Source organism: Protopterus annectens, chromosome 2.part0 (assembly GCF_019279795.1).
Source record: "Protopterus annectens isolate FY-2018-M chromosome 2.part0, PAN1.0, whole genome shotgun sequence".
NCBI lineage: Eukaryota > Metazoa > Chordata > Ceratodontiformes > Protopteridae > Protopterus > Protopterus annectens.
In genome coordinates this window covers 1,035,546,824-1,035,691,002 of record NC_056728.1, presented here as the reverse complement: position 1 = coordinate 1,035,691,002, position 144,179 = coordinate 1,035,546,824, and positions in this window count along the sequence as shown.

The following is a 144,179-nucleotide window of genomic DNA, read 5'->3' as shown; positions in this document are numbered from 1 at the left end:
TGCTGTTCTTCACTTTCCTGGGAGCTGTCTGGATCTCTGACAGTGGACAGGAACTATTCATTTGCTATTAGTGGTGGCTCTGTAGAAGGCCCCCAGGGTACCCATCTGACTACAGGCCACTGAAGCTGCTCTCCTCCTTGCAGATAAGATCATGTCAGTGTCTCTATGATGCACTTGATCATATGTCCTGCTCTGGCCACCTCCTACATTCACATCTGCAACTATCTGCAGCCAAATTTGCATTCTGCCTGACAGATCTCCATGTTCCCTCTCAAACAGAAAGGCGCCATGTCTCCTAAAAGCTTCCACAATGACCTGATTTTCATGCTCACTTAAGGGTAGTTTTTGGGGATTGAGACACCTGGGTGCTATAGTCCTAGGTGTCCTAAAACCCAACAGAAGGATAATACACATAAAACCCAACAGAAGGATAATACACATAAGTGTCACATAACTAAAATATTCCTGTTCCCAGATAAAACAGAAAATGTAGCATGTCAGTATTACCCAATGGAGAAACATAAAACTGTCTAGATACCTGAAATATGAACATCAAGAATTGTGTGGTTGCAACATATCACATTCACACACAAACCAAGGCTGGATGCAAAACAAGGGAAAGCAGCAACAGCAACATATCCTTGTTTGTACCAGAACAGAAATGCAGCTTTGCTCCACCCAAAAAGAACAGGCAAATGGACACATTTTGCTGATATACCATGAGTGAAAAGCTAAAAGTGTTATCAAATGAACTGTCCCTGAAACATGTCTACAAATTTAACACAGAATATTCCATTTTAAGCTAGTGCCAATCATATATACCTGTGAAATGCCCTGACAAATATGCCCATGCCATCAGTACACTTCTAAGTAATGCATACAGATAACAGTAGCATTTGCTAATTAATATCTATCTATCAATTTATTTGATTTATTTTATTTATTGACATTTGTTAACCGGGAATGTCCACTTGGTCAGAAACACATTTTCACTGGAGGCCCGGGTAGAAAAGCTCAACAAATATGACATACAAAATGAACATATAGAGCAAATCAGTGAATTAGTACATCAACATAAAGTTTGCAGGTTGCTATATATGCTACATTCTTCATAATGAGAAAGTGGGCAAAGTATGCCACCATTACCAGCTGACTTGGAAGGAGAATTCAAGAGAGCAATTAGATTAGATAATGAATGGGAAGTGTAGTAGGGATGCGGGGAAGTAAAGATGGAAGTATAGTATGGAAAGATGTAATATTTCACTGGAGATTGAGAAGTAATGATATGAATAGAAGAAATAGGTAGTTTGTTGGTAGAGCTTAGTATGATGACAGAGATGTGGAAATAGGAGGATGTAGTTACAAAAAGATAAGGAAGCTATACGTTTATGTACAGTGGCTTATGGTTTTGGGCACAGTGACAGATGTGATTGTTGAGAAAGTATTTCTTTATAGACATTCTGAATGCATTTTATGGGTCTAGGATGGTGATATCTAGGGGAAGAACATTCCAAATCCTAGCTATGGCATAGGAGTAGAGGCTATGTCCAGCTCTTTAATTAGGTTTGACAATGGTTACAAGTTGTTTGTTGGTAGATCATAGATTTCAAGGTGGGGAGTAAGACTGTAGGCTGTGCTGAAGAGTAGGGCAGCTATCTGGTGTGTAAATTAGTTTATGAGCTGGAGTTAGTTGGGTGGAATCGAGGTATTGTTGGAACGTTCGCCAGTTAAGTTCCTTAAGAGCTTGACAGTGATGTGATCGATATGGTATATCAGTTGGAAATTAAGCAATTTTGTGGTAGCATGCTTGTAGATTGTTTCTGAGAGATTGATGGAGGTTGATGAAGATGGAGTCTCCGTATAGGAGGGATGGGAGCAAGAGGCTATTGGCAAGAATCTTTTTAGTAGGTTTATCCATGTAAAGTTTGTGTCTATGTAATCTGCCAAGGTTAAAGTATGTTTTTTTATTGCACTATGTGTTGTTCGAAGGAGAGTTTGCTGCCTGTGGTAATCCCTATTAATTTAGCATGAGTTACTATTTCTAGTTTTGTCTTGTTATGTGAGTATATGGTGAAATCCTGTGAGACTGGCTTGGTTGAGAATAGTATAAACTTAGTTTTCTTTGGATTAAGTAGACGTTGTGCTTCAGTTAACCAGGTTTATATCGATGTAAAGGCATTTTGTGATAAGCTTAGTAGATTTTGAATATTGTTACAGGATGAGATGCTAGTGGAGTCATCTGTGTATTGGATAAGTGTGCTTTGAAGAGGGGCAATATATAGTTTGGTTATGAAAATATTGAAGAGCATAGGCCCTAAAATGAACCCTTTGGGGACTCCAGTTTTATTGACTAGGTATTCAGACATACTACCTGGCCATTTAACACTTTGCTGTCTGTCTGCTAAGTAGTTTGAGAACCATTTAAGGTTGGATTGAGAGCATCCAATGGGTGATAGTTGTAGAAGTAATTTGGGATGAGGCACTGTGCCAAAAGCCTTTGATAGGTTTAACAGAATTACTGAAGTTATTTGGCCAGAGTCAAGGGCTTTGTTCACAGTGTCAGTGAATTGCAAAAGGGCAGTGGTGGTACTATATGTTGTATGGAGGCCATGCTGAGTTGGTGTAAGGAGATTATCACTAAGATATTTCATAAGTTGAATGTGAATACATTTCTCTAAAAGTTTAGACAGAGGAGAGATAATAGATATGGGTCGGGAGTTAGAGTTCGTTGATATTGCCATCTTTGTGCAATAGAGTTATGATGGATTTTTTCCAAAGTTTGGGAAAATTGGATTTTGTGATAGATCTATCAAAGAGGATACTAACGGGGTATGATATCATGTTGGTAGCAGGTTGTCGGCAGATAGGGAGCAAGGTTTTAATTTTTCAAAAAGTTTTACAACCAAAGTGGCAACTGTATTTATAGAGAAAGAACTGGTTGCAGAGGTATTAGTTTGAGCTACATGTAATGGGTCTAGATTATCTGAGATGCTGGAGAGAGTGTTAGGTGGCAACTGATTTATAAGGGTGAATATACTATTAATGAAGTTGGAGTTAAAAAGATGGGCTATTTCATGCGGATTTTTGACTGGGGCTGAAGAGGAGTTTTGTGGGGTTCCAGATTTAAGGAATGAGTAGACAGATTTCCAGAATTTCTTTGGGCTGTTTGCTTGCTTGAGTAATTTTTGAGAAAAGTAGTTTTTTTGTTGCAATTACTTGTTTTTTAGCTAAATTTGGTAGTTGTCTGTATTTGAATTGGGTAGTTTCATTTTTATTTTTGTGATATTCTTTCCAGGTACTGTCTCTAGAGATTCGGATGGGAGCTAGACTTTTAAGGGTATCTAAGTAGACTCTGTTAAAGTGGTTCACAACTTCTTCCAGAGGTAATATTTTTAGAGGGGACCAGTCGATAGATTTTAGCATATTATTGAAAATATGTTGATTTAAGTTATCTTGATTTCTATATGTTTTATTGGCATGGGTTTTTTGTCATGAGTATGGGCTTTATAGGTGTATATTGGCAAGTGATCACTTAGGATATTGGGCAGGGTACCAATGTCTGAGTATTTTTGAGTGTCTGTATCTAAGATCAAATCTAAGGTTGAGCACCTTTGGTTACTGTGCATTCGTGTGAGGCTTGTATTAAGTTGGGTGTACCTGTGTAGATTGATACTATGTATGGGGGAAATCAGAGATTATGTCATTCCATCTGATGTTAGTATCACCTGGAATGATGGTTTCTTTGGTTAGATTTTGGGTTGTTCAATCAATAAGGTCTTCTAATATATGGATGTTTTGTCCTGGTGGGATGTACAGCACTGCAATTGTTAATTGTTTGCAATTGTTTATTTGTAGAGATGCTATGAGAAGTTCTGTACTCTTGAAAGGTGATACATTTAGAGAAAGCGGTTACCGTTAAATGTTTATGGCAGATTAAAGCTATGCCACCATCTATTTTGTGTGTTCTGTTGACTCTTAGAATATTATATCCTGGGGGAATGATTTTAGTATATAGAATATGTGGCTTAAGCCGGGTTTTAGTTATGGCTGTTATAACAGGAGAATATTGTGAGAGCCATGCATGAAATTTTGTAATTCTATTGCAGATATTACATATATTTAGTGTGATAAATAGGAGATTTTCTGTTGAGGAAGACTGGAGAAGGGTTAATGGGTGAATAAGTCTTGGATTGGGATGAATGTCTCCACATTTGGATAGTTTTAGCAGAAGATTTAAAAGAAGTGGGAGGTAGTTGCATTTGGTGGTATGTCTAGCTAGTGAGTGGATTACTAGTTTTTGTTTGGTGAGGTACGGTAGGATTTGGATTTTTGAAAAGTATATATAAGTCTGGTTGAAAAGGGAGGAAGATATGTTAAAAAAGATGTCTATGTAGGTTTGTGGAGGAAGGGAATGAGTAGGTGTTTTGTGTAAAATGGAGGTACATGGGTTGTTGGTGATGTGGCTTGGGTTAGAATGGATAGTAATGTAAAGAGACATGTAGTAAACAAGGTGAAGTTTAAGGAGACTGGCATGGTTCAGAGATTATGGATGGGTCTTGGGAGAGAGAAAAGTAGTAGGGATGCAGTATAGTGAAGAAGAGTGGGGTGGGGGAGGAGTTAGTCGGTTAGGTTGGTGAGATGAAGATGTGGTGGTATGTGATGTTGATTGGCTAATTGGTCTGGGCAGGAGTTTAGTGTAGTATAAGAGTATTGAAAGGGGGTTTGTAATGGAGGTAGGGCAGGGGAATGGCGTGAGCCTGAGCATAGCATGGGTGAATGGAGAGGGGCAAAACCTGATGCCAAAGTATCCTAACCCTAAAGAAACTATCAGTTACAATGGTCTACAGAAGGTCAATGTACAAAGTAGTGTTTAGAGCAATTCTGTTCAGTGATTTAAAATATAAATGTCAGTTTTGTTGAACTTTCTGTCTACTATTTTTCTAAGCATATTGTATGGACTAAAATTGAGATCATGTAGTAAGGGGGCCGAATTATACCACTTGTATATTAGTAGAAAGACTGTTTTATTTTAAGCCAAAGACTTTGTAACCTCTAGGGTAGCAGCATACTTGGTTTGCACCCAAAACTAGTGATTCCAAGGATCGGGTACTGCAGGATCATCCTTGGGTAGCAGGTGAAAGCAACCGCAAGGAAAGTTTAGCTTAACTGTAAAAAAAAAAAAAAAAAAAAAAAAAAAAAAAAAGCTTATAAAAAGGAATCAGGTGGGAGGAAAGACCAACAATAGATAAATACAATAAGGTGAAGATGCAGAACATTTGTATAATGGCAGTATATTTGGTATGTTTGAAAGAGTAGCATAGTGTACAAATATAGAAAGCAATGTAAGAAGCAGAACTCTGCTAGCCCTTATCCATAAGTCTGACTAGAGACTTAATACTTTTGAAGGTTCAAAATAACAGCAAACATTCAACTTTCTTGATTGTAACACTACAATGAAATGCAGTAAAACTAGTAAGGCAGTGGTATATTGCTAGCGACAAAAAGCTCTATCAAATCAATAAACAAACAACTCTCTTGATCTAACACAGTAGTTGCATGCAGTAAAAACTAGGAATGCAGTTTTATATTGGTAGGGGCTAACAGTTGGATCTAACAAAGCAGTAACATAACAGTCAATGCAAATACAGCCTGTTAGCGACTAAACACCAGGAAACAGTAAAATGACTAGCAGAACACATTTTGTCTTGTTAGCGACTGCAGTTAAAGAAGCTTGGCAAAAGAGAAAAATAACTAGTAATGCAGATATCTCCTGTTAGTGTCTAACAGTTACAAGAAAGATTTTACAAAAACAGGTTATTGTAGCACCACAGAGACACATATTTTTCTTAATGACATTTCAGCATCTGCAGTATATAGCTGAAAAATGTCAGCATCTGCAGTATATAGCTGAAACATGCAAGCACACCTTCTCAAGTTCAGTAGTGTTCTGTGCAGATATATTCCAAAGTAATAGCTTCTCCACATAAACAAATCTCTTCACCTTCAGGTTCCCTAGCTACATGGTTGCCTTTTTATAGTGAAGTCCCAAGGCTATCAGTATGACAAAGATGTAAATGAGGTGTGAACTCATTAGAATTGCTGAATCCCCAGTGCTTGGCTCTCTGTAGCAGCTGTAAACATAATGCAGGCACTCCCTCAGTGCTTAATGCTAATGGATTTCAGCTGTGAATGATTACTGGTAGAGAGAAGGAAAACACAATGGCAATGCAGACTGCCCTACCTCCAGTGGGTGTATCAGATTAGAAGAAATGTTATCAAAGTTGGAAATGTAAGTAGGCAGCACTCAATTCACATGTTCTATTCATCAACATCCAACCTCCCCTTCATTTGTTGATGACTGCATATCATTGCCATTTAATATCTTCACACATTTTAAAGACAACGCTATATAATGCCTTACAGACTGCATGGCTCAGATTACTGGCCTGATAAAACAAGCATAAGCAACAAACATAGAGAGGCAAGACAGAGCTACATTTTTGTAAGCAACAGTCATAAATGGTCGTGTGATCACTCAGTGTACTACATCCGAAATTAATACATGTGCAAATAATTGTTAGGTGGATTCTTAGTACTGTCGACAATGTTGCATTTTGTATGCAGATTGAGTAAAGTTCTCTGCTGCAAAGCTCATTGTGTGGCAAAGAGGGATACGGCACTCTTACTATGTTCTGAACGTTCACTGGAGTGAGTTCAAATCCAGACTTATGCAGAAATATTTCATGTGTACTAACAAACATTTATTTCATAGATTGCTTTTATTCATTTCAACAACTTTTCCCTTTTATTTATTTTTTATTTTTGTCAGTGTTTGCATGGTGTGCAGCTTAGCACAAAGATGGTAAACAGAGGAAATGAATGTCAGGTTTGGTTGTGCTTATCCTGTTTGCGCTATGCTTAACAGTGTGCAAATCCAAACTAGTGGCCCAAACAGGAAGCAGACAGAACACCTGCAGACAGGGCATCAGTAAAAATGTAAAGAGCAAAAAGGATACATTGTTGCAATTTTGAATTTCCATTGTGCAATGCCACTATGGCATTGCACAGTGGATAGCAAGGTTGCCCAACACCTGCAGTCATTGAACAACTGCAAACAGTACATGGACAGTCAATCATTAAAAATTGATACATTCAATTAATTCTGCTGGGCACCTTGCAGACTTCCTAACCGGTATTGCATGGTGGTTGACATTGAGAATTTAAGTATGAGTAGGAAATTATGAAACTGTCACCTAACTAGTGTTGTGGCAATAAGTGTAGGGCAAAAATACAGATGGTCCTGGGTTATAGTACAGAGTGTACAACTTATTTTTTACTGTTGTGATATTGCTGTGTATAGCAATGAACTGAAAAATATACAAGTATTATTTCAACATTCTTGTGGCAACAGGTGGAAGTGTAGGGCTGCCATACACATGGTCCTGGGTTCTAATGCAGGATATTTCACATAGTTTTAATGTTGTTCCAGTTCTCATTATAGTCACTTTCACTTATAGCACTTTAGATAGTGGAACTGATATGAATTATATGTATGAGGGATAAGACACCTTTATTGTGTTTTCAGGTGTATGAGTGAGGGTATACTGTTTCTATATTTCTGTATGTATGGTTCTACTATCTGGACTTGGATGGCCTTCACAATTATATAAGACACATGCACAACTGGATCTATATACAAGAACCTTGTCAGGTCACACATACTTGTGTAAGACCTCAAACTGTCAACTGTATTTATGAATGATTCCTGACTATGTGTGAGTAGCACTTTTTCTGTGGCAAAGATAGAAAATTACCACTATGAAAGAAAATGTTTTGCCCTTCATGTCTAGGATTGAATCCCACACTTTAAAAATTAATTTTATCAGTGTATAAAGGCAAAAGCAAAATGTGTCAGGTCATGACATGTATGCCTCCAGTTCATAAATGCAAACTTAACTCAACTAAGAGGTATCTTCCAATTTTCAATATATATTTCCAAGTTACAACAGCAAATATCCCTCAAACTAAGATCAAGTGTCAGATTAACCTTCCAATTTAAAATGTTTTTTTTTTCTTCCCTGCTTGGAACTATTGCTTTTCAATTAACATCACACAAATGCTGTTGGCATCATTGCTAAGGTTTGCACACTACCAGTAAACATGATAACAGGAATTGGTGGGAAAGCATTAGTTGCCATTGCTCTACTTCAGTTGTTAGACATGTTTGGAGTTAGAGGGGAAGCTGCTCAGTTTAGGGCACAGAGGTGGGGTGTCCAGGAGTCCAGGATATTTGTTGGACTCTTGGTAAAGTGTCACAGCCAAAGGTCTCTGCAGAGGGACTATTCTGGCTCTCAGTACAAGTTTTAGGCTTAGAGTAGTTTGGCTCAGGCTATATCCCATGCCATGGAGAACAGTGACAGCATCATTTTAATGACCTACAGAGGCATAAAAGAAATACCCTCAACCCGTGGTTGAATTAATTTAAAACTGCTGACATCCCAATGTTGTATAAATATGATAAAACAGGGTAGTTGTAATATATAGAAAGCTAAATATAGGCAAGACTGGTATGAGTAATGCTCTGCTGTTCTTTGCTGTTCTTTCCCCAGCTAATGCCAAAAGGCAGCTCAATAGACAGGCTCATGCTGATTGAATGGAAAGACTGGGGTTAGCAAGTGGTATGTATGCAATACAAGAAAAGTATTATTGTTGCTTTAAAAGTTAAAGCTTTTTTTAGTACAGTTGTAGCAAACTGAGCATGACTATCCTAACTGTAAAAGCAAGTATGCATGGATTAGTCTGTAGCACACACCAACTTTAGGGGTCAAGGTTAAGACTGTAGTCACAGGTTGTGGGTTCAAATACCACAAGTAGCAATTATACAATACTGCATTTCTTTAATAATATTACATTAACTTAAAAGCTATACAAGTGCTATAAATGCCCTGCTGTTAATTGTAATCTGTACAAGTGGAACAAACATATGTACAATATATACACATTTTAAGGATTACTTTCGGCAACTGGTAGTTATAGTGTGCAGTTGTTAGGTTGTATATTTACATGTAATACTTCAGATAAAATAGTTGTATAATTGTGTTAATGCATTGCATGTTACATATGATGGTATCAATTGTATCTTTTTTCTCTCTCACCCCAACCCTTATCTCTATTTTTTATTTTCTATTATGTGTCTTCAAAATATCTCCATGTCATCCATCTGTTCTAAATCATTATATCCTTCACAACTCCAGGTCAGCTCCAGTGGATCAGCCTGCCCTCACTCCACCTTTTCCAGCAATGATGCCCATCACATCTGGGACCCGACTTGGCAGCAATGTCTCTGCTGCCGCTGCACTACCTGCACCCTCAGGTATTACTATCCTTGCAGCTGGTGCTGTAGTACCCTCCAGCAGCAGTGGCAATGGTGGGGATTTCCTTATCTGTCAGGAGATGTTAGGGTTGGTGCATAGGGTTGTGCACTGCACCACTGGTGTGTGTCTACACCAGATAGAGAGGCTACTGTTCCTCATGGCACATAGGAGGAGGAGGAGACATCAAGCATGCCAGCCACCAGTGGGGTAAGGGGGCAGTGATGACAGTCCAGTGGGTAAGGACTAGAGTGAACTCTGGTTAAAATGGACTGAGGGCCCATCTTTGCAATATGAATAATAATCAACACAAGACAAACTAAAAGTTCTATCAAGTCAAGTCTTTACATGTTTGGGTCTTGATGAACTACACCTTCAATTTTCACTCAGAGGTGAATTAGAAGGTGGACGTTTTATGGAACAGTTACTGGAAATAAAAACAGTATCTTGGTTCTTATTTGAAGAGTCACTACCAGTCCCCACAAAATACAGAGCAAATGAATGCATATTAAAATTCAAGAGGTGCTTATTATTGCTAGAAATTGCTTCAAAGGTAACTGTTCGATTATGGTTTGTAAATGCCGACAAAACCAAAAATCTCAAGGCAGCATCCATAGCACACTGCATAGAAGCTGTGAAAGAATCAGTACAAGGTTATGAAAATAATTCAATTAACTGGGTTAAATCTCCTTTAACAGCACTCACATCCACTTCTAACCTTTCTATACCCTCTGGTTCTTAAGAGGAACTCGAATCACTGTTAAAGTTTGCTGCATCCATAATAGTAGTTTAATCTCCCACACTTGCCAAACAGCAAATAGCAATCACAAATGAATGGCAAGAGCATTACAAAAAAAAAAGTCAAATAACCAACCAAACAGAGAACTAACAGTCTGGTAACAGTCTGGAAGACAAGAAAAATCACACACAACAAATGGTGCAATTAAAGCAACAATCAGTTTTCAATAAATTCAACTGAGTGCTTTCAACACAAAACAACCAAAGGACTTCATCAGAATCTAAGACAAAAAAATACAACACTTCATTTTATATTAGTATCTCATGTCATCAATTAAACATATAAAGCTGTTTTATCCATTGATATAAATAAACCACACTAACAATAAACTTAAATAAAAAATTATGTAATATGAATATACTGCTTAATGAACATATGTCAAGTAGTTATTAAAAATGTAAATGTAATACATTTCAATTTTGTTGAGCAAAGTTTTAGCATCAGTTGAATGGACAAAAATTAATTTAATCCCAGTCAAGAGTTGGAATTATGCTTGAGTGGCCAAAATAATTCTTTATATTCAAGTTTTATTTTCCAGTCTCCCCCACTTGGGTTTCCATTAACTTTCTCTAAAATGGCAAATTTCAATTCATTATGGCCAACACTCAAGTGCATGTATTTAAATACAGCATTTTTACTGTGCATATTCTTTATAATATTGTAGTAAATATATAAAACGATCAGGTAGCCCAAATCTCATGATTGAACTTTTATTATACAATGTTAAAATCATGGTTTAGTGCTTTTTTCAATAATGACATCCTCAGAACCATTGAATAGCATGTACAATACTAACAGCAAATACCAGCATGTTTACAACATTCAGAGAAAATACAGCAAAAGTGCACTAGCAAGGCATGTGCCAATGTGCAACAACTTTGCTAGATTTAATTTTTGTGTATTAGAACAGGTGGGATGTGATATACTGACTGGTGACTCAAAAAACGACTTGCAACATTGTAAAATGATTTATCAATTGAGACTAATTGCCATTACACAACCTGTACTCAATGACTATTTCAATCATCAGTGAACTGAAATATATAGCTACAAGATTATAGACTTTTGGTCACTGTATGTTTACATCCACTTGCTTAATGCTTCATCTTTTTACAAATTTCATTAGCTGATGTTTGACTTTTTCACATAGGAGTAGTATATGTACTTTAAGTATTTCATTTTATTAACAGTGATGTGTGTTTATAATGGTGTTTTATGACTGTTTTTTTTTTATTCTACATAGTTCTTAAATCTTATTGGATATATTACACAATTTATGATGTGTGGTTTTCCACTATTTCTTGACCTATGATTGGGCAGAATGTATGGGGATGTGTTTTTACAACAGTTTTTTATTTGCTGTTAGTATTATACATGTTATTCAATGCTTCTGAGGATGTCATTATTGATGAAAATGCTAAACCATGATTTTAACTTTGTAAAATAAAGGTTCAGATGTGAGTTTTGGGCTAACTGGCCATTTTATATATTTATTATTGGCTTTTTAATACACCAGCTCCAGAGTTCTGCTTGGTTTTCATAATATTGCAGAGTTCATAAATTCAATTCTTAAGTGGCCTTTCAGTCTTGCCCACATAATACTAGGGCAGGCTGAACACTTGACCACATACATTATGTCCATAATTGAGTAATTACCTTTTTGAAGTGACAAGATGGAATACCTTAAATGTATTGTCAAGTGTTTAAAATTCATCTTTCAAAATAAACGGGGACTGCTTACAGGAACCACATTTAGTGCTCCCCATTTTTTTTCTTTTTAATTTTAATAACTTCACTACTTTTCATTTAGAATGAAAGCACTTAACTTCACTACGTTTATCACTGCCAAACATAGTCTTCAAATTACATGTTGTTTTAAGCACAAAATTGGGATATAGGTTCACCACTTCATTTACAGTTGCTTTTGCCATCTTAATACTCCATTTCGTACTTACAAATATTTTTAACATATTTTGAGTTGCCATTATACTGTTTCATCATTTTCTTCAGCTTGCGCAGTGCTGGGTTCTTGATTTTCAAACATCTTTATACCTAAAATGTTTTTTTTTTGTTTTTTATCCCATTCACCCAGCATTTCTTTACTATTTCTCACAAGATCACGAGGTAACCTCAATTTAAAACATATCACAAAGGTTGCCAATCTTTTACATGCTTATCCAAATGTAGAGGTCATTCTGACAACTAATATATATATTACCCTTTTATTAGTAGTATTTTATTTTAAGGAAAAGGGGGCAGTTGTAAAATGTAAATAGGAGTTGCTAAAAGTTAGTTTCCAATAATTTAGATGTAAATGCTTCATAGGAATGCCTGATCATGATGTTTAAGTAGTTCATAACATTTTTATCAAAATTAAAAAGTGAATTTAAAGTAATCAGTTGTTTTGTTGAGGTAATCAAAAAATGGGAATAGTATTTTCAGGACCATCCCGTAAAATAAAAATGTCATCCAGGTATTTCAGGTAAACCCTGCTATACTTAAATTGTTCGGAAGTAAACACATAAAGCTTCTACAAAGCTAACAAAACCAAATTTGTGTAAACCATGGAGCAGGCAGCCTCCATGGCTATACCTTGATCTATTTTAGAATTTCCCTTCAAAATGTTAAATTGTTAGCAAGAACCAAGGAAATAATTTTGATTGCTAAATTAATCGTAGATGCTGATAAAAAGTCACAGTCGACCAACTGTCTTGAAATACATTTAAGACTTTTTCAGGCAGTATTATGGTGAAAAGATCCATTACATCAATGGTAAGAAATCCTGTATCATTATTCCACAAGTCATGCATAGGCCTACCAATAAAGTCCCACCAGTTCTTTAACATGTTGGACTTGTTATGAAGTAAAGGCTTAAGAAGCCTGTCAATAAACATGGACAAGACATATATTTTAGATCTTTCTGCCACTACAATCTAAACAGAGCATTTATTATATCCTAGTGGATTTTTCGAATGCCAACAATTGCAAGTTTATGAATCCTCAAGAATAAGTGGTTTCAGAAATCTTATTATCTGAAAAAAAAGTCTTGAGACTTGAATATATGTACCGGTGTCATTAAGAATGTTAAACATAGCACATGAATAGTCAATAGCATCAAAAAGGACAGTCCCTCCATCCTTATCAGGCTTTATAATTTGAATGTTCCTATCCTTAGTTAGAGAATCTAGGAATGTCTTTTCTTTTTTTATTTAAATTAAATTTTCTAGGATGCTCACCTTCTGTAGCCTGTTCATAGATGTCTTCAACACTAGCCTTTTCAAAGGCTTAAATAAATGATGCATTATAGGGGTGTAGAGACTATCTTCTGAAGGTTCCACAGTCATTACAGAAAAATGCTCTGAAGTGACAAAGACATGACTGTAATTAAATATGTTGTATCCCTTATGGGAAAAAGTCATTCTGAAGGGGAAGCCTCAGAAGAAAGAGCATCTACATCCCTATCACCCTATAATGTACCCACTTATTCAAGCCTTTGTGAAGGCTTGTGTTGAAGATATCTATGAACTTTCTAGACAAAGTAAACATCCCAGAACATTTAAATTAAATAAAAAAGAAAAGGCAGTCCTAGATTCTCTACCTGAGGATAGGACAATTAGAATTATGAAGTTTAATCCTTTGAAAATTATTTTAATAACCAGACAAAAATATTAGGTAGTATTTGATTATGACAGGTTGTGATGTATTTATTATTTACTAATAATATTTCTTGATGTATATGCTTCCACTTTGAAGCATGAAGTAAATTTATCCACAATGCTATAACTTTTACAATTGTTGAAGTAGCATACAATTGAATATCAGGGAATTCTATTCCACCATTATCCCAGCCTTTTCTTTGACAATCAAAGGAAACTCTTAGTTTATTAGAATGCCAAAAAATTTAAGTAGAATGTAATTTATCTTCGTTTTTTTTTTTTGTTTTTTGGTGGAGATAGTACTAAATATCGTAAGATAAACAATATTTTAAGAATAATTACCACTTTAATAAAGATTAATCATTCTTCCATGGTAAAGAAGAATTTGTTTTAATTTGTGACTAAACTTAAACTTTTATCAACAACCTGTTGAAAGTCTGCTTGCAACATTTCTTTACTATTAGACATAATGGTTATACCAACTTATTTAATTTAATTGCTATTCCAATTGAGGTTAAAATACTTTTGTATGATTTTTTTTTTGTTTATCAATTAGTAATGTACTTATTTTGCTATAATTAAATCTTAAGTTTTAGATTTCTTCAAATTGACTCATAGAACTAATTATATGTTCAAATTAATTTTCTATATTTCCTATTGTTAGTAAAATATCATCAGCAAAGAGTTGAATCTTTATTTTGAAAAATTCTTTTATTTTGATACCATTATTGGATCTAATACTATTAGCAAAGGGTTTTATAGATAATGTAAAAGGTAAATGTGATAATGGACAGCCTTATTGTGTACCTTTTTGTAATTTAAAGAAATTATAAAGAAAATAAGCTATTTTAACATAGGCACAATAGTTATTGCATAATTTAGAAATTAATACAATTAGTTCAGGTGAGAAATTATATATTTTAAGTATTTTAAACATGTACAAAAGCCTTATATAAATTGAGACTGTACTGAGAGCCAGAACAGTCCCAATGAAGAAGACTTTGACTGAGGTGCTTTACCAGGAGTCCAGTAAATCTCCTGGACTTCTGGACACCCCACCTTTGTGCCATAAACCTGGCACCTTCTCCTCTAATGCCAGCTATGTCTACCAGCCGATCTAGAACAATATAGACTGATGATTTTCACCAGTTTCAGTTATCCCATTTACTGGTAGTGCACACACCTAAGCAATGCTTTTGTACGAAGTTAAGTGGAGAGCAGCAGTGCCAAGCAGGGTGAAATTAAATAATTGAAATTGGAAGATTAATCTGACACTTGGTATTAGTTTGAGGAGTGTGTACTGATATAGCCTGGAAATAGAAATTGGAAACTGGTAACTATCAGGTGAGTTAGTTTTGCAAGCCTGCACTGGGGGGAATAAATCTAATGACCTGACACATTTTTTTTACCTTTATACACTGAGAACATTGATTTTCACAATGTGGAATTCAAACCTAAGCATGTGGCGCAAAACATTTTCTTCCACAGTGTTGATTTTCCTTCTTTGTCACAGAATAAGTTCTGCTAAGACATAGTCAGGAATCATTCATAAATACAGCTGACGGTTTGAGGTGTTACACCTGTATGTATGTGAGCTGACAAGGTTATTGGATATAAATCCAGTTGTGCAGGTGTCTTATGTTGTTGTGAAGGCCATACAAGTCCAGATAGAATTATACTTACAAAACTGTAGTACACAGAATACCCTCAGTCATACATATGAAAACACAATAATGGTGTCTCATACCTCAGACATATAATTCATATCAGCTCCACTATCTAAAGTGTTATGACTGATATGTTACAGTTATGCTGTAATTAGCATGCCATGGGGTTTACCTTGTTTGCACGATGCTACACATCATGTAGAGCCGCTTACTGAATCTAAAGCAATGCACTACCATGTGCATGTCGAACAGCCACCTGCACATGGTGTAAACTTACCATGTAGGCTTTGTTGAATTTGGCTGCTTATCTAATATTTTAACTGCATCATCCAGTAGTATTTTATATAGTTCTGATATAAGACCATCTAAGCGCAGCTTCTTATTATTTTTTAACTTTCTTATTTCATCTTTTATTTCTGTTTATCATTATCTATCATTTTTTTTTATTTTTTCATTTGTTCATTTATTATTTATATTTTCCCTTAGAAAAGTTTAAACTATATCATCATTATCTTGTATTATTATGTAAGTTTTCATAAAATATTTTAAAGCTCTGTTCTACTTTCTTTTTTTATTATTTATATGTGTTATATTTCTTTGCTATGATTTAGTTTATTCGTTTTCTTTGCAAGTTTATGCAAGCTTAAAGGGTTTATTGAATATGCCCTAAGTTTAAGTTTTTCCAGGTTTATTGAAACTTTAGGATTTAGAATTTCAACATGTTTTGTATTTAAGTTTTAAGTTCAGACTGACTGATAAAGACATTTGGTTTAAGATTTAACTTTAGTGTATCTATTTTGACTTATACTGTATTCAATTTTTATCCCATTCTTTTGTTTTACTAGTACAGTAGCTTGTAACTCTTCCATTTAAATAAGCCTTTAGTGAATCCCACAGGACAATGTCAGTTTCTTCACCATTCATGTTTATTTCTATGAAATTTTTGGTCTCTTTAACATGACAATCCTTGAATCCTTTTATTTTAATAATGTGGTCAGTTTTTAAAATAATATTAAAGATTATAGCATTATGGTCTGATAATGGATATGAAAGTATTGAAATTTGTCTGATATGTGATAACAGATTGCTTGAGACAAAATTGTTATCACTGTTTGTGTTTCATATCTATATGAATAATGGGGTTCCTATTATGAGATTGAAAACCCATTTACGCGTATACGAATACATTGACCCATATTGCGCAAAGTACAGGAACCTCGAACATCCAAAACTGCGAATTCCGGAATGTCGATTTGTTTTGGTTGGCCTGTCTACGGTAGAGCTCCGTAAGGTAAGTGTGCGATAGATAGGACTTTAGGGTTAGGATTTGGGTTAAGGTAATGCATAGACAGGTAATGTATGTAAGATTTAGTGTAGTATTAGATGTAGGTTTTTTTTAAGTGTATGTATGTGTTTTATTTATTTTTTCTGGGTGTATGTCTGTAGGGGAAGTGTGTGGTAGTTACAGACCTTAGGGTTAGGGAGGGGTTAAGGATAGTGCATAGATAGTTTTGTATGTGGGGTTTAGTGTAGTGTTGGAAGTAGAGTTTTGTTAAATGTATGTATGTGGATTATTTATTTTGTTTGGGCGTATGTCTGTAGGGGAAGAATGTGCTAGTTACGGACTTTAGAGTTAGGGAAGGGTTAAGGATAGTGCATTGTTAGTTGTGTATATGGGGTTTAGTGTAGGGTTAAAGTAGGGTTTTGGTGCTTTACTTTAGGTTAGGAGTAGGGTTTGGTTAGTGTATATATTTGGTTTATTTATTTTGTTTGGGTAGGTACTATGTAGCGAGTGGTGGGGTTGGCTGATTATGATAGTTCGATATTTTATTTTTCATGGTTTAGTGCATTCGGGATTTTCACGGTATAGGGGTTAATGTTTACATATTCACGTAAAGGGTTTTTTTGATCTCGTAATATAGACCCGAAAAATAAATTGAAGTGAGTTTGTTTTCTTAAGTTCATATATATCCTTTAAATTCATTAGATTTACAAAATGCATTAAGTGTTTGGCTGAAGATGTGACTCTGCTTTCTATCTGCAGTGGAATCTTTGTCTGATAAAATATTATTAAAATCATCCCCAATTATGACTTCACCTGTCATGTAATAAGCTATTGTATCTAAGTAATTTTTTGCATCTTTTGCTTTAAACCACAGAATTCAATAAGAGTTCATCAATGTATATAGTGTTTTGTTCCACTCTGCTATAGCAATGCTTAACATACCATTTTTATCGACATAGCTGTCTTTCACTTTAGGCATTACTGGTGAGTTATTTCATAAAATGAGGTTGCTTCTTCTTTTAGCTCAAAAGCCAGAACCTGCTAAAACCAAATAATTCTTTAATAAAAGTTTATTTACATCTTTATTAAGTAAATTTGTTTCCTGTAGAAATACAATTTGACCTTTATGTAATTGCAAGTATTTGAACCCCCCCCCCCCCATTTACTGGATTATTCAAGTCACTAATATTAATAGATATGCATTTACAATTTATATAAGAGAGAGAAAAAAACACAGGTATAATGAAATCACATTTATTTACAAAAGTTATTATATACTTTATATATAACAATATAAAATCTTCAACCATGGTAAAAACTTTTGAAACAAATAAAAAAATACCTAATGATGTAATCCTAAAACATTCTACTATGGAATAATGTATTGCTAGTTTGTTGAAAAAGATGAACAAACTACCTCTCAAACTCTCCATTACACTAACAAAGCTTAGCTTATGCTTCTGATTCATATTAATGTGTCTCATTTTTTTAGTATGCGTCATCTTAAAAAGCCCATCAGTTAGTTATTATGAATAAGAAATGTCAAACAGGTGTTCAGAATCTTTATTATAAGTTGACCAAACTGAAAATCTCTACAATAATATTTTCCTGTACCTTACACTAACTCCTTGGACTACAATAGGGAGGAAGTCAGTTGTTATTTTCATATTTATTAATTTATAGGTCAGATGATTTCATATACTATTTTGTTTTATTTACTATGTGTAAACTTGTTAATTGGATCATGAGTCCTAAATTAGTACCAGGCTAACTGTCATTATGAGCCACTCAGCAAATTACTCTATGTGAGAACCAAACTCTGTACCTTGTACCTATAAGGTGAACACCTTAAGCACTATGTCAACCTCCCACCCTTGTAGACATGTTTACATCTTAACTTAACCTATTTTCATTACCTCACCCAGCCCAGTAATTCCTACCACTCACAATCCTTCCATGTAACTAACCACCTTACCTCCTCTCTCTCAAACTCTAACACCCCAATTTCTCCCCATCTATTTCCTATAAAAAAACTTCTACTTTATCCATATAAACTAATCACCACTCATAAACAATCTACCCCCATAGCAACTGGCAAATCCTTCAAAATCACAACAGAACCTAATCTTTTCTCTAAACTGTCCAATTGCCTCTCTAACCCAATCCTACACCTGATTACCAGTCTAATATCAGGTGATATCCATCCTAACCCAGGCCCCCCCCCCACCTCAACCATTATAGACAAGAGCATATTACTAACTTCTATAAACTCCCAAAGTATAGTTAACAAAATCCCAAACCTCCATGCCTGGCTCATACATAATAAACCTGACATCTTATCCATCTCAGAAACATGGTTAAAACCCCATATAAAAGACTCTGAAATAACTCCACCAAACTATTCTATCATTAGAAAAGACAGGTCCCACCAAAAAGGGGGAGGAGTAGCTCTCCTCTACTCATCCTCCTTGTCAGTTACCCCCTATAACAAACCTACTCCTCAATTTAATAATGCTGAACTTCTCTTAACACTACTTCAAGTTAACAAACACAAACACATATGTATAGCTTCCCTATACATCCCCCCATGGGATAATATTTCCTCATTCCAAGACATCCTTTCCTGGCTCTCCAATAACATTAGAAATGAAACCATAATCTTAGCAGACATGAATATTAACTGGGCCTCCATTCAGTCTCCTACAAACCCACTTAACATCAACCTCTATAATTTCTCACAGCTAATCAACTCTATTACACGCCCCTCAAAAAACCCCTCTAGCAGCAGTATTCTGGATTGGATTTTAGTCTCTCATCCCCATTATTTCTCTGACAGTGGTACTCTACCCGACCCTCTTAGTGACCACATACCCACCTTCACTCATCGTCTCCCCTTACTCCTTCTTCGCACTCATAATTACATTACTGTCCGTAACCAAAAAAACTTTAACCCAACAACCTTTTCTAACTCTCTAAAAACAATAAACTGAAATTGTCTAAAAACATTACCTCTAGATAACGCAGTTGCCCACTTTAACTCAACATTCTTAAAAATGCTAGACTTTCATGCTCCCTTAAGAACAAAGAGAATAAAAATCAATATTGCCCCTTGGCTTATCAAAAACACACTAGCAACCATGCATCTCAGAGATAAAGTCTGGTCACACTACCTGGAAAATAAGACCCCCCTCTTACATAATGAATACAAAACACTTACAAATAAGGTAAAAAAGCACATCATCTCTGATCGACAAAACTACTTCTCCATCCTCCAAAACAGTAACAAAACAAATCCTCAAAAATTCTGGAAAGGTATCTCTACTCTACTTAACCCCAGCAAACCAGGCACCCCCACCCCAGACCCTAATGCCCCTGATACAGACTTAGCTACCTAATTTAACTCATTTTTCATTGAATCTATTTCCAAATTAACCTCTTTTCTCTAACAACACCACATTCTCCAATCTACCCCCATCCTCCCATACCAACACTCCACCCTGCGCTGCTACCACTCCCTCACTCTCATCCACTAACTTTCCACCCGCCACCTCTCCTCCTACTCTCACTTCCTCCCCATCTTCTTCCCCCCCAACACCCCCTCTCCACACTCCCCACTATTCTCATTAAATCCCATACCGACTTCTACTATAAAAACCTCCTACAGAAACTAAAGCCATGCACTAATGCTCTTGATAACATCCCTTCTTACTTTCTTAGCATAGCTGCTGATGCAATTGCCTACCCCATTAGCATTCTAATCAACCACTCTATCCAGGAAAGTACAGTTCCCCAAATCTGGAAAAAGGCCTTTATCATACCTTTACATAAAGGTGGCAACAATAACAGTGTGACTAATTTCCGCCCCATCGCTATCCTGTCTCCAATCTCTAAACTCCTAGAAAAGTGTATCCAAATTCAACTCCTACCACATCTCCTAGATAATCACCTACTAACTCCCACACAACATGGTTTCAGACCTGGTCACAGCACTATGACAGCCCTCCTCTCCTTCCTTGAAACTGTAAACAAAGCCCGGGACTCTGGACTTATTGTCTCTACCCTACTACTTGACCTCTCTAAGGCCTTTGACACTATATCACACAGCCTGCTTTTAACGGAACTCTCAAAACTTAACCTATCTCCTTCATCTTTGATCTGGTTCTCCAGCTACCTATCAAATAGATATCAAGCAGTAAAATGGAAAAAGGCAACGTCCTCATTTCTAAATACCCCAACCGGAGTTCCCCAAGGCTCCATATTAGGTCCCCTCCTCTTTAACATACTCATAAATGATTTCCGCAACTCTATCCCATTCTCAAACATTATCCAATATGCAGATGACTCAACTATTATCTGCTCTGCCTCATCTGTCCCTACACTCCTCAAGCTTACTCAAGATGCTTTTTTAACCACAGAGCAATGGATGAAAAGAAACCAGCTAGCACTCAACGCCTCTAAAACCAAATTAATGGTGTTCACCCCCTCTAAAGTCACCTATTTTGATAGTAACACATTCTCTATTACTAGTCAGAACAACACACCTCTGGAACTGGTCTCAGAGACCAAATTACTTGGTGTCCAAATTGATAACCAGCTCAAATTCAACTCCCATTTACAACTAAATATAAAAAAACCCATCAAAAACTAGGTATGCTCTATCGGCAAAAGCACTACCTTACACCTGCTACTAAAATCACTCTTTCTACTTCCTTTCTTATCCCCTCACTTCTCTATGGAGCACCACTTCTAACTAATATACAGTCCTCTCTGAAAACACAACTCTCCTCCTGCTACAACAAAATCACCAAGTTCGCTACCAGCCACAAGTCCTCCACCCACCACTGTTTCTCTCTCCAACAACTACATTGGCTAGAACTACCCAAGCATCTCACCTACACTCAACTAACTCTTGCACACAAGCTCATTTTCAACCCCTCCCTCTGTCCCTCCCTGTCTTCTACCTGTAAAATGCAGCTACCCAATAGAGTATTAAGGTCTAACAACCAAAATCTATTAGAAGTCTACAAACCAACTCGTCTCCCGGGCAAAAATCTTCTATCACATGGTTTAGCACGCCTCTGGAACTCCCTACCTCCATCAATTCGTATCACCTCCAACCATTTTATTTTCAAAAAATCTCTTCATTCATATCTAGTATCCCAGTGGGAATGCTCTTGCTTCCACCCCACATAACTAACACTGGTATTTCCATCTTCTTTTCCCTCCCCTGTTTACACCTGCAATATTCCCTTAGAATTTCTCCTATCTCATACACTCTTAGTGTTATTATTGTATCCACAAGAATACACTACGCTGTACCCCTTAAGTGTAGGATTCCTGATATGTGACTGGACTTATCATTAATTACTTTGCAACATTCCTTCTTTGTTTGTACCACCTGTAAGCTTCATCACTAGTTTGTATTAGTGGTAAAAGTTTCATCTCTAGTTTGTATTAGCTGTAATGTTTCCTCTACTACTTTGTAATTGTTTGTTTGAATCTTTTACTCTTGTATAATTATCATGTATAACCTATTGTAACTTTGATTGTTTGGAGCTTTTCTCCCCAGGACTCCATTGAAAACGGGTTCATTTTGGCCCAATGGACTTTCCTGGTAAACCAACTGCAAATAAAATAAATAAATGTTTATATTCTTTAAGTATATACATATTTATTTATTTTGATCTCTTTCTATTTCTGTCTGTGTACTAAGTCTTGTACTTTTACTATACTCTTAGGTTTTATATTTTAGCTATAATTCTAGTGTGAACACTTATATTTACCATTATACATTTAATATTCCTTAATCTAGTTCTACATTTAGAATCAGTATTATTTTTCCTTAAATATTATGTCTAATAGTACCTGAACAAATGTCTGAAAACTCTTTCCTTTTAAGATTCAAACTTTCCACAATAAATTGTTCTGGATATTAAGTTTTGTTACCATTAAAAAGAGACGATAACAGAGAAAAACAATCCTAAATTTTTATCAGGTGAGATTCTATAGTCTAGTATATAAACTATCCTTTTTATATACTGCAAGCATTCAGAACTATGTAATAACTGACAGTGGTTTAGAGTGCAATTCTCAGTCTTTTGCTTATTATCTAACCTGTATACATTAACATCTTAGTATATGATTCAAAATATTAAGATTATTTACTTCTAGATAGGAAGACGTAACCTGGACAGTTGTTAGACTTTTAGTGCTTATAAAACTTTGATTTATAATGTTAGATTGATGCTCTGAATGATAAAATACAAAATGATTTATTATTTGATTATTACACATCTTATTACAATACTAAATATTTTCATGAATAGATAAAAAGTGTGAAGAGGTTTTGAAACATAAAATAAAAAACTGAGCCATGATATTAAGCAATATAATGATAAGACAGCATATTCCCTGAACAGAATAAGGGGAGATTTTGATTCACCAAATTTTTCTGGTGAAGATTTTTCAGAACCCTTCGGGTATGAGCCCCCAAGTGGAATTAAATAATATGCCTGAGGTAATAAAAAACAGAGAACTATATATGCAGGGGCTTATGATTTTAGCTATGAACAGGATTTTCCAGTACTGCACGGATCAGAATGATTTCCCTGCACAGCCTTTCTTGGACCCAGGCCCAAGGAAGGCTGTGCATGGAAACTCCCATATTATTTACAATCAAGATATGAGGTACAAAATGAAAGGGAGAAACAAGAGATGGTAATCAAAGCAAACCCTGATGGAATTACTTTCTTCCATAAGGTGTACAATATATTTAATTACAATAATAATCATACCCCCTGCTATTTTAGAGCATTTTTAGATATTTAAGGATGTTGACTTAAGCTATAATACCAGTAAAGATGGGGAAACCTTAAGATGAAAGAGCCTCTGCGACCCTTTAATGCATCCAGTTATTCAAGCCTTTGAAAAGGCTTGATTTGAAGATATCTTTGAACTTGAAGAGAAAGTAAATATCCTACAAAATTTAATTTAAATAAAAAAAGAAAAGGCTGTCCTAGCTTTTCTGACTAAGGATAGGACAATTCAAACTATGAAGCCTGATAAGGGTGGAGAGGGTGTCCTTTTTCATGCTATTGACTATTCATGTACTATGTTTAACATTCTTCATGACCTTCTTCTTCTTTTGGCTTTCCCCAGTTAGGGGTCGCCACAGTGGATCACCTGTCTGCTCATAATTGTCAGTGGAGTTTTATGGTGTCATGTTGCCAGCCCGACACCCAACCTTCCACAGAAGACACACACACAATCATGCCTAGGGCCAATTTAGAGTGTCAAATCCACATACAGCATGTCTTTGGGATGTGGGAGGTAAGCGGAGCACCCAGAGGAAACCCATGCGACCTCAGGGAGGACATGCAGACTCCACAGAGAAGGCACCCCAGCCGTGAATTGAACTGGAGAACCTCTTGCTGTGAGGCGGCAATGCTAACCGCTGCACCACTGTGGTCACCCTGAAATTAAGATCTGACTAAAAATTACTAAAGAATCCAGGTACAGCTGAAAGAGCTCTACATTTCCAGTTGGCCTCTCTACATAAATTCATAGGTTGGTACTAGGCTATCGGCCCTAGAGCCTATACAAGCCTAGCCATAACAATTCCCTGGGGCCTACACAAGCCTAGCCATAACAATTCCCTGGCTATTCCCCAGTACATATATCCCATTCTCAAGAAATGAGGTAAATATTGCCTATTATAAAACTGACATTGCATTATATAACATTTTATTAGATAATACAATTTCTGATACTACTTATGATTTTTTGAGGATTCACAAACCTATGATCCCTACAATTTTTGGCATTCAAAAAAGCCACAAGGATATAATAAAGCCTCTGTTTAGACCAGCTGTGGTGATAAAAGGGTCTAAAACATATTTCTTGACCTTCTTTATTGATAGGCTTCTTAAAGCCCCACATGTTAAAGCACTAACGGGACTTTCTCGGTAGCCTTACATCTGACTTGTGGAATAACATAAGATTTCTTGGGTCTATATCATATGATCGACATTTGAAAATGTCGAAGCACCTTTACTTGACAGGAAAATGTTGAATGCTAAGTCTGTTGAATGACCAAATCACTGCTGGAAGGCCAACTAACAACACCACATAAAAACAAATGTATTTAAGCGGGGGGATGTGCTCCCCACACCCTCCTAACTAAATATTCTAACTCTGAGACCGCACTATAGTCGGGAAAAGGGCAGATGTGACAGAACAGCCCTGATTTGGCTCTTTGACAGACTTAGCGTTCGACATTTTCATGTTGAGTAAAGGCACTTCGACATTTTCGAATGTCAATCATATGATATAGACCCGATTTCTTACCATCAGTGTAGTGGATTTTTTTCACCACTATACCAGTTAAGAAGGCTTAAATCTATTTCATGATAGTTTGGTAAACTTTGACTTTTTATCAGTATCTAAGAGTAATTTAATAATGGAAACAGTTTCCTTTGTAGTTGATAACAATTTCATACTTATTAAAGGGGAGTTTTTCAAACAGATGAAAGGCAGACTCATTGGGCTGTTTATGGGAAGGCCCTAAAATACTATTCCCAGTTTTGTTGATTACTTCAACAGCTCAACTAATTTCTTTAAAATGATTTGATTTTGACAAGAATGTTATGAACTAATTAGACACCATGGTTGTGCATTCTAATGAAGGATTTATATCTAAAAATTACAGGAAATCTAGTTTAAGCATCTCTTGCATACATTACACAACTGCCCCCCCTTTCGATTAAAAAAATTTAGTAAAGGTTCAATGTATAACGGTTGCCAGAATTACCTCTACATTTGGAGAGGCATGTAAAGAAATCAACAGCCTTTGTAATATGTTTTTAAATAGAGGTTACCTCAGAAACCTTGTGAGAAATATTAGCAAGGAAGTGTTGTGGGAATAGAATAAAAGGCATTAACCCCTTTAAAGTATAGTGTTGCTTGAAAACCAAGAACCCAGTACTGTGCAAGTTAAAGAAAATGATTCATTTTTTGAAAGCACTCTGGTTATACAGTATTATGACAATACAAAATATGTGAAAAATATTATAAGTAAGAACTGCCAAATTCAATGGTATACAAAGTGGTGGGACCATATTACAATGTTGTATTTAAAACAGCATGTAATTTGAAGACTATTTTTGGGATAATTTTCAATATAGGAACTTTATCAAAGGAGCAGTCTCTTCTCCAAAATCCAGAAGAAAAATAATAATAATAATCATAACAGCAATAATATAGAGGATTATGAGTGGGTTGCCAATCATACCCCATTTATTATTTGCTCAAGACATGGGTGCCAAGAAATTTACCTCAAGTTCAAAACTTGAGAGGTGAATCTGGGAATCCATGTCACAAACACATAATTTAGGGTTATGACCGGTGATCCAATCGTAATTCTTTCTAGTGCATGGAGCTTTATCTGCTCCATGTACTAGTATTTACAGCAAAAATGTGCTAAGTGTTTTCCTGGTTTTTAAAGTCATAATGCAATTAGCCACCTAGAATGCACTGTCAGAAAGGCAGTGTAATGCCTTGTGTTAATACTCACCTTGTCATACCTCTAATCTATCCAGATTTTCAATTTTTCAAGAATGTCCAGATTTTTTCCTCATTTGTTTGGTCAGACAAATGACAAAGGGCTGAAGTCACTGAATTGTGACATAATTTGAGTTTCAGAGTTTGTATCCTTCAGTCAAAATGTTGATGAACATGAATCCTGTTATTCTACCTGTTTTCCTATTTTTTTATCAGCCACTGTCATTTGCTGGTCAGTAATGGCAGGTTTTACTAGCTAGAACTGAACCCAGTCTTAACAGCTTAAGCAGGGTGTGCTTAACATTTGTTAAAGTCTGATAATGTACCACTGTAGCACTTAACTGATTTGTCTTTTTTACCTTATATTAGAGCTCAATTACCATGCTCCATGCACTACAACAGTGTTTCTTCCTGTCGTTGTAACGATGTCCAGAAACCATCCGGCCTTAGGAAAAAGAGAGAAGTTAGTCAGTTTCATCATAGCCATTAACACTTACATTTAAAATCTGCATATACTTACTAACAAGAATCATGTATATCAAAAAATCAACCTCTCTGAGACAGTGATGCTATACAGTCTTCAGCTACCTCATTGTTCAGTTGACAAAGTCCCTCTGCACTCCAACAATGCTTATCCATAGTATCCAATGAATCTGAATGATATCAGACCAGGACCACTCCCTGTTTCTTTTTTTCTGATTTCCATGTCTATTATTGAGTTCCATTTGTCCTTTACATTTGGACATCATAGTACCAGTTCTCCAGTCTAAGCTATCTTTCCTTTGGAGAGTTTTCATTGAACTTAACCCCTCCTTTCAGTCCATACCTGAGCCAAATAATTCCTTGGGGCCTACTTGTTCCTGGACTGCATTAGCATACGTGCCCATCATCCTTTGATTTACTGACTTTGACAGGGGAGCTTTCCCTTGTTTGCTTTGGTTTTGTCTGAGTTAATAATTTAATGGATGAGCAAGGACAATGGCATTTCTTCTGCTTTGCAAATGCATACTCCATTTCCTTTTCAGACAAACAGTCCACCCTTCCTTATCCTCCAGCTAAAGCATCTGTCACCTGACCTTTTGCGAAAAGTCTTCTGCTTCTCAGACATCATGTAACAACACCCTCCCACCATCCCCTTCTAGAGAGAAAATAGCAGGGTATAAAAGCAATGTATATAATCTGCCTTCTGACGTCTACCTTCCTATGTTACATTAATATTTATTCATATATAAAAAAATCTTTCTGATTCTTAACTTGATGTTCATTACTTTTTGAAATACTGTTATATCCTGATTTTTTTGTGTTTATTTGCATGTGATCTTTGTTTAATCTCTGTTTAGCTGCATGCAAATTTTAATTTTCTGTTTTGCATTGCATGTCCTCTATATATCTTATTGTACTACATATGTAATTATGTACATTTTTTGAGTTTTTATATCTGGGTTTCTGCTGAAAAGGGTCTACTGGCCCAGTCAAACAATACTCGGTCATCAAATGTAAATAAATAAATAAATAAATAAATATAAACCATTGGACACTAAGTCTTTTTTATAGGGAGTATCTCCTTTTGAAAAATCCACCAAAAAGAAAATAGTATAGGATTTCCATTCAACCCCTCTATTTTTATTCCTGTTCTGCAACAACCAGTCTCTGGTATGTGATGAGTGAAGACCAAACAAGGACATGGCAAGGGACAGAAGCATTCTTCCTATGTGCACCTACCTTGCGTACTCTTTCTATGGCTCTCTACAAATATGTGGAAATTGGAATCACTTTATTTAATTAACATTCCATAAATGATATACGGTCTTGGTCAGTGATACTGTTAGGTACCCCTGTTATTCTCACATTAACCTGCTGTGACCTATTTTTCCAGGTCATCAGTTTTCAGTATCTGATCATGCAGGTCAGATTTGAGTTCCCAGCAAGAAGCAGAGATAGCAGAGAACTTTTCCTGCACCTATTTTATGGTTTCTCTGCCATCTCCTATCTCATCCTCCAGTTTATGAATCGTAGACTGATGAATGCTGTGAAAGGCTTCCAGCTCCATTTATACAAGTGTGAGATACTCGAATAACAAAATCAGTCGCTCTTCCATTGAAGCCAGTTTAAAACACTCCAGCAATGCCTACTGAATGGATACCATCACACTAGGTATGGTCTCAGTCATTTCATATTATTGAGAACAGTTTTACAGAAAAAGAAACTCTATCAAGAAGTGTCTGTGAATAGTAATAAAATACCTTTGGAATGCTTGTTTCCTGCATTCTTTCCAACAGCTCAAGTAGAGCTCTCCTTTTAGTTGCACTTCTGTTTGTCCATTCTCCTGTTTTGTTACATGCTTGTAGAAATATGCATCCTGCAAAAGGCAATGTGAAAGTGGTAGCAAAGAATGCTTAAATGCATCTTCTATAGCCTTGTAGCAATCCTCATTTTATATCACATACGTTGGGATTAGTCATGATTGCTAGCTATGAAACCCACTTAATAATCTGTCATAATTACTATAAGCTCTCTGAAATAGCGAGTCAATCCTGTCATTATTTCAGAGAGTGAGTGAGTCCTGTCAGTCCACACCTGCACTTTGCTAGTAGGGACTCCTTGGGATCAACCAGTGAGAGAATGAAAAGAAATGCATCAGTACAATTTGTCTATAATTAATGCTCTAAGGTATGCACAGCCCTGTTTCCAGTTATGACAACTTTTAATCCTCCATTCATAAATATATGTTTTCCCCAACTTTGACAAGGCTGCCATCATATAAATAGCCTGCATACCATCCTTCTCGCAAAACTGTTCCCTACTTTTTTATTACAAAATGGAATGTAATTACATACATTCTTTTTCAAAATCAATCACTTTCCCATATTAGTTATGGAAAGTCCTGTAATGGATACTCTTAAGACTCTTGAAACGTATGCATACTTTTTTCAGCCTTTCTGGGCTGTACATCAAGTTCTTACTCCACTTATACTAGTTAGATTATTTATATCTTTATTGCTGTTAAAAAAATATTTATATGTTCAAAAAATCCTTAACTTACAAATGCACACCATTCATGTTTTTTTACCCTTTGGTCATTGTTTCTTCACTATGTCAATTGTTAGCTGACTTTTTTGTTTCTGTTTACTCTCTTATTCAGCCATCTTAATAGTGAACCTTCTGCTTACATTATATTTGCTTGACAGAAAAAGACGGAGACTGTAACCTTTTCTTTGCTGCATTTAATGTTCGACCTCCCTTCTATCTTCTTATTGCCATTTTTCCATCTTTTCCTGCTATCTTGAACATCTCTGTGGATATCTATTGAGCCAGTGAAGTCCTTGGATTTGCAACTGTTAGTGTATGTGCATGTGAAAGCACTTTTAGGGATCCAGGGAGTAATTAATTGCCAGTTAGTCTTAACATTCTACTATCTATACCCTTCTTCCTTCTCTATGTTTTTGTGTGTGTTCCCTTCATAACTCCTTATCATGATCTCCTGCATGTGATAAGGTTTATTGTACTGCCTGCTTTTGGTCATGCCACCCCCATACCATGGATTTTTCAAGTGACTTTCCTCTAGATTCTTTCTAGCAGCCCAATGTCCTTTCTTTGTATTGTTGCAAAAGTGCACACAGTACTCAAGGTGTGGTCTGAACAGGGCATGTCTATAACAAACATTACTTCTGTAGTTCTGGAATATTTTCACCTGATGATTTACCCAAACAAACTGCTTGCTTTGCCACTGCCTTGTATGTCTGTTCCTGCTGCTCTTTGCACATGTGGTCAGCAATCCTACATCCTTTTTTTTTGCTCTTTGCTCTTTTGCCACCAGTTGTACTCTGACAAGTTGATGATTTATAGCAAGATTACTGGGGTATAAGTCCAGTTCTTTAAATGCATCAAATGCATCTGCATTTAACCTTGACTGCTACCTTTCTTCCCAGTTTATCAGCATTCCCAAATCCATCCTAGTGTCCTCATCTGTTCTCCTCCTCAGCACTACTCTTGTCATGAGTGAAGACAATGATCATATTCTCTATTCCCTCAGTTATATTTGAGGTAAACAAACTAAAGGGTACTTCATCATTATTGAAATCCACCAACCATTTTCTTCATTGCAGATGTGATCTCTCCCCTCACAACCTGCTTTGGGCTACTGTTTTGCCCTGCAGTAATCCAGTTATTAACCTTGATCCCATCCCAGGCTCTTCCATTTTTCATGTCAGCAGCATTCTGTGTTGGATTGATTCAGAGGCATTGCTGAAGTTCAGCTGACCATTGTTACAAAAATACTGCTCTGCTAAGGTTATCTGTAAACAAAAATGTAAAACCGCATCAAGTTTAACTGATAATTTATTCTGGCTATGAACTCACACTGTTTTCTGTCCTCTAGAAATACTATCAGCCATAGTGTCATGATTCCTGGATCTTTCTTCTCTCGCCATTATGCAATGGTACCACACTTCATGACTTCCTGCCCGACAAAGTTCTACTGCAGCCAGTGATCTGCCAGAAGATCTCTTTACACATTGACCAGATTTCTGACTATTCCTGAAAGTAACCCATTAGTCCTTGCAAACTGTCCTGTCTAAGAACAGAGAGTTGCCTTTCCACTTCTATATTCTGATATTTTCCAGCTGTTTTCCCTTTTCTGTTCTGCCTCTTTCCTGGAATAGAAGGCTAAAATGTATCCATTGCACCTGCCTTTCCCACAGAATTCTGTGACTTTCCTGTCATACTTTGTCAGCCTTCTTATGTCTATCCCTTTTTTCTTCCCTTCTGGTAAGTAATAAAACATTCATGCTTCCCTTATTAGTCACTGATGCCAATTCCATTAAAATATTCACCTTGCTCTTCTCATTTCTCTCTCTTGCAGGCCCTGTCTTTTATCCTAATTGCTACTCTCACAGTCCTTTATTGCCACATTAACATATTTCTCTTGTTGTCCTTCTTACCTGTCCCTCACTCCATTTTCTGTAATCCAGAATACTCAGTCTATGATCACCCCAGTAGCGTATGTATTATCTTGATTGGTTCACAGTCTCATCGTTCGGCTTTTCATTAGCACAGTATAATCCTCTCTCTAAAAAGTCCACGTAATTGTCTTTTTCTTCTTATTCTTACCACTCCCCTTTCTTTTAAACCAGAAACCTGTATGATCACTTTTGGATAATACTCTGTCTTCCTGGATATTTGTGACCCCCTTCAACTGGTTAAGACCACATTTAAAATTGTATACTTTATGGTACAGTCTTGCACCAGTTGGCACAATACTTCATATTCCAAGAGTTCAGTCATTCCCTGCTACTTCTCTACAGTGGAGCTCAGAATTTCCCAGTCTGCTTCTGACAGGTTCAGATCTCCCATGGGTGCTACACTATTCCTTTCACATTAAGCCTTTATTATTTTCTACAGTCTTTTTTTCATCATTTTCCTTTGTTATGTTTAGAGAAAATGACCTTGTATTAATCCACCAGTGCCCCCATTCCACTGCCTTAACTGATAAGGTATTAGGAGTTTGATCATGTTTGCTTTCATAGCCCACTTATAGCCTTCTACTCTTCATCTATGACATCATGTCTGATGCTACGCTACCTCCATCATGCTGCTCTGCAATTCTTGAATGAAAACTATAGCCAGGCACCCGCATGTCCCACTCCTTCTTACTTCTCCCAGTATACTTGATATAAGCAGGGTTTCCTTGCCCCTCCTGCATCAAAGATTGAATCTCCCCATTTCCTACCCAGGCTCCTTGCACTTCAGACTGCAGTACCCAGTCATGTCTGTTTGCTCCTTTGAAATATTCTACTTTGCCACTGCCTGAAAAGCTATCACCCTTTCTGCTTCTACATCACCCTCTTCTTTAGTTTTTAATCTATCACTAGACACAGTTGTCCTTTACAGGCTAACAGAGATCCTGTCTCACACATTGACCTGGTCTGTCTGTCAGGTTTGTCCTCATCTTCCTTTCTCTATTTTCAGTGTCATTGTCAGTCATTATACTCCCCAATCCTTGATTTCCTTTCAGGGATGGCTACTAGTACAGGTAATACTACAGAGAATATTACCTGTGATCCTTTTCCTAGTAGATCTTCAACATCACTTGCCCTTACTTCTAACAGCCCAGCTGTCTCTTGTAACAGGTCATTGGTGCATACATATACCTTAGCATGTGCTTACCCACCCTCTTTAATTTTCACTTTGGTCACCTTCCTTCATGTCTTACTGAGTATAAGCCATAAGTATAGCTTCACTGAAATATGGTATCTCTTTCCCAATTGTCTTGATGCTCAATACTCTTTACATTTATGTCTCCAGTCATCTACACCGTAATCTGTGTACATACTAGGTACTGTCTCCTTTAGTTCTTGACCCATACTATTACCTCACATATCTCTTACATTTGCACCCTTTTTCTACTGACCCCAACCTTTATTATCATTTGATCTGTTTTTTTCTGCCTCTATGGGCTGCACCATTACCTTTCTCTACCCACTTGTGCTCTTTTTGCAAGAATACTGTACTTTTATCCCTCTCCCATAAGCTGGCTGTCTTCCCTGCCTACATTGTTCATTCTGTTCTTGTGATGTAAGCTTCATTACAGCTACTTCTTAATCTGTCTCTTTTTTTTTTTACTTGTTACTGCTTTTTTCTGTATTCTTTTCATAAGGAACCTTCATTGATGTTCCAGTTGCTGCATATGTCTGGTCAAGTACATACCAAATGAGGCATTATACTCTACAATGAGTCTGTTGAAAGGTAAGTACAGTGGAACGATGACCTCTTTGCACCTAGATACCATGCTCTTAATGAGAAGTTGAGCAACATAGAAAGATTGCTGACACATGATGGTCAAAGACTAATTTACTATCTATATTAGTTCCCAGACACTCCACTAGTTAATCAATTTTAGGGGTATTTTTGATGATGTAGTTGCCCCAGGGTGGCAAACTTAACAAAAAGTACAATAATGCATTTCTTGGTACTGTATTTTAAGCCATGGCTTTGGCATCAATGTTTGTCTGTGTTAGACCTTCCTGAAGGGTGTTGTCATCTTGTGGGGGGGGGTATATAACTAAGAACCAATTGTAGCACTCAAAAACTGAAAAGGGGGTTCTAAAACTGCTCCCACTTTGCAGGGATCTCTGATCTTGGTTAGCAAGAGGCCTTTGACATTGGCTTTGATCCCAAGAAGTACATGCCAAAGAGGAGCAGGCCCAGCACAGAGCCCTGAGCGACTTCACTGGTTATTGGCCTCTTTGTAGAGGTGACTTCACTGATCCTAATCTCTTGGGTCCTATCCATGAGCCAGTCAGCTAATCCAGCATGTCATAAAGGGCTTAATACTTAGTTATATAAATTTGTTGACAATGCCTGAGTGGGGTATTGCATCAATTGCTTTAGCCAGATCTAGGTAGGAAGTATGTACCATTTTCTCATCATTCGTTGTCTTAGTGACCTTATCAAAAAAAAAAAAACAGGTTCGTTAAGCATGACCTTGTTTTGACAAAGGCAGACTGGAATGGATCCAGTGTTTGGAGGTCTCCTTTGTTCTCAGTGATAACTTCCATGATAATTTCTCCCATGGTTTTGCAAATAAGACTAGTCAAACTAGGATCTATTAAAGATCCTCCCTTACAAAGGGGGATGATGCCAAATGTCCTGATAAACCATATTTTAGACTGTTCATAAGGTATCCCAGAAGGTTATTGGGGTTCTTTGAAGCTCTGTTCTTGACTTTAACAAGTGCAGCTAGTACATACTCCCTTGTTACAGCTGCAGGGGTTATGTTTGATGGTATTTATTCAGTGTGAGAAGGGGACAAAGCTGGAAAAGAATTTGTCCACTAACAGGTTCCCTTTATTGCCAGACTTGGTGAAAGTGGTACCATTAACCACCAGCTCAGCACATTGCTTTGTGCTATTCTTGAGGTTGCTGACATGACTGCAAAAGGCTTATTGGTTATCTTTCACCTGGGAGGCTATCTTCACCTCAGAGTTGGTTTTGTTTGACTGCATTACCCCTCTTTGTTGCTTATTTAGTATGATGAGAGAGAGTGTTTACCTTTTTAATAATTACACTTCCTGATTTTTGTCATATTTTTTTTTCTTTATTTTATATATTGGTTAATTTGGAATGCCACCAGGGAAGTTTGTTTCTGCAGCTAGTTCTGGGATTACTTCTTGTAGGTACAGAACCTTCTATACAGCAATTGATATGGTTGTACAGAGTTTCTGGGAGCAATTCAGTCTAGGCTGATGTGTTCTCTTTGTCTGGAGGTGCACTGTATTTTGACAAACCATCACTTAATAAAAGGAAGTTTACCTTGGAATAGTTCCTAATGATTATTAGTTTTACTGGGGTTATAGAGTTGATTTTGATTTTGAAGGAGACAGCTTTATGGTCAGACCTTACCCAGAAGGATCAGACATTGGGGGAGGGGTGCAGTGTTCTCTATGTTGGCACCTCTAGTAAGCGTGTTCACTATTTGGTCAAGGATGTTTACATTTGCAAAGTCCAGGAAACTATGCCTGTAGATTTGAGGCCATGTAGGATTCCCAGTCTATTGATGAGTAATTAAAGTTTCCCAAGAGTAGGGTTTTAGGTTGGATGGTAAGTGTCTCTAGTAGGTCCAAGTATGCACTGTGAGCTTCTCGGGAAATGGAGGTTGACCTACAGCTGGCTAGGATACGGTACAAGATTTTTTTCTATGGTGGTCTGCATGTGTAGGAACTCCAGCATCTCATCATGTTTGAACAGCCTATCATATACTGCAAGCAATTGTGCTAAAGTGTAAAAGAAACATTTCTGACATAAATCCTGCAATACTGATGTAATCATAGTTAATGTCAACAAAAATACCAGAGTTACACACATACATAAAAACAGTCATGCTATCAACAGGATGTGATATGCATATAAACCTGCAGTGTAACAAAGGAGAGTAAAAATGTGATATATATGTTAATAAAATGTTGAGTTGAGATCACAGTTAGCAATGACAGAAGAAACATTATGGGATGAAGTCATAGACTGCAGTTATTGTATATGAGATGTATATACAGGGAATTTATGTATGCAAGCTGACACCACAGCTGTATTCTCCGCATCAGCATGTATACACAAGAACAAATGGACCTTACAGTTGTAATGTCAGGTACATCAGAAATGGACATGCTTTTGCAAAGAAATGTCAGTAGCACCCATAGGAAAGGGGTTTATCACATACTAAAGTAATAGGCAAGCATTGTAAAGTGATGTAAAGGCTAAATAATAATCTAATAACACAAAACATATATAAGTGAAAAATGACAACACAGATTGGATGACGTCATGCTTTTAAGTTTTCTATTACTGATATGCAACCATCTCATACATTGTTATACGCAGCAGGTTCCCATGGAATTACAGAGAACAGTAACATAACAGCAATTCAACAGCAGCAACACTCAGGAAAGTGTCATAACAGAGGCCCAGTCACAGTGTCTGATGGTCTGGCTGTATGCCATACAGTAAGAAATGTTTATGGAATCCCTTATCTGTCATTAACCTATATAGTGTGACAAAAACAATTGCAGTGATAAAGAAATGTCTAGATGAATACATGCAATACAGATCATAATTATCTTCTGAACAGGTAATGCCTCTGAGAAATGAATGACAAAATAGACATTCACATCTTGTCATTTTTGAACACATGTCAGGACAGGTATCAGACAGATGCGTAATAATCATGTACACCACAGAAATACTAGTATCAGCCATGTCATGTCATGAAGTAGCCCTTGAAGGGATTTCAGCACTTTTCTATCATAAAGGGTATGGATGTCCTACCTTATAAGACAAGGCTTAAAATTGTGGCCATCCAAGTGTACCGTAACTATTCTCTGTATGTAAACTACTGCTGTCTGACAGATAGATGTTACCCGATTCAAACCCCTGCCTATTATGCTCTCTCCATGTCTCTAAAACGGCTGCATTTGCCACATCAGATAGCAATAGAGGCTGAAATCAAATAACTGAATTAAATGTGTGTGACAACCCTCCAGAATTCAAAACCACAAGAAATATTTAAAATAACATTGCAATAGATGCTCACACATATAAAGAAAACAAATCTAAACTAATCTTTGCTATATTCCTGACTGTATCTAAGAGAATTATATTGTTCCCTAGAAACTTACTTCATTAGAGAAGACAGATGATGTGGTGAATGGTTCTTGTTGTCATGTCCAAGACATAATGCAGAATGCTCTATCTCACAAAGAGACTTCTCAAAATAATATCTAAAATATTACTGCTTGGATAGCTTGCAGAATGACATCACTACTACTTCTGCTAAGATAGAATATAACCTCTTGTGGTAGTTTGGTATCCTTGTTGTCTCCAGACAACTTACCACTGGCATTCTGTCATTCCTACTTGCCAGCTCCCCTACCTTTTGTTCCCCACCTTGCATCTTTGGACATCTATATGCTACATGACCCCACTTGTTATATTTAAAACATTTGGACATCTATATGCTACATGGCCCCACTTGTTATATTTAAAACATTTTACCCTTGATCCTGGCTGTGTACCTGAATTAGTGGCTTCTCCTTTTCCCCTGTTGGGTTGGGAGGGTGGCCTAATGGTTAAGGTGTTTGCCTTACAAACACAGGGTGCAGGGTTTGAGTCTCACAAGGGATAATTGGCTAGGCTTAAAATGGCTCACAAGGGCAGTTAGCCTAGTATGAACCTATGGTGGACTCTGTTGGGTCAGTTTAGGCTGCCCACAATGGGTTCCCTTATACCCATGTTCAGCACTGGGTATCCCTTTCCTGTACAGTGATGCCTTGCTTGCTAGGTATAGGCCTCTTTTTCCCCAACTCATCTGTGGTGTTGCATTCCCTATTTGCCAAACAGATTCTCATGTTCTTAGGCAAAGTGCTAAGGGCTTGTTCCTTCACCAAAATGTCTGCCAGCCCTTCAAAAGTGATGACTTGATAACCTCTTACCCATCTATAAAAATAAGTGCTTAACTCAGCAATATAATTGCACACACTTTCATCTGCCTTCTGCCTATGCTCACAACACTTTATTCTATAAGTTTCAGGTATTAACTTAAAGCGTTCCAATAAATAATTTTTAACTGTATTATAATTTAAGCAATCAGTATCAGACAATTTAGAAACAGCTGTTACAGCTTTACCATGGAGTAAGCAGGTCAGGAACCATACCCAGAGCCCTTGGTCATCATTATACTGCTTACATACCCTTTCAAACATATCAATAAAACTATCAAAAATCATCACCCTCTGTAAATTATGGAAGAAATGTATTGCCCTTTATTGCTTCTGGGGTTCGGTTACTCCCTTTCCCATTACCTGTATGACCTTGGTGAAGAATCAGCATTTCCTTTTCATGTTGCTTCTGCCTCTCATTTTCTTATGCTTCCATATGCCACATTCTCTCTGCTGATTCAGCTTAAAACTCCAAATGCTGCAGTCTCTCTGCTGATGCTATTACCAAATGTTTGGTCTCCAGTTCAAGTCTCTTTAACTCCATATTGATTTTTAAGTCCCCTGAGGAAAAGTTGAACTGTCCATTTTTCTGTGAGCTGTACATCCCCAAGGCCAGTCTGGTTGTCTTCCTGTTTGCTGATCTGTGCTGCAGCTGTGACTAATGCTGCAATCATTTAAGCATTAGTCAGGATGGCATGCGCCAGTCCTTTGGCTTGGCATATCTCAGGCAACTGGCTCCTTGTCAGCTTGCCATAACTCTCTGCTGACATCCTTGCCTGCTCTCCCTGACTAACTAAGCTAACAAAAAATAAATGCAACTATTCTAATATGAAATTCTGAATGTCTACCATGTGGCTGCTTGAGAGTATAAACAACTTCTTTAGTGACCATTATTTACAGGCTACAGAAGTTCAATATCCACACCACTGAATCCCAGTATGTGATCTGGTGATGCCACTACTGCCAACCAATTAATATGTGATGTGGAAATCCAACCACTGCCACCAATTAATATGTGATGACCCTACACTGGACCAGTAATCAAGGAGCCTTAATCCTCACCTCTGGCTCCTCTGGGGGTGTTCACTGGGAGGATAACAGGCACATACACACAGTATTTCCATATGTAATTCTCTGTGTCAAGTGCATTTTCCCTTAAGAGCACACAGATACCACAGTCAGTCTGGAGCTGGTTTCTCCCTCTTCCTTCAGATCCTCAATAAGAGTCCCCACTGGCACAGCTATAGAGTTGAGATCTCAGCTGAGTGACAAAGCCAAGGCCTCCAGCACCCTCTCTGTCTAACTAGTGCTTTGTGTCCCTGCCCAAGTAGCTGACATACACACTCTTTTAGGTTTGCTTTTTACACACACATACACATACACATACACACACACACACACACACACACACACACACACACACATACACACACACACACACACACACACACACACACACACACACACACACACACACACACACACACACACACACACACAAACACACACACACACACCTGGAAAAGGGTGGCGCAGGTTTACTAGCTATGCCTCCTTCTGCTCAGACTATAAGGTAGATTTCACTGCAACCAGTCACTCCAGCCACCTACCTTAAGGCCCTTAACAAAGGGTGTCCAATCTTACTGCGCAATATTAATATTAACACAAATGGTAGTTTGACCAAGAGCAAGGCTATTAGGAGTGGCCCACACAGTATCACCAAATAAAACTGAAAGTACTGTCCAAACTTAAATATCTCTACACAGTTCAGACACAATGACATGTTTAAATATATTTAATAATAAATAATAAAAGAACAAAAAAATAATAAATATATATTCACAGTGACATCAAAGTTCAAAACTACAGGCAATATTTAAAATAACATTGCAGTACACGCTCACACAAATAAAGAAAACTAAAGTCTAAACTAAGCTTCACTATATTGCTGACTGTATCTAAGAGAGTTATACTGTTCCCTAGAAACTTACTTCGTTAGACCACAAGGCAGATGATGTGGTGAGTGGTTCTTATTGTTGTCAAGTCCAAGACATAATGCAGAATGTTCGGTCTCACTAAGAGACTTCTCAAAATAATATCTAAAATATTACTGCTGGGATAGCTTGTAGAATGACATCGGTCCTGGTCAGCTGACTTCTAGTTCTCATTTAAACCCCCATTGCTGTAGCTGGCAGTATTTATCATCTACCTGTAAAAATGCTCTTACAAGGGCTTTTGCTCAGATCTTTGGCAGATGATGGAAGTGATAAAACACTTACATTCCTTCATGTTTCCAAAGTCGCAATTACTTCACCCTAAAGACAATACAGAAATCTTCCTACTATAGAATTTGTGTCTCTAGCTGCATTGAAACATCTTTATGGGATAGCCTATAAAGTAATTTAATTTCAGATATTCTTCTAAAGTTTGCTGGACTGTATTCCAGTTTTCACTGTTAAAATATATGCATTTAAACAGTTACAATAGTATGCATACATTTCTTTTCTCTTCCAGTAGGGTACACTATGGATTAATTTTAAACACAGCACTTTACAAATATCTTTTCAACACAAACATCTGTACAAACCAGTTTGATATATACATGACATGTATTTCTAATACATTTGTGACACAAGCATCTTATATAAATTAGTTTGATATTCACAAATGACATATAATTATTACAAAATTCCAGCTAGCTGTGCTGGCAGCACCTCCTTTCATCACAGTGTGCATTAAGAAAGGAGTTACAAATATAATATGAACAATCAGATTCAAACAGAATGCTGGAAAGGAGTTATACTTACACTGTCCACACAACAGTGAGCAGTGCCATATCAATTCTACTTTGGTAAGGAAGCTGTTTCTATTGTGTATTACACACACTGTCCCAGAACTGAACCACAGTCTATCTGCGTAGGTATGCTATATAAGCCACTATTCAATGCAAGTGCCACAGGAGCAGTCACAGCACGACATGACCCAAATAACCATTTCACTGTCATGCAATCACAACCTGTGATGACATATCATTGTCCAACATAAAATTGGCTAAGAATATCTAGATACAGTGGTGTTTATGTGGCATCAGTACATTCATATAATGTTTAAATAAGCCCAGATGTAGAGAACAGTCCAACGAATCCACCACAGCTCGGACACCAGGAAGGTTTTTTATTATTGTGAGACACTGAAACAATATTCCAACAGAAAACGGACTCCAAACAGTAAACTATTATTCAACAAAGCTGTAATCTGGTTAAGCGCTTTCATCTGCAACATAACAGACTTCCTCAGAACCAGGTTTTCCAATAGAATAGACCTATTTAAAAACATTTCGGCACCAAAAGTGGCTGGTTAGTTTAAAGGGGCTATGCGCATACCCTGATGTATATACATTAACTCAGGGCTAGTTTATAAATTTATGTAGAAAATAAACTGTACATCTGGTGACTATTGAAAACACATCATAATGCAGCATATTTTAAACTTTGTATTTTAAACACATTTGATGAATTTGATATATTTAATAAATATAAATATATAAATATATAAATACTGAAGTACTGAAATAAATACTGTTAATACAATGAATAACTGATAACTTAGTCTAAAACAGTTCATAACCCTAATCCTGTATATATTGTTAAAATCCTATATGTGTTGTTAAACATTGCTGTGTAACAAGGTAGCAACAATAACAAAAATGGTCAAAAATAACAAAAAACCTAAGCTAATGATATGTGTGTAAACAATTGTGCACATACTAGTAAATATTGATAAATTGATGCTAAATAGATATGTAATAAATATATAATAAATATAATCAAATGTAAATGTTTCTTGATACTAATGAAATACTAGAAAAAGTACTTTAAAAAGTACAAAATTTACTAAAAAATTACTAAAAAATTACTAAAAAATTGCTTAAAAGCATACTCCAATCGAAACTCATCAGATGTGAAGTGAAATTGATGTAATGTAATGTAATATACTGGTAGTAATAGTAAATTAATATACATACTGATGTACAGTGTGATATGCACTATAATACAAAAATGCATACAAACACAAGAGCATAAATATGTACGAAAACATATAGAAGAACATATGAAATGAACTCCAGTCTATCTACAAAAAAAATTTTTCTTCTACCTTATTGATTATAGCTGTTCAATTCAACTGCAAGAAGGGTTTGATACTTATATGATCATTTAACCCGGGGCTAGTTTTGGCGTCACATAATATCTGCCATCTACTTTCCAATGCTGACAAATAAACTTTCCAATTGCCTCCACTAGTACCTGCTTCTACTTGGTCAATGATAGAAAATAGAAAATTATGAGTGGGACCTATATGCTGCATTATGTTGTGTTTTCAATAGTCACCAGATGTACAGTTTATTTTCTACATAAATTTATAAACTAGTCCTGAGTTAATGTATATATATCAGGGTATGCGCATAGCCCCTTTAAACTAACCAGCCACTTTTGGTGCCAAAATGTTTTTAAATAGGTCTATTCTATTGGAAAACCTGGTTCTGAGGAAGTCTGTTATGTTGCAGATGAAAGCGCTTAATCAGATTACAGCTTTGTTGAATAATAGTTTACTGTTTGGAGTCCGTCTTCTGTTGGAATATTGTTTCAGTGTCTCACAATAATAAAAAACCTTCCTGGTGTCCGAGCTGTGGTGGATTCGTTGGACTGTTCTCTACATCTGGGCTTATTTATTCAGTTGTACAATTTGTTGGAGTTCATAGTCATTTTTCCGGATGGCTGAGTCCACTGACGTTTCACCGGCTTCATGGGACAAGGAAGAACTAGTCACGCTTCGGTCGGAAGTGACCTCGTTGCAAGCAGATGTGAGTAAACTGCTCATTCTTGTCAGTAAGATAACTGACGCAATTAAACTAGGAGCAGTTATGGAGAGCTCTCCTGCTGCTGATCCATTAGCACAGGGGAATTGTAATGACATACATTCTACTAGCAACTCCGATCCTATACCTAATGGACAATTACAGGGCACACCGGCGTGCATGGATCGTGAGCCATGCAAAGTGCCTGCTTTAAATGAGATTAATCTTTCCCCTGAGGCAGAATTTACCTTCGACTTTAGTTTATTTCATTCCGAAAATGAAATAAACAGGATTGGAACTAAACCTAAACAACGTGAAGATATAAGAACATATTCTACTATCGCGAAGAAAGTTGATGGAACAAAAGGTACTGTGTGTTTTGGTAGCACTTCTGGCACTTCTGTTGCTAAAGATAATTTAAATGGCCCTGGCATCAAGGGACGTTTAACAAGTGAGCTTAAAAAGAGCAACAGAATGGACACCATAGATATGTTTTTGAACGATGAAGTTAATTTTAAAAAAGATGATTTTAGAAGTGATTGTTTCAATTATAACAACAAGGGGAGAAATGTTTGTACATCTGGTGACAATTTAAAAATGAGAATACTTATGTTAGGTAAAAAGTTGGTTCATGTGAAGAGCATCAAGACTGATAGTGCTTATTTAAAACAATGCTTGAGTTTAAAAATTGTGCCCAAGGGTTTGAGATTCTTCAAACTTCCTTTGGGCATTGATTATAACAATACTAACATGACTGACTTTAATAACATGTGTGATGATTTTGGTTTTATTTATATGAAGAAGTTGCTTAATTACAATGATGAAAAATTAATGATTTTAACTAAGGAAATTGAAAACCTAAATGAAGATATAATTCAAAATGTGGATTTTGAACAATGGATTGATTTGTATCACAAGCAGTTCTCCACAGCGGAGAACAAAGTTATGTTGATATACAATAGGAAATTGAGAAAGATTAATAGAGATGTGGAATTATACAAAAACAATAGGGCATATATATGGCCTAATGACAAGAGGAAAGGTACCCACAATTATGAGAGAACTGACCGGTTGGACAGGAATGGGAATGACACAAATTTTCAGGGGGGAAGATTCTTCCCAGCACCCAAACAATTCAGAAGACAGTACCATTAGTGGTGAAACCTATAGGTGTTAGGTTACATGATTCAAAGTTTACAGAGTCTCCTAAACCTATGCACATTGACAATGCTATATCTAAGGGAACAGATGACAAATTAGTACCTATAGAATTGTACACTACTAACCACATTATACACACCTACAAAGGATATAATGTTTATAATTATACGGATTTTGAAGTTAAGCAGGAATTCTTTACCCTTTTTAGTAAAGGCATGAAATTTATACCTACTAGCCGCTTTGACATAGTGGATACGATCAAAGAAATAAAACTATTTAGTCGTAGGCTTAATCTGGCTTTACAATTTAATGACAAAGAGAAAAACATAGGTAAGAATGAAACTAATAAGAAACTATCTAAGAAAAGTGTGTTTGTACCTGCTTACCACCCTCAAGTTGCTCATTATGAAAAACTAGTCTGCTGAGACTTATATCACTTATATAAAGACATTAGAACTAACAAAGAACATGTTAACACACACAATGACAATTTGAATGTTGAAGAGAGGAAATGCCTTGACCATTTGATGGCTAATCAAAACCTAAGAATTATGAAACCGGATAAGGGTGGAGGTATTGTACTTTTCAACACCTTAGATTATAATAGTGAAATACACAATATTTTACATCTATCTGGTAATTATGAAGAAATTTCTGTCAACCAAGTGAATATAGGTTACAAAAGGATTGACCTCGCTATAGAGGAATATCTCCTGGACAATCGCATTACCAATGATGTTTACCAATTTATAAGAGTTGAATTTCCCAAAATGGCGAATATTATAGGTATACCAAAAATTCACAAAAACTTAGAAAAACCACCTTTTAGATCTATTATATCTGGTTCTAAATCTAAGACTTTCAATATAGGGGTCACTATAGATCAGTGGACAAAACATGTATACCAGAAGGTCACACATCTAACTAAAGACTCTTGGGATTTTTTGGGGAAACTTACACCCGACTTATGGAGGAAGGATTTAATTTTTCTTACTGTGGACATAATTGACCTCTTTTCATGCATACCTAAAGATGTTGGTCTTGAATACTTCCACAACAGTCTGTGTAAATTTTCCATGTTAAGTTGGGATAGGATCAACCTAACAGTAGATATGATGGGGCTGATACTCGATCACAACTACCTCCAATTCCAAGGCGAACTCTTTAGGCAGACTAGGGGTGTCGCCATGGGTGCCTCATGTGCCCCGATCTATGCCAACTTGGTCATGCTAGAGTGGGAAACTGAACACATATTTAGTAGTGAATTTTTTAACAAGATTGTGTTATATACAAGATTTTTAGATGATTTATTTATTCTATGGAATGGAACTATTGATGAGATCTATAAATTCATAGATTATATAAATAACACAACCGAATTTTTGAAATTCACTTATAGTGTTGAACAAGAAGGGATTCCATATTTAGACACTTATATTAATAACAACGGTACAAACTCTGAGTCTAAAATTTATAGAAAAAAGACATTTTCTAATGATTATTTGAATTTTGAAAGCAACCACCCTCCACATATTTTCAGAAATGTGTTCAAAGGGCAGTGCATACGGGTTGCCCGTATGTCATCCAGTAGAGCAGTTATGGAAATGGAATTGGCAGTGATCTACGAGATGTTTGTAAATCGAGGATACCCGAAACACATGTTGGACAATATTAGTGATTACGTCAAAAAAGAGTGGGGTAAAACATTTCAACGTTTACTAGGTGTACCTTTCAAAAGCGTAAACAGATTAGAAGGACACAGTGACAAACAAGTATGTGTGATTAGATTCAACCCATATTCTAATATAGTTAAGGAAGTCCTAAATAGATATTGGGACATTCTTACTTTATCAGAAAATGTGAGTAGTTGTATAGGAAACTATCCAAACTGTGTGTATAAGACATCTCACAATCTGAAACATTTATTGGAACACTATAGAGCACAGAAAAAATCTACTAAAGGAACCACTAGATGCGGTTCGTGCAACCAATGTAAGCACATAAATACCAATTGTATTATTAGATTAAACAATGTCATAAAGACACGTATCAAGAGCATAGTTGGTAATTGTAACACACAGAGGGCAGTTTACCTTGCAACATGTATATCCTGTTCGGCTTACTATATTGGCAAGACCGAAAGGAAGTTCAAAACCAGGATATATGAACATTCATACAAAATAAAAAGGAAAGACAACAATAATGTACTTAGTAAACATATTTCAGATAAAGGTCCCTCCCATAGTTTTCTATTTTCTATCATTGACCAAGTAGAAGTAGGTACTAGTGGAGGCAATTGGAAAGTTTATTTGTCAGCATTGGAAAGTAGATGGCAGATATTATGTGATGCCACAACTAGCCCCGGGTTAAATGATTATATAAGTATCAAACCCTTCTTGCAGTTGAATTGAACAACTATAATCAATAAGGTAGAAGAAAAATTTTTTTTGTAGATAGACTGGAGTTCATTTCATATGTTCTTCTATATGTTTTTGTACACATTTATGCTCTTGTGTTTGTATGTATTTTTGTATTAGTGTATATCACACTGTACATCAGTATGTATATTAATTTACTATTACTACCAGTATATTACATTACATTACATCAATTTCACTTCACATCTGATGAGTTTCGATTGGAGTATGCTTTTAAGCAATTTTTTAGTAATTTTTTAGTAATTTTTGTACTTTTTTAAGTACTTTTTCTAGTATTTCATTAGTATCAAGAAACATTTACATTTTATTATATTTATTATATATTTATTACATATCTATTTAGCATCAATTTATCAATATTTACTAGTATGTGCACAATTGTTTACACGCATATAATTAGCTTAGGTTTTTTGTTATTTTTGACCATTGTTGTTATTGTTGCTACCTTGTTACACAGCAATGTTTAACAACACATATAGGATTTTAACAATATATACAGGATTAGGGTTATGAACTGTTTTAGACTAAGTTATCAGTTATTCATTGTATTAACAGTATTTATTTCAGTACTTCAGTATTTATATATTTATATATTTATATATTTATATTTATTAAATATATCAAATACATCAAATGTGTTTAAAATACGAAGTTTAAAATATGCTGCATTATAATGTGTTTTCAATAGTCACCAGATGTACAGTTTATTTTCTACATAAATTTATAAACTAGCCCTGAGTTAATGTATATATATCAGGGTATGCGCATAGCCCCTTTTAACTAACCAGCCACTTTTGGCACCAAAATGTTTTTAAATAGGTCTATTCTATTGGAAAACCTGGTTCTGAGGAAGTCTGTTATGTTGCAGATGAAAGCGCTTAACCAGATTACAGCTTTGTTGAATAATAGTTTACTGTTTGGAGTCCGTTTTCTGTTGGAATATTGTTTCAGTGTCTCACAATAATAAAAAACCTTCCTGGTGTCCGAGCTGTGGTGGATTCGTTGGACTGTTCTCTACATCTGGGCTTATTTATTCAGTTGTACACTTTGTTGGAGTTCATATTCATATAATGTTGCCCTTTCACGAATTGAACAGCAAGCTATGTGACTCTACCAACTAATGATGCGGATGAACCACAAACACTACAGTGGAAGTCTTTACACAACTGTGACACTCCACCTATGCTAACTTACTGCATTAGATGTATGTGCTGTAAGCAATCTCTTTGAAATAAAAGGGATAATGAAGGTGTCTCTCATTGTAAGTGAACACAATATAAGTGTGGTGTATGCCATTCGTGCATTATAGTATAAGGTTCAATAATGCTAACAGACATTGAATGTGGATGTTGAACACATGAGCATTTGACAACTGAAAATGCATAATATTGCACAGGCTGAACACACCACAGTAGAAGTGTCACTACAGTTGTGAGAATTGTCTATATGTGAAGGCATTACATCATGTTATTGCTGCAAGGATATGTGTGTCTGTAATTGATGTACTAAGTCAACAACACACAGAATGTCATCTCAGTCCCTCATGCAGAGGATAATGCTTCCTACATATGTTATGTAAGGAAAATGTAATCACATGTCATTAGTCCTCTGAATAAAAGCATTGCTGTGTGAGAAATTATCACAGCTTTTTGTAAGAGAAATCAACATCTACACATGTACACAGCAGATGTGTTTGACAACAGTGTTAGTGGCATGTACAGTTTCATTAAGACTGACATGATGTAGTCTGAGTAGTAATAGCTGAATCTGAATGAACTGCCCAAGACCACAAGCCTAAATGACAAACACCACATGACATTTTGAGGTAAAACTGGGGCAGTGCACAGTTCAATAGATGACATCACCACTGTGTATTAGCTGGATGTTTATGTCAAAAAGTGGTTGAAGTCCACAACAATATTATAAGATACACATCATACATATATTTGAAGAGTCTGATAGTGAAAGACACAGTCACAACTGGCCTCAAACATCCTACATTTGTAGTTACACAATGTACAAAGCATAGTATCAAAGTCACACAACACAGGAGAATTTGCAGTTCATCTGTGAGATAATGCAGTTATGGTAGCATTATGTAATCATTGTGTGGCCAAACAGTGATTTTTTTAAGGGATGCTAGGATTTGCTAGTGTAACAGTGTTCCACTGTAAATCCACATCATAAGTAAAAGTTTAAATAAAGGTGGTTGTCAAGTGACCAACCTTATATGACAGCAATCCCAATCACACTATTTAAGCTGTGGTGAACTCAAACAACCTAACTATCCACTTAAACAATCTATAAAGCACATTATCAGCAGCCAGTGCCACAGGAGAATGCCGAGTACAAGTGAGACATACAGCATCTATGAATGGATGACATCAGCAGTGTATTGCCAAGGCGATACTTTAGGCAAAATGAGTTGCAGCCATCTTAGATTGTAAAAGCTGCCACAGCAAATGTGTGTAAGTCAATTCTGACTTTATTTGCAGTCACAGACATCTAAGCACTGCTGTATTCTAACCTCCTATATATCAACTTATACATTTGTGAGAAAAATGTAAGAAATGCAAGCACCACAGGAGAAGTCTGACATTAAAAAGTGACAGTTCACTTTAGAAAGGATAACCCCATCAGTATTTTGCACCAGGGGTCTAGGCAAAGAATATAATTTTATAATTTTGTAAAGAATGAAAGAAAATGTAAGTGCCTTAGGGAAGTTTGAATATGTGACAAAATGCATGAATTTGAAATGTACTGAACATGGAGATGTGACAGTCTGCACATAGTGGAACATTACGGAGAGGAGGGTCTGTCTGAAAGTAATAAACATGTCTATATATGTTAATGCATCCAATTTTTTCTTTCTGCCTAGAGATGTAATGACAGTAACTTTAGAACTACAGGGAATATCCTTATTGGTTAACTAAGTTTCCAGTGTGCCTATTTGTTCAGTATTACTTTCTTAATGAGTCAGCATTTCATTGTCTATATAAGCTACAGCTTTTGTTTGTTCTGGGAGTTGCCCTGATAGTTTTCAGAGGCTCCTACACATGTGTAATAAAGCTACTGAACGAGAGGAAGTCTATTGTCTTTATTCTACAAATTGGTGCTGTTTACTCGGATCTGATCTGGCAGTGCTGTGGTCACTCAGGGTTGGTGTATTTGCTGCTTTTGGGCCCATGACAAGATTTTGTCATTTCTTGCAGTATCTCCACCACTGCCCTGTCTGAATGAAAAAAAAAAAAAAAAACAACAAGAGAGAGCCTTTTTCTCTGCAGACAATCGCACGGTGCTTTAAAAGGATATTTTCCTGCATTTATTTCTGTCCTCTCTTTCAGTACAGAGGTAAGTGGCATGATTTCTGTTTCTATATGTGTCTGATTTGTGACTGAGGGATTAATCAAAATGAACTGGCGACATAAGTATGCACGTATGAGTGTGGGATACTGGGACGTAACTGTCGTTTTCTTTTCTGTACCAGGCAGAAAAATACAAATTGATCATTTTGATCATGGGTGCGAATGTGGGAAGTCTTAAGGAGCCAGAAAAAGGAACTCCTGCAGGTTATATGTATTCCCGCATTTCCTGTGACAGTTGTTTGTATATTTGTCTCAGTGGGTCTCCCTCGCCAAAAATGATGGTAAACTTGCATTTCCCAAAAATGGGATTTTAACAAAGATATTTTGTCAAATTTACAAACCAGATTAAAGGAAAAAGGTCCTGGGGATGTGTTGGGCAGTGTTCAATGAGTGGATGGCTGAAGAAAAGGATAGAGAAAAAGACTCTATTGTATCTAGATTAAAATATAACCAAGAGAGATTAAAATGTCAGTTGAGGGCTTTAAACTACACAGCTAGAAAATTAGATGTCGTAAATGGCAAAACCCTAGAAGAACCTCCTATCAAAGGCTTATATCCTGTGTTGGAACTATCGAAATTACAGGTTATGGAGTCATCTGAGGACGAGAAAATATGTCTTCCCACTGCACCCCTACCCCATAATCCAGCTCAACCTGTACAACAACCAGTACAACAACCGGACAATGGCCTGCCAACTTCCCTCCCTCTTCCAGCAGTTCCACCACCACCACCACCACCACCACCACTTCCTGTAGATAATGGGCCACTGCCCAATATTCCACCATGTCGTAATCTACCGGATGTTAATAGGGAGGCAACCCCACCTCCCTTAGAAATTCATATTGAGCACCGTAGGTCTGATTCAGACCCACGGGATGACAGGCCAAGTCCAGATTCTACCTCTAGGGTATATGATCTGAGATCTGGGGGACACCCATCAAGCAGATGAAAGGATAGAAAGGGGCATAATAAAAAGGCCAAAGGTGTCACTTATGCCCAAATGTATTTTTGACCTAGGCACAGGAATCGGGGTGAGAGCAAGCAAAGCCACCAGTATGGGTACGGCCCCTATGGTCAGTTTCCTATAATAGTTGATAGTGAGGATAGATATTTTGTACCTAACAAATTTAATCCTGACTCTAATAACTCCCCCTCTTTGGAGGAAGATGATCATTTGATGCCCCTCAGAGAAATTCCTAATCCGGCCCATGCCAGAAGTCAGGATGCACCAGCCACCATTGTGGTGCCTTGGGCGTGGTCAGCAGTAGATTTCCAAGCAATAACAGAGTCCCTTCCTTCAATTTGCAGTAACCCAGCAAAGTTTCAAAGAGTTTTGATGGGACATGTAAACTTGCAAAATACTACTACTGAAGAAGTCCGTGCTATACTCCAATATGCTGTCCCTCTGGACCTTTTTAAATGAATTTGGGATCATGCTAATGTCCCCACCCCAATTCCAAAACATGTAACGATGGGTGATGACAGTTTTGAAGCAGTACGTCAATGCCTTATTGATGCACTAATTGTCATTGTTTCTCCAACCCCAAATTGGTCAAAAATCAAAGCAGTGGTTCAAAAACAGGACGACTCTATCGAAGACTATCTTAGGTGTTTAACTGAAGCCTTTGTAGCTAATTCTGGCTACTATGAACCTACTGAAGGAGCAGCCACCAGTGGGTAATCTGCCACCTCTGTGGATGGTTTGCGACCAGTCCTTTGAGATAGATTAAAGGAGGTCTGTCTCAGCTGGCCAAACTTAGGCTTACATGAATTAGTAACCCAGGCTCAATATCGGTCTAACCAACTGGTTGTAGAGCAGAAAAAAATCCAGGATGACCTGGTGAATGCCCAAATTCAAATGTTTACTGCATTTGCGCAGAGAGGCATTGGCAGAAGAAGGGCAAGAAGGGGAAACCCCTAAGGAAGAGGAAGAGGAGGTCAAAACCACAAACAAAACTATTCCGGCGGTTATCACCAACCACAATACCAGCAACCACAGCCCCAACAGATGGCCACACAGCAACAATCTGAGTGTTATAATTGTAGCCAGGTGGGACATTGGAGAAGCGACTGCCCTTATCTTGCCCCAACCCCACTGCCTCCTACTAACAATAATACTCCTTTTGCTTCTGAGACACCACAGCAGGCCAATCCTTTTCCCCAGCAGTAGAATTCAGCCTGGACCGTACCTAATTGGCCTGAAGGCCGTAATCAATCTCAAGTGCAATAGGAATTCCCTGAACAGCTTCAACAGCAATTGTTTCCCCTACTACCGGTTGATCAAACCGGATCGTATCTTACGCTAACACTTAAAAATGTTAGACATCCCTTTTTAATAGATACTGCAGCTACCAAATCCATGTTAAATTCTTTCGCTGCGGCAGGCATCCTGCTATCAAGTAAAATTACTAAAGGAGTAGGGGTTTCTGGAGTACCTATCAACTACTCAGAAAAAGTGCCCGTTCCGTTCCAGTCACTTTAGGGCCCCTACAAGAAGAACATACCTTCCTTGCAGGGCCATCAGCACCACTAAATCTTTTAGGCAGAGATTTGCTCTGCAAAATGGGGGCTATTATTTTCTGCACTGAAAGTGGTGTGTTCTTACAGGTACCCCCAGATACTCATAATGAGGCCCTTGGCCTCCTCAGTGACTTTGTATCTCTACAACTTTTGACAACTAAGGATTACCTAATTGAAAAACATTTAGATATGTTACCTGCCTCCTTGTGGACTATGCATGATAATGATGTTGGGTTTCTCAAATCTGCTACACCTGTTCGCATCATGTTAAAACCCTGTGTCCAGTTGCCTTTTGTACCACAGTATACGCTTTCTAAGGACGCGGAATTAGGTATTCAGCCAGTAGTATCCTCCATGATACAGCAGTCCATTATTGTGCCAATGGTCAGCCCGTGTAACACACCCATTTTCCCAGTAAAAAAACCTGGTAGACAGGTTTACCAGTTTGTACAGGATCTCAGACAGGTCAACAAGGCTGTCCTACCAGCCTTTCCTGTGATACTTAACCTTGCAACGATACTCAGTTGTATTCTCCCAGCTTCCAAGTATTTCACAGTAATAGATATTTCTTCTGCATTTTTCTCCATACCAATCCATGTAGATAGCCAATATCTATTTGCCTTTACATACAAAGGACAACAGTACACCTGGACTAGATTACCACAAGGGTATGACGAGTCTCCTATGCATTTCTGTAGGAAAATGTTTTGACAGTTACAGGATCTTAAGTTACCAACTACTTCAGTCTTAGTTCAGTATTTAGATGATATACTTATTGCTTTTGCAACCAAACAAGCATGTTTGGATGACTATTTGCTGGTACTTCAGTTCTTGGCTCAACGAGGATTTAAAATTAACAAGGCTAAGCTACAATTCTGCCAACCCGAGGTTCAATATTTGGGTCACATCATTGCAGCTGGTTCTTGCCATGTTCTTCCTTCATGAATCAAAACTATTCAACAGGCACCAAGGCCCATGACCCAACGCCAGCTAAGAGGACTTTTGGGACTAGCAGGGTATTGTAGACAACGGGTCCCTAATTTCTCTGAACTCTCCGGACCACTCTTACCTGTATTAAAAAAGGATACAACCGACCCTCTACCCTGGTCAGACAATCATGAAACAGCTTTTCAAGCTATTAAAACTGCCCTAATGAATCCACCTGCCCTGGGCCTACCTGATTACACTAAACCATTTTTTTATTTTCTGTTCGGAACTAGACAAGTTTGCACTGGACCTACTGGCTCAACCCCGAGCAGGAGGTTACAGACCAGTGGCTTATTACAGTACTCAGACCCAGTAGCAGCAGGATACCCACCCTGTCTAAGGGCTGTGGTGGCAGCAGACTTACTGAAAGATATGGCAAGCCCTTTGACCTTAGGTCTTCAGACCGTACTAGCAGTACCTCACGCAGTGCAAGCTCTCCTCCTCAAGACTAATACCCAGTATCTTTCACAAGCAAGACTTACTAGGTATGAAATAAACTTGCTCAGTAATCCTGCAATACATGTTGTTTGCTGCCCACCACTAAACCCAGCTTCTTTGATTCCAACTGATGATGAGGGAGAGCCCCATGACTGTGTGTGTGTTGTTAACTCTGTGCTTCCTTCTAGGATTGATCTTGCTGATACCCCATTTGCTAACCCTGATTATGTATCTTTCATGGATGGATCCTGTTTATGTGATGATCTTGGCCAAATAACAGTAGCATGGGCAGTATGTTCCCTGCATGAAGTAATTTCTACCGGTAGGCTACTAGCAGGTACATCAGCTCAAGTGGCAGAACTTGTGGCATTAATGCATGCATGCAAACTGGCAGAAGATAAAACTGTTACAATGTATACTGACTCTCACTATGCCTATGGTGTTGTGCACGATTTTGGAACATTATGGAGGGAGCGTGGATACCTGACGTCCTCCAGAACTGTGATAAAACATGCCTCTTATGTCAATAACTTACTGAAGGCCTTACTCTTGCCTTCAAAAATTGCTGTTGTAAAATGTGCAGCTCACCAATCAGATGACTCTTTTGAAACAAAAGGTAATGCCTTGGCTGACTGGGCTGCCAAACGGGCTGCACTACATGGTGCTCTTCAGGGAAATAATATGCAACCTATTTATCAACAATCAATGCAGACATCCTTATTTACACGTGATGTATTAAAAGCTTTAGAATGTGAAGCTACAAAAGCTGAAAGAGAGACTTGGCAAAAGTTTCACTGCATTAAAAATGCACAATCTATTTGGCAGCATCCGGATGGCAAGTTTGTCTGCCCCAAATCTATGCATCTTTCTGTTATAAAAGCTTACCATTTACCCTCCCACATTGGTTTTCAGGCTTTACTAAAATTGATTCTTCGGGATTGGTTTGCACTCTCCCTCTCAGCTTCTGTATGCCATTTTTTTAATACTTATTCTGTATGTTTACAGCATAACATTGCAAAAGGGACTAGAGCCCAACCTCAACCTGTGCCAAAACCTCAGGGTCCTTTTTGTTCTTTGCAATGGGATTTTATTGAACTACCACCTTGTACTCATTTTAGATATGTACTGACTGTTGTTGATGTTTTCTCTGGTTGGTTAGAAGCATATCCCTGTACCAAAAATGATGCAATCTCAGTCGCTAAAAAACTGTGTTCTGATTTTATCCCCAGGTTCGGAGTTCCCTGTATTATATACTCCGACAGGGGTACTCACTTTACTGCTCAATTCATCCAGGTACTATGTTCTATGTTAGCTATCACGCTTAAGTTTCATTGTCCATGCAGGCATCAAGCCTCTGACATTACTGAATGAATGAATCAAACACTAAAGACAAGGTTAACGAAACTTACCTCAGAAACAGGAATGACATGGGTGCAAGTCCATCCTTTAGCATTACTTTACATCCACTCCCAGATTCACCCAACAAAGGGTCTCTCCGCTCATGAAATTATTATGGGTTACCCCATGCGTCTTCCTATGACACCACCACCGCCCTTTTCTGCAATTGATAATTTTGATGCTAATGTTCTGCTTTACTGTAAATCTCTTGTTTCTGTCTTACAGCAGTACCACAAACAAGTTGCAGCAGCCCAGCAATACCCAGATCCTTTTCTAGAATCTTCATTGCTACCTGGGGACTGGGTCTATGTAAAGTCATTTTCTCAGAAAACTGCTCTCCAACCTCATTGGAAGGGACCATTCCTGATACTCCTTACCACTTCTTCAGCAGTTAGACTTTAAGGCTCTCCTGTATGGATCCATGTGTCACACATTAAAAAGGTTGAACCATCAGACTCCCAACAACCTCTTCACTGCTCCTGCTCCTAAACCCATTGCATCTCACACCAGAAGTAAAACTTCCACATCTCCAGATGATGCCTGATGATAACGAGTTCCTTTGTTCCATGGCTTCAACACCACCTCCTGCCTCACCATTACAATGAGACTTTCCTCAACATTACTGCATGGCCATTCTTATAACTCTCCTTATTGTGCTGATTTTCTTACTCTGGCCATTCCTTTTTACAGCAAACACCATTTTGGATCACAAAAAAGCAGCATGGCACCCACCATTTAACACTTACCAAGCCATCAAATATGCTTACGCCTCTACATTCAATGTTTATGACTGCTGGATCTGCGCCGCTATTCCCACTTCACACGATGGTCTGCCATTGACAGCTAGTCCTTTACCTACTAATAATTATTCTACCATCCTCTTTAATATTTCTGGGGAATTGTGCAAAAAGATACATTCAAATTGAACTGAATCTCTGACTTTGGCATATCGACAGCAAGGCATTTTATGCCTAAAACAAAAGGGAGTAAAGAAAGTCGGCTCAAGCAATTGTATCATAACAATTCAGAGAATATGTGCTGTTACAAACTACACAGCCTTACAGTCAAGTAACGTTATGGCACGGAATAGGTCTATCTCCTATTCAGTGTGGTGGGCCACCATATCTGCACCATTCAAGAACTATTCAGACTGGCAGACCTGTAATGCGACCAGAATGATACTAGGGACAAAAGAGGTATGGATCTTTGAAAATAGCCCTACAATGACAAACTATTCACAACTCTCATGACTTAAACTAGATTTATATGATGTATTCTCCCAAGTAATGTTCAATAATAATGCCACTACAAACATTTCTGCTATGCTCTTGGAAGAAGGATTGCATTTTATATGTGGTAGAAAAACATATAAATGGCTACCAAGAAATTGGTCTGGTAGTTGTTTCCTGGGTTATCTTATCCCAGTGATTTGACATACTGCTTCACTACTCCAAGGAAACATCAGAAATACTCGAGAAATAAAAACACCCTCCAATCCGGTGGGAAATGTGGATGCATCGTGGATTTATCATCATGATCTTGCTCATGCAAGTACTAAAGGACTGGCCCACATGGACCTTAGCGATGATGTCATATCTCGGGCAGGCATAATACCTGCTTATGGGGCTGTGAAATCAATATGGGAATTGAGAAAGCTTTCTAAACTCCTTGAAGTCTTAAGTAATGCCACCTTTTCAGCTTTGGAACTAGTGACTGATGAATTGACTGCTAGGAGGGCTGTAGTCCTCCAAAACTGTATGGCCCTTGATTTTGTGCTTGCTACAAAAGGGGGTACTTGTGCCTTAATCCAAGAGAAGTGCTATACTTTTATTCCTGACAATCAGCACAAAAATGAGAACCATCTTGAACTTATACAAAAGGTTTCTGAACTCTCTGAAAATGAAAAAGCTGATAGCTCCACTTAGGCATGGCTAACAAATCTCTTCTCTAGATAGGGAGGAGGCCTACTCAAACTGATTTTAACAATTGCAGTATTAATCATTTTTATCTTTCTATTATTGTTTATAATAAAAACTTGTGTACTGAAGCTTATATCTTCCAAAACAAATGCCAAAGGGCCTAACTTTCACATGCCTGCAATAACTGATGATGTCCAAGAAAAGAGTAGTATTAATGATGAAACTGAAAAGCTTAATGTTATGATTATGTTAGAATTTGGAAAAATGTATGGGGAACTAAATGGTGATGCTTACGGAGCATCAAATGGGAGATTGTAAAGAATGAAAGAAAATGTAAGTGTCTTAGGGAAGTTTGAGTATGTGACAAACTGCATGAATCTGAAATGTACTGTACATAGAGATGTGACAGTCTGCACATAGTGGAAAATTACTAAGAGTAGGGTCTGTCTGGAAGTAGTAAACACATCTATATATGTTAATGCATCTAATTTTCTCTTTCTGCCTAGAGATGTAATGACATCATGTAACTTTAGAACTACAGGGAATATCCTTATTGGTTAACTATGTTTCCAGTGTGCCTATTTGTTCAGTATTACTTTCTTAATGAGTCAGCATTTCATTGTCTATATAAGCTACAGCTTTTGTTTGTTCTGGGAGTCACCCTGATAGTTTTCAGAGGCTCCTACACATGTGTAATAAAGCTACTGAATGAGAGGAAGTCTATTGTCTTTATTCTACAAATTGCATGCTCTTATTGCTGCCACACAAACCACCTATCATTTGAAAAATTGAAATGTCCCCCCAACCATTCACCAAATCTTTGAATCACCACATATCATCATCATTTTTGAATCACTTTCCCTCTAAAAACATGAAATAGATATTTGATTGATCTATGAGACTCCTACTGGAAACATTAATTTAGTCAGTTGTGGACAAAGTATGACCTAAAAATTCATGCTTTCCTTAAGTAATGTATATAAAATTACACTCAGTAGAAGTACAAACAGTATACCTAATTACAACCTTGTGTTGAAAAAATTGTGGTCTTGAATGGTGGGATTAGGAGATGGTGGAGTCATCTAGCAACTTAAAATGTTTCTCCAGAGAAGAAGTTAATGAGCGCATGCTCACCTAACTGTAAACACTCCCAGTCTGACACATGCACACACACACACACACACACACACACACACACACACACACACACACACACACACACACACACACACACACATGCGCACGCGCACACAAATACAACTTCCCCATATTGATCACCGAATCTACTACCTATCTACTTTCACAGTGTAGATAGCACTGTATTAATTGCAAGAATCACAAGAAAATTTTGACTCTTAAATGGAGAGAATACACTTTTGTCATGATGACCTCATCAATGTGTTTCAGAGATGATGATTCAGTAAAAGGCGGGATAAGGGAACTGTAAAAAGAGTTAAGTGTATTCTTCAAAGATGAAGTGGATACAGCAACAAGTGTTACACGCACATACATTTCTCATGTTTAGTATCAAACTTCCTTACTAAATAACTACACAATCTAGTCAGCGCTGTATTATTTGCAAATACCAAAGGAGAAGTATGACTGTTAAGGGAAGAGAATGCACGTTTGTGAGAGTGTTTCAGAGAGGATGTTTCAGTAAAAAGTGGGCTAAGTGAGCTGAGTGAAGAGTTAAATGCATTCATTTCAGTGAACATGGATACTAAGTGTTAACATACACACATACAGATACACAAAAGTTTCACATGTTGGTCATCAAACCTCCTTCCTACCTATTGCAGAATCTAGAGAGTACTGTATTAATCATATGCACCCCAGGAGAAGTCTGCCTCATATGGGGAGACAGTGCACTTTTGTCAGGCTGACTGCATCAGCGTGTTTTAGAGATAATGTTTCAGCAACATGTGGGATAAGGGAGTTGAGTGATGAGTTACTTGTATTCTTCTCAGGGGAAGTAGATACAGCACCAAGCACTGCACACACTCTTACACAAACAATTTCCCATGAAGGGCATTGAACATCCTACTTATCTATTTGCACAATCTTGAATTAATCACAAGCATCATGGAGGAAGGCAGGCATTATCAATCTGAAGTAGGGCATTTGAACATTTTGGAAATCCACTGCTTGGAACACATAGTACTATGCATTAGAGGTGTGCAACAAATGCATATATGTGCACAGACAATGTAACATCACTATGATTGTCACATGTAATTACTGTCCTTTGAGTACATTGCATCACTGTGAAGGATATTGACATGTTTCATATTACGGAATTCCACAGACATTCACTGTTGTATACCAGTGGATTATCAAACTTTCCTGTGACTTCACGTCATGATGATTGCACATTTGTATTGTCTCATACTTGCACCATGCTCATTGCCAAAACAAATAAGCACATCATAAGTAGGACAGTGCACTGCAGAATAACAGTGATTGGTTATGTGATAATAGGTTAAGCAAACTTTTAACACAGTTGTAAGTGCAGAGCAGACCTACGTTAAATGACTGACATCATTCTGAAATCAACACCAACTGTTGACAAAAGTAATACAGACATACAAATGTTGTGCAACCTAAAACAATAATTATTTGATTTTTTTTTTTTTTTTACTCTGTGAGAGCAACACTGCCAAGCTGAACTTTGTTGCTGGTGACAAAGTATTAGTGCATGTGTAATCATATCTTGAAGTGTTGAACTTGGAATGGGAATTAGCAGTAGTCTATGGTGCTCTGTACTGATTTTCAAAACAAAGATAAGTGCAAGACAGGCTTTATAGTAGGCAGCAGACACATTAGTATAGCAGCAGGATAATGATGTTTTAAGGAAAGGTGAGACAACCTCTACAGCCACAGGAGTCAGACAAAACATTTTGAAACATGTTTTTACCTGTCTGAATTTAAACCTGTAAAGCATTCCAAGAAAACATTTATCCCTGAGTATTATCTAAACAGATCATGTAGGAAGTCATACTTCTGAAAGTTAACATTTGACAGCAGATTTCAGAAAATATGAATATATGTATTCATCTTCATAAACCTATTGACCGCTTAAACTGAATAAGCATAGCTAAGAAAAGTGGCAAGAATTGTAACAGAGTAATGCAGCCAAAGGCAATAAAATCAAAAGCTAGGTAGCATTGTCGCCTCACAGTAAGACGTTGTCCTGTTCGATTCTCAGCTAAAGCGTCTTCTGTGTGACATTGCCATTAGCTGTGTACTTTCATTTAGCCTTAGTTGCATTTGTTGCCCATTGCCAGATATTGTGCAAATGCAGATGTGGAAAAATAATGATAGAGTAGGCAGAAGATACATTGTTAGGGAGAGATGGCAGTGACAAAGTGGCTTATGACGGAGAAGGATAATGGTGGCTCAAAACAATATGTGGGCAACAGGTACACATAATATAGTTATAGTTATAGCTGGCTAGACAGAGGGACCGAGCTAGGAAAGATGTGCAGCAGGTAAAGGTAATAAAGGATAATGAGGGAAACATACTCACAAGCGAGGAGAGTGTGTTGAGGAGATGGAAAGAGTACTTTGAGGGGTTGATGAATGAAGAGAATGAGAGGGACTGAAGGTTGGATGATGTGTGGATAGTGAATCATGAAGTCCAGTGGATTAGCAAGGAGGAAGTAAGGACAGCTATGAAGAGGATGAAGAATTGAAAGACTGTTGGTCCTGATGACATACCTGTCAAAGCATGGAGGTGTTTAGGTGAAATGGCAGTGGAGTTTTTAACTAGATTGTTTAATGAAATCTTGTCAAGTGAGAGGATGCCTGAGGAATGGAGAAAAAGTGTTTTGGTACCGATTTTTTAAGAATAAGAGTGATGTGCAGAGCTGTAGTAACTACAGAGGGATTAAATTGATCAGTCACATCATGAAATTATGGGAAAGAGTAGTGCAAGCTAGGTTAAGAAGGGAGGTGATAATTAGTGATTAGCAGTATGGTTTCATGTTAGGAAAGAGCAGTACAGATGCGATCTTTGCTCTGAGAGTGTTGATGGAGAAGTACAGAGAAAGTCAGAAGGAGTTGCATTGTGTTTTTGTGGACTTAGAGAAAACATATGACAGGGTGCCTAGAGAGGAGTTGTGGTATTGTATGAGGAAGTTGGGAGTGTCAGAGAAGTATGTAAGAGTGGTACAGGATATGTATGAGGGTAGTGTGACAGTGATGAGGTCTGCAGTGGGAGTGACGGATGCATTTAAGGTGGAGGTGGGATTACATCAAGGATCAGCTCTAAGCCCTTTCTTATTTGCAGTGGTGATGGACAGGTTGACAGACGAGATCAGACAGGAGTCCCCATGGACTATGATGTTTGCAGATGACATTATGATCTGTAGTGAGAGTAGGGAACAGGTGGAGGAGACTCTGGAGAGGTGGAGATATGCTCTAGAGAGAAGAGGAATGAAAGTCAGCAGGACCAAGACAGAATATATGTGTGTAAATGAGAGGGAGGGTAGAGGAATGGTGAGGATGCAGGGAGTAGAGGTGGCGAAGGTGGATGAGTTTAAATACTTGGGATCAACAGTTCAGAGTAATGGTGAGTGCGAAAGAGAGGTGAAGAAGAGAGTACAGGCAGGATGGAGTAGGTGGAGAAGAGTGTCACGAGTGATTTTTGACAGAAGAGTACCAGTAAGAGTGAAAGGGAAGGTCTACAAGAGGATAATGAGACCAGATATGTTATATGGGTTGGAGACAGTGGCATTGACAAAAAGGCAGGAGTTTGAGCTGGATGTGGCAGAGTTAAAGATGTTAAGATTTGCACTGGGTGTGACGAGGGTGGACAGGATTAGGAATAAGTGCATTAGAGGGTCAGCCCAGTTTGGAAGGTTTGGATACAAAGCCAGGGAGGCAAGATTACATTGGTTTGGGCATGTGCTGAGGAGGGGTGCACAGTATATTGGGAAAAAAGATGCTAAGGATGAAGATGCCAGGTAACACAAAAAGTGGAAGGCCTAAGATAAGGTTTATGGATGTGGTGAGAGAGGACATGCAGGTGGTTTGTGAGACAGAGCAAGATGCAGAGGACAGGAAGAAATGGAAACAGATGATCCCCTGTGGCGATCCCTAACAGGAGCAGCCGAAAGAAGAGGAAGAAGAAGGTACACATAATATAGTGTACTGGAAACAGTCATCTACACTTAGCTAATGGCCGGATAAGAACTCTTGAAATTAGTGAAAAATTTATCTATATATGTGAGCATTAGCTCATCACCCAACAAAGGAATTACTACTTCACAACATTTAAATAACACAGTGAAGCACAGTGACAACTTACTGAAGCAGAAGGGGTGAGCAGAGACAGATGGTGACAGATGCAGAGAGGGATAACAACAATATATTTTGTGGGACATGTAGGAACATCTGTATGACATGTTACTTATTAAATCATCATTAATCTGACATGCTCTCTTCAATAAAGTGCTTGCTAGAAGAACAAATAAGGGGTAAGAGATTGTTACAATCATGAATACAAGCAGGATAAGCTTGGCTTATTAAGTTTCCCTTTTGAGGTTGCAATGTGTTTGTAAATGATGTATTTTTGCACTATTCAAAGGGTATGTTAAGGAAATGTATATGGAGAGAAATACAGACATTTGCAGTTCAATATCTGATAGGAATATGAAATGTCATGAATGGAATAATTGATGTACAGCTGTAATGGAACCAATGAGACAATGCAAAAACATTAGACTACAAAAAGGGTAATTATCTCAACATGCCACGTAGGAACTCATGCTTTATTACATCCAGCAGCCTAAGAACTGTTCCATTAGCTTCATGATAGCACTGCCTTTATTCTGTGTTATCATAGCACATTTGTCCAGAAGTAACTGGACCACTGCAGGTTAAACAGAAATCTTCAGTTTTTGTAATAAGAAGTTAAACGGTGTTCACTGTCACTCAGCAGAGGCAACCTCCATGCAAATGCTAAGGGCATAAAGTGAAGGTATTTCCATGAGCCATTTCTGGCCATCTGTGTTATATTTGAATCTGTTTTTTGATATAATTAAATGTGTAAAAAAGGGGTGGATAAGACAGTGGTGAAAAAATGGATTTGGTAAGCAGAGGTAGGACACAGAGGAAAGAATATAAAAATCTGCAGGAGGGTCTTGGAAGAGCACCATAGCTATCCACTTTTCCACAACATAAATGTACAATTGTACACAGAGTTATATGACCGTGCAGTATCAGCACACCAGTGATGGGTGACAACAACAGTATAATGCTGTATGGCCAGTTATACCAAATCAAGTGTGTCAAGATGGCATATCAGCAAAGTGGAGAGCTATGTATGGGGTGTATTTTTTGGTGGTATAGGTGATCATTTTTATTTAGTTATTTCTGCGGGAGAGAGGAATGTTGCAAAAGATGCTTAGGAATGAGAAGTTCAGGTAGGTGGGGTAGATTAGGAAATGTGTTCAGTCATAAAAGACAGGGATGGTGATGGAGACAAAAGGTTGAGGGACACCATGATTGCAGATGGGTATTGGGCATTAGAGGTGCACCCATGTCCAGCTTGGGAGCAGTGAGAACCTAGTCCTGACCTCAGAACTGCCATCACTATCTCCTATAGTGATTCCCTGGGTCACTGCAGGATGTGGCATCATCTTTGCAGTCTGATGCAGGACCTTTTCAACCCTGCAAATGCTTGCACTAAGGATTCTCTCCATGATATCCTCCACTAGCCCTGTCAGCTCCTACTGGGTGACAAAATTACCACCTCTTCTGCTACTGCTCCAGGAGAGCACCACTGCACTAGCTGCTGGGGCAGAGCTACCTGACACAGGTAAAGCAGGTAGGGTAGGGTAAGGCTGGTGGATGCAACACTGACAGGTTATGAATCCAAAGTGATGGGTGTCTGTGCTGCTATCTGTGGAGGTATAGTGGGTTGAGATGTAGTGGCTGGTCTACCTCTCTGTGCTGTTGGTCATTTATATTTCAGCGGCAAAGTATGGAAACAGCAGATCGTTACTAAATTATAACCCCCACAAAAAATAAAACAGAGAGAAAGGGGTGAGACAGACAAAAAAGAAATAATTAGTTGCATGGCATGTTATAGTACTGTATTTTTTTCAATAAACTTTGGAAATACATAAACAATTATGATAATTTACTATTGTACACCTTTGTTACATCCATATGTGATGGAAAATAATTTATGTGTCATAAAATAAATAAATCTCACTTCTATGATTTAACAAAGAGCAGCCTTTATTTCCCTATCACTGATAGGAAATATGAAGTCAAATGTAATAATTGTAATTACTTTAATTTGATTCTTCCTGACACATTATTGCTGTTAATATTTTATAAATACTTACCAATAATAAACAGTAAGTGTTGCCCATGGGTATTGAACTCACACACAGTTCAGCTGCTGTTCTCATTGCCTAATGCAAGCAGCAAGAGTTACTGAGGAAGGTGTGCACGCATGCTTGAGATGAAGGTTGAGGTATGCCTGTTCAAGGTGCTATTGCTTAAGGGAATGAAAAGAAAATCTATCTTGAATTTTTATCTGAGTCATACATATCCTATGCCTTTTTGAGGTGATTTAGTCTCTCCTGGTGGATCTCAATGTTTGCAGCTATTTTCCCTGCAGTAGTTGAGTTCAAAAAGGAAAGAAATATATGTGAAAGCATAATGAGTACCTGCAATGGCTGGCTAGATCATTAATGCTATATCATAGACCAGTGATTGGTCAGTATACGTACACAACTGAGGGGTGTTTGCAGAACTAAATTCAGCCACCCATTGGACAGGGGCGGCTCGTGCTATAGGACTGCAGGACTGCAACCCCCCCACCTGTAAAATGAATAAAATAAATTCTCCATTCCCCTCACCATAAAACATATAACATAAAATTAAAACAATTTCCGGACTCCACGCATGCGTGCTTAGTTCCTGACTGCTGTGTTAGGCAGACCAGAACTCCATGCATGCATGAGTGCTCATTTTGAGCTCCAGACTGCTCTGTTAGGCAGTCTGGATAGGGAAGGCAGGAAACTCTGCCCTTCCAGCCCAGAGGTCTGTGTGGTGATGACTGCACAGACTGGAAGGTCACCGGACTGGAGGCTCCAGCCTCCTCATGAGGACCCAATAGCAGTAGGCTCCAGCCTCCTCATGTCTCACTGGAGACCCAACAGCATGCGCAGGCCATTATGGAGGACAGAGACAGGTGATCAGGCTACAGGATTGCTATGGAGGACTTAGCTGCTGCCGAGTACAGGAACACATGGAGGACAGAGACAGGTAGGGTGTTTATGGAGGACAGAACTTGTGTGTGTATAATGCCCCAGTTGCTACATGGTGGTGGGTAGAGAATAAGGCTTGAACCCTGTACCTTTGGCCTAAGTGACAAGAGTCTGAATTCCCTACCCACCACCATTTGTAAAACAATTCCAGATTTTTGCCTCATATTTGTTCTGTTCCTCAAAAAATCTGTAGTTTCTGCAGTTTGGTTACTTAACACAGCCAGTGGTGCAGTGGTAGCATTGTTACCTGACAGCTGCAGGTTGTCTGGTTTGATTCTTGGCTGGGGTGCCTTCTGTGTGGAGTCTGCATGTCCTCTTTGTGTGGTTTTGCTCTGGTGTCCTGAAAGGATTTTTATCCCTATTTTTTGGACTGTATTCTCCCATTATTGACTTCATCCAGGTTTTTGTGCCATGGTTGAGAGCTATGCTGATAACTGAATTCACTGAATATGTTTGGGGGCTGTATTCCCACATTATTGGCTTTGTTCAGGTGTTTTGTGCTAAGATGTTGACAGCTATGGTAAGAACTGAATTCACTAAATGGTAGCCATTTAAGTTTCAGTCTTCCGCTCTTTCATAAAAATCGATGATTTGGCATAGTGGTATGTTGCTCGGACTGTTTTGCACAGGGTTCTGGGTTCAATACTTGGCAATGAAATGTATGGTGATAACACAGCATTTTATTCTAGCAACTTTCCAACATTATACAAGCAATGTTTAAAATGTGTCCCTGGTTTTTGGGCATTTGTCCCACCCCAAATAAATGTTGACTTTTTCCAGAATTCTTGTGCTGCAAAGTTCAGAGATACAGCTGAGTGTCGAGTAGATTTTACAAGGAGTTGAGAGCTGCAGGGGAACAAAAGTTTAGTGCTGCTTATGCTGAGTCAGCGAGCATTGTTAATAGCACAACAGGTAGTGTACTTGCTTTTGATGCAGTAGGCTGTGGGTTCTACTCCCACAGTAGGTAGATCCACTGCTGATACTGTACTCTGTTGTAAAGGGGATGAATAATGCAGTCCTCTTTGGTGAAGATATTTAGTAAATACGAACCTGTTATCAGTTTGCCATCCATTCCCTATTGTGATATTACTAGCTTATCATTTTTTTAATGCAACATAGGCAATTTATTCCTCAAGGGCAACAGGCACATTATTTGTAGTTGAAACAATGACATATAACTTTGTTTGCTAGCAGTAACCTCTTCATTAGTTAACAGATTTCTTTAATGTGGAATTATTTAGATGACTTTTACTTCTTCAGAGATTGTGCATATTTACTGATACTAGTGGACTGTAGAAGTCTGAGTAGACTTTTATGATGGAAATGTTCTGAATTGGGCAGTGTTGCCATTATTGGTGCATGCATTTTGTTTCATTGTTTACTGGAAAAATGTTCAAAACAATAAACTTAAAATGCACTCTAACAACTGTACTGTATTGTACAAGGAATATAATTTAATACAGTCAGGAAGGTGTATCAAAGAGCATGTGTATGTTTCATGTTCAAGGGGCCTCTGATTTAAAAACTGCCCAAAATTAATCTTTATCTGCCACTGGCAAAATGTATTTTCATTGAATGTGGGTTTCAATGCTGTTTCAATGAATGTTAGTTTCAAGGGTAGAGACGTTTTAATGCTAAGTCTATTTTCATTGTGAGACTGCATTGCTTTGTTTAGCAGATATCTATTAGGGTTTATGCTGCAAAATGTAAAATAAAACTTTCAAATGAAATCCATATCATCGCAGAAGTAAAGCAGTATGCACATTACAGTGTTTATGGCAAATGGTGCAAAATAACCAAGGAATGGCACATTGGAATGGATGCAGGGGGAATGCTCCATTCGACCATGATTTTGTGATGGGGGGCAGCAAACTCAGACAGCCTCGGCTGAACTATACCTCTCAGCTGTCCAGAATTTTGCAGAATTAATAGATTTTTACTTCTTATTTTTGGTTTGTTCCTCATAAAATGTGTGGTTTCCTGACAAATCATTTAGGAATGAAGTCACTAAATAATGACAGACATTGAGTTGCAGACGTCATAACCTTCAAAAAAATGTATGCTAAAGCAAGACCTGTTATTCTTTCAACTGTCTTAAGTTTATACAAGAGCAATTTTTAGTACTGTTTGTATGTTCCCCCAATATATTTGGCCTTGTCCAGATTTCCTGCATTAAGAGGTTGAGAGGTATGTGCAAATAAATCGCTTTATAGAATTAAGAATATCCAAACCTTTCAACTGTCCCCAATTTTGATTCAAAATGTTGCTCTCCCCCTAATAATCCCTCTGTAAAATGACAATTTTGGAAGAAAACGTGGAGGGTTTACAATTATAAATAACTGTAATGATCAGAGTTATAGATTACTTTTATCTTAGAAATGCATGTAGATGCTCTTATTTTGTCAGCTGCTCAAGTTAACAGTACTAATTTTGAAAAGGTGTCCCTTCTTTGACAGGTTCCCAGCTGTATTGTGTGGCAATTTTCTATTTTTGTATAACATATTTTGTCTGTTTTTCATAAAATTGTGGTTTTCTGGCAAATTAGTAGCAAATCATTAAAGATTGAAGTTAGAAAATAATGGCAGACATTTGAGTTTAAGATTTCATACCCTTCAAAAATTCATACTAATGCAAGACCTACTACTATTCTATTATCTTTCTAAGTTTATAAGAGCAATATTTAAAAATTGTCTTTATTTTTGGGCCTGTGTCCCACTTCTATGTATGGCTTTGTTCAGATTTCTTGCTCTGAGGTTGAGAGGTATGAGTGTCAGAGCCATCACCGTCAGCCAGAGACATTTCAAACTGTGACCTACTTGTTGCACTCCACTCCCCATTGTAGTGGCTCTGGATGTGTCCACGCAAGGCAAGGAGCAGTTATGCAGTGTAAGGGTGCAGAGTATTCCCCCATCCATGGTAGACCACAAGTATGACCGTGGCTTTTCATCTGTCCTTGATTTTGCAGAATGTTCTGGTTTTCTGTCATATTTTTATATTGTTGATTTATGCTTCTTATTATTCAGAAAATGCATGCTGTTGCAGTGCCCTGTTGCTCTGTATTAAAGTAGCAATGCTTTAATGACTATCAGGTAAGCTTGTTGGAAATTGTAAGATACAAGTAAGCTTTAATAAGCATACTGTTAAAGAATTACCAACATTGAAAGCCTTTTCATTGTTGCCATGCAGGGAATATTTACATAACTAGATAACGTATAAGCCTTAGGTATTGAAATCCATATGACAGTATTTGTAATAAAGGACAGGATTACAGTATTTTCAGAAGCTCATTACATTTGTTGGAGACTTGCAGTTATCTTTGCAGGCTTTACCCATAAACTAAACAGAATGCCAATCTATCATGTGTGGTCCATAACTTGTGCAGTAATCCTTTAAGCAATTTATCTTGAGCTTGTTTCTTGTTCGCTGTTCATTTTTTACTTTGATCATGTGTTCTCCATGAAACAAGTAGACAGTTGTTGTTAGGCAGCAGGTCTTTTTTGGATAAGAAACATTTTTACAAGTGGTGGTATCACAGAGATTGCTACTTTCAGCATGTTACTTGGTAATTTTATAAAGCTGAATATAAATTATAATTAGAACTACAGTGCAAGGAGAAGTGGTTTGAGCTGAGTGCTGCTTGTTTTTTTATACTTGATTTTGACTGGCATTCCAGTAATGTATTTAAACAGCAATTTATTTTTAATGCCTCACAACCTTTGTGTTTCCATCTAGATATTAAGTTGTCATGTAGCCAATGCATTGAAATATTTTTTTTCTTCTGCACTTCATTTTATCTTGATTGGACTCTCATAATGACAGTTTGGCATCCAGGGTAGCATAATTAATTAAAGTTCCAGTTGCTGTGGTTTTGAGCATAGCTCCACCTCTTTCTAGTTGATCACACCCCTTCCCATTGGCCCCACCCAATCAGCTGTCTCCTGCAGCTCCCCTTTAATTTGAAGTCACCAGCCATTGGATAAGGAGGTCCTGCTTGTGTTTCTTAAGGTCACATAGTGGTGACAACATTATTCTCCAGTGTCTGGAATGTCAGTTGCACTGGAAACATCCTTGGCTAAGAAATTCCAAGCCTCAGCCTTATAGTGAGGCCTGTATAATCCCCCTACAGCAGCCTGCAATTGTATCACTTCACAGTGAGTGCCCCAGATCTCAAGGGTGCCCCAACATCCCACCATTGTGTTCTAAATTTACCATCATTTTCTGTGTCACCAGCCATGTCTACAAAAGTAAAGCTAACAAAATATGTCCAGACTGATGTCCATTTCAGTTCTTGGACATAATTGATTGTGTGCAAAGATGCACAGCCTTGGTAACTTCATTTGTGCAACTGAAAGCAGATGGATTGCTTGGCAGACACATTGGCACTACTTACATCACATAGAAGTAAAGGTGTGAAACATGCATTGAGTTTTGCCTTGTGTGATATTCAACCTACTGACTCAGGGTCTAATGTTCAACAATGGAAAGCTTAATGGCACAACTTTCAAACTATGTTGTTTGGAAGGAGACAGCAGAAGAATTGTGATATATTATGATACTGAGGCTTTCACAATGCTACAATACTGGTGTACCAGCTGAGAATCGAACCCATGGGATAAAGTATTCAAAAACTGAATTCTAACTTATTGACATTGCCATGGAAGAACTGCTTTTTGAATCATGGAAATTACAGATATAATTTCAGAACAGACATGCACTTCAGTGAGACATGCATGTATGATTTCAATTAGTCCTGAGAAAGCATTCTTATATTTGTAAACAAATTTCAGATGAATGCAGGTCCATGAGCTGGGAAATACAAGCTGGAGTATGTTACATGAAGACTTCACAAGACATACCTCTCCTAAATACATAGTTAGGATGTGTGATGAGCCATGATGATTATAATAAAAGTATTTTCCCCATCACACAGATGCAAACACATTTTAGATTAAATATCATCATTCTCATGTTTAATAAATTGGATGTATGTTATCTTGAGGTTATATTTGAAATATTAATGATATATGCTAAACAGAAAAGTTAATTATGCAAGCACCATTGATGCATTGTTTATAAGAAACAGGTTTAACATTATCATTTTTTTATTTTCATTCCTAATCAAAATGTAGTGAAAAATGGGATTCTTACATAATTTGTAAGAGTGTATTTTAGCTGGATTTGAACCCTTAATTAGCTGTGTTCTTTATCTAAACTCAATCCATTTATACTGTGTACCATGAAGACAGGCAAATTATAGAGCAATTTTCTCTACTCAGCACTGTCTAGAGTGCTGAGGAAAATGCACCATTGCCAGGTGTATCTGTGCTAAACAAGATAACCTAAATTAATTTTTCACTTTTTTCCTTAGGTAGCGAACCATGTTCACACACTGCAAGCAGAGAGCAAATGCAAATTAAAATTAAAAATCAAAAATAACATTGCACCAAAATGAGTGTCAAGATTTAGTATGACCTCCCTCAGTAAAATGATCTATGAATAGTTTTCAATCCTTGCATCACATGTACTGGTTCTGTAAGCTCATTACATTTACACATTATACCATAGAGATAGGCATAGAAAAACCTGACCTTCTTCACTCATTACTGACCAGAATGTTGTGGAAACAACAACAAGTTGTCATTGCACAAAAAATGTCAGTTTTTACGTGGGCAGTGAAATGACATTCTCTATTATTGACCATTGCCAGTAAATGGAGCAGAATGTCACACAGTGCATAGACGATAAAAGGAAAAAAATGTGATAAAATACTTTAAATGTACACTCCAGATGTTTAAGCAACTTTGTTATACAACAGGAATGTATATGGATTCACTCAAACAAGGGTAGTAAGAACAGTTGTTTAAGAGTAATTCTTGTTGTTGCTAAAGACCAAGACTTGTATTAGCAAGGAGAAAAAGGGTGTTTAGATGAACTGATAATGTGACATTGTATCAAGGCTAATTGAAAGTGCAACAGAAATAAGTTAAGAAAGTTGTTCCTTTTTATTTGACAGTAAATGTCTGGATGATTGTAATATTGACAACAGTTAAGGTACCCATGTGCACACAATATTAAACAAAGACTGCAAACACTGCAGGTGCATTTCTGTCTTCCTTTATGGTGCCTTTTTCCCTTATCTATGCTTTCTTAAGAGAAATTATATCTCTGTTTTATTGCTTATGTTATCTGTATCACTGCTAAAAGTACTCCCTTGAATATAATCAACATTTCTTACTAAGGGTCAGTAACTATGGTAATTAAAGCCAGAATTTTAATGTTAGGAATGCTGCTCTCTTAAATCAGTCATTGGTCTTTCAAACTTTTTGTTACCTGTCTTCTTCCTGACCACCCTCAGTAGGTGTACATCAATGAGGGGAGACTGTGAAATCCTGATTGTTCCTACAGTCAGAATAATTATAGAAACCCACAAGCCATTAACAGGAACACTTCTCAATGCTTGTCCTTGCATTGCTAGGATGTGTGCATGTAATTGTGTAGCTCATTGCACCATGTTTGCATTCCCTACACTTAGTACCATTTTTATTATTAAGAATGCTAATGATTTTACACCTCAGTTGTATACACACAGTGCTCTCAAGTATGATTGAGCTGTATAAGGTAATCATGTAGCTAATGTCCTTGTATCATACTGGGGAGACTGTTTGGATCCAGAGAGCTTAGTACATCTAAATAAACACAACTTTTGGATAATTATCTATTTTATATGCTGCAGTATTGTTGAGGTACGTTGATATTTCTTACATAATGCTTTTAGTTTAACATTAAAAGATTAATTTTACTGACTGCTGGAAATAATTTATTTAACTTGATTTTTTTCTTTATCCCTTCCTTTTGGCATAGCCATGTCTGCAATGCAAAAAAAGACATGCTACAAAATGCTACATGACCTATATATATATATATATATATATATATATATATATATATATATATATATATATATATATATATATATATATATATATTTGGTTTGTATTTAATTAATGTTTGCATAGTTGTAGATGAATGTATTACAACTTTGTAGACAAGTCTGGCATTTTTATCTGTATTAGCAGAAAGATGAATGTGTTACATTTGTGGATATCTGCCCGACTACTCTCAACAGGAGTGGACATGGCACTTATAATAGTTTTGTCTTATATTTTTAATGCTACATTTTGAATTGCTATTGTTAATACTGCAAAGTGTTACATAGTTAAGCCTGTGTTATTTGTATTAGAACTGTTATTGATTGTTGTTGATATTTGATTTAGAAATATTTATTTATCTATTTATTTATTTATTAGGGGTACTGTCATAACTTGGTGTAGTCATAGTGAGAATTAATTTTTAAATTGTTGTGTGCATGGTGGATGCATGCATTCATACATAACTGAGTTCACAGCCATCCTGGCTGTGTATTATATATGTAATTATGTGCGTCTGTTTTGTGGCTCATCTCATACAGAGATATGGCACCCAAGATCAAATATCTACCCTGCAAGCCACCATACACTGATGCACAGAATGAGGTCATTATCCAGGCTTTATGCCATCATGGAGCTTTTCTGATAGGGACAGGGAGATGAGACCAATCTCCCCAATACAAGATATGGCAGCAGGTAGTTGACAACAGTAATGCTGTCGGAGGACATGGGAGAACTTAGCCTCAGATACAACACTGAGAATGTTATATGATTACCTCTGCCCACCATATGGCAGCTGCAATTGCCTGGAAACAGGTGGCTACAGAAGGTGGCCCTGTTAACCCTACCATCACATACTGAAGTAGAGGAGTTCCTTTCCACTATCAGTAATTCTGATAGCTTGGCAGAGGGTTCACACAGAATTCTTGATGTTGGTGCAGATGTGGATGACAGACCCAGATTGTCACAAGTTGACCTTAAAGGTTCGCAAAATGCAAGTGTCATTGTTACATCCTTATATGCATACATCTTAGATGTCTGTTATATAGGGTCTATATTAGATCATCACAAATTCAGTTCAATGAACTGCATTTTCGGTGGACTTACATCGAACATGCTGTTTGTTGAACTTGTTCATACTGAGATTGCTGTACAGTGAAGATCAGAAAATTTGCACATTCCTCACTCTAGTGTGATCTCAGAGTTGGTATATATAATTAGTGGGGGGGCACAGCCCCCCATAAGAACAGAAATGCTGTTCATTGAAGTGGGTTTTCACTGATTTAATATAGACCTATATATATATATATATATATATATATATATATATATATATATATATATATATATATATATATAAAATCTACACCCAGTGATAACCATGTGTCAGATGACACAATCATGGAAAACTATATGAGGGTGTTTTGGAGGAGGAGACATCAAGCTATTAACTACATTTTTGTATGAGAACATGTTTAGTCTGCACTTCTGAAGGTAACTGTTCTCTTTTAATTGTTTCATTTGCATTGCAATACTTATCAGCCTTCTTCCCTTTCCCTTCTTCACATACAGGTACATCTGGATTGCAAGGTGCCAGCCTACCTGCACATGGTAAGCACACATTTAGTTATTTTTATTACTGTCTATAAGGTAGCTTCAGGTCTATATGAGATTAAAATCAGTGTTGCTTTAGCATCTGTCAGATTTTAGCTTACCTTTTGTATAAGGGAACTATACAATCAATTTTATTCTCTAGTTGTCAGTTTGTTGTGTTTATTGCTTGTCATCATAGGTGATTGTGAGAGGGGCACTGTGGAATTTCTACCACCTGATAGAGTATCGGTAACCTCTGTTGCTAATGGTGGTGGTGGTGATGAAGAGGTACAGTCTAGGGGTGCAGAGGGTCAATCTGACACTGAAGTTGTTGTTCTTACAACCACTGACCATATTTTTGACAAAGTCAGTGTGCCTACACATATCCTTGACATGGAGACCTCTGATAAGAAACAGGGTGAGGTGACACACCATTGATCAAGGTAGTGTGCCTGCAGCCATCATGCAGGCATTGTGCCACATAGGAGGGCTGGTAGGGGTACTCAGATTAGGCCTCCTGTCTACCCTGCTCCTAATGCTGGTGTGTCATTAGGTGCCACAAGATGTAAGTGTAGGGCTAGAGTGGAGTCACAGGCATATTCCACCTGGGCCTCAGAAGAGATAGTATGACTACTAAACATCATGCATTCTGGCATGAGTCACTCCCTTAACTGTCTGGACAACTTCTTAGACAGGATGAATGACACACTGGATCAGGCAGTGTCTGTGATGAAACATTTACTAGGGAAACAGCTACATTTCTAGTGTTACCAGACATGGCCATAAATTATCCCACTCCTGTAGTGACACTATATCCACTGTTCCATCAGTGATTGCAGTGTCCACATGTAGATGTGGTAAGCCACAGGTCATGTTTCTGGAAGTAGTCATGAGAAGAGCTCATCCAACAGACATTGCTCATGTAGCACCCCCGACTTCTAGCCGGGATGATGGAAGTAGCAGTGCACTCCTGGCAGAGGTAGTACTTATGGTCAGTGGTTACAATGCTGAACTGATTTCTCTACCATGCATGGCTCACGTCTGTCCATGATATGAAGACAGTGAAGGTCTTGCAAGTATGGAGGGTGTTTACTAGCTGGTAGAGCAATAGGTACCATGTGCTGCATCTTCTAAGAGGGGGATGGTTACCTTCATTACTAGCCAAGTGAATTGGGTGATGCAAAATAAATTGTCAGACAGGGCTGGTAGATGGTGGATTATATTATTTTAAACCCCATTTGGTAGGTTAATTTTAGTTAATATCTATGGCCAAATGATGATGATCCAACAGTGCTGCAAACTATTAGGAGACAACTTTCCACATTAAATCCACAACAAGCAATGGGTATTGTTGGAGGGGATTTCAATGTGGTAGCTGGCCCCTGGTTTGATAGATTCCACATGGGGTGGGGTTATGTCTGCTAAAGTAACTATGGAATACCAAATGTTATTTCATACATTAGTTTTGGTTGATGCCTGGCATGTTCTTAACCCAATTGTGCTTGATTACATGTGCTTGGGACATGGAGGTGTAGCCAGTCAGTTGGATATGCGGTTATTAGATAAGAAATGTTTCACATGGCTTAGATCATTACTGATTGCCACAATAGGCCTGTCAGACCATGCACAACCTTTCCTAGTTTTTCAGCCAAACTCCCCCTCTCAGATCACCAAATTGCGGAGACTGGATCTCACCTTCTTTGCAGAAGCAATGGCTCTGTGGGGCTTTAAAAGCTTGAATACTAACATGTTTAAGGCAACAATAAGTTTTCAGCAGTTCATTAGTCACAGAATTGTCTTACTTTCAAAGAAAATTATTGAGCCTGAATATTAGGATACTATAGGAGAGGTTTCCAGATGAGGGAAAGAGAACTATGGAACTGGTAAGATAGGATAGCAGGAAAAGAGAAAATATTTAAACAGCAAAAAGGGTATGAATTAATAGCTTAAAGCAGAGGTATTGAATCTTAACAGGCAGTGTAGACCATATGTCTATGCACAGTATGCCACAAGAAAGGAAAGAATGTGGCTCTTTCATTGGACCAAAGGTATTCCTTTGAGCAAGGTATTAGCATGGAAAGGTAAAGAGAGAAAGTGAGAAATGGAGACAAGAGCAGTTATGGCCAGATTCAATAACACCTACACTAAGTGTACTCTAAGTGTACATGGTCTGTATTCAATAACATCCCTACCACAGTTTTGTGCTTTCTAGTTACTCAGAAAGATTATACTAAGTGTACATGTAGTCTACACTTTTTGGTAGCCTTTATGAATCCCCTCAGTATTCAAAGCTGCAAGAAAATCAGTTGGAAAACTAAAATTAACAGGAAGAAGGTGTGAGTTATGCTTGTGTTGTCTCTTCACTCAGAACAGTGTACACAGTGTAGACTTTGTTGAATCCCGTGATATTCTTTGTGCAGAATATAAAAAGGTAGCAAAGGGTGTCATCCCATGTTAACTGAGTCAAATTAAAGCCTTTTTACATACCTATGTTTGACCCTGTCTGACAGATGAAATGATCAGTGGGTTATTAGCTCTGATGAATAGGCAAGACATTATGTAGAGAGGTTCCCTGCAGAATGTTTTCAGTTTCTTAGGAAGGAACTGCTTCACCCTCTGAAACGTTTTTAGTGAAGTCAAAGAGTTTGAACTATTACCTGTGGAGCGAACCTCTGTAAAGGTGTTAATGTTCACAAAAGACAGGTAGAGACCCTACACTTCCTGCTAATTATTGGTCCATATCTCTGCTACAGATGGATCTCAAAGTCTTTGGGAACATCATTTAGAGTTTCCCACCATTTGGAATTTAGCCCTGATTTAAATAGGCTTTAGTTGGATGTATATGCTTGTCATGAAAATAAAACCATGTAAGATGTGGTTATAACACAGGATTTTGAGAAGGCCTTTGATAGCATTTTATGGGAACCGTCTTGTCATCTGCTAATTTCAAGAAGCCATCAGTTTGGCTTTGCAGAGCTAATGTGCATTTGTGTGAAATTGGATGGAATATGTTACTTAGGCTACTGTGTATTTGTATGAAGCATATTTGAAATGCATCACTATTCCCATTAGTTGTATTATAATCATATATCTGAGGTATACAAAATCTCTTTTAGGAAGATGGCTATAATTGCTAGGTGGGATATAGGAGCTGTCTGTGAATAAAAGTAACTTAGCATCTTGAAGTTTTCTCATTTTAAACAGTCATTAATTAGGGTTTGCAAGACTAGTTTACATCTGTGTCAAGTAAGTTGTAATACACTACTATTGTTACAGTGCATTTGTGTGAAACAAACTTGAAATATATTAATGTGGTACAATGGCTCCTAGTGTCTTTTGGCAAGACACCTCACTAGCATACTCTGTGCAGGCCATAATAATAGAGTTGTGCACTATTCCTGCCATGCAAGACCCCAAGTACTAATGCTCCAGCTCAGCAAACAGACACCAGGTGATGGTTGCATATTGTCATCTCACTTATTTTTGTATTGAATGTAAACCTTGAAACACAGTACCTATTAATTTGACATCTCCCAACTCTATGTAGACACATGAGTATTACTGTGACCCTAGCAACATGGGCATATGATTATGACTATGACCACTTCCAACTTTCTCTCCGTGTGTTGTATGTGGGAATGTTTGATGCACACTCTGGCCTGACCATCCACTCACCAGCACAGCTTGATATTACCACCACATTCATCAGGTTTTTACTGTGTGACATCAGATTGTCACTGTGTTTTAGGACTTATACTTCTGGACTAGGCACCCTCCATTTTACTTGGAATGACTTGTACTATGTCTATCATTGTGTGGGGATGGGCATCTGGCCCTTGCTTATTCTACATCTCTCTCCTTCTCTTTCTCTCTCATCAGATGATCATGTTGATATACTTACTATGCCTGTGCATAGACTGCACCAGTATTAGTGGCCTGCTCTGCCTGTTTTATCACCAGAACATTACAGAGCATGATTCGTTCAGAACCATTCTGTAGGTTGTAACAGGGTCATAATAGAGTCCCTTCCTCTCACATGTTAAGGTAGCTGAGGGAGTCCTTGAGCAGCACATAAGACACTCTTAGCAATGTTGTGGGTTTGTGCAGGCATGGTGCTGCACTGCTGCTTGGCCATTCTTTCTGGGTTCTCTATAGGTGTCATTACGTAGGCCTTATTTGGTATTTAAAATAACTTTTAACACAATATCATCATGTGGAAGATGATACTACATTTGTATATACTATAAATGAAATTGGACACATTAACATTAGCCCCTGTACCTCCACTAACCAATTAGACAGCTTTGCAGAGTGTCACCATACAGGAAGCAGTAATATAGCGGGAGGGTGGCCTAATGTTTAAGGTATTTACCAAACATACATAAGGTACACTGCTTGATTCTCACATTTGAATGGAAACTGGCTAGGGTCAAAATGGCCTGCAAGGACAACTCACCTAAGTGTATGTGCCACCTGTGAACTGCCTCAGTGGTTTTGTCCAGAAATCTTGTTTATAACTCCATGTGCATCGCGTACTGCCTGGCATTTCATGCAAAGTTAGCTTTTCCTGTTAACTAAACTTCTGGACTGTGTGGAGCATGTGTGCAATTTGTGGTATCCAGGTCATTAGAAAGGTAAGTGATATTATGGAAGCACGCATGGTGACAGATTTCAACTAAGGTGTGCTAGAAAACCATATATGTTGTTATATACAGAAGAATTTTAGCACTGACGTTGATGAATATTTATGATGCAGAGGTCTATAAAATACCAAACAGTTTTCTTCAGTTGGTCTTTTAAAGATCCCTGTAACTGAAATAGAAAAGAGATGTGAATGCCTTTGCCTCCACAGATTTGAGAAGGCCATGTATTCTTACAGGGTCTATATTACTATGTCAACAGGGCTGTTCATCAAACCCATGTACATCAACACATGTACACCAGAATACCTAAATGTCGAACGGGCACAAAAGCAATTTTTTTTCCCAGGGAAAAAAAATTGCTGGGCTGTTGTCAGGAATTTGCTATTTTCTCCACTGTTGTGTGATCTTGGAGTTGGTATATTTAAGTAGGGAGGATATGGGGGCCACAGCCCCCCACATCAGGGAGTGTGGGGAGCAAAGCCCCCCATTTCATTGTGTCTGTCGGTTTGTTTTGTTTTTTGTTGGCCCAGTGATTTTTTTTTCCCTTGGAAAAAAATTGCTTTTGTGGCTATTCGACATTTAGGTATTTCAGTGTACATGTGTTGACATACGTGCATTCAATGAACAGCCCTGTCGAAATGGTAATATAAACCCTTCTTACAGATTGCATATGAGGATGACACATGATTGCCAAGGACCATATGCTGTCCAAGTCAGTATGAATGAATATTCTCATGGTCAGTAAGTTAGTGGTATGTCACCTGCTGGTAGTGCCATCTTTTGGTACCATATGTCTCCATGGGATCCCCATTAAAATGGATGACTGAAAACCCAGAGAAGAGTGAATATTTTTTTACAGGTGTTAAGCCCCCATGCATCCCCCATGTGGGGGGTGGACCCTCCACACTCCACAAACTTTTATATACCAACTCCAAGATTGCCATAACTCAGAGAAAAGGGAATATTCCGGGAAATGGCATCTCAAACTTTGTATATTTAAGCATGTTCTTTTGGCCATTCAGTCTATGAATTTTCAGATTTGTTCTAGTGATCCCAAATTTACAAATGGCTACCACTTCCATGTGCATACTGGGGAAGCAGTGGCGCTAATTGCTACTGTATGCTGCTATGCATCCAGGCCCGCTATCCCTAGGATTCTCACCATCTGCGTCTCCAATATTATTAGTATATTTTAACATTTTATAGTCAAGTGCAAACTGGTGCATAATTTCCACTGCATGCAAGTATGAATTATAACCAAGTTCACCTTGTATTCATTTGCATATCAGTATGGTCTGTTTTCCCTACCAATATAATTTGAGTGTCATTATTGATTTGCATATATCTTCTGGAATACATTTGTGCTCCCTGCATTGTAATGAAGCATGAGTATTAATCAGTATTATCATGTTTCATGTCTGATTCTTGCAAAACAGTACACTGTTCACTAATTCTCTTGGAATCACAGCCTGTGTGTTAAAATACTAGCAGTTATTTGTGCATAGCTGCCACACTCTTTCATCTATTGTAATAAACATAATGATTGTCAAGAATAATGAACTTTATACTTTTTATTCATCTAAAGCAAATTCTGAAAGTTAATATGTTGATTGTCAGGAGCTGTGATTGTTAGAAAAGTAGCCATGTATTAATATTCAAGAAGTCCTGAGGTGCAGAGGTATTCATTTTATTTCGCCTGTGAAAAACATTAGTTTCATGTGTAAATTTAAGTAGTTTTAAGAAGAATAGTGTTGTAGGTTTTCCACTTCATTTCCAGGGGATGATTATTTTGGTTATACACCACCCAATTCAAACTCTCAGCACTGTCCTAATTTTGTATGTTATCCACCAAATACGAACCCGCCATTTTTTTGGTTATCCACAAAGTTTTCTCAAAACTGAACTTATAGTCATAGTTTGTGTGTAATGGTGACCTAATCTTGTTTAACAGGGCATCATTTTGAAAGAATGTCTCAGACTGGCTTGAACATTTGCTTTATATGATTACAGTGATGTTATAGGCAAAACCTAGTAGAACCAGAGTATAAAATCAAATGGGGAGAAATTGTCTTTCTCTTTTAGAACATTTACATGGATGTGTGACTACATCCTGATTTGTATCCATTAAAATGCAGATTTCATGGAAATGAACATTAATCTATGGTAGATTTTTATTTAATCCATTATGCTTTTATCCTACAAAGTGCATTATAAAATATGATTCAGTGTTGAGCAAGCTTCCAATAGATTGGAAAAAGGAATTTTTCCTAATTGTATCAATTTCATTAATTTGGCCATGGCTGTATGTCATAGAGAAATCAATACTTCTTTAGTGAGGTTAAGTACAAGAAACAATATTTGTGTTGCCTGGAAAAATCTACAACAGCTACTAGACAGTTACAGATATAGATGTCAGAGTCATTATTTAAAAGTGTTGTCTTATGTTTTAAGAAGAGAAGAGAATTGTTTAACCTTTTTCTTTCTAATACATATAAATATGTTAACAAGTTTATAATTTTGTTTTTCTGCTGTGTGGCTTTTTTTCTTATTAAAATAATAATAATAATAATAAAAAAAAGAAAATATGCAAAGAAAAAAGCCAAAATGCTAATAACTAAATGTTACCAACTAAGCTATGAGCACATTAGCATGTTATTAATTCTTTATCATTGCAGCAATGACCAGAAAGTTAAATATGCTGATTCATTTATAGTAAAACATAAGCTGCATGCTGGACAAGACAAACTGGACCCATCTCAGGTTAGAGTGTAACCTTCACAAATATGTATTTATTAGGTCTGGTATGACAGTAGGTGACACAATGGTGTTTAGCAAACATTACTTGTGAGCGTAAACCTAATAATACATAAATAACATAAGAGACTGATAGCACTTTTCCAGGGATAAATATCCATGTCTAAGGTTTCCAGAATTCAAACTCATATGCCAAAAACGCAACATTCCACAATACCAAAAATCTAATGCCTGAAACACAAGGTTGCAAAACTGATTTGTAAGCATTTGTTCTAGGTGGCAATCGTCCCTGAATTTCCTGATATTGGTAATGGAAGCACCCTGCATACCTCAATGTGATGGATAAGTCTCTGATACCCTTTACTTTACACATACCTCCATGGTCACATCAAACTAAGACAATCAGGACTAAGGCAAAATATTCACTCTTGGTACATGATTACAAACCATTCTAGCAGTGATTTCCTATTGGAAATAACAATTAGCAAGCTCAGCACCAGAGGGCTTGGATTCAAGGAAATGTAGGGAAGCTGTTTTTCCTACTCTTTTCATGTTATTATTATTTTCTGTAGCCATAACTCCCATTTGCACTTAGCCAGGTCATTTTTGTTCCCATGCTGAGATGCTAAGAAAATGCTAAGTATGAGAAATCAAATAATAATTAAGATAACAGGACAAGCATGTACCATTTAACTTACCCTAAAGCTGTTTTCTTGCACAGTGTCAAAGCATTGTCTAAGCCCATTATTTTCTAAGTGGCTAACATTACTGTATGTAGAATGTGTTCATGTCTGTGATTCCACTATAGTGGAGATCTTCTTAAACACTTTCGATTTTGATGTACCTGTCATTCAATTAAAGTTTGACATTGCAAGAGAAAAAAATACACTCATCTGTTTGTGATAAAGCAGATTGTCATGAGTTTTTCAGAAGCATTCGGTTCATACATTGCACTGTTCATTCAACAGACAGACTCACAAAAGGCAAATGTTTTCTTTATGAAGCAGGCTATCAGCTCACATTTACTTCACTTCAAATACCACAGAAGCAAACTAAGAATGCATGCTCTTCTACACTGTCTGTTGACAGAAGATGAAAACTGCAAGGAAGTGAGAGGCATGAGTAATATGTTTTAAGTGACTATCCTACACAAAATACAAATCGGTCTAAATTAATCATAAAGGAAAATAGATGAACTCTATTAAATAATCTACTAAGTCTGCTGTCCAAGATCAGCAAAACACAACTGTAACAGCTGGAAACCAACAGCTGCTAAACGATACACTAAGCTAAAAAAAATAAAAAAAAATCTGTGTTCTATATGTGCATAATAAATAATTGAAGAAATATCTAACCTAATATTATGATAATATATTTAAATTTGTTTTCATCTGCTGTGTATCAACCATGTCTCAGCCCAGTAACTTGTAGCTTATTGGCCGTTTTGGGCCATTTCCTATCTCTTTGAAACTCCCTGCCTTAAAACCCGCTTTAGTGCGGTTGTGCGCTTGTAACAGACTCAGCACAGTTACTTGTGGTGTTTTGCAGAGTTCTACAAGCAACGGAGAGCGAAAAGAGAGACTTTAAAAAGATTTAAGTATTTTTTTCTACCTTCCTAAGTGCGACTGCATATTCTCGCCGAAAAGTGAGTTTTCTGACTATCTGAGATCTGCAAAGCATTGTTATTCTGCATTTTTTGTGTTTGCACTTTAAAAGTTGTATTTTTGCCTTGTTTAATTGTTGTAGGCTACACACTCAAGTGCACTAGCCGATTTAAAGCATTTACTGTGTCCTTGTGCCTAGTTTCTGTTAAAAAAAAAAAAAAAAAAAGAAAAAAAATCCTTGTTTCCCACCTTTTCTGAACTAGAATAGTCCAGTTTTCAGGTCTTGCTGAATTCTAGGCTGTGTTGTAGTTCCTGTGTTGCCCATATCCTTACTTGGATAGGAGGAAGCTTCTCTGTTCACCAGTGAGAGTGGGGAGCTTTGAGCAGCCTATCTGTCCCTGGAGGAGTGGTCTCAGCCCAGTAACTTGTAGCTTATTGGCCATTTTGGGCCATTTCCTATCTCTTTGAAACTCCCTGCCTTAAAACCCGCTTTAGCATGGTTTTGCACGATTTTGCGCATCGCGCAACATCATGCAATGTCGCTCAGCACCATTTAAGCAGTTTTTAACTATTCCCAGCTCCACAACATCTGCTCTTCAATTTTTCCCTTAGAACTAGTCAAATTTGAACAAATAAGCACTCAACCCTCATTCTACAGCCCAGCACTTGCTAATTTCTCAGTAAGCACTAACTAAGTTTAGCACTACAACCCCCTATATTATACAGAAGTACAAGGCTCCCTATTCGTCCATTCCAGACAATCAATAAAGCAGTTCTTTAAACCATCCAGGCATGTCCAAATTGCTGTTTCAGGTATACTCTCCAGTCCAGTTGGTGAATCTGGGAATCCTGAGGCAATGTTACAACTGCTTTATGTACACAGACAACCCTCTCCTCCTTCCAACAAACACAAATATATGTGAGAGATGCAACTATACAGCCAAACTGGAGGCTGGGCTCTCTCAACCCAAGACTGGCACAGTCAGTCAGGAGGTGAAGGAAAACACTCGCACCACACAACCAGTCTCATATAGACAAATCACACCAGCAAACAAGACACATAAACTCACAAAAACATACGTGGAGGCTCTAAATAAAAATCTGCCAAAACAACAGAGACCTCCAAAGCAGACATCCAAGCAACCACTACCACACAACAACCTTCACATAACACATACTTCACAGACTCAGTGTGCCATGCAGTCGCAGCCCCCAAGGCTAAATAACACACCTAATACACTAGTAATTGGAGACACTATGGTCAGGCACACTGACGTCCCACTCACCAGAATGAACAAGGAGAAGGTCACTGTAAGCTGCCTGTCGGGTGCCAGGATCAGCCACATAACACAAACACTCAGGTCACTCCACAGCAGGTACAAATATGACTCTGTCATTGTCCATGTTGGTGTGAATGACCTGAGATGTACCTCCCTGGCCTACATGAAAAGAGACATAGAGGAGCTCTCTGATCATGTAGCCCAGGCCGGCAGGATCCTGATCCTGAGTAACATCTTACCCTTACCAAGAATGATGCCACAGTATAAAGTCAAAATGTTCAATTTTAACAATTGGCTAACCTATTGGTGTCATTCAACGGGGATCCAGTGTCTGTCAGCCTGGGATGACATGCTTGACAAGCCACGTTGCTTCATCAAGGATGGCTTGCACCTATCACCCTTAGGCTTTCGAATACTGGCTAAGGCTCTTGCCACCCCCATAGTGCCTTTTTTAGGCAAGGCTCAAAAGACAAACCCACCTCCATATACAATACCAGAAACAAAAAACTAAGGGTAATGCTACTCAATGCCAGAAGCCTAAACCTCAAGATGCATGCACTCGAGGCACTCCTCAGTATGGAGAAAATTGATATCTGTCCAGTAACAGAAACCTGGTTCAAGGCTCCAGAGAGCATCCCAGCATTACCAGGATTCAACTCATACCATTTTTTTCGGCCCCAGAACTCAGACCAAAATACTAAAGGTGGGAGAGTATCCATCTTCATCAAGGATACCCACACCTCCAGGTTAGTGGCACTGCATGAGGCTGCAGAGACCATCCATGTGCAACTAACAGTAGGTAAAACTGCTTTTCAGTTTGTAGCCTGCTACAGATCACCCACCCTGACTCAGGACCCCCACTCAGCATTCATGAGAACATTGGAAAATATGAAGGTCTCACCAAACACCATGATATTGGGGGACTTCATCTACCCAAACATTGACTGGGAAAACTACTCAAGCCCCAACTCTTTTGCCCAAGGGTTCCTTGAGTTTATAAACTCAAATGCCTTGGAACAACTGGTCACCACTCCCACAAGAGGGGACAACATATTGGACTTGGTCATCACCAACATGGGGGCTAAATGTTCCATACCAGAGGTAAATCCCTCGTTGGTAAGATCAGACCATAAACTAATCACAATGGACATCCACATCCTGACCCCACCCATAGCCAAGGAAACCACTGTGAAAAATTTCTCAAAAGCAAACTTCACACTTCTCAAGACCAAGGTGGAAAGTTTCAAAGCCCCCAGGCATATGGAAAATGCTACCCAAACTGCAGAATCCTTTACAATTGCACTCTATGAGCACCTACAGGAATGCATGGATCATGCCATCCCAAGTAAAACCAAGACTCACTCCTCCAAAAACAAGAGACCAGTCTGGTGGACCCCAGCCATAAATAAGCTATACAAGAGAAGGAGGAAACTATTACATGAAAAGGCAAAATCCCAAAAAGGGAAGGCATCCCTGATCAGTACTAGTAAGAAACTTTGATCCCTCATAAAATCATCAAAGGCTAGCTTTCAAAGAAAAATCGCCAAAGACTCTAAAGATAATCACAAGGCATTCTTTAGCTACATCAAGAATCTGGTTGGCAACTTGCAGATATGCTCCGAGCTGGTGCAAAATGGCACAAAATACACTGAACCCACTGACATTGCCAACATCCTGGCGGACAGGTTCAGTGAAAACTTTACCCCCCCTTCCCCCCCAAAAAGAGCCAGTGTCTATCCCAGAAGAATGCAATCCCCCAGACATCACAGACACACAGGTGAAAGCAGCCCTCTCCAAAGTAAAAAACACAGCATCAATGGGACCAGATGGTATCCCGGGCTGTGTCTTACACGAGCTCCAAAATGAACTAAACCCTCACATAAATTCACTGTTCCAACTCAGCCTTACCACAGGTTATGTACCCAAAGAATGGCATACAGCAACAGTGATCCCGCTTCACAATGGTGGCGCCACACCGGATCCTGGGAACTATCGCCCTATAAGCCTGACTAGCCAGGTCTGCAAGGCTATGGAGTGCATCATCATGGATCTCATAAACAAAGACATTGGGAACCTCCAAACACTGGACCCTACCCAATTTGGCTTTGTTAAAGGCAGATCTTGCCTCTTAAACCTGGTTGACTTGTTTGAAACAGTTACCAAAGCCATAGATGAGGGAAAGGTATTACCTGGACCTCGCAAAGGCCTTCAAAACAATACCCTACTCTGGCATCATAAATAAGCTTACTAGCTTAAATATTAACCCATATGTCACAAGATGGGTTGAAAACTGGCTCAGAGATAGAACTCACATGGTCAGCGTCGTGGGTGCCATGTCCGACTCTAAACCGGTTACAAGTGGCATCCCACAGGGCTCAGTCCTGGGACCCCTCTTGTTTGGTATTTACTAATCTGAGGTACAGGCAAACACGGGAGGACTGTGGCTTACCAAGTTCACAGATGATTGTAAACTGGGAGCCATAATAGACTCTCCAGCTAACACAAGCATCCTCCAGAAGGGCCTTATGGAAATGGATACCTGGTGTCAGAACCATGGCCTCAAGCTAAATGCCAAAACATGCATAGTCATCCCCTTTGGGAAAAACAAAGTGCCCACAAACTACCACATAGGAGGTAGTCCACTAAGTACCAAAGAAGTAATTAGGGATCTGGGGACCCAAGTAGATAGCGGCCTCTCCTTTGACAATCACATTGCCAAAGTGGTTAGAAAGACCTTCTATATAGCTCACCTAATCACAAAAGGGTTCACATCTAGATCAAGAGAGGTCATTGTGCCCCTCTACTCATTGCTCATCAGGCCCATAATTGAGTACAATGCCCCATTTGGGATGTACCTTACCCGACACCTGCAACAACTGGAGAGACCTCAAAAATACCTCACCAAGAGGATCATGGACCTCAAACAGATGCCCTATGCAGCTCGACTAAAGAAGCTCCAACTCTACTCAGTTGCTTACCGCCTACTCAGAGGTGACCTCTGTCTGACATTCAAGGCCATGTTTATCCCGGAACTGTTGGACATGCTCCACCTCAAGAAAACCAATTCCATTAGAACTACACACTCCAGGGATTTAAACCTTAGCACAACAATAAACAGGACATGCTGGAGGGATAGATTCATATCCGTAAGGCTTCCCTCACTCTGGAATAGAATCCCAATCCATATTAGACAGAGCCCCTCTCTGACCCTCTTCAAGAGAAATCTTGATGAGTGGATGGTTAATTGTAAATTTACTCCTGGGATCACTTCTATGGCCCTGCTGGACAGAGGCTCAGGAATCTAGTCTAAAAGGGAGGTGAAAGCCAACATTCTGGCCAGGCTTATAAATGCACTAGGGCAGATAGCCTAGTACCTATCTATGAACCTATGAACCTATGTGCCATGGATACATTTTGTGGTCTAACAGCAGAAAGGGTATCCTACAAAACTACCCTTGCTACCTGGAATATGCCACCATATAAAATATAGCAAGCTGACAAACTAACTTTCAGAAACTCCTAAAAACATACCACGCAAGAAAATATAAGTGCAAAGGTTATAATAAAACTGGACAGAGCCATAGCTATGACAATACTGTCCTACTTTAAAGCATGGTAAATTTAGCACAATGTCCAGTCATGATGATGCATAACAGGTGTAAACTTCTAAGTTTGTAAGCCAGGTAAAATTTGTATGTTCTTTACAAATTGCTAAATGCACAACCAAGAAAGAGGTAAATAAGTTACAACAAATCCATTGTTGCAAAAAAGTTCACCCCATCTTTGTTTATTATCACCACTGATATCTTAATTTGTGTCAGAGAATGGGGACTTGCACATCGCCACCCTTATTGTAGAACAATCGTTCTCCAGCAGAGGTAATGCCCACTGAAAAATGAATCTGTTGCATATTAAGCTGCCTTGAAGCTTAGACTTTAATGAAGCTAATGGCTGTCATTATGTTACAGTTGCTAAGCAGCACTTATGCTGTTTTTTGAGTGTAAAATAAAAAAAAAGAAATAGAAAAGTGTCTATGCGTGTGTTTATATCTGTGCATGACAGAGTATACAAGCATGAAAGTGAGAGTGAGCTCGATGGAGCCATTATTTTACACTCACTAAGCAGTACTTTTGCTGTTTAGCGAATGTAAAAAAATAGTGTGTGTGTGTGCATGTGTGTGTGTGTGTGTGTGTGTGTGTGTGTGTGTGTGTGTGTGTGTGTGTGTGCATGATTGCATGAAAGTGAGAGTGAGACTGATTGAGCTAGGGTGTAAAATTAAAAAAATAAATAAAAAAATAAAAAAATAAAAAAGAGAAAGAAAAGTATGGTGTGTGTGTGTGTGTGTGTGTGTGTGTGTGTGTCTGCATGTGCATGCGTGTGTGTGTACATGTGTGTATGTGTGTGTGTCTGCATGTGCATGCGTGTATGTGTGTGTGTGTGTGTGTGTGTGTGTGTGTGTGTGTGTGTGTGTGTGTGCATGATTGCATGAAAGTGAGAGTGAGACTGATTGAGCTAGGGTGTAAAATTAAAAAAATAAATAAAAAAATAAAAAATAGAAAAAAAAGTATGGTGTGTGTGTGTGTGTGTGTGTGTGTGTGTGTGTGTGTGTGTGTGTGTGTGTGTGTGTGTGTGTGTATGTGTGTGTGTGTGTGTGTGTGTGTTTGTGTGCACATGCATTTGTGTGCATGTATGTGTGTTTATGTTTCTGTGTTTGAGTGCATGCATACTTGCATGCATGAAAGTGGAAGTGTCTTTGAGAAAGAGAGACAGATTGAGCAGTGGCAGCATTAGCTAGGAGTTATGCCTACCTCTCAACCTCTTGGCTCAAGAAATATAGTAAAGCCCAAAATAGAAGAGACAGAGGCTCAAAAATAGGAATTGTTACAAACTCCTGTTATACAATTAAAAAGTTGCTAGAATAAAACAATTAGTTTTAGCGGGATTTTCTAAAGGAAATAAAGTCAACAACTTAAATGTATATCATTATTTAGTGAATTCAGTCACAGTGTTTGCCAACAAACATCAAAAATAGGAATTGTTACAAATTTCTGTTATACAATTAAAAAGTTTCTAGAATAAAACAATTTGTTTTAGCGGGATTTTCTAAAGGAAATAAAGTCAACAACTTAAATGTATATCATTATTCAATGAATTCAGTCACAGTGTTTGCCAACAAACCACAAATGTTATGAGTAAGGAACCAAAAAAATTAGATAAATATTTGTATATTTTTGAAAATCTTATATTTTGGATGTAAAATGCTTACTCCAACACAATTTACATATACAACAACGACTTTGAAACATTAGGTAGCGGAACTATTTTCCATCAAAAATATATACTACTACTAATAATAATAATAATAATAATAATAATAATCATTATAATATAGTAATAAAAATTAAGAATAACACAACTGGCCAGCTTCAATAAAGCTTACACAGTTCGTTTACACGATGTGTGAGTCTCTCCTGTTCTGGATTCAATAAGTGGAGCTACACATTGTCACGCACAGCCCACTCCAACAAAGTAAACACCATGGCATGCTAATTACAGCATAAGCAGTTAAATCAACCAATCCAAAATGGAAAAGCTACTCAACAAGCTATAAAGTAACAGGGTAGACTCAGTGCTGGTTTTCCCTGTGAATTCCAAAAACTTTTGGAATACAGCCACAGAAAGGATTCTACGCAGAAGCAATGTTAGAGGCTGCTATTGCTTTAATTCAAGCGTATGTGCAACAGGCAGAAGTCTATGCTGCTGCTGCTGCTTCTAATTGACAAGGTCAAGAAGGAGAATAGTTTTCAGACCCCTGGTAACATTACAATTTACATGATGTGGACATTGTAGAGCACTACAGGCTGGATAGACACACACTACAGGAACTCTGAAAATGCTGTTGTCCTCAACTCAGAGCCAGGGCAAACCAAGGGGAACCCATCCCAGTGGAGACAAAGGTATGTGTAGCACTTAGAATTTTAGCTCCAGGTACATTTCAGTTACCAACAGGTGACATGCTGAGGGTGTCATAGGCACCAGCATCCTGGATCTTCTATCAGTCCTTGAATGCTATGCTCCAACATGCTAGTGACCATATATATTTTCCCTGTACCCCTGAGGATAGGGCCAGAAATATGCAGAAGTTATACCTGGTAGCACATTACCCTGAAGTAGTGGGTGCCATAGATTGCACACATGTAGAAATTAAGGCACCACACGGGGAACAGGAACGTCTCTACATTAAAAGAAAGGGCTTCCAGTCTATTAACTACTAAGTCAGGTGTAATGCCAGTGGAATCATCTTGAATATGTGGGCTCGCAACCCAGGCAGTTACCACGACTCACAGATCTGGCAAACCTCACAAATGTATTAGATGTTCACTAGGGATGATATCCCACAAGGTCATTTACTGTGGGATGCAGGTTATGCACAGGAACCATGGCTGATGATACCCATCAGAAATGCACACACACCTGATGAAGAATGCCATAATGAGGCACATGCTCAAACCAGAAATATCATAGAGCATGTGTTTGGGCTACTGAAGTCGCAGTTACGGAACCTATATACATCTGGGGGACCCCTGCAGTACAATCCAAATACATACACTGAAATATTCACAGTATGTGCCATACTACACAAAATCATCCTGAGAAAACATTTTCAGCAGGATCAACAAGGGGAAGAGTGGTACGAGTTGCCAAAAAAAAAATCATGGGCACAAACTTACCATCAATCCAGGATCTCTTCACAGCAAGAAGCACTAAATGTGCATCCAAAATAATCTATGACCCCTCTCACCCTGTACATGGCTGGTTTACACAACTGTCTTCTGGCAAGAGATATCGGAGTATCCACTTCAGGACCACCGATACTTAAACAGCTTCTACCCAACAGTGCTGAGACTTATAAACTCTGATACCAGCCACTGATTATTTAGTCAGTAATCATTCACAATACGTAGCTCAGCTGAAAAGTGTGCAATATCTTTTTTCTAGTCTTTGATGTAGCATTATATTTTCTTATTCATGTGCAATTGCCTGCTGTATGTCTGATGCAGATGAACAAAGGAGGACAATCTTAACGTGCAATCCTACTCTGTTATGCTGCTGTTGCTATGTACAGTATTCTTCTTATGACTGTCTGGAGGTGCTTGCGTGTTTTTGCTGTTATTATTAATTTATTTATACTTCTCTGGGTCTTGTATTGAATATCTTCTTTAAACTGAAATGTTATAGTGTTGTTCTTGTTATATTTGCTTCCTATGTACTCTCTGGTGAGTTGATGCTTGGAATTTCATTTAGGCTGCACTTGTGTAGTCCTAAATAACAATAAAGTTTACTTTGACTCAACTTTTAAGGGGCACACATCCCACCACCAATGGCAAGGTTAGCACAGGCACACACAGGTGAGGAGTCAGAGGGGGAAGCAGCTGCTGCTGTGAGTGTAAGCAGACATAGGCATGCTCAATATGCCCTCAATTTGGCTAAGACGTAATGCACAGCACACTGACACATCACCTAAGGGCCTAAAACCTTCCTCCTATGCACATGCATATAGTAACATTGATGCTAGGCAATCCTGACAACCTTTACCTACCCATGTAATGGCTGTGTACTGCTTGCATCAAAGTCAGCCATGAATTAAAACTGTTGCAACTGCTGGATTTATAAGGTAAGTGTTGAACCTGGATTCTATTCTGTAATAATATAAATGACTGTCATATCCTTGCAAGTTTTTACTTTGTAGTGTAAGCAAGTAAAAGGTGGGAAATGTGCACCGAAATGACCTTAACATGTGACAGCAGAGACTTATTTGATGTATATGTATCAATTATTAAGTAGTAGGCCTCAGGCATAAAAGATTCACCCAGCCATACCTCTCAAAAGCAGTGATGGTCACTGCATGCCCTCAGTTTAGCAATATACATTTGTACTGGAAAATCATTAAAGAGAAAGAAGTTAGAAAGTAATGATACACATTTCAGTTTCAGACTTCACAACTTTCACAAGATCATTAACAATAAAGATGGAAAAATTCTGATGCCATCAACTGTCTAACTTTCTAAGACTAATATAAGTCAAAGATACATTTACCAATTCAAGATCACAACTGCATATATACTAAGTCAGCTATGCACCCTGAGCAAAGGTTATGTATCCCTGAATCCAAAAGACTGAAAACAGGGATATGGCACAGGTATCATCACTTCCACAGGGTGCTGTGTGTGTGTGTGTGGGGGGGGGAGAGGAAGTATAGGCTGACACAAAAGGTTGGTGAGCATATGTCAGTAAGAAAGAGAAGCAGGCAGACATATAGATAAACTGACAAATGGTCAGTGAGACAAAATGAGTTTTAAGATTCACGGCTGAACTATGTAACTGTTGTGTGTGCGTATATCTGTATGGGTCCTCCATGTGAAATTGGTGTGTGAGTGTCTGCATGAACAGAACCAAGCTCTGTGCTAGCTCTATATCTTCATATGTCAGACAAGCAGACAGGTGTGAGCCATGCATGGTAAAGGTAGCAGTTCATCATTGTCATACTCAACCATGAGAACTGGGTCTGCCAAGAGTTGTACTGACACATCCACATCCACGGCAAAATGTACTGCTACTACCTGAACATGACTGATGACTGCTGGATGAGCCCCCCTCATGAGGATGCACAGGACCATGACCCCCATGGCCTGCCATGTCTAGGTGTGGACAGCCCAATCACTGACATAGCAGTGGGAATACTGCCACTATGGGAGCATGATCAGGCATGGCCACATTGACTAACAGCAGATGATGTACCTGACCTACACCCACAAGGATGCTGTACCCCTCCCAGCAGATGTTCCGTGACAGACATCGCCCATTCCAACATGTCATTCATCTGATCCATTTAATCGGCAACACTGTGGAGGTAGTCATGCATGTCAGCCTGTGCCACATCTTCAACCCTAAGCATTTCTCTGGAAGACCTATGGGAATGTGCCTGTGCATCTGTGATGGCCCTGAATATATGTTAAGTATAATGGGAACAGTCACTTGGATCAGGTGGACAATAAACAACAGGCTTCCTCCAAGCACCCCTAACAACCCTCCTTCGTGGCACCCCACCCACACTTTGGCTACAGCCAGAGTAAACAGGCACTGAAGACACAGTAATCACACTTCCCTGATTGTCTCAGGGGTAGGCCTACTGGCTGTGTCTGATGGAATTTCAGGGGATGGTTGTATGTAAACCTCAGTGTCAGATTCAACCACTGCACCCCTCCCGTGACTCCTCTGTTTGGCTGCCATTATCAGAGTCTGCTGATATTCTGACATCAGGTGGTAGAAGTCCCACACTTCCACTTTCAGGATCACCTGTGATATAGGCATCAAACTCAGGAAAAATTAATACCTACACTACTATATTCCAGTGTATGCTAACAAAATAACAGTGGCACCATTGTCATGGACAGTACAGCAATACACACAACTGTCCTGACACCAACATCACAAACTAAATATTTCTTTGTACTGCTCATCAGTTCTGACATAAAAATGCTTGGCTTACCATGTGAAGATGATGGTATGCTTGTTATGCCAGATGGTCCTGGAAGAAGTTAAGCATAAGGTAAAGACAATGTCACCACAATTAACAGTAACACAGGAGGTAAAACATTTTGCCCTTTACATGTCCATTAACTATACTTTCAACAAGAACTTGGATAATAAGTCCAATGTAAGCCCTTTGAGTAATCAGTGAGAATGTATTGGTAACTGTAGCAATCTTCAATCCCCCCAACCAATTTCTTGTTGAATAGAACTAATGTATTGATGTAAATGTTTTATATACAGCAGTATTTAACAAATGAGATACAAAAGTCTACCTGGAAGCTCCACCTGGGCCATACTTGTTGTCTCTGAAACAGTGGCACCAATGTAAAGAACATGCTGTGTTGCACTTTCTGGGGGCTGTCTGGGTTGCTGACAGTGGACAGGAACTCTTCATTTGCTGATAGTGGTGGCTCTGTAGCAGACCCCCCTGGTACCCATCCAGTCATAGACCACTGCAGGTGCTCTCCTCCATGCAGGTGAGATTATGACAGTGGTCCTATGATGCACCTGATCATATGTCCTATTGTGTCTACCTAGTGAATTCACATCTGCAACTATCTGCTGCCAAATTTGCATTCTACCTGACATATCTCCATGTCTCCTCTCAAACAGAAAGGCATCATGTCACCTAAAAGCGTCCACAATGACCTGATTTTCTAGGTTGCTGAAGGGTGGATTTCATGGATTGAGATGGCTGGGTGCCATAGTCCTAGGTGTCCTAAAACACAGCAGAAGGATAATACTCATAAGTATCACATAACTACAGAGTAACTGTTCCCAGATACAACAGAAAAGGTAGCATTTCAGTATTACCCACTGGAAAAACATAAAGCAATCTAGAAATCTGAAATATGGAAAACAGGCTGGATGGCAAAAAGGGAGAGTAACAATAGCAACATATCCTTGTTTGTCCCATAACAGAAATGCAACTTTCTTTCCCCACCACCAAAAGAACAGGCAAATGATACATTTTGCTAACAAACCATCATTGAATTGCTAAAAGTGCTATCAAATGAAATGTCCCTGAAACATGTCTAAATATTTTACATAGAACATTCCATTTTAAGGTATTGCCAATCATGTATAACTGTGAAATGACCTGGCAAGCATACACATACTATCAGTACACTTCTAACTAATACATACAGATAAATGTGTAGCATTTGCTAATTAAAAAAAAATATATATATTATATACATATATATATATATATATATATATATATATATATATATATATATATATATATATATTATACAGATTTTTCTGAATGACATTTCAACATATGCAGTATATAGCCAAAAAATGCAAGCATACCTTCTCTATCAAGTTCAGTAATCTTCTGTGCAGATATATCCCACGTAATAGCCTCTTTTCTGTATTCTCCAAATAAACAAGTCTCTTCACATTCAGATTCCCAAGCTACATGGTTGCCTTTTTTGGTGTAGATTCATGAATGTCAGCACAGTAAAGATACAGATCGGGTGTGAACTCATTAGAACTGCTGATTCCCAAATACTCAACTCCATGTAGAAGATGAATACATAGTGCAAGCACTTCCTCAGTGTTTGTTGCTAATGGATTGCAAATGTGAATGCTTACTGCTAGGGAGAAGGAAAACACAACAGCAGTGCAGACTGCTCTACTTCCAGTGGGTGTGCCAGGTTAGACTTACAAAGTGCATAGTAGTCATTTTTTCAGGGTTGGAAATGAAAGTAAGTAGCACACAATTCACAGGTTCTGTTCAATAGCACCAAACCTCCCATTCATTTGTTGACAACTGCATATTATTACCATGTAATATTCTCATACATTTTAAGGACAAGGATACAGAATGCCTTACAGACTGCATTGCTCAGATTACTGGTCAGATAAGATAAGCATTTGCACCAAACACAGAGAGATAAGACAGAGTTGCATTTTTGGAAGCAATACTCATAAATGTTGTGTGATCACTCAGTGCACTGCATCTGAACTTAATACATGTACAAGTAACTGTTAGGTGTTTTCTTAGTACTGTGGATGATGTTGTAGTTTGTTGTATGCAGAATGATTTTAGTCCCCTGCTGCAAAGCTGTTTGTCTGGCAAAGAGGGAGAAGGCACACATACTGTGTTCTGAAGGTTTATTGGAGTGAGTGTTCAAATTCAGACCTGTATACAATATTTCATGTGTACCAACAAGCATTTTGTAGTGTTTATTTCATAGATTGCTTTTCTTCATTTCAAATACTTTTCCATTTTTTTAAATGCCAGTGTCTGCACAGTGTGCAGCTTAGCACAAACAAGGTAAACAGAGAAAAATGAATGTTAAGTTTGGTTGTGCTTCTCTCATTTGTGCGAAGCTTAACAGTGCACAAACTAGACTAGTGGCCCACTCAGGAAGCTTACAGAACACCTGCAGACAGGGTGTCCAAAAAAGTACAAAGGTCAAAAACCATACATTGTTGCAATTTGTGCTTTATATCGCCCAATGCTGCTAAGAGGCATTTCACGGAAGTTAGCAAATTTCACCAACACCTGCAGTCATAGAACACCTGCAGACAGGATTCAGTCAATAATTGAAACCAGATGCATTCAATTCATTCAGCTGAGCACTGCACAAACATACAAAGCAGGACTGTGAGGCAGTTAACACTGAGAAGTTAAGAATGAGTAAGATTTTACGGAACTGTCATGTAACTAGTCCTGTGGCAGTAGGTATAAATGTAAGGCTGGAGTAGAAATGGACCTGGGTTCTAGTACAGGGTGTGCAACCTATTTTTACTGTTGTGACAATGTAGTTAATAGCAATGAATAGAAAAGCAGACAAGTGTTACTTCAACATTCTTGTTGAAACAGGTGTAAGTATAGGACTGCCATACACACAGTCCTGGGTTCTAATACAGAATATTCCAGATATTTTTACTGTTTTTCCACTTCCCATTATATTCGCACTCACTTGGATCTGATATGACTTATAAGTATGTGGGATAATACACTCTTATTGTGTTTTCACATGTATGACTGAAGGCATACTGTCTACTATAGTTATGTAAGTATATTTCTTTTATCTGGACGTGCATGGCCTTCACAATTACATAAGACACATACACAACCAGATGTATATATAAGAACATTGTCAAGTCACACACATACATGTGTAACAGCTCATACTGTCACCAGTATTTGTGTATGATTCCTGACTATGTCTGAGCAGCACTTCTTCTATGGCAAAGATGGAACATCAACAATGTGGAAGAAAATGTTTTGCCCCTAATGAGCAGGTTTGAATACAACACTTTAGAAACCAATTTTATCAGTGTATAAAGCCAAAAACAAATGTGTCAGGTCATGACATTGATGTCCCCAGTACGTCTGAAAACTTATCTCACCTAACAGTTACCTCGGAATTTTCAATATATATTTCCAAGCTACAGCTGCAGACACCCATAATAAAGTCAAGTGTCAGATTAACCCTCCTATTTCAAGTATTGATGTCATCTCTGCTTGGCACTGCTGCTCTTTTCTTACCTTCGCACAAACACTGTTGGCATCATTGCTTGGGTTTGCGCGCTACCAGTAAATACGACTGGAATTGGCGAGAAAGCATAATTTTCCATTGCTCTAGGTCGGGTGTTAGACATGGCTGAAGTTAGTGGGGCTGCCAAGTTTAGGGCAAAGAGATGGGGTGTCTAGGTGTACATGACATTTATTGGACTCCTGGTAAAGCAACACAGGCAAAGGCTTCTGCAGGGGGACTATTCTGGCTCCCAGTACAAGTTTGAGGCATGGAATAGTTTAGCTCAGGCTGTATCCACTGCTACTGGCATCTTCCACACTGGAGAACAGTGTAGGCATAATTTTAATGACCTACATAGGTGCAAAAAGGATACCCTTAACCATTGGTTGAATGAATTTGAGACTGTGGACATCCCATAGCTGTATAAGGATGATAACAAGAGAGAATTTGTAATACTTAGAAAGCTAAATGTAGGCAAGACTGGTATGCATAATGCTGTTCTGTTCTTCCCTCTGTTCTTTCCCCAGCTAATGCCAACATAAGAGTTTAACAGGTGGGCTCGTGTTGTTCATGTTGCTCGACTGGAGAGGCTGAGGGAAGCAAGTGGTACGTATATAGCATAAGAGAAGTATTATTGTAGCTTTAAAAGTTAAAGATAGATTTTTGTTTTTTTATGTAGCAAATTGACCATGCATATACTAACTGTAACAGCAAGTATAGTATACATGCATTGGTGTGTATTTTATTTATTTATTTATTGATATTGGTTAACCGGGTTAGTCCAGCTGGACTTGTGGCCCATTTTCAGTGGAGACCCGAGGAGAAAAGCTCCAATACATAGTACAAAAATTACAGAAAGTCACAACTTTACAATAAAAAATAGATGCTACATTAGTTTTGAGAGAAATCATTTTGAAAATATATATAAGATAAGCCAGAGGCTTGCATGCATAACGTTTTTAAGAGGGATATACAGACACAAAATATGATATTTGATCATCTTTGGCAAAGATAAGTCATTATAGGTGGAAGTTTCTTTGTCAAGGTTCAGTTAGAAATCATTATACATTACAAGTAAAGGATGTTTGATCAGATTTGGCAAAAAGGCAAAAATAACTCATACTAGGTGGTAGTTTCTTTGTGAAGGTTCAGTTTGAAATCTTTATACATGTTAAGTAAAGGATGTATGGAGATTTCTGGTTGATTTAGAATAATTAGAGAGGATCATCATGCATATAGAATATAGTTGATTAGCCTGGAATAGCATTTGAGTAGTTATAATGCATAATAGAATTCAAAAAATTCTAGCTTGATGAAGTGTGGAATACAACTGAGAGGGAGAATGGACAGAAAATAAAATAAGAGAATTGGATGCAGTATTGTGGGATAGAGTACTGGTCTTATATACTTTTTAAAGAGGGGTGAGAAATTAATAATGGGTGGGTGTTTAGGTAGGAGCATGTGAAGGGCATTCTCATTTGGAGGACAGATGGGAGAATAGCATGGATTTGAAGTTGTTGTGGTTTGGTATGTTGCATAGTGGGGGGGTAGAGAGTTCCATAGTTTGGTTATGGTATAAGATAGTAGCAGCTGGCCAGGGGCATGTGAGAGTTTGTGCACTTGTAGGAGGTTTTGGCTTTCGGATGTCAGGGAGCGGCTGGGTGTGTAGGGTATTAGAGATTTGGTGAGAGAAGGGCATTCTGTAGGTTTGAAGATGAGTTTGTGGGCTGTTGTAAGTTGTAGGTATATTAGGTGGTTGGGGAGTTCTAGCTAGTTGAAGGTGGGTAGAGAGTGACAGTGATGGGAGGAGTTTTTAGAATTGGTTGCAAATGTGCAGATTTTGTAGTAGCAGGCTTCGAGTTTGGAATGAAGGCCAAGTTGTAGGTTGGAGAATAGGGGAGCACCATACAAGAGGGAGGAAGGGGAGAAGGAAGGTAGATGTGAAGGTTTGTCGGGAGGAGGGGGTGAGGTAGCAGTTGTGTCTGTAGAGGAGACCGATTTTCTGATGGGTTTTCTTGATTGCAGAGTATATCAGAGAGTTGAATTTTAGGTTTTCATCAATGGTAATCCCAAGTAGCTTGGTACTGGGAATGATTTCTAGAGGGGTGTTATTTTAGCTTTTAATGGAAAACAGGTTTCTGTTGAATTGGGAGTTTTTGGTAGGAGAGAAAATCATTAGTTTTGTTAGCGTTTAGGGCTAGGTGACTGGATTGCATCCATGATTCTGTTTTGGAGAAGGCTATTTGTGTTTTGAGTAGAAATTCGGAGTAGCAGGAGGCTGAGGAGATGATGGTGGAGTCATCTGTGTATTGGATAACTGAGGCATCAGGGATGGAGTGGTGGAAGTTGTTGATAAATATGTTAAAGAGGAGTGGGCCCAGTACAGATCCCTGTGGAACTCCTGTGGGTGTGGGTAAGAAAGGTGAGATTGACCCTTTCCATTGCACAGCTTGTTGGCGCATGGATAGGTAGCTGGAGAACCAGACTAAGGTTGAGGGAGAGAGGTGCAAGTATGACAGCTGGGACAGGAGTAAAGAGTGAGAGATGGTATCAAATGCCTTTGAGAGATCTAGAAACAGTGATGATACGTATTTGCCATTGTCACGTGCTAGGTTGATTGTTTAAAGAAAGGATAGGAGGGAAGTCATGATGCTGTGGCCAGGGCGGAAGCCATGTTAAGTAGAAGAGAGGAGGTTGTGCTGGGTTAGGTATGGCATGAGTTGTGAATGGATAGTTTTTTCTAGTATTTTAGAGAGAGGAAAGAGTATAGATATGCATCTGAAGTTGGTTGTGTCTGTGTTTTTACCACCTTTATGGAGAGGGATGAATAATGCATGTCGCCAGATAGTTGGGACATAGGATTCTTGTATAGATCTTTTTATAAGAATAGATATGGGATATGCTATAGTTTCAGCAGATAGTCTGAGGAAAGTTGCTGGTAGGTTGTCTGGTGCGTTGCGGCATGGTTTTAGCTTTAGGAGTAGCCCTTTTACTGTGTTAGTGGAGACAGGTCTAAGGTTGAAGAGGGGAGATGGAGGAGGGTGAATGGGGGGGTTAGGGGGGCAGAGTGAGGGGTTGGGTTGGAGGGGGTGTTATGGAAGGAGGAGGATAGTTTAGCTATGCAGTCTATAAAGAATGGTTGAATTTTGTGGCAGTTTCAAGGCTGGTGAGCTTAGGATCAGGGCAAGGGGTGGCTTTATTACTGGGTCTGAGAATGGAGGAGATGGAGTTCCAAAATTTCTTTGAGTTAGCTGAGTGCATGGATTGCAGATTGCAGTAGTAGGTTTTGCAATCTTTTGTTATTAATTTTTTGGCCAGGTTACGTAATTGTTTAAATTCTAGGTGGGAGTTGGGGTTTTTCTGTTTTTAGTAATGTTTCCATTTTTGTCTCGTTGATTTATTATAAGTTTACTTTCCTGGGATAGCCAGGGGCAGGGATTGGTTCTGATGAACTTGGATCTGAGGGGGGGCTAGTTTACCTAGTAGGATAAGGAAGGTATAGTCGAAATAAGATACAGCCTTGTCAGAAGGGGAGATGAGTCAGTAAACTTAAGGCATTCTGAGAAGATTTCAGGGCTGAATGTGGCTAGGTTGCAGGTTTGGGTGAATTGGTGTTGTTTTTCTATGTGAGAGCATAGGCAGTCTATGAAGGCTGGTAAGTGGTCGCTTAGGGGGTCTAGTATTATAACGGCATTTGTGGTATGGTTGGGGTGGGTTGATAATATCCAATCTATGATGGTACCGGAGGCACCATCCTTATTTGGCCTGGTTGGAAGTTTTATAAGTTGGGTGAAATTGTATAGGTTGATTGAATGAGTTTCATTTTTGATATTGGAGCTAAACCAAGAGAGGATGTCTTCTAATGTAGTTGGTATTATCCCCAGGTGGGATGTAGATGGAACAGATGCAAATGTATTTGAAGTCATTAAGTTTTAAAAAGCCTGCAGTCATTTCAGAATTGGCAAAGGTTGGGATGAAGTTGGTGTATGGAGTAAAGGTAAGAGTAGAGGGGTAGATAATACATACACCACCTCCTTTTCTTTGAAGTCTATCATTATACAAGATGTAGTAGCCTGTAGGGACGATGTTGTTGTCTTTGATGGAGGGTTTAAGCCAGGTCTCAGAGATTGCGGTTATATCAGGTTGGTTGTGAGAGAACCAGGTGTGGAGGTTAGGAATTTTATTTCGTAGGGCTTGTGCATTAAGAGTGGTGAGGCAGATAGATTCAGGTTTGTGGGGTTTGGAAGTTTGGATAGGGAGGTTAATGCTGAGGTTTGGACCTGGGTTAGGGTGGATGTTGCCTGAGAGTGAGCGTAAGATATGGGTGAGGAGCTGCCTGAAGAGGTGTAGTGGAGATAGTGAAGTAGGGTTGTGCTGGGGGAGAGGTTATTTTGAGGTAGTAATTAGAATAGGGTGTGGGGAGGGTGGGGTGCAGAGTACAGTGTGTTTGAACAGAAAGGATGGGTTGGAAGAATAGAATTCAGGGGAGATTTGTGAATATGTGTGGGATTTATTTGGGAGGTCTGAGGTGGTGATGTGTGAGTTTTGAGGTAGGTGTGTGTTGGTGGGGAGGTTAAGTTGGGTAATATGGGTGAGGGAGATTAGCAGGACAGTTAGTATTATAGTTTGTGGGTGGAAGGTAGGCATTGTTGTTTGGGGAGTGGGAGAACTGATTTGTGTTTGGATGTGGGAGGAGTCTGATAGAGGTTGTATTTGACTGGATAGGGTGTGTGTGTGGGGTGTGGTATGGTTAAGTATAAATGAAAAGGCAAACAGGTCCACCACAGGAATAGAGTCACAATAAGGCTAAGACCACTGGAAATGTAGGAAGCAGTTTAATCCACGACTGAGCGCTTTCACCAGAAACCTGGTATCATCAGAGTCAAAAACAATTCATACACACCCAGCATGTTCTTATATACAATGAAAAAGGCAATTAAACAATTGTCATTCCTTAATTGATGTAACATCCTTAAAGGTGAACTAAACAGGAATCAAATACATTTCAAAAAAGGCATATGTATAAATCCATTCATTGATGTAAACAAGTAAAAAATAAATAAATATATACACAAAAGTAAGTGTAATGATGTAGAAAATATATATATGTATATATGTATATGTATAAAAATATTTCATATCTTAGTAACAAACCTAACCTTACTAGAAATATAAATCATAATATATTAAATGTAATAAAATATGTTTACAGAATAAATTTTAAAAATAAACACAAAAATATTATTCAAAATGTAAACAATAATATATCAAATTCAAATGCTTGGTATTTCCTTACATAAGACTAATCAGTGTAATTGTAATTGTAACAATGCAGCATTGACTTCTTGTTACTGCAACCACCAAGAAAAATGTATATGAAACATAATGTTAGACAGTCATCCAATAAGTTAATTCTAATCTAAATAAAATTAGATCTAAATTTTAACAAAGGTTTTAAAGAAATACTTTCGTTGATCCCTGGATGTTTGGTAGCATTTAGCCTGATCTGCCATTCCATTTCACGGAGTGCAACAAGATTGTCAACATCTCCGAATGCATCAGATTTAATTTTGTCCACTACAAAAAATAAAAATTTCGTTCCATTGCATGCCCTGGGAGATGCAATTGTGCCACCAAGTTTTGTGTATACGTTGCATCGTGTATGACCTGCGATGCTTTTTACGTGGGCAAGACTACAAGATGCTTAAAAGAGAGAATTAGGGAGCATTGTGGTTCCATTAGAAGAAAGGATGACCACAATGCCCTTTATTTACATAGTAGGACTTGACACGAATTCAAAAAATTTTTATTTTTTGTAGTGGACAAAATTAAATCTGATGCATTCGGAGATGTTGACAATCTTGTTGCACTCCGTGAAATGGAATGGCAGATCAGGCTAAATGCTACCAAACATCCAGGGATCAACGAAAGTATTTCTTTAAAACCTTTGTTAAAATTTAGATCTAATTTTATTTAGATTAGAATTAACTTATTGGATGACTGTCTAACATTATGTTTCATATACATTTTTCTTGGTGGTTGCAGTAACAAGAAGTCAATGCTGCATTGTTACAATTACAATTACACTGATTAGTCTTATGTAAGGAAATACCAAGCATTTGAATTTGATATATTATTGTTTACATTTTGAATAATATTTTTGTGTTTATTATTATTTTTTAAAATTTATTCTGTAAACATATTTTATTACATTTAATATATTATGATTTATATTTCTAGTAAGGTTAGGTTTGTTACTAAGATATGAAATATTTTTATACATATACATATATACATATATATATTTTCTACATCATTACACTTACTTTTGTGTATATATTTATTTATTTTTTACTTGTTTACATCAATGAATGGATTTATACATATGCCTTTTTTGAAATGTATTTGATTCCTGTTTAGTTCACCTTTAAGGATGTTACATCAATTAAGGAATGACAATTGTTTAATTGCCTTTTTCATTGTATATAAGAACATGCTGGGTGTGTATGAATTGTTTTTGACTCTGATGATACCAGGTTTCTGGTGAAAGCGCTCAGTCGTGGATTAAACTGCTTCCTACATTTCCAGTGGTCTTAGCCTTATTGTGACTCTATTCCTGTGGTGGACCTGTTTGCCTTTTCACTTGTTGTGGATTCCTTTTTTGGGGTCCTTGTACTTTCCTTTAATTGTTTAAGTATAAATGTAGAGGTAGTGCGGTGGGTGGTAAATGGGGGCAAGGTACGGAAGCAGAGTGAGCCTGTAGGGCAAGCGGAATGGGTTAGAGCTGGGCAGGAGTGAAATTGCCAAAGAAGACAATCAGTGAAGATGGTTCCTGGAGGTGGGAAGGTGCAGCTGGGCAGTAAGGTGAGTGAGAGATTCTGGGGCTGGTACTGCCACTATGGGAGAGGCTCTGACTTGTGTGTTGTCCGCGACGACTGCCAGCTGATGATGTTGCTGGCATACGTCCACATCGACATCTCAGCCGTCCTACAATGTCCTGGCACATGGACATGACATTGCGGAGGACATCTAATGTGTCCCCCCAACGTCTATCAATGACCTCGGTGTAATTACATATGGCACCGGCAAGGTCACAGATACTGTCATTTATAGCGGTGTTATGGGCCCTCTGCGCCCTTAGTCCCTGTCTGGTGTACCTTTCCATACGTGCCTGTGCCTGCATTACAGCCCGGAACATACCTAAGGTTGTAAGACCTGTGGGGGCACGTCTGCCAGGGGCATTATAACTAGCAGTGCTCCCACAAGAACCCCTGGATATCTGCCTATGTGGTACCATTCCAGGAATCTGGGTATGGCTGCTGTGAAGAGATGCATGTGCCAAGATACCACACTACCCTGGTCAATGCCTACTGTATGCTGTCCCTCAGCTAAGGCCATTGGTGATGAGGTATGTATTGGTAGTATGAATGTGCGCATAGATGGGGTGGAAAGCTGTGTGCTGTCGATTGGCGGACCAACGACAGACCCTGTCAAACCTGCCTGTTCCACAACACATGTATCATAATTTCCACTATTTGTGGCAGTGACTTCAGGTTCCCTGCTGCACTCAACCAAGACAACCTCAGCACCTGTGAGAGGAAGACAGGAAACACACTTTACAATCTGTACATGATGTTAGCAGACATGAACACATGCACACATGCACACATGCACACATGAACACAAATACACTACTCACTAAAGTTGATATACACACACACACACACACACACACACACACACACACACACACACACACACACACACACACACACACCAACAGCAATCCAGAACATACTCATTAGTGGTTGATGGTGGAGTACAGTATCACAAGCCAAAGAGTCCTATCACATGTGTCAGCATGCAGGATGTGTATTGCTCAACAGCATGCAGTGCGAGTGTAGAGAGTTCTTGTTAATAACAGTATACATGTCTTTGATGCATGTGTGTTGTTCAATGATTGGCCTCACCCTGGAACACAATGTGTACATGGACACAACATTGCTGTGCAAGTATTACATGCTTTTCAATGTCCTGTGCACCATCACTCATAGGTATACATACCATGGCTGGATACAAACAACTGTCAGGTATATAGCAATGAATGCTATGTGTAGTACTGTAGTTACTGTAACTGGATGTTGTATAGTACCATGAGCCATCATCAGGCAGCATCATGTGGTCACTCAAGGCCACTAATGTGTGCCACACTGGCAACTATCTTGCTGTACCTGAACTGCAGCACTGTGGCTACATTAACCATTTCATAAGCAGTTGTTACATGGGTATGTAAGGTGTTCAATAGGGAGCATTGCCTAACATGAATGTGTTGTGTGTTGAAGAGTGTCGCACCACCCCATGATAGGCCTCTACCCCTCAGGTATAGTATGTGTGCTTTGTGGATGACATTTGGGATACTGGAGTCTGACCTTACAGCAGGTGTCTAAATATGCCATGTGCATCATATTAACACTTACTGCGTATGACAAAGTGGTGTATGTTGTGTGCATGTGTATTGACTCTGCCTATACAATGTCCACTACAGTGTACCGCAATTGTTTGAGATGCTCTGTGTATTGCATGTGTTTGACGCAACTACTCATGTTACTGGGATGTGCATAGTCCGACAGAAAACATGCAGAGCATGCATTATGTGTAGGTGTTTTACATGTGTATATGGCCTACAACCCACCTATGACATGCACATGTTATTTGCTATATTAAATGTGGAACACTTACCAGCATGGGTCTGCTGTCTTGCTGTCACACCAGAGGGGCCTACAAGGATATGAGACAGTTTGTCAGTGTCAACAACTATGGCATTGCTGCTGTGAGTTTGCAATTTTACAGTAGTACAACGGGTGACAGTCACAGGCATACAGATTATGTTCCAAATTATCAGCATTGCACAACACCAGGCTCCACATCAACTAAATACACAGTACACATCTGACATATGCATGTTCTAACAATTGAGCTAACAGTAGTCTACAGATATGCCATGTTACCTGCACGCTCTGAGTCAACTTGCTGGCTGACTCCGGCCTCCATGATAACACATGTCTGTTGTAGTGGTTGACCAGGAGCCACCACGCTGAGGAGCAGCACTTCCACTCTGGTGAGGGGTGGATGTGATGCTGCACCCCCACCTGTGGCAAGCTGTTGTCTGCGGACATCGGAGGCATGCTGCCTGACATGTCTAATTAAATCACTGCAGTGATGGCATACCTGCTCATAAGTCCAGTTATGCATGCCTACATCATTCACCCGACGGACACATCTTGCCACAGTGCAGTCTGCCTGTGCTGGTCCTGGCTGGTTCTGGAGAACAGCAGGGTGTGATGTTGTAGTAGGGTGGATATGATTATTTCCTCCTCTTCAGGGGAATACGCAGGGTTGCGATGGTGAGACATGTCCCTGGAAGACAATAAAACAATAATTGTAAGCAAGTCATGTAGCACACTTAACATTCGAAGTACAGATGTCAATAAAATGCCATATATAGCAACCTATTGGCTGTCAGTAGATACACACTTTTAATACCACATATCAGTGCTCAGCCCACAACTGCCTGACAGTGCCTGACACATTCTATATATTAATAAATGTTCTGCACAGCAACAAAGTGAAACCAGTATGTAAGACTATATAACAGTACATATCACACTGTATGTTACACAATGCACCACCTAGCCACAGGAGGTATATATCAAGCTAATGCATGAAGAAAGATGTCATCCATTGCAAAGAATGTAAAGAACAGTTACAGTATTACCAGTATACCACAGTAGTCTTTGATGCCAAACCCCTGCCTAACATATGTGCACAGTTGTTGATAGAGGTGGCATACTGCTGTACTAGACTATACATGTTGCTAGACACACACGTATACCCTGTAACACAGATGTGATTGAGGGCATGGTATAGGCATACTTACACACACATCAGACATACATACAACACACAAATGTATGCCAACCCAGATGAGCTTTACCTGTATACCGTACAGTGCTGTGTGTCACTACTTACAAAACCTTATGCCTGAGGTATTTAATCTGTGAGGCTACATAGAACACACAAAACAGTGTTTCCAAGCAATGTGAACATACACCATACTGTACTGTTTAGGCCTACAGCTTCAGGTAGTACTACAGTTCATATGGGAGTTGGATTCACCAGCAGTAACACTCACTAAGCATACATGTATTGCTTTAGCCTACAATGGGACACCACAGTCGACAACAAGGGACAACGTCACACCGTATGCCATGCTACTTTTTCTGCCTAGCAATAGCATACACATCTTTTGCTGATATCACAGCTACGACACAAACTACCATGACAGAAACAATTTCACACTAAGCTATCACACCTTTACAGACCTTGCACACATTCACCAACACATACACCATCACACTCAGTCAACCTCACATAGCAATTATTGCACTAAGTACATGTGTGTGTGCATCGTGTCATGGGTAGGTAATACACTATTGGCCCTAGGGCCTACAGCAGCCTAGCCATATGCTACCCTGGCCTTTGACACACATGTAATATAATTTCACTTGCCCCTGTCAACCAGAGCCACAGAGGTAATTCCCAGGGTGTATTTCCTATCTCCCAAACAATCATCAGGACATTTATAACAACTGCTAATGAGAAGCTTTGTTTTCTATTGATAGGTGGTTTGTTCCAAAGTATGACATGTCTCTGAGTTAGGACTCTATCCCTCCAACATGTGCTGTTTAGTGAGCTGACAAGGTGTAGGGCCCTAGAGCGTGTATCTGGGAGGGATTGTAATATGTTTACGTGGAAGATGTCCAACAGCTGTGGGTGTGACATAGCTCAGTATGTTAGGCAGAGGTCACCTCTGGGTAGGCACTATGCAACACAGTGTAGCTGTGGTTTTGTGAGTCAGTCTGCATAGGGCATCTGTTTAAGGCCAGTTTTACTCTTTGTGAGGTATGTCTGTGGCCTTTCCAGTTGCTGTAGTTGGCATTGTACTCACTAATGGGTTTTAAGTGTGATAAGTAGAGGGGAACACTGACCTATATTTCCCTAGATGACACACCTTTTGTGATGATGTGTACCACGTAGACAGAGTACATGACCAGTGTGGCGCTGTGATTGTCAAAGGGGAGGCTACTGTCCACCTGTGTCCCATGTTCCCTTATCACACCTTCAGTGTTAGGTAGACTACCACTTATGTGGTAGTTAATGGGTATAGTGTTCTGGCAAGAAGGGATGGCACTGCAGTGTCAACAGTGAGCTTCAGTCCATACCTTGGTCGCCAGGCACCTGTCACAGTAAGTATGCCCAATGTCTCTCACCCTCTATCTATATATATATATATATCTACATATCTATATATATCTATATTTATATATCTATCTATCTATCTATATATATATATATATATATATATATATATATATATATATATATATATATATATATATATATATATATATATGTCTATATATATATATATATATATATATATATATATGTCTATATATATATATATATATATATATATATATATATATATCTACATATATCTACATATATTTACATATAGCTACATATATCTACATATAGCTACATATATCTGCATATATCCATATATATATATATATATATATATATATATATATATATATATATATATATATATATATATATATATACACACACACACACATACATACACACATACATATAAACATCCATTGCTGTACATATAGATGTACATATAGGCACATATACAGTCCACTATTCATGGTGGGAATATCACTTATGCGACAGTTGTGAGATATACAGTTATGTAATAATATTGCACAGTATTGTGCAGACTGCATTGAAGGTGTCCTCAGCCCATGTAGCTTTTGCAGGCCTCACTGGCTGCAACACTGCAAAACTGACAGAGCATACCCACAGCGTTTAACCACCACATGTCATATACCAGCACTGCATGCTGTTTTCTTTACCACACACTACAACCTACATAGAAATATGCATATAACAACCTTCAACAACGTATATATGTACACCCTTCACAAACAGTTGCAGTATGTCCCTTGCCCTATGCACATGTACAGATACATAGAGATACGTCCTGCTGCCATATATAGATGATTCACAGTATGTAGAGTACTCTTCATAAACATATACTACATGCCAGCAAATACATATGTGTTACATACCTTTCGTTTGTATTGCTGTTTTCCATTTGTTTTTAAAGGAAATATTTTTTTCTCTGTCTGTTGCTCTTTCTTTTTCTGTGTCTCTCTGTTCCTGTCTCTTTGTCTATCTTTGTCTGTGTGTGTCTCTGCCTCTGTCTCTGTCTCTCTCACTCACTCTCTCTCTCTCTCTTGCTGCAATGAGATTATTGCATGTGTAGACAGCAAGTACAGCCTTCTTTTCTAGGTATCTGCACATGTGCATGTGATGGCCTCTGCACCAATTGGTGTCCACCATTTACTAATTGCATGCAGCCTGCTGTGTGGTAATTGCAATACTCACTGTCATAGCAGCCCTCTGCTATAAAATGCTAGGTTAGGTAGGCATAGCCCTTTCAGCTTTCTAAAGTGGGGTCCATGCTTGTTTGCTGTGGACACCGTTGTGCCTGTCAGAAGGTTGGTATACTTCTTATCTTTGAAGCTAGGGTTGTAGCCAGCGATTTGCATGTTGTACTCAAACCTGAAGGTTGCTGCTTCTAGTACACACTTGTCAGTGTAGAATTTTACTCACCCCTCCAAATGCTTACACAAGATACACAGGAGTATGTACATTCTTTTCTAATTAGACAATTAACTGCCATACAAAAGTAGTTATTGCAATGTATTCCTCTGGCACATGAACTGTTTATGAACTACTACACTGTAAATATTAATTACCTCACTTCTGAACAGTTTGTTGTTTATTTGTGTTGACATTAACACGGGCTGCTCAAGACAACTGGACACATTTCAGTACTGAGTATGCCTACCTACATCCTTGGTAGAGCCTGAATACACAGGTATATTGTTCTTTTGGGTAGGGGTGCAGAAGTACAGAGAGCATTATATATTATTGTGTGATGTTTACCTTGCTGAACATACACGGTTGCTGTGTACCTGTTAATCTAACAAGGCAAGTAGTCTGTCTGCATAGCTCCCACTTGTGGACATACAGATGGTAGCCAGAGGTTAGCCTATTATTCTTTGTCTGTTCACCACACTGGAACACTGCACTGGAACAATGGCATTGTCACAATTGGTTGCTACCAGTACATGGCTACATCCTTTGATATTTCTGTGTTGTACTCCTACGTAAGGGTATGCTTGTGGGACTTGTTCCAAAGCTATTTGCAGAGTGTGTAACAGCAGAAAAGCTGAAATGCCTGAGTATTTCTGCCTCTGCCGGGCCTCTGATACACTCAAGTATATATTTGAACAGCCGCAGGGAAAGGTACCTATAAGTGGGGTACAACTGTAATATATTACAGACATTAAGTTGAGACTGTGAGAGAATCAGAGCATATGTACTAATACACCTTTTATGATGTGCATTTAGTGTGTACTCTTACTTATTGACATTATTCATTAAGTGTAATTCCCCACTTTATGGCCTACCGTCAGTACTTTTCAGAGGGATTCTGAGGGACAAAGCTAACATTTGTTTACGAATCAGGGACATCCCTGAAAAGCAGTCACATTTGGGAAGTATGGCCTCTGCCCTATTCAAATATGCCAGTGTTTATCCTGCTCTGATATTGTGTGGGGTTTGTAATGTGCTACGGTAACATTATTTCCTTCTAGAATGGCTGGTTCTCTTTTCACAGTCATGTCATGCAATTCCACAACAACTGCTGGTAAAGATCCACAGAACAAGATTTGTGTTATGACATTCCTATTTTCCCTTTACATTCACTCATTGTAATGCATGATATATTTATTACAGCACCAACTTGCTGTATATCTACTGTGGCCTAGTGGTGCTTTATGCAGTGTAGTGTGTCCAAGGTCTGGGGTTCGAGACTGACAGAGGTGTTTTATTTTGGTGCTCAGCAGAACAAGGACCCTGCCATGCAGAGTGACTAAGGCACTTTTAAGCAGTTGTAAGCAGGTTTGTGTGGGTTTGCGCGATGCTTAGCAATACTTAGCTAAGCGCACACATGCGCACACTTGCTCAAACCTAACTACTGCTTAAAAGTGCTTACTCCCGCTAACCCCCGTGCTAATTTCTTTGAAAGAAAAGAAAATGGGGAGATAGGAACGTGGTGAAAAAGGTGGCACAAAGAGGGAAAGACAGTAGGGAAACAAGCTCGGGATGTGCAGGACGGGTGTAGGGAAGGTCTGTAGCTGCCCATTTCTTTACCAGCAACAGCTGTGCATATGCAATAAATTTGGAGTGAAATTTGAAACCTTCTACCCCTGAGAGAGGGGTGAGGACAACAAAGTATGTTGTACTGCCAATTATAATTATCAGTTTACATGTTCAGTGGACATGTGTGCAAAATGGGCAGCTATGTATGGGGCATAATTTTTTTGTGGGAACATATTGCCCTTCTTTTTTTTTTTTTCAGGTGAGAGTGGAAAATGAGGTAGAGGAAGAAGGTATATTTGGGGAGGTAGGTTGGGAAGGTAAACAAACAAGACAAACAAGATGCATACAGGGGCGGAGTATGACACATGGGGTGGGTGAACACAACTGACGGGTATGGTTGTTTGGAAATTGCAAGCCCATGAGCCTACAGATGGTAACAGTGGAACTGAGATCCCCACCCATGGGCAGTCACCACTGCACCTTCACAGCTCCGAGGGTGGCTGTGCTGGGGGCTGCGTAGGAGGGGCAGGCTCACCTGTGAGTCGCGCCACTCTCGCCTCAAGCTGGCGTAGGGGATCAGCGACTGAATGCTGGATCTCCCTACGCACCACAGCCCGGACCCTTTGGAGGGTGACAGGTGGCCCTTCTCCGCCCATGCTTGCATGGGGGGGATGAGCCCCATCCCCTGCAGCGCTTCCACCTGAAGGTGGCACAGGACCAATGGAGGAGGGGAGCCTGGGCTGGGCACCAGACCTGCTGGTGCCAGGTGCAATCGCCAGCTGAGGAGGGACAGGTGGGCCCGCTGGGACCGGTCTTCCCATATGTTCTGTGATTAGGTGTGTTTAATTGCAACATTAACAACAGCATTCCAAATTAGTTGTAACAGCATGCAGTAATATTCCCATTAACCCAACACACCAGGGTTCCAACAGTTGAACAGCAAGCATAACACATGCATATATTGAATGACAGTGGACATTCCAACAGCATGCAGGGATAATTGGTGGCAACAGGCCACCAAGATTCTGGTGCTTGAAGAGAGCACATGCATCAAAGTAAATGCAGGCATTTATAGAACAATAGGACATATGTCCCAACAAGTGTTTTGAGATTAGACATACCCATTGAGGTGTGGAATTGCATTGTTTATGCACATACAGTAGGGTGTAGAAAGAAACCTCCATTAACATCTTATAAGTAATTTTAGTCTACACTACATTCCTATTGACTGCAGGTGTATATCCCCTACATGTATTATTACACTAGGCAACATGCATTAGGTTGTGTTATGGGTTTGGCTAGTTCATTATATACCTGACCTATATCTGACATACTTACTATCCAAGATGCAGATGTTACTGCTACATAGTTATATATTTTATTTATATTTATATATCTACATATCTGGATGTGTTCATGTTACATTTTCAGTTACATTTCTACAGAACCCTACATTTTGTGTAGCACACTCACATTTCTGGGGAACACATTAACAAGCTACTCGTGCGCCAGATTTACCTATGCATGCCAGCCATTAACCGACTGTTGAGGACTTTATATATGCTTCACAGCTACTGGCACTTCCATCATCCACTTTATATAGGACTGCCCTACTGTGGGTTGACAGCACTTAATACAACAGTACTATTTATATAATGCAAGGGTACAACAACATTTCAAGGTAAGTGACACAGACACACTCCAAGTATTATACCTTTATTTGTTACATTACACATTTTTCTACAGGCTCTCTCCTTTATTTCATATTACTGTGCATACGGAAGACATATTGTAGACATATTATACCTTTATTAATAGGTTACAACACTCTTTTTCAGGGTCGCTCACTTATTTTATATGACAGTACATGCAGAGATATTATTCCGGACTTATTTTACCTTTATTACTGGGTTGCTACACTCTTTTTCTGGCTCTCTGACTTATTTTATATGACAGTACATGCAGAGGAATTATTCAGGGCATTTTATGGCTGTATTATTGGGCTACAACACTTTCTTTCAGGCTCTCTCACCTATTTTATATAACAATACATGCAGAATAATTACTAATCTGCCTGGTGGCGCAGCCTTAGCAGCCTATCTGCATAGGCTTGCTGATTCGCAGCACAGAAACCTGCAGCTGTGAAGTAAAAGAAGGGATATTGAGACATACCTATCCATTATATAGACTAAATTAGCATGTCTTACATACTGCATTCCATGGCTACCTACTCAGTAGTGGGGTATCTTGCATCCCACGGACCTTCTGTATCCATCGGTTCAGTAGGTCCTGCTTCCATCTCTTCAGGTCTGCATGGTGGTGACGGACCTGCTCACCAGTCCGAGGAATGCCTGAGGCACTGATGAGATCATGAGCTAACCGGATCCAAGCCTCTACTTTGTACTCCGTCCCTTGGAACTGGCCCTGCAGGAGTCTTGACTCATGACGGTGGACAAGGAGCCAAACCATGTATTTTGACTCCTCGATGCCCCAGCATTGCGCTGGAAAGCATGTACCCTCTCCAGCACCAGCTATTCTGACTGCAGATGGGAGCTACAATCGCCTATGGAGCTTAAATATGCCGCATTTCCCGTACTTTTTTGTGATTGGCCATTTTTGAAAATTCTCGGCTGACTGCAGACCTGCTTAGCAATGGTTAATCTACCATTTATAAGTATATGTATGGTAACAGTGGCTGTTTGTCCTAAGATGTCATGGCTTAGTGGTTCAGTACTTTGATTATGGTGCACAGTGTCCTGGGTTCGAACCTTGTCCTTGCTTTTTATTTTACTACTGTCCAGACAGGTTAGGGGGTGTGGCTGTGTTTAGGCAACTTTGCTCTGTGTTGGTCCACATTGCCCTATGGTGCGCTGGTTGGCGCGGTGGCACCTCCGCGCAAACCCATTGCGCTGCGTAAAGCGCTACTTAGCTATGGGCAACTATATTGTGCTGGGTAAAGTGCTGCTTAACTATGGGCAACTGCATTGTGCTGGGTAAAACGCTATTTAGCTATGGGCAACTATTTTGCACTGGGTAAAGCGCTGCTTAACTACGGGCAATTACATGTCAGGATCCTCCTTATATTTATAAATATACATTTTGTTCACTGATACATAGTCCATTTCAATGTTTTTTAGTAAAAGTTTATTCATATATATCAGGAATTATTTCATATACTAATTTAAAACATAAAATAGAAAGGGGAGTGTTGGGACTAGAACCGTGCATGCCTCCTCTTTGTGCAAAGGCTCTACCACTACGCTATTGCTATTTGGCTTAATTTGCATAAACATTCCTTATTATGCTCTTTAATGTCGACATTGCTAACTGCAGCTAAGCAATAGGCACACCCGCGCAAACACACGCAAATACGGGCAGCTATATAGAGAATTAGAAAAAAAAATAAAAGTCTTACTTTTTATAACTGTACTGGGGGTTTACAATGTGAGGGAGTGTAGTGTTGGGTACCTAGACATTTGAGTGGACTCGCTCATGTGTATTGACATTTCACAATTCAGACACTTGCAGGGGCGTGGACATTTGGACTGCTTGGCAGTCAGACACGCCCCCTGCCTTCCTGCATGGTCCGTGTTAGACTTGGAGTGGAGTCAGCATGCCCTCATGAATATGCATGGCATGCTGACGTCATTCCGTTCAACTGCAGTTTCCAAGTAAGACTTATTTAGGGATCAATGAATTATCGTTTCTCTGTTTTGCAGTATTTGGCTGCAATTGTTGTCATTATTTATAATTTTTACTTGGCAAACTTTACTAAGTATTTTAAGGACATTTTTAAATGTCAAATTTTTTTTGTTAAGTGTTATAAATTGTGTCATGTGATTTTGCACAGAGTATTTAAGAGATCACATGTAATTTGAATGTCTGATGAAGTCTTTTTGATGAAAGCGCTAATTTGGAGTGGTTTAAATAAATTCTGGCTCTTGGCTTTGCCTTGTTTTTATTTAATTGACTTGCAAATGTGCAACATTTCTATTAAAGCTGGCTCAGACATTGCTCCGTATGAAAGGCACAGGTCACCTCTGAGCAGTCTGTACAACACAGAGTAAAGTGACAATGATTTCAATCTATCCACATAAGACAGATCTTGAAGACCCTGAATCTTTTTTATAAGGAACTTTTTGGTATCTCCAGTTGCTGCAGGAGTTTGGAAAGGAACATACAAAGGGAGCATTGTACTCTATTATTGGCCTGACGAGGGAAGAGTACAGGGGGTTATAAACACTTTTTCTGGAGGCAATACCCTTACTTATGAGATGAGCAATATAAAATGCCCTTCTTACCATTGTGGATATACGGTAATCAAAGTTAAAGTTGCTGTCAATCTGTGTGCCCAGATCTCTCACCACTGACTGTGTGCTAAGTGTATTGCTATTGATGGGATTGATTGCAGGAACATCACTCTTGCGGAAGGGAATGATAATGCATGTTTTTTGCATTAAGTTTAAAAACAGGACTTTGCCACCAGTCATTAGTCTGCATTAGACCATCTTCCAGGATGTTGACATCACTAGGGCTTTCAATTATTGCTCCCAGTTTGCAGTCATCAGCAATCTTTGTCATCCACAGTCCTTTAGTTTTAGCCTGCACTTCAGAGAAGTAGATTCCAAATAGTAGGGGTGCCAGAACTGATCTCTGTGGAACACCACTGGTTACAGGTCTGCTGGAGGAGGTGGAGTCCCCCATTTTGACTGTATGATTTCTATCAGTGAACCAGTTTGCAATCCACCTGACAATATATGGGTTGATACGAAGCTGGGTGAGTTTATTAATGAGGCCTGAGTGGGGGATTGTATCAAAGGCCTTGGCTAAGTCTAAGTAGACTGCATACACAGATTTGCCCTCATGTAGGGCTTTGATGACTGTCTTGAAGTCCACCAAGTTTAACACACATAATCTACCCTTGACAAAGCCAAACTGGGTGGGGTTGAGTTCTTGAAAAATTCCTATATCTTTGTTAATAAGGTCCATAATGATTCATTCCATAGCCTTGCAAATAAGGCTGGTCAGGCTAATGGGTCTATAGTTCCCAGGGTCCATGGATGCACCCCCTTTGTGCAAAGGAATGATGGTAGCTGCTTTCCTTTCTGCTGGAAATGAAACCAGTGCTTACGCCGTAATTGAAAAGCATGCACAATGGTGATGGTAATTCCTGTTTAAACCCATGTAGAACACAGCCTGGGATGTTGTTTGGTCCTATAGAGGCTGTGTTTTTGGCCTTAAACTAAAACACAAAACTATGTACATCTTCAAATATTGAAGCTTAACCCTCATAATAGAAACAATTGTCCCAAACTTACAGCCACACTCATAGACTTGGATTAATCTATAAGGAATGTTATTTATGCTAAGACACATGGTACAGTCTGTGCTTCTATAAAGTGTTGCCTGTTTTTGTCTTATCTTTATTTCTCTCTCAGACTGAAAAAAAAAAACACTTGCATGCTTTCAGAAAACATTATCAACTAGCAATTGAAGAAAGAAGTAATCTGCTTTTATTGCCCCTTATCAAATTGTCTCCATGGAGACATGAGAACCAGATACACAGTTGCCTCTACAAGCACTCATTTATTTTATTTATTTATTTATTTATTTTAATTTTACGTTTGTTGACCAGGTTAGTCCAACTGGATATATGTCCATTTTCAGCAGAGGCCCGGGGAGAAAAGCTCCACATTCAAGCATTTGTAATAACAGGTAAAATGTTAAGCATGGTTATAATATATATGTCAAAAATCATTAGATATTAAGTAAAAAGCAGAAATTGAGAAATAGAGAGTGTATTTTGTTAAGAGTTTCTTAAAGCTAAAAAAAGAAAAAAAAATTGCGAGTACCTAGATACACGAAGAAAGCTAGTTATTTACAGCAAAAAAGTTGAGAGTACCTAGATATCCAAGGTAGACTAGTCAGGGTTGCTACAGGGGCAGAGCCAGTGGGTTTTGAGGTGTGTTTTGAGTTGGGATTTGAAGCAGGGAAGAGAGGAGATTGCTGTGAGATTGTGAGGAAGCGTGTTCCAGGTTTTTCCTACTGTGTTGGAGAACAAGGATTTGCCAGCTGAGTTATTAGGTTTACTAGTCGATATAAGTAGTTTGTCGGAGGAATGAAGGCTTTTAAGATTGCAGTAAGGAGTGATAAGTGAAGTGAGAATGGGAGTGTTTGTGGGTTTGTAAAGGATTTTGTGGGCTAAGGAGATCTGGTGAAATAGAATTTGGTTTTGTAGTTCGAGCCATCATAGTTGCCTTAAGTTTTGGCAGTGATGAGTTCTAAAAGTAGAATTAGTAGCAAATCTGGCAATATTGTTGTAGGCAGCAGACAGTTTGCTGAGGTTAGCTTTGGACACTGAAGTGTAGATGGGAGAGGCATACAGGAGAGTGGAGATAAGATGGGTCTGAGCAATGGAAGTTCTAGCAAGTGGAGTAAGGAATGGTTTAATTCTATAGAGGGAGCCTAGTTTTCTGTTAACTAATTTTATAGTATTGCTGATGTGTGTGTCAAAGGTCAGACTGTAGTCTATTTCAACTCCGAGGAGTTTGGTAGTTGGATCGGGTGATATGTTCATGCCATTATTTGATGTGACACAGAAATTCAGTGGAGAGGATTTTTGGGTTGGTGAGAAGAGTAATAATTTGTTTTTTTTTTTGGGGGGGGTTCAAAATTAAGCATCGTTCGAGGAAACAAATTTCTACGGTTTCAAAAGTCTTTTGGGTGAGAGAGTGCAGTACAGAGGGGGATGAGGCAGTACAGATTAAAGTAGAATCATCTGCATATTGTATACAGGTGGCAGGAGAAATATGGGTATGAAGATCATTAATGAAAATTGAAAAGAGGAGAGGGCCAAGAATTGAGCCCTGGGGGACTCCTAGAGTAATGGGGAGGTGGTTGGATAAGTTATTTTGCAACCTCACTGCCTGTTTTCTGTTGCGCAGGTAAGAGTGGAACCATTTAATTGGGCTTGTGTCAAGTGCAAATGATTTAAGTAAGTGTAACAATATTTTGTGATTGACCATATCAAAGGCTTTGGATAGGTCAATAAATATAGCAGAGCTAAGGGTATTATTGTTCCTATTTTTATTGATGCAGTCTGTGAAGGAAATGAGGGCAGAGGTGGTGCTATGGTAGGGTCTAAAACCATGTTGACAATTAGCTAGCAGATTGTTAGTTAACAGGTGTTTCAGAAGTTGCTTCTGGACACATTTTTCCATGATTTTAGCAAGAGGAGAGAGCAAGGCTATGGGTCGGTAGTTAGAGAGTTCAGTTGACTTTCCTCCTTTATGAAGGGGAATAATATGAGATATTTTCCAGAGAGAAGGAATGTAGCCTTCTTCAATGGTTCTGTTAATCAGGATGGTGATGGGGATAGGTCAGTGCATTAGCAGCAACTTTTAGATACAGAGCAGGTAGATGCTCAGCAGATGGAAAGGATGGCTTAAGTTTATGTAGCAGAGAATGGATGAGTGAAGATGGAACAGGTTGAAGTTGAAATGTGGGAATGGAAGTGTTAGAGGAGGAGGAAAGACAGGAGCTATCAGGGGATAGTTGATTGGAAAGAGACTGGACAGTTTCAGTAAAGAAGGTGTTAAAGGCATTGGCAGTCTGTTTGGGGTTATCTTGGGAGGTGCCTGCTGGGCTTGGAGTGTCCGATTGGCCAGACTTCATGAGATTATTTATTCCTGCCCAGAATTTTTGTGGGTTATGCAGGTTAGCCTGTTGCAAGAGGCAGTAGTAGTTTCTTTTATCCAGAATTACTGCTTTTTTTGTAATGTTTCTTATTTGTCTAAAGTTGAGTTGGTCAGTGGGATCTTTAGTATGCGGTATTTGGACCAGAGTTTATTTTTCAAAATAATCTTTTGCCTTGTGTCCTTTGTTAGCCAAGGACTTGAGGAAAGTCTGATGGACCTTGTGGGAGCATGTGCATCAAGAATAGATAAGAATTTAGATTTAAAATATGTCACGGCATCATCCAGTGGGAGGTGTTTAAGAGGAGACCAACTGCAGGACCTAAGTTCTGCTTCAAATCTATCAGGGTTAAAAGTTTTGTTTGTTCTAACCATTTTGTATTTTGTTAAATTAGGGGTATCAGTTTTATGTCTAATTAGGTAAGTAAGTGCATGGTCACTTATATCATCAGGCAGTGTACCTACTGCATATGTTTGGTGGTGGCTATTTATCAGAATCCAGTCTAAAATGCTTTCTTTGTTGCTAGGTTTATTTGTTCTGGTAGGGGAGAGAATAGTTTGTGAGAAACCATGAAGATTTAAAAGGGTGGAAGGGTTAGCTGAAGAGCAGGTATTCCAGTCTATATTGACATCTCCAAGGACTATTGTTTCTTGTGGAAAGTGTATGGCCAGCCAGCTAAGGATTTCTTCTAAGGTACTACCATTGTTGCCTGGGGGTAGGTATATGCAGATTATATAGATGGATTTGTAGGCATTAATTTGGAGTTTGGATATAAGGATTTCAGCATTACTTTTGGAGGGAGGTTTATCCTGTAAGGCAGTGATTTGCATCCCAGATTTATAGAGGATTGCTACCCCACCACCTTTTTTTATAGTGCGGTCAAGTTGATGGATGTTGTAGCCAGGGGGAATAATCTCTTTGTCCTGAATTACTGGTTTAAGCCAGGTTTCAGTCAAGCAAAGGATGTCGAATGAGTGTACATCAAGTAGTGCATGAAGGGGGGCAATTTTATTTTTAATACTGCGGATGTTAAGATGAGCTATCATTAGAGAGTTTGAGGGTTTAATTAGTTTTTTTTGAGTTAGAGGAGAGAGTGCAAAGTGGGTTTGCAGTTGTGGTGTTGTTTGGGCCTGGGTTGGGTTGAATGTCACCTGCTAGCAGGGAGAGGATTAATCATTTTTTGCTAGAGGAAAACCTTTTATTATATTCAGTGTTCTTTTTTATGTATTTGCTTTCCCTTAAAACTTGTTACTAGATCAAGTCAAGGAATTTAATCCAGTCATTCTCCTGTGTAAGAGTAAGAAAAGCAGATTAGTTTTTTCTTGTATCATGCTCTTTTGACCAGACTTTTCTTCTTTTTTCATTGCAGCTTCAACATTTCTTAAAACTGAACAAGGAGAAAGAAAGAAGAAGAAGCACTATTACTTTCAAAAATAACTGATAAAGCTTTACTTTATAACATGCAGATTATGTTACACACTATAAAAAATACTACTGTTAAGAACAATATTTTGTTTTGCTTACAGTTAACATTTTCCTTCCTCTCTCCTTCTCCTAAACATTCTTCCTAACATTAATGATATGAAGTAGGGCATATGCTTTGCAGTCTTCTACAAGTTTAACAAACTGAAAAATGTCCAGTATTTCCAGGTTTTCTTGTTCTGTCATGTTTCCCAAGTATAATTGTTTTCTAATCCCACCTTTTATTTGTCAATTTCCAAGTTGTTAGTTTTCTTCCTGTTGATCTCCATCTCCCAGATCCAGTCTGTGGTGCATTTCCAATGTACTCCTGGTTCTTCTCTGCAACTCTTTTACTTTTTCTGTCTCTCAACCATTTTCCTTTGGAACACTGGGAAAGGTTTCACTGATATAGTCTCTCTATGGGCTTTATTCCCAGAAAAAAACAAGAAGCAGAATCTCCCTTTATTTCATAGCACACTTTTTGTTTGACAAACTTTTGTATTTCCTTCTTAGCTTGTTCTGCATCAAAAAATAATTTTGACCCTCCAGGAAAGAATATTCTGAAAATTGTTGTATACAGCAGCTTGAATCGCAAGCCTGCTTCCTGACATTCCATGATTAGTGGAATAATTCACTCCTCTTCTGCCTGGTGTACAGTGAGTAATCATTTTCCACTAATACTGTACCGTCTCTCACTTTTAGTACTCTGTCCTTCTGCCAGAGTTTTGTCAGAATGAACTCTTTCTGCTGATAGGCCTGAGGGTTTAACTTTAGAAAAGTCTTTCATCTTGCTGGTATAAAAGAATCACATTTTGTGAGATTCTGCTCTTTTGTGCCTGGCTGTTCACCTGTGATTGGTTACAAGATTTGGACTGCTTCTAAAACCATCTGGAAATACAAAGCAGATATAAGTATATTTTTTGCACTTGCTCTAACTGTTTCCGTGATATTTAACAATCCTGTGCTGCATGTTTTTATTTGGTTGAATTTATCACTGCGTTTCAGCCTGCACCTGTTAAAGAAACTCCATCAGCTTGTTACTGTACTGCTATTAGGTTGTTGTTTTAAAAGTATTCTGCAAAAGCTGTGTTTTGTGAACATATCTCATGGTTAGTGAGCTTATTTTCCAAGAATTCTTGATACTACAGTAACCCTTTTCTGTTCTTATTCTGTCTCTATTTTATTTTTCCACCCACCCTCCTGTTGTAGTCTTAAAGCTTGGTGGCTTTAGAATTGCCCACCTCTACTATAAGTTTGATATTGGACACTCTTCCCAGTTTCATTGCATCAGTTCATTCTGTTGAGTACAGTGAGATCATTTGGAAAGACCCACCCCCTTAGTTTCTTAACCTTGAATTATCTTCTGTTCCCCCTTTCTACTTAAATAAATACACTTTATTCAGCTGTTTTTACTGTATGTGTCTCTTTCTACTTTATTAATTTATTTTGCTTTGCTGCTTGTTCTTAAGAGTGTTCAATTGCATTTATTCTGCTGCATTTATTACTGCTTATTAGCCTGATTAAACTGTAATTTCTAAGTCTGTCAGTTTTGGTTTAAGGACTTGGGCTTCAGGCCAGTTATTTTACATTAAGAAGGTTTATGGTCTACACTCTTGTGGGAGGCGAGGGTAGCCTCTGTCCTCCTGAGTTGGGAATTGCTTTATGAAGGCTTATTGTGCCTGTTGTTCTAAGTGTCTTTGTTCTGGTTTAACCACTTTGATTTCAAACCAGTTATTTTACATTAGGAAGATTAGTGGTCTAAACTCTTGTGGCAGGAGGGGATAGCCTACACCCTTCTATACTGGGAATTGTTGGTTAAAGACTCACTGTGTATGTTATTCTGAAAGTGTCTCAGTTCTGGTTTAAGCACTTGGGCTCCAAACCAGTTATTTTACATTGAGGGTTGTAGTCTAGACTGTGGCAGGAGCATGTGGCCTACACCCTTCTAAGCTGGGAATTCCTGGTGATGGCTTATTGTGCCTGTTATTCTGAGTGTCATTAGTCTAGTTTAAGCACTTGGGTTCCAAACCAGTTACTTTACTTTAGGAGGATTCATCGTCTAAACTTTTGTGGCAGAAGAGGATCATCTACACCCTTCTAAGCTGGAAATTGCTGGTTGAAGGCCTATTGCATCTGTTATTCTGAAGTGTTTCAGTTTTGGCTTAATCACTGGGGCTCCAAAACCAGTTGCTTTACATTAGGAAGGTTTATGGTCTAGACTCTTGTGGTGGGAAAGTGTGGTGTACATTCTTCATAAGCCAGGAATTGCTGGTGAATTGCTGCTTTATTTAAACTGTTTTTTGCTGTTGTAACTGTGATTTTATGCAATTTTATATTTCTAGTACTTCTGCATTATGTAGCATAGGCTAGATTCAGACTTGCTGAATCTCATCTGTTTTGTATCACTTGCACACTAAAATCAGCTCTGCACTGAGATAATGAAATGTATGTGGCATCCGTTTCTTCCAACTAACTGTAAGTGTCTGTTTTTGCTCTTATATTGTACTTTTAATTTGTATTTGCATCCTACTGTCTGTTTTGTCTGAACTGCTATTTTTGCGGCATTTTACTGTATACTATATAGGTTCAGCTATAGCATAGCACAGTTCCAGGTTTGCTGTTTCTGGGTCTGTTTTCCAACTTCTGAGCATCAAATTCAAGTCAACTTTGTTGGTGAAGACCCTTCTGCACCCTTGTGGGTGTAGAGGGCTGCCTGAGTCTCATCTAATCGAGTGTGATTGGACTAGAGCTCAAAAAAACCATCATATTGGCTAGTTTGAGTTAAAAGGGTTATGTCTACTTTTATTTAAGCCCAGCATTTGATCTTGTTTCCGTATAGAACATCATTGTGCACTGCCACATAGCAGTGATTACCATTGGTGGTTATAGACACAAATGTTTTGCTTGTTAAATTTTCCCTTAGCACTTTTGCTTGTGGTCCTCCAGAGGTTTTTTTGTGGCCCTGCTATGCTGTCAGGTGGAACACTAGGCCTAGCTTCAGAGGCACCAACACATCTCTCACCCTCTAGCCATTCCTAAGTGTAACCTCTTTTCCTGACCATATAAATTTACCTAATACTATGTTCAGGCAATTTCCCACAGTTTCTCCAGGCAGCTTGGTTGACATGGGCATTCTGAGGCAGTATAGCAACTGCCTTATGCTCACTGACAACCCTCTACTCTTAGCCCACACAAACTCAACATGTGAGAGACACAACCATATTAAGAACCATGAATCCATGCTCTCTCACTCACCAATCAGGACATATGACAATGAATGGGTAGTCAGCATACACACCTTACCTCCTACTCCACCCAAACCCACATCACACATACATATGTGGAGGTCCTCACCAGAAAAATACCTAAACAACAGAGACCTCCCAAACACAAACACAAGCATTCTACACATAATACTTTCTCTGCAGAACACAATACACATAATAGCTCACTCACTAGTTTCTCATCTGTCAAACCCTTAAAGCAAAACACAAAACCAAACACATTAGTCATAGGTGATTCCATTGTGAGACATACAGATGTCCCTCTCACCAGGCTGGATAAGGAAAAGGTCAAGGTGAGCTGTCTGTCAGGTGCCAGGATATGCCATATCACACATGCACTCAACTCTCTCAACAACAGGTACTGTTATGACTCCATCATAGTCCATGTTGATATGAATGACTTGAGATGTATATCTCTGGACTTTTAAGAGAGACATGACTGAGCTCTCAGACTATCTGCAAGGTCTGAAGACACAATCTGTAGAGACTGCGAAAGCGCTCACCATTTTCTAATAAAATAAAACTATTTCTGTATCCGGAGGTGTAATGCAGTTATCTGTGGATTTATCCTTTTGCCGTGGATCTGTGCCAGGAATATTCTTCAGTTTATACAAACAGAAAATAACTGACATCAATAATTGGCTTTGTTTCTGCTGTCATTCTAAGGTGATCCAGTATATGTCAGCCAAGGATGACATAATCGACAGATCTTGATGCTTCACCAGAGATGGTCTTCATCTGACACCCCTGGGATTTTGGTTACTGGCTAAGGCTCCTGCCAACCCCATAGTGTTTTTTTTAGGCAGTGTCTCAAGGACAAAATTCCTGATGTAAAAACTCCATCTAAAAACAGCCTCAAGGTTATGCTGCTGAATGCTATGAGTCTTAACATGAAAATGCACTCAATGGAAGCAGTTCTCACCTTGCAAGATGTAGACATTTGTGCAGTCACCAAGGCCTGGTTCAAGGCTGTGAAGAGCACCCCCATCATGCCAGGCTGTACCTCCTTCCACACGTTCAGACCACAAATTGAAGGCATGAAAACTAAAGGAGCTGTGTATCCATATTCATTAAAGATAAATACACCTCCATATTGGTGAAACAGTATGATTCCCTGGAGATACTTCAGGTGAAATTAACTGTTAGTAGGACACGTATTCAAGTCATTGCCAGATACAGGAAGGACCCCTTCCTTGAATCAGGGCACCCAATCTGCCTATTTGGTTCTACTTGAGTCTATCAAGATACATCCCAACACCGTGGTTTTGGGCAGCTTCAACTATCCATCCATTGACTGGGTAAATTACTCACCCTCAAAATCACTTGCCCAAAGATTCCTTGACTTTGTTATCTCCAATGCCATGGACCAGCTGATTGACACCCCTACAAGGGATGCTAGTATCCTGGATCTGGTGCTTACCAATAGGGGGGTTCACTGTAGCACCCCCACTGTGAGGTGTTCCCTGGTGAGATCTGACTACAGATCATTCTCATTCGAAGAAACTATCATACCTGATCCCCCCCAGCAGAAATTATACTAAAAAATGTATAAAAAGCAGATTATAACCTCTTAAGGGATGATATAAGTAGCTTCAATGAACCTCCCCCCTCAGATGGAAGTGGCAACTATGCTGAGTTCTACACCAATGCTTTATACAAACACCTGTATAACTGCATTGGCTGAGCTATACCTGATAAAACCAAAACAAGCTCTTTAAGGAAGAGCAAACCTGCCTGGTGGGCAACTGCCATTAACAGGCTTTGCAATAAGAGGAAGAAATAGCTGTCTAAGAGTAAGAGAGAGTGAGCTCTAAACTGGAAACACTCCCTCCTCAGCTTATACAAGCAAATAAAACTTGTTGTGAAGTCCTCCAAGGCAAACTACAAATCCAAATTAACTTCCTCAACTAAGGACAACCATAAGGGGTTCTTTAGTTACATCTGTATCCTAAAATGAAAGACCCAGATTTGTGTCGAACTAGTAGTTAATGATACCACATATACTGAGCTTGTGGACATAGCTAACCTGTTGGCTGACAGGTTCTGTAAAAACATCACTCCCCTGTCCCCACTTCACTTACCCCATGACATCCCAATCCCTACCGCCTTTAATCTACCTTGTACCTCTAAAAAGCAGCTCATAAATGCCCTCTCTAAGGCTAAAAACATGACACCTGTGGGACCTAATAACATCCCAGACTACATCCTACATGGGCTCCAACATGAATTAGCAGCACTGCTGGGTACTCTTTTCAATTATATTCTAAGCATCAGCTTTATCCCAGCTGAATGGAAAACAGCCACCCTTATTCCCTTGCACAAAAGTGGTGCTTCTAGTGACCCTGGGAACTGTAGACCTATTAGCCTCACTAGCCTAATCTGAAGGCCATGGAACAAATTATCATGGACCTAATAAATAAAGATATAGGTGATCTCCAAAAACTTGACCCTACTCAGTTTGGATATGTCAAATGGAGATCATGTCTATTAAACATGGTGGACTTCTTCAAGACAGTCACCAAGGACCCGAATGAGGGAAAATTTATGCATACAGCCTACCTAGACTTAGCCAAGATGTTTGACACTATTCCCCACTCAGGCATCATTGACAAACTTACCCAGCTAGGTATCAACCCATGCATCATTAGATGAGTCACTAACTGGCTCACTGATAAAACCCATATAATCCAAATAGGGGAATACACCTCCAACAGCAGACCTGTAACCATTGGTGTTCCACAAGGATCAGTCCTGGTACTCTAGTTCTCCAAAGTACACGCAAAATCTAAAGGTCCATGGCTGACAAAGTTTGCTGATGATTGCAAACTGGGGGCAGTCATAGAATCTCCAAACAAAGTCAACATACTGCAAGAGGGTCTTACACAAACAAATGATTGATGCCAAAGTCATGGCCTTAAACTCAATGCAAAAAAATGTATTATCATCCCATTTGGTATGAGTGATATTCCTGCTAACTACCACATCAACAGCAATGCCTTAAGTATGCACTCAGCGGTGAGAAACCTAGGCACACAGGTTGACAGTAACCTTACCTTTGACCACCATGTCTCCACAGTGGTAAGAAGTACATTCTATATTGCTCATCTCATAGGGAAGGGCATTTTCTCCAGCAAAAAAGATGTTATAATGTCTCTGTACTCTTCCCTCATCAGGCCAATAATTGAGTACAACACCCCATTTGGTATATACCTTTCCACGCACCTGCAACAATTAGAGAGACTACAAAGATTCCTCAGAAGGAAAATTCAAGGTCTTCAGCATCTGTCCTATGTGAATCATCTGAAATCACTTTATTATTTTTCATACAGACTACTCAGAAGCAATATCTGCCTTGCATGCAAGTCAATCTCTGACCCTGCTTTATTGGAAATGCTTCATATACGTAAATCAAATGGTACACAGGTTACTCACTCTAAAGACCTTAACCTGGTATGTGACATTAATAGAACCTGCTGGGGGGACAGATTTGTCTCCCAGAGGTTGCCACACCTTTGGAACAGACTCCCACTTCATGTCAAACAGAGCACATTATTGGCCCTCTTCAATCTGGACAATTGGATTGGTAACCATAAATTCACCCTGGGGGTTTCACCTGTGTCTCTCTTGGACGGGGGCAATAGGTGCTGATTGTGAAAATAAGGGTAGAACTTGGCTAGGCTTGTAAGGGCCCTAGGGCCATTAGTGTAGTATTTTCCTGTGATCCTATGATTCTATGTTCCTATGGTAGGATTGCATCTTTACTATTAAAGGTCTCTTTTGCTTTCTCATAGCCTGGTTTAGAGCATACACACAACATGACTTTTCAATTAACAACGCCTGCTGTGGAATACTAGTCCAGTTGCTTATTTATGCTTTCATAAAATTAATACAGTCTGTTTCTTCCAGCTTCTGTGGAACATCAGGAAAGATTAGGTTTTCTATACGTGCTGACTCCTCTAATTCTATAATTTTTTGAAACATCTCTTCTTGACCAGTTTCATATTCAGTCACTCTTTTCTTCTGATTTTTGCAGTTTTTATCTCATCTGAATATCTGTTTAGAACCTGCACTGCTTTTTACTGAACAGCTACAGAATTCTCCCCACTCAGTGTTTTCTCCTCACCTTTTGTGACTAATTTTCTTTCAGGTTCTCTGAATTTCTTTTTGCTAGCATTCAGGCAGTGCACTTACTAGCCAGTTACTAAAATTTACCCAAAAAGACAAGTTCGCTGGCTCTCTTTCTGAGTTTCTGTTTTCACACTGAGAGAGCTGAAATTAAGCTGTTACTCTTGTGCAGCCACCTTTTAAGTCACAAAAGACATTTGTCTACATACTTTATGTAAAATTTAAGCATTTTACTGTTTTACAAATAATGAAGACCTCAGATATGATTAGGTGTAGTCCCAATGTGAGTAATACAGAGAAGATTGGCTCCAAGATGAAAGTACTAATTTCAACAAACATTCATTTGAGATAATCTATTAATAGTGTGTGAATTTGTGGCAGATTATTCCACATTCCATGGGAGACTACATTATGAATTAATATAATGTTTAACATAAGAATAGTCTTTGCTAGCAGCAACATGTAATCCCGCAATAAGATATCAAGTTTTTTTGTGCAAGTCTGTTTACTTAGACAGCTTCTTTTAGCAGTAGCCTTGGTTCTTACTGCTTATCATTTCTGTATTGTTTCTCTCTCTCCCTACCTTGACGTTTTCATGCATACATCTTCAAACCAGGCATAAGTACTTAAAAGAAAAGAGATTTAATTTAAATCTCACTGTATAGAAATTATATAAAATGTTTAGCTAATCCCAACTGTCATCTTTGTGACACACCGTCATATGAATTTTCTGACTCATGTTATTACCAAGCTGATCTTTATCTCTAAATATTGACATTATAATCCCCCAGATTTACTATTCCTCCATGAAGGACTAGCTTAGTCCTGCATGAAGGTGGCCGTTTAGGAGCAGGATGGCAGTGCATCATGCATAGTAATGAGGCACGCTGCCTGAGCTCCTAATCTTACATGGAGCATGTAAGAGTGCAGGGGACGTGTCTGAGAGCAGAGTTCTCAGAATATACACTCCCCTGCAATGAAGAACAGCAGAAAGGGGTAAGAAATGAGTGAGACCGCTCATAGGTGTCTGCATATCCCCATCAACATTCCCCCTTGTGTACAACAGTAAGTAATCACCAATAAAATGAACAAACTCTTTATTTTTTTTTATTTTAAAATCAGATTAAAGCTAACCATAGGTGCGCTGGTTTGCCCATCGCTTAGCTACGGTTAATGCAGCTTAAATGGCTGAAGAGGAAGATATATGAAAATGAAGCAGCATAACAATAGTGTAGTGGGCAGAGCATTCGCCGTACGAGCAGACATTCCCAGTTTGAGTCCCACTGCAGCACATTCCATTTTCCATGGCAAAGCACGTTATGACTAATATTTATGTTGCATAACTCACTAAATAACATATATTTATGAACTGCAGTAGTGCAATAAATGCACATGTGAGGTATCAGTGTTATAATGAATAAAGCACTAGTAAGCAGGTTTAAGCACCAATAAGCAGTAGTAAGCATATTTAAGCACTAGTAAGCAAGTTTAACCCCGTTTACTCTCTGTAAGCATATATAACCAGAGGATAGCATTGCTTACCCTCACACAAACCCACGCAAACCCGCTTACAACTGCTTAAAATTGCCTTAATCACTCTGTATACAACGGCCCTTGTTCTGCCCAGCAACAAAATAAACAGCCATGCAGGTCTTGAACCCAGGACCCTACACACCATAGTCACAGTAGTTAACCACCAAACCAACACAGAAGTACAGAAAAATGAGGTATCAGCAAACAAGTCTTCACCATAGTAAAACCAAACTGAACCTGTGAAAGGAATCAGTATACAGACATATGTGCCTTACCCAACTACATAGCATAAATATGTGAACCGGAGTACAGCAGTAGGTCCAGAAGTCAGGTTTAATTCTAATAGAGTGCTGAAGTCCCCAATAAAACACAAGGACCCCGTATAGTGTACGTACACATGAATCATGAATACCAGGCATACATATAAGGTGTAATGAATAATAACTCAATGCCAAAAAGGAATTATAATGCAAAGTCTAACGTAAGCAATGCTAAGCATTGCACAGGCCAGCATAGGAGGTGTAAGCAATGTGTAGGCCAGCTAACTCAATGTGCCCAGTGGAATACCCCTTTAAACAATGCCAACCCTAGGTAAGTAGGTTTGCCCATAGCCTAGCTTTTTCAAAACCTGCCAATCACGGAAACATGCGGGAAATCAGCCCTACTTAAACCCAAGAGGTGGGAATACATCTCATAACTGGTTGTAGCTTCCCCTTGCAGGCACAATGGTAGTAAGGCGAGAAGGTGTGTGCTTTCAGGTGAAGCACTGGTGCATTCAGGAGTCCAAAGTCATGGCAGGACTTCATGTCAAAGACCATGATCAGAGACCACTGCAGGGCAGTACCAGGGCTTCCAATATAAGGTGGAGGCCTGGAACCATCTCACCCGTGACCTCACCATTGCCACTGGCATGCCCTAAACTGGTGAGCAGGTCAGGCATCACTCTGCTGACCTGAAGCAGCATAAGGGGGACCTCTTGGAGGAGTGGATCCAAGAGGCTAGAGCAGCAGGGGATGTTCCAGTTGTGTGCAAGTATCACCCTATGTGTGCAATTGCCAGCTCAGGTATATCATGGATAGGTATGGCTAAATATTTCTCTTATGTCCCCCACAGTTGCAATGGATTGGGATGCTAACCAGGAAGCCCACATCAGTTGCCTGGTGAGGTTGCAAAGTGAGGCACAGGGAAAAAAAATCACTGGGCTAGTTCTGGGAGTTCGCCATTTCCACCACTGTAGTGCAATCTTGGAGTTGGTATATTTAAATAGGGGGGTGTGGGGGGCAAAGACCTCCACATTATTAAATGTTTTATTTTTTTTTGTTTTGTGGACCAGCGATTTTTTTCCCTGTGGAAAAAAATTGCTGTTCCGGGTGTTCGAGATTTTAAGCTTTCACTTAAAAGGGGTAGATGAATTAGTGTTCGCTTTTTTAAGCATTCGCTAATTTAATATAGACCCTGTATTCTCTGGTATCATATGGTAATGTAGATTCGCAATCATGTAATAGTACTGTTGTATTAAGCACTGTTACCCACACTGTGCACCTTAAATTGAATGTGTAGTAATGCCTGTATATGACAGGTGTAATCCCTAGAGGCCATTTAGTAAATCTGAGAGACACATAGACAGTAAACAGGGAAAATGCAGACAACAAAACCCGAATAGCACATGCAACTGAGATGTGAACTGTTGTTTTTTTAGCACACACAGCCATGGTTCAAATCCTGCCAGTGGTAGTAATCTACATACAGCTTAATACCCCACAACTGTACAGATATGTCCAGAATGTCCAATAAAGTGGCCCATATATGTTGCTTATCAACCTGTCCCCCTGGGGAATCAGTGGGATGATCCCAAACGTTTAGGCAGCAAACAGGAAAAACAACTGATTGACACACATCTATGAGAACAAAGCTGGCACACTAGCAACTTCCCAATACCTTGTGAGACTAAGAAGCCACATATGTCTCATCTACATCCCAACTTGTCAAGCTGTGGTCAGAGTGTGTACAGTAATAGAGTGAGATGTATGTGCATAATATTAATGTGGAATCTGGTACCATATGTGGTAACATTCAGGTAGTGCTAATACACATTTCTCCCACAGGTCTGTCAGATACGAACACTGTGCCCAGAAATACAAGAATTATACCCAGTACTGGTACTGTTTACATCGGTATTGTATGGCAGTGGAACTGAAGCGGTTGCTCTGAATAATGAGGGATTACACATTACTGTTGCTCACACTGTCCTACAATATTATAACTGTCTAGGAAATTTGTATAAGAGTGTTGTAATACAAGGTCAGAATGCAAAAGCCCAGGGGATTAATAAGACAGAAAGCAGATAGGACATATACAGCAATATCTATATAGCAGACACAACTGCGATGGACAGTGTGTTTAAGTTGTAGACAGCAGAGCCATGGTCTGAATCTTGGGAGTGGAAGTAGGCTGCATACAGAATCATACCCCACAACTGCACAGATGAGGCCAGAATGTCCAGTATATGGGCCCATATCTGCTGCCTTTCACCCTGGTAAGTCTGTGGGATGATCCCAGATGTTTAGCCAGCAAACAGGGAATACAAGTGACTGTCAAACATCTATGAGAACAAACCTGTCACTGTAGCAACCCCCGAAACTGTTAGGAGAGTAATGAGCCAAGTATGTCCTATCTACACCCCCATGTTGTCAAGCTGTGACCAGAGTGCGTACAGTAACAGATGCATGTGCATAATACTAATGTGTGATCTGGAAATTTGTGTGGCAACAGTCAGGTAGTGCTAACAAACATTGCTTCCACAGGTATGTCTGATACGAACACTGTGCTGAGAAATAAAGACCATAATAACCTGTACTGGTACTGTTCACTCTCGTATTGTAGGGAATTGTAAGTGTTGCAGTTTCTCTGAATAATAATGTATCACTGATCACTGCCACCCACACTGTGCTACATAATATAACTGTGTAGGAAAGCATGTATATATGTGTGTCAGGTCACTAAAAGTTGAAGAGGGCAATATTCTAGATATGTCCCAGCACACCTGCATGTGGTCAAGACATGGTCAGAGTCTGTGCAGAAAGAGTTGGATAGCTATGTGCACAACATCAATCCAAAATCTGGGAGTATGTGTAGAATCAGTTAGTTAGTGTTAACAAACATTCCCTCCACAGGTATACAAGGTAAGAGGTGTATACTGCAGGTAAAACCAGTTCATGTATAATGATGACAACAGCCATATCACTGTCCAAACTAAGGCTATAAGGTAGTGTAGTAGGACTTGTAAGGTACAGATAACAGCACTGACTAGGAGAGTAATGTGGACTACAGGAATATACTAGTTGTTAATTGACATCTCCCCCCCCCACCATATCTCCAACAATAATCAACATACCCACCCCAAATGGTATGTAATGACACCTATGTTCTGATAATGTCCAATTGTATGATAAATATATTAATTGCTCCCATGCATGTGCTATAATGAAACATTCCAACATTGGCGGCATGGTGTCATCAATGTACTTGCATGCTGTTCTTATTAATACTGTGGTCCCATATATGCATGTGTTCTGTTTGCTATGTAACTGTTCCATATCTGGTGTCTGGGTTAATGGGAATATACTGATGTACCTAACCCTGGAATGTGTTGACTATTACTAACTCACATATGATGATGAAATCTAAACACTAAAGCACATTTGGGAAGGCCGGTCCCAGCGGACGCACCAGTTCCACCTCAGCTGGCCATGGCACCGGGCACCAACATGTCTTGGGCCCAACCCAGGACCTTCCTGTCCATTGTCCTGCACCACCTTTGGGTGGAACCACCTCAGGCAATGGGGTTGCCCCCTCTGGGAGTGGGTGTGGAAAGGAACCTGTCACCCGTCGCCAGGTCGGGGTCATGGTGTGTAAAGAGCTCAACCAGCCACTTGGTGTTCTTCTATGCCAGCTCAAGGGCTGTGTGTCACAACTACAGCATCAGTCTGGCTCTGCAACTCAGCCCCCAGCACAGCCACCATCAGGGCTATGAAGGTGCAGTGGTGACTGCCCATGGGTGGGGACCTCAGTCCCACTGTTTCCACTAGGAGGCTCATGGGCTTCTGATTACTCAACACCCCTCCACATCAAGGTGTTTACTCCCCACATGTGTCATATACAACCCCTGTATGCATCTTGTTTGTCTTGTCTGTTAACGTAGCCAACCTACCTCCCCAAATATACCTACTACCCCACCCCAACATCCCACTCTCAACTGAAGAAAACAAAAGGGCAATCTGTTCCCAAAAAACAATCTTGCCCCATACATAGCAGTCCATTTCGCACATGTGTCCACTGGACACATGTAATCTGGTCTAACTGGCATCACAACTTATTACTGTTGTCCTCACCCCTCTCTCAGGGGTTTGAGTGCCCAAATCTACCACCAAATTCAGTGTATATGCACAGCAGTTTCTGTAGTAGAAATAGGCAGCTATGAACCTTCCCCAGGCACTTCCTGCACATCCATAGCTATTTCCATTACTGTCTTACCCTCTTTTGCCCCTTTTTCACCACTGTCCTATCAACCCATTTTTCTTTTCTTTTAAAGAAATTAGCATGGGGGTAAGTGGGAGTAAGCACTTTTAAGCAGTAGTAAGCGGGTTTCAGCCTGTTTGCATGGGGATAAGCAATGCCTACACTGGTTAAGCAATTTAGAAGCTAAATGAGTATAACAAACTGCAACCGGAAGTTAGCAGTGCTTACCTCTGCGCAAACCCACACAAACCCACTTACAACTGCTCAAAAGTGCTCAATCACTCTGTATTCAATGGCCCTTGTTCTGCCCAGCAATAAAATAAACAGCCTTTGCAAGTCTTGAATCCAGGACCCCGCACACCATAGCCATAGTGATAGTGATTTACCACTAAGCTATGTCAAATACACACAACCCTGATGTTTTCACAAACATATCACCCAGCCCAGTCATTCAACAGTATAGGAAATGTATTACAACATGTAGATGTATGTGTGTGTGTGTATATTAATATCTAAATAGATAAAACATATCCTATATATATATATATATATATATAAACATATATACATACAAATGCCTACATCTATAGATATATATGTCTACATCTACATGTCTAAATATATACAGCAAGTTATATATATGTAAGAAGATATATATATATATATATATATATATATATATATATATATATATATATATATATATATATATATATATATATATATATATATATATATATATATATATATATATATATATATATATATATATATATATGTATATACGGACATACATCTGTAGATAACAGTGGGTAAATAACAAAAACATATATGTCTACATGCACCGTTAATGGGGTTGAGAGGTCCCAAACAATATACATCTTGTACGAATAGGTAAATCCCCCAGCCAAACACGTCTGCCCTGCAATACACTACCAAGTGTTGCAGATCCCATAACCAAGACCTGACATGACATGGGCATCCCTAGGATACATATACACAGACACATATATGCAGATACAGAGAGAGATATGTAACAACACATGCACATGCAGAGATATGTATAGTAAGATACATATGTAGTAGGTGCACACAATATGGAACAGCCACTATTCCTACAGTTACCACCTTAGCAATTTGAGACTGTATGAGCCACCCATACAAATGACAATCATTGCCTGCAACATATACCCACAGAGAAATCAAAGGATATAACACCATACACAGGTTTGCATAAATGGGAAAGCTTTATTTGTGTACTATTACAGTTGTATATGCCATGTGGTATAGCTGTTTAGACACGGACATCCACATAAACTGAGTAATGCAACTGTGAAACAGTTATAGTAATACAGTAGTCTGGAAAAGTTAACAAATGTTGCTGTCCAGACCAAGGCCATCAAGTAGTACAATACTAAAGACAGACTGAGCCACAGGATACCAAACAACCAACAGTAAGTAATGCAGATGTATAGTTCAGCAGCCTCTGTCTACACCCTGTAGACAATTCCTAGGGGTAAAGACCTCAGTTGTCACAATGGGATGTAACTGTCACATAGCAAGGCACAACTGACACCATCACAAGCACACTGACAAACAGAACAGTCTGTATGGCAGGTGGCAGTAGGTCTGCATTTAACCAAGGTGGATTGTATGGTAATGTACATCCATATACCTTAAGGCAGCTCACCCCTGATGGTCTTCATGACTTTGGGCTTTCAGGATTCTGTAGCGCTCTCATATACATTTATGTATATATAGATATATGTATATATAGATATACATATATGTATATATAGATATATGTATATATAGTTATATATGTATGCACATCCTATGTGTACAGATATGCCTAGGTATGTTGGCATATATGTAGATATCAATAACTATATGTGCATACATATCTATTCTGATATATCTACAACTTTCAATATATATGCAGATATCCATATGTATATGTGCATATGTATCTCTATTTGTATATGTGTAGACATATATTGCTCAGTATATGCATATATCTGGGTGTTTATTTGTATAGCTATGTACATATACATATCCGTCTATGTATGTTGATATGCATATGTGTATGTCTATATAGATATCTGGATAATTATATGTACATATATTCTTACCATATGTTCTGAACATGGAGTGTAGCCCTACCTACGCTCACCAGGCTGAACAAGGAAAGGGTCACGGTGAGCAGCCTGTCGGTTGCTAGGATCCGCCACATAACACAAGCACTCAGGTTACTCCAAGGCAAGTACAAACATGACTCAGTCATTATCCATGCTGGTGTGAATGACCTGAGACGTACCTCCCTGGACTACTTGAAAAGAGACATAAAGGAGCTCTCTGAGCATGTAGCCCAGGCCGGTATGACCCTGACCTTGAGTAGCATCTTACCCTCACCAAGAATTATGCCACAATATGAAGACAAGATGATTAATTTCAACAATTGGCTTAAGTACTGGTGTCATTCAAAGGGGATCCAATGCCTGTCAGCTTGGGATGATATGCTCGACAAGCCACGATGCTTCGCTAGGGACGGCTTGCACCTGTCACCCCTGGGCTTTCGGATATTGGCAAAGACTCTTGCTACCCCCATAGTGCCTTTTTAGGCAAGGCTCAAAAGACAAACCCACCTCCATAGGTATCACAAGGGATAAGAAACTAAGAGTAATGCTACTCAGCCAGAAGTCTAAACCTCAAGATGCACTCGAAACTCTCCTTAGCATGGAGAACATCGATATCTGTGCAGTAACAGAAACCTGGTTCAGGGCTCCAGAGAGCACCCCAGCACTACCAGGTTATACCTCATACCATGCTTTTCGCCCCAAAACTTGGACGAACCACAAAAGGAGGGGAGTATCGATATTCATCAAAGATACCCACACCTCCAGGTTGGTGGCAAAGCACGAAGCATCAGAGACTATCCATGTGCAACTAACAGTGGGTAAAACTGCCTTCCAGTTTATAGCCTGCTACAGACCACCCTCCCAAACCCAGGAACCCCACTCGGCCTTCCTGAGAACACTGGAAAATATGAAGGTCTCTCCAAACACCATTATATTGGGCGACTTCAACTACCCAAACATAGACTGGGAGCATTACTCTAGTTCCAACACCCTAGCCCAAAGGTTCCTAGAATTTATAAACTCAAATGCTATGGAACAACTTGTTGCCACTCCCACAAGAGGGGAAACATACTGGACCTGATCATCACCAACATGGGGACTCTATGCTCCAGACCAGAAGTGTATCCCTCACTGGTAAGATCAGACCATAAACTAATCTCACTGGATATTCACATCCCAACCCCACCCCCTGCCCAGAAAACCACAGTGAAAAACTTCTCTAAAGCAAATTTTACACTCCTCAAAACTGAGGTGGGATCCTTCAAAGCCCCCGGGCCTGTGGAAAATACGGCCCAGACCGCAGAATCCTTTATAGAAGCATTCTATGAACACCTTCAGGAATGCATGGATCATCGATCCCAATAAAACCAAGACCCAATCCTCCAAGCATGAGCGTCCTGTCTGGTGGACCCCAGCCATAAACAAACTATACAATAGAAGGAGGAAGCTACTAAATGATAAAGCAAAATCCCAAAAAGGGAAGGCATCACTGATCAGTATTAGAAAAAACTACGGGCACACATAAAATTGTCTAAGGCCAGCTTTGAGAGAAAAATTGCACAGGACACTAAGGATAATCACAAGGCTTTCTTTAGTTATGTTAGGAACCTGGGTGGTAATTCCCAGATATGCTCAGAATTAGTCCAAAATGACAAAAAATACACCGAACCCACAGACATTGCCAACATCCTAGCTGACAGGTTCAGCAAACTTCTCCCCTCCCACCAAAAGGGCAAATATCTATCCCAGCAGAGTGCTGCCCCCCTGACATCTCAGATGCTCAGGTAAGAGCCACCCTCTCCAAAGCAAAAAAGACAGCATCAATGAGACCAGATGGTGTCGCGGGCTGCGTCCTACATGAACTCAAAGAAGAGCTAAACCCAAACATAAAACTACTGTTCAATCTCAGCCTTACTACAGGATATGTGCCCAAAGAGTGGCGTACAGCAACAGTGGTCCCTCTCCATAAAGGTGGTGCCTCAATGGATCCTGGAAACTATCGCCCCATAAACCTGACTAGCTTGGTCTGCAAAGCTATGGACAGGATCATCATGGACCTCATAAATAAAGATATTGGGGACCTACAAACACTGGATCCTACCCAGTTCGGCTTTGTTAAGGGCAGATCCTGCCTCTTAAACCTGGTTGATTTCTTTGAAACAGTCACCAAGGCCATTGACGAGGGAAAGGTGGTGCACACAGCCTACCTGGACCTCGCAAAAGCCTTCGATACAATACCCCACTCGGGCATTATAGATAAGCTCACCAGCTTAAATATAAACCCCTATGTCACTAGATGGATTGCAAACTGGCTCAAGGACAGAACCCACATGGTTAGAATTGCTGGAGCCATGTCAGACTCCAAACCAGTTACAAGTGGTGTCCCACAAGGCTCAGTCCTGGGACCTCTCTTGTTCGGTATATATTTCTCGGAGGTACAGGCCAACACGGAAGGACTGTGGCTGACCAAGTTTGCAGATGACTGCAAACTGGGCGCCATAATAGACTCTCCAGCTGACACAAGCATCCTCCAAAGGGCCTCATAGAAACAGACAACTGGTGCCAGAGCCATGGCCTCAAGCTAAATGCCAAAAAGTGTATAGTCATCCCCTTTGGCAAAAACAAAGTGCCCACAAATTACCACATAGGTGGAAATCCATTAAGTACAGAAGAAGTAATTAGGGACCTGGGGACCCAAGTTGATAGCAATCTCTCATTTGACAACCACGTGGCCAAAGTGGTTAGAAAAACATTTTATATAGCCCACCTAATCATGAAGGGATTCACATCTAGATCAGGGGAGGTCATCGTGCCTCTTTACTCATCCCTCATCAGGCCCATAATTGAGTACAATGCCCCTTTGGGATGTACCTTACCAGACACCTGCAGCAACTGGAAAGACCCCAAAGTACCTCACCAAGAGGATCAAAGGGCTCAAACAGATGCCATATGCTGCCCGGTTAAAGAAACTCCAGCTCTACTCAGTGGCATACCGCCTGTTCAGAGGCGATCTGTGCCTGGCGTATAAAGCCATGTCCAACCGGAATTAATGGACATGCTGCACCTCAGAAAATCCAAATCCCATTGAGCTACGCGCTCAAGAGACTTGAACCTCAGCACTGAAATAAATAGGACATGCTGGAGGGACAGATTCATAACCCAGAGGCTCCCTTCACTCTGGAATAAAATCCAAGTCCAGTTTAGGCAGAGTCCCTCATTGACTCTCTTCAAGAGGAATCTTGATGAGTGGATGGGAGATCGTAGGTTTACCCCGGGTATCACTTCTGTGTCACTGTTAGATAGAGGCACAGTATACTAACCTCGAAAAAGGGCATAGCAAAATAAATTTAAAATGGGTGGTGAAAGCCAAACACATTCTGGTTAGGCTTATAAATGCCCTAGGGCAGATAGCCTAGTATGAACCTATGAACCCATGAACCTATGAACCTTATACCCTATAGTCCCAACTTTGTAGTGCAAGGGGATGTCAGGTATGTATAGCAGGTATATTTGTAGACTATTGCTACTGTAATAGGGAGTGTCTTCACAGAAATGGTGTGTGTGTGGGAGGTCACATCTGCTTTTAACATGTGCGCCATTGGCTACTGACAGACATCCGAAGGGCATCATAGTACAGTACCACTGCTAGCATGTAATGCTCCTGTGGACTACAGCAGGGATAATGGCCAATATATGTGCACAGTCTGACACACTCTGAACAGTCCAGAGGTATACACATAACCCCTTAATGCAAGACATGTGGACCAATCCTAACAATGTGGATGTTAACAGTCATGTAGATGGGTATAACACATAACTACTGGAATACATGTGCCCCCATAGGTTATGTATTCACACATCCCTGCCTCTCCTGCCACATACTAACCGCTGGTACAGAGGTGCCATGGCCACATACTACTCACTAGATATTGACATACATCTGTACAGCATCCCACTGCTCTGTCTGACATACATGACTGTTATGTTGGCCCAGCAGCAGGCCATCTGGCAAGTATCTGGACATTACATCTCACTGGGTAAGTACACTAAGCTGCTAGGCATGTAACAAAGCACTGTGCAGGCTACAGGCAAACCGTCTCAACACTGACCTGCATTTCGTATGGGGGAATGCACATGTTCCTGCATCTATAGCAGGCTCTACAGGCATGCCACAGCACAGAGTAACATACACCTGTGTGAAAGTGCATAACCACAACCAATGTGAACACAGCCATGACCACATATGGTATACTAGCGTATTATTACAGTATATGGACTATCTGTTCAACACATACCTCGTATGTGCCACTCACACACTAACCCTACATATACTAGGCCACTACACAGTGTGCTCTGATGCCTGTCTGTGGTATGGGACATGTGCGTGTATGGCCCTACAAACATATCAGCCGATAGGGTAACATACAGTGGAGCAGCATGTAACATCAGACAGAACAGGACCAAGAACAATGACATCTACCACAGTGTATACACAGGCCAAGGTACATATTAACAATACACACACTGCCAACAATCACCATAAGTGCACAGACCTCAGTACTGTACACACAACCACAGAGTGTCCAGGTTATGTCATCAGATTTAACCCTAGTATACATAACATGTGTAGCAGTCTATCTCACTGGCTTGTTCTCAGATATGATGTCACTAATTATGGACTACAGCACATATGCACCCCTTACTGCATGACATATGTACAAAGGTTGACAGGATTGTGGCTGGAGGCACATACACAGTGCCAATATTGACATGTTGCTGTGATAACCTCATACATTTACTGTTGTAACTGGGTTTGTTGCAACATATGTCCTATGAGGGATATAAAGTCAGTAACTCTCATGGCTGTCACCAGCTACATACTGCAATCCTCACACTACCGTCTGCAGTTCACAGATAGGTGTTCTGTGGGTAACACCTGAAACAAAAGGCACCACACACTGGCCATTCTGCAGATGACCCTACAGATGGGTGTTCCCTCATAAACATAGCACTAACATGGCAGGTATGAAAAGATGCAGGACAGCCATATCCACACACACCCTGTTAAACCAACCTTACTCCAAATGTAGTATAGCAGCACTTACAGTCTGTAGTCATGTCAGGCACATCCCCCTCCTGTGTGTTGGCCTGTTTCCACAGCGTATGTTGTTAGAGGTAAATCCACAATCCATCTGATATGCTGTTTTCCAAAAAACAAATTGAGTTCCTGCTCACAGTGAATGAAAGGCCCAACATCAACATGATGTTCCTAGATATTGGTGTGTGTTTCCATGCAATTGGCTATGGGAATGTTACCACAGCTGCTCCACATGCAATCAGCTAGAGGAGGGCTGCAATTCGTGCAGAGGCCATCAACTGATCCTAAGCATCACTTAAAATACACATGCTGCTGCCTAAGCAATGCAGGTGTAAGTCTCCACATCCACCAGAGAGGGAGTGAGAGAGGCAGACAGAGGCACAGAAAAGCCAGGGAGGGGTGGGAGAGTAAAAGTTAAGCATGTTTGTGTCACACACCTACCAGTACAGGGTTACAAACCCCTGATGACTATGCAGTGCTATCACATGTCCATGCAGGTAGTGGATGCGCCACATAGGTTACATGTTGGGGAGCCCTCAGCATGTATATGTTATGGTGAGTGACATCTGCAACAGGGATATGGTAGCTATGTGGTAGGTGTAGTACATGTGCCTGTCAGCATGAACAGGTGTCAGCGTCACCACAGCCACACTCTCACGGGTACACACACACATTGACACACTTGGCAGAGCCAGGAATACAACTCATCACTAGTGGGATTGCCACAACACAGTACTGTGCAGGTATCACATGGACCACAGGGGTCATACGGAGGTTATATGTGCAAAGGGTAAGTGGAGGTGTCTGAAATCAGACAGCATGCTTCAGTATGCCAATGGGGGTTGTAGTGATTGTGAATGTGGTCATACACATCATACATCACATACACAGGTGCCAGTACTGACAGGCATGGGTGCACTACTTCACAGTGTGTTGTGGCCGACGGTGCCAGATGGCTATACAAGGCTAGGTGATGGGTATACCTTGGCATCAAGCCACATGACAATGGTCTGCAATGTGGCTCAGGGATCTAGTGTGTGGAGTTGCCCATACAGGTGGGTATTGTATTCACCATCCAGTCACCTGGGTGACTATTGTGTGTGGCCAATGCTGTGCATTGCTTGTCATGTATGTGTTCCTAAGTTCATGATATGGACAGTGTCTGGGATGTGCACACCTCCCACATGCATGTACAGTGACATGTGGAACTGTACCTGTCTGGCCCATGTTGTGTACACAGAGTGTTATCATCAGATGTGCCAGTCCTGGCCTCATGTGGTGGGAACTGTTAATGGACAGCAGGTTGACCCTGCACCTACACTGATAGCATGATACTGGTATTCCTTGGTGTCAGTGTCATCTGTCCATACAGGGCTTGTATTTTAGGCATGGTATGTCCTTTGTGGGTCACATTTGATGGCACCACAGGTGTTGCAGGTGTCCATTGGGGAACATGGGGGAGTTGCACTGTCGGCATGTACATGCCTTTTTAGACTGATGGACAGGGTGCCATGCCCTCTGTAGCCCACTGCAATCACACCATGGTTACTATCAGTGGGCAATATACAGGGTACTACCAACATAGCGGCTGTTGCCTAGGCAAGGGTGTGTGTGCACGAAACATGGGTTGAGAGTGTTCCCTGGGTAATACAAGGGTTTCTAAAGTTGTTCAGCTGGCATTGTCACATTTAGGGGTATGGATTTGCACCCCAGCCTCTTGGCTATTTCACATCTTTTATCCCTGTATGGTAGACATTGTGATATATACTTGGCCTACCATATAAGAAGTTTGCAAAACCCACTTCATATTGAGTCCAGTTGTTACAAACTCACACCTACATCCACACAGGATACGAATGACAAACACAGACTTACACACACACGCCTGTCATGTCTGGGATTAGAACTCCTACCTAAGTAGTATATTACACTACAGCACAACACTGTTATAGGACGCGCCATGGAGATTACTGGAGTACTCCTTTCCCAAAGGTGTATTTCACAGTGAATGACATCAGCAAGATTGCCAAAGTAGGGCATTTGAATTGTGCTGAGTGTGACTAGCCTAAAATGCACTGCTCCCTACACAGACATAGAAACATACACAAAACATCCACAACTGCCATGTGTGGGGATAAAACCTCTACCAGAGCTCAATATCACACTACAGCATGAAGCAGTTATAGGACGCACCATGGGGACAACTGGAGTAATCTTTCCCCAAAAGTGTATTTCACAATGAATGACATCAGCAGGATTGCCAAAGTAGGGCATTTGAAGTGTAGTGAGTGTGACTAGCTTAAAATGCATTGTTCCCTACACAGACATAGAAACACACACAAATCATCCACAATTGCCATGTGTGGGGATACATCCCCTACCAGAGTTCTATATCACACCACAGCATGAAGCAGTTATAGGAAATACCGCAGGGATTGCTGGAGTGTCCTTTCCCCAAAGGTTTATTTCACAGTGAATGACATCAGCAGGATTGCCAAAGCAGTGCCTTTGAATTGTACTGAGTGTGACTAACCTAAAATGCATTGCTCCCTACACAGACATAGAAAGACACACAAAATGTCCTCAAATGCCATCTGTGTGAATAGAACCCCTACTAGAGTTCTATATCATACTACAGCATGATGCTGTTATAGGACGCACCACAGGGATTGCTGGAGTGCCCCTTCCCCAAAGGTGTATTTCACAGTGGATGACATCAGCAGCCTTACCTAAGTAGAGCAGTTGAATTGTAGGGAGTGTGACTACCCTAAAAAGCATTGCTGTCTACACAGTCAGAGACAGACAGACAGACAGACACACGCGCACACACACACACATGCACACATGCACACATGCATGCACACACACACACACACACACACACACACACACACTTTCCAAGTCTGCGATTATAATTCCTACCTAACTACTTTATCACACTACAGCGGTATGCAATTATGGGACGTGCTACTGAGATTACTGGGCTACAACCTTCCCAGATATGTATTTCTAGGTGGATGACATCAGCAACCTTACCAAAGTAGAGCATTTGAATTGCAGGGAGTGTGACTACCCTAAAAAGCATTGCTCTCTGCACAGACAGACAGATAGACACTTGCCAAGTCTGGGATTAGAACTCCTACGTAAATATTTTATCACACTACAGGGGTACACAGTTATGGGACATGCTACTGAGATTACTAGGCTACAACCTTCCCAGAGATGCATTTTTAGGTGGATGACATCAGTAGCCTTGCCAAAGTAGAGCATTTCAATTGTAGGGAGTGTGACTACCCTAAAAAGCATTGCTCTCCATACAGACAGAGACAGACACACACACAGATGTCATGTCTGAGATTGGAACTCCTACCTAACTAGTTTATCACAATACAGCAGTACGCAGTTATAAGATGTGCCACTGAGATTACTGGGT